This window comes from Schistocerca nitens, chromosome 1, assembly GCF_023898315.1.
Source record: "Schistocerca nitens isolate TAMUIC-IGC-003100 chromosome 1, iqSchNite1.1, whole genome shotgun sequence".
Taxonomy (NCBI): Eukaryota; Metazoa; Arthropoda; class Insecta; order Orthoptera; family Acrididae; genus Schistocerca; species Schistocerca nitens.
Genome location: NC_064614.1, coordinates 1107316829 through 1107461007, shown reverse-complemented (window position 1 = coordinate 1107461007; position 144179 = coordinate 1107316829). Strand labels below are relative to the sequence as shown.

Below are 144179 nucleotides of genomic sequence, written 5' to 3'. Positions count from 1 at the left end.
CACTGCAGCGTTCTGTCATCTGTAGCGTTTTTATAAACATTGCCGGTAAATACAATTGGTATGTACCGACAACTACAAAAGTAATAGAGATCTATGAAGCTGATGAGGCGTTTTACAACGTGAGGCACCCTGAGTACAAAAATGGATTAAGAAGATTGGAGACGAGACCTAACCTAACCTAACCTAACCTAAGTTTCTCCTGTAGCACGGAATCGGAGGGTTACAGTGAGCCTGTCTTCTGCAGATATAGCAGTTCTTAAGCGAGTATTGTGCTTTGTGATGTGAGGATACGCTTCACTGAGCACATACAGAAATGTATGCTCATCCATTCTTGACGTCCTCCACTATAAGCTCACGTAACAAGTTTTGTTGAATGCTTTTATCGTGTCATCGTAAAACCCACGGCTTCACCCAGGTACGTTTCCTTTTTTTCCCCCGCTTCTATTCCGCATGTGCACACTGTGCAATTGTGGTACATGCAACTGCTGCGGTTAATAACAAGTTGTTGTTGTCAGCCATCTTGAACTTTGACGTAAAATGTGATGACAGTGTAATACCCCTTTTTAGCGCCATGTCAAAGATCTTTGACGAATATTTGATCACATCTTTGACCAAATCTTTGACAAAGAAATTTGATAGTGTAATACCGGCCTAACCATTGTGAAAAATTGCCTCAAAGGGTTCTGCTGCTTCATAATAACGCACGTCCACAAATCGCAAATGTCGTAACCAAGTAATTACTCCTTCTCGAGACACTCGAGCACCCACCCTGTAGTCCTGATCTGACCTCACTCGATTATCACGCATTCGACGATTCCTGTCGGACGAGTGTGTGCAGCAGGCAGTTAGGCCGGTATTACACTATCAAATTTCTTTGTCAAAGATTTGATCAAAGATGTGATCCAATATTCCGTCCAATATATTTGACAAAGATCTTTGACGTAGCGCTAGAAGGGGTATTACACTGTCATCAAATTTTTCGTCAAAGTTCAAGATGGCTGACAACTACTTGTTAATTAACCGCAGCAGTTGTACGTACCCCAATTGCATTGTGTGCACATGCGGAAAAGAAGTGGGGGAAAAATGGAACCATACATACGAGGTTGACAGTCTTAAAAGTCCTAGGATTACAGCTTGATAATAAATTCAGTTGGTAGGAGCACACCACAGAACTGCAGAAAGGCCTTAACAAATCTGTATTTGCAATTCGAGTGTTAGCAGACATAGGCAACATAAAAATGAAAAAGCTTGCGTACTTTGCCTACTTTCATTCAATAATGTCATATGGGATAATATTTTGGGGTAAATCTTGAAGTCAACCAAAAGTTTTCAGAGTCCAAAAGCGTGTAATACGTATTATTTGTGGAGTAAATGCACGGACGTCCTACAGAAACCTCTTCAAAGAACTGGATATACTAACTACTGCCTCTCAGTATATTTACTTCTTAATGAAATTTGTCGTAAATAATATATCTCTTTTTCCAACAAACAACTCAGTTCATACATACAATACCAGGAACAAAAATGATCTGCACAAGAACTTAAAAGCACTTACTATAGTTCAAAAAGGGGTCAACTACTCAGGAACACTCGTCTTCAATAATTTGCCAGGAAACATAAAAAATTTAGTTAGAAATAAAGATCAGTTTAAAAGGAGCCTGAAAAACTTACTACTGGCCAACTCCTTCTACTCCATTGGCGAAATTTTTAATAGGAACAAATGGTGTATTGTATTTATTCATACTATTAGTATTGTTATTTCAGCTTAAAAAAATCGACATGTTCCACATCCACGAGGATCTCCTCAGCACGGATCTATGGAACGAAAAACTAATCTAATCTGGGTGAAGCCGTGGGTTTTACGACGACACGATAAAAGCATTCAACAAAACTTGTTACGTGAGCTTACAGTGGAAGACGTCAAGTCGTACATCAATTACTTAAGAATGGATGAGCATACATTTCTGTATGTGCTCAATGAAGTGTATCCTAATATCACACAGCACAATATTCGCTTAAGAACTGCTACATCTTCAGAAGACAGGCTCACTGTAACACTCCGATTCCTTGCTACAGGAGAGGGTTATGTTAGGTTAGGTTAGGTTAGGTCAGGTCTCGTCTCCAATCTTCTTAATCTATTTTTGTATTCAGGGTGCCTCACGTTGTAAAGCGTCTCATCAGCTTCAGACATCTTTATTAATTTTGTAGTTGTCGGCACACACCAATTGTATTTACCGGCAACGGTTATAAAAACACTACAGACGACAGAACGCTGCAGCGATGCTAGCGCTCCATGTGGTAACATGTCACATTGCAGTGAACAGAAGACAAGCGGTTTCTTTGATCAAATATACAGCGAGGCCCTAGATTTGATATTGGACGACATTTGACAAAGTCCCTATTACACTATCAAATATCTTTGACAAAGATATTGGACAAAGATATTGGACAAAGAAATTTGATAGTGTAATACCGGCCTTACGAACTGCTTCAGCCGGCCGAAGTGGCCGTGCGGTTAAAGGCGCTGCAGTCTGGAACCGCACGACCGCTACGGTCGCAGGTTCGAATCCTGCCTCGGGCATGGATGTTTGTGATGTCCTTAGGTTAGTTAGGTTTAACTAGTTCTAAGTTCTTGGGGACTAATGACCTCAGCAGTTGAGTCCCATAGTGCTCAGAACCATTTGAACCATTTTTTTGAACTGCTTCACGCAACAGGACGCACTGTTTTACCAAACGGTATATTCAACCTCGTGCGGCGGTGAAGGTCGGGACACACATGTCCGGACCGTGTCCGTGCCGAGACACGTCCGAGTATCGGCCATCACCCGGACAACGAAATCCGTCATTAAAACAAACGCAGCGAGCCCCACTTGACCGGGCCGTGCACGGGGAACGTCAACGGGCCGTGGCCGGGCCGGGCGGGATTCGCCGTGTTTAATTTTTCACGTGACGGACACGGCCTGACGGTAGAAATGTCTTGTGAGCTGTGCAACTACGCAAGACTGTTCTGTGTACAAAACATCGATGTGGAACGACTAATAGAAGAAGTTCGTAAGTTTCCTGTTCTTTACGATCAGCGAAGTGAAAACTACAGGAATATCGAGTAAAAAGACAGAGTTTGGAAGACAATTGCAACAGATCTACAAGCCAAAGGTAAGATAAAAACTATACAAGTTTTAATACCCGAAATATATTTATTTACTTTTTATTTTACAAACAGACGTTTGGTTTACGTCATCAGATGGTTCAGATGGCTCTGAGCAGTATGGGACGACATCACACACATCCATGCCCGAGGCAGGATTCGAACCTGCGACCGTAGAGGTCGCGCGATTCCAGACTGTAGCGCCTAGAACCGCTCGGCCGCCCCGGCCGGCTTTATGTCATCGTTATATCGCCAAGGCGACATGTTCTTACCATTCCACAGTCCCTTGTGGAGAATTCAGGAATTTTTTGAGTTATTCTCGTACAGCAAATGCAGCATCTGTTGACCTCCGGCCGGCCGCGGTGGTCTCGCGGTTCTAGGCGCGCAGTCCGGAACCGTGCGACTGCTACGGTCGCAGGTTCGAATCCTGCCTCGGGCATGGATGTGTGTGATGTACTTAGGTTAGTTAGGTTTAAGTAGTTCTAAGTTCTAGGGGACTGATGACCACAGCAGTTGAGTCCCATAGTTCTCAGAGCCATTTGAACCATTTTTTGTTGACCTCCCACGAATTCGAGGTAGGTTTCGAAGATCTGATTATCTTTCAGATCCCTCTGCAGTTTCCTTTTGATCCATCCCCTGTTCGGGCACCCTATAACCTTCCATTTTTCGAATAAAGTTGTACAGTACACACGCAACCGTCACAATCATTGTAAGGTTATTAGGATCTCCGTGAAGGATTCTTCTAAATATTCGAAATTTCTGTTGCAATACACCGAAAGCATTTTCGGATATTCTCCTTGCCCGACTCAAACGATAATTAAATATAGCCTTGTCATTTGTTAAGTTCCTGCCAGGATATGGCCGCATCAAGTATGTTTTGAGAGGAAAACCTTCATCGCCTACAATTACCATTGGAAGTTAAACATCAGTTCCGGGTAAAGTTTTACTCTTTGGGACGCTAAGCGTATTGTTTTCCAATGACTTTCCAAGGTTTGAATTTACTAGAATGCCTCCATCAGAGTTTTTACGTACGCTCCCATGTCTATTGCAATAAAATTATAACGTGGGTGAACCAGCAAGAAACACAATGGAATATGATTTTTTGTAATTCCAATAGAGACTTCCTGAGTTGTTTGGAGCCTGTATTGTTACGTGCTTTCCATCTAAAGATCCAATGCAGTTTGGAAACTGCCATTTTGTGCAAAACTCCTCAGCTATAGCATTCCGTTTTTCTTCATTCGGCACAGGCATCACCTCTTGTAACAATAAATCGATAACTGCTCTAGAGGTGTCATGGACGATAGCTCCAACTGTGGATTTTCCCAACCTGTAGCTGAAGGAAATAGTTATAAAGGAATCTCCTGTAGCAAGGAACCTGAAAAAAAATTGAACTGTATAAGATGAGAAATACTGTATAATCTATAAAATATTTGCAGCATTTTAAACCTTGTAATATAAATACGCGATTTAAAATATTTTTGCTACAGGTGGAATAGAGGAATGCAAAAAAAATGGGCATCTGTTCGTGACTAACTAAGGAAGACCCTGCAGAAAAGGAAAACTGTTTCAGGACAAGCTGCTGTTCATCAACATAAATATATGTATGAAGATCTCTTAAAGTTCCTGCTACCTTACATGGTAGAACGAGAAACAGTTTCCAATGTTCCTTATACGCAAGACAATAGTGAGCATAAACAAGAATCAAATACAGAATCCCAAGAGGAGCAGTATATTGCTGAAAACGAAAAAGAGTCTACACAAGAAGAGATTTCAGATGAAGAATGGATCATTAAAACCCAGGGTAGTGAAACAGAGAATTTGATAGAGCGCACTCGGCATTCCCAGACGTCCTCAGCTCATTCGTCCGTCGCTTCAAATAAGAAGACGTTTATGAAACCACCACTGAAACGAAAATTTCAGCCTGAGGTTAAACCACAAGAATCTGCATCAAGCCAGCTCATGGCTTACATTTTGGTAGAAAAAAAAGCTGAAAAACAGAAAGAAATACAAAACCCTATTGATGCTTTTTTGGCTAGTATAGCACCAGCCCTAAAATCGTTACTTTTCATCAAGCTAAAAGAAGGAGGTTTTTCAATTGTACAAGACGTTGAACTGAAGCAACTCATGAATGACGTATCAGTCCATCAATTCACTCCATCATCCTCCAATTTCTCAGCAAAATCTGTTTCAACACCATATCCTTCACCTGTGGAAAACGAGTCAACAGAAACTACACAGCAGCTTTTGGATCTGCAAATGGATTCCCACAATTCGTATATAAATAACCAAAGCCATCATCCTCCATGTTCCCCTGCATCCTCAACAGCTTCATAAACTAATTCACTGAATAGTCCTCATTTGTTTTTCTTAGGGTAGTAGAAATTTAATTGTATTATTTACTAAAGTAATAAAATAAAAATGCTGTCCTTAAAACTTCTTATTTATTTGTGTTCTGTGTACGTTTCTTTAACCTACCTTAAAAAAACAGCCAGTCGTTCTTTGGGTGAAACTGATACTCTCCAGAAAGTGTAGTTTTTTCTCAATCTTGGTTCTAGTTTCTTTAAAAGTTCACAGAAGGTGTACTGCGTCATCCTAAAATATTCATAAAACTTAGTCTCATCATCTATGAGATGAGAAAATAATGTTCCAAACTCTCCCTGTACTGGTCTTGTTTTCCAGGCACTGTGGATCCATAATTTTCTTCTTGTTTGCCTTCGTCCTTTTTCCTCTTCGTCTAAAGCAAGTGCTATAAGTCCTAATTCACTATTACGAAAATTAGGGAACATGTTTTACAGCTTCCACAAACAGAAACACAGATCACCGCGCCCGAGTCACTACGGTCACGTGTGGTCCCTGCAGGAACGGACCGGAGCACGGTCGTCACTCGTCCGACGCTCGGCCCTGACACGGCCCGGACGTGTGTGTCCCGACCTTGACCCAGTGCTCACAGCCATTTTCCCCGACAGCCTTTCCGAGTCTGAAATATAAGGGAAAACGTAGACGAAAATATGCGACAACAGAAGCAAAAATATTGCAGTGAAAGTGTGTCGGCAAACAAGTCGTTTGGGAGATGTATCCTAATGTTATGTTAGGAGCCTCCACTGACTTCCGTATGAAGCATCGTCCTAGCTAGTGCAAAAATATTTGAAAAATAAAATTTCGATTATCTCTCCATCTATTTATGATGAAATTTCACCCATCGACATTGTTGGGGAATATGGTGCAAGGTGTTTTACAATGTTCTAGCTATTTCAGATTTGAGTAATAAAAAAACTAGTCGCGAAACAACATTTTAAACGATGCAGAACATTTATTCAAGTTTATGAAGTAGTGTTGTTGTTGTTGTCTACAGTCCGAAGGCTGGTTTGATGCAGCTCTCCATGCTACTCTATCCTGTGCAAGCCTCTTCATCTTCGAATGACTGCTGCATCTGACATCCTTCTGAATCTGCTTACTATGCTCATCCCCTGGTCTCCCTCTATGATTTTAATCAACCACACTTCCCTCCAATACTAAATTGGTGATCCTTTGATGTCTCAGAATGTGTCCAATCAACAAATCCCTTCTTCTAGTCAGCTTTTGCTACAAATTTCTTTTCTCTCCAATTCTGTTCAGAAGCTCCTCATTAGTTATGTGATGCAATCTCCAGCATCCGTCTGTAGCACCACGTTTCGAAACCTTCTATTCTCTGCTTTTCTAAACTGCTTAGCGTTTCGTTTCCATACATTGCAATGCTCCCAACAAATACATTTAGAATAGGCTTCCTAACACTTTAATATACATTCGATGTTAAAAAATTTCTTTTCTTCAGAAAACACTTTTCTTGCCATTGCCAGATTGCCAGTCTACATTTTCTATCCTCTCTGCTTCGGCCATCGTTAGTTATTTAACTGCCCAAATAGCAAATCTCATCTACTACTTTAAGCGTCTCTTTTCCTGATCTAATTCCCTCAGCATCACCTGATTTAGTTCGACTACATTCCACTATTCTTGTTTAGCTGTTGTTAATGTCCGTCTTATACCCACCTTTCAAGGCACTATTCATCCCATTCGACTGCCCTTCCAAGTCCTTTGCTGTCTCTAACAGAATTACGTCATCGGCAAACCTCAAGAGTTTTTATTTCTTCTCCCTGAACTTTAATTCATTTTCCAAATTTTTCTTTGGTTTCCTTTACTGATTGCTCAATGTACAGTTTTAACAACATCGGGGATAGGCTACAACCCCGTCTCACTCCATTCTCAATCACTGCTTCCTTTTCATGTCCTCGGTTTCTACAATGCCGTCTAGTTTCTGTACAAGTTGTAAATAGCCTTTCGCTTCCTGTACTTTACTTCTGCTACCGGCTGATCCCGGCGGAGGTTCGAGTCCTCCCTCGGTCATGGGTGTGTGTGTTTGTCCTTAGGATAATTTAGGTTAAGTCGTGTGTAAGCTTAGGGACTGATGACCTTAGCAGTTAAGTCCCATTAGATTTCACACACATTTGAACATTTGAACTCCTGCTACCTTCAGGATTTTAAAGAGAGTATTCCAGTCAACATTTTCAAAAGCTTTCTCAAATTTACAAATGCTATAAACTTAGGTCTGCCTTTCCTCCACCAGACCTTTGGAGAGAAGAGATCCACTTGTATGAATATCAAGAGCTCAAATGGCAACCCAGTTCTAAGCAAAGAAGGGAAGGCAGAAAGGTGCAAGGAGTATATAGAGGGTTTATACAAGGGCGATGTACTTGAGGACAATATTATGGAAATGGAAAAGGATGTAGATGAAGACGAAATGGGAGATAAGATACTGCGTGAAGAGTTTGACAGAGCACTGAAAGACCTGAGCCGAAACAAGGCCCCGGGAGTAGACAATATTCCATTAGAACTACTGATGGCCTTGGGAGAGCCAGTCATGACAAAACTCTACCATCTGGTGAGCAAGATGTATGAGACAGGCGAAATACCCTCAGGCTTCAAGAAGAATATAATAATTCCAATCCGAAAGAAAGCAGTTGTTCACAGATGTGAAAATTACCGAACTATCAGTTTAATAAGTCACAGCTGCAAAATACTAACGCGAATTCTTTATAGACGAATGGAAAAACTGGTAGAAGCGGACCTCGGGGAAGATCAGTTTGGATTCCGTAGAAATGTTGGAACACGTGAGGCAATACTAACCTTACTTATCTTAGAAGAAAGATTAAGAAAAGGCAAACCTACGTTTCTAGCATTTGTAGACTTAGAGAAAGCTTTTGACAATGTTAACTTGAATACTCTCTTTCAAATTCTGAAGGTGGCAGGGGTAAAATACAGGGAGCGAAATGCTATTTACAATTTGTACAGAAACCAAATGGCAGTTATAAGAGTCGAGGGGCATGAAAGGGAAGCAGTGGTTGGGAAAGGAGTGAGACAGGGTTGCAGCCTCTCCCCGATGTTATTCAATCTGTATATTGAGCAAGCAGTAAAGGAAACAAAAGAAAAATTCGGAGTAGGTATTAAAATTCATGGAGAAGAAGTAAAAACTTTGAGGTTCGCCGATGACATTGTAATTCTGTCAGAGACAGCGAAGGACTTGGAAGAGCAGTTGAACGGAATGGACAGTGTCTTGAAAGGAGGATATAAGATGAACATAAACAAAAGCAAAACGAGGATAATGGAATGTAGTCAAATTAAATCGGGTGACGCTGAGGGAATTAGATTAGGAAATGAGACACTTAAAGTAGTAAAGGAGTTTTGCTATTTGGGGAGCAAAATAACTGATGATGGTCGAAGTAGAGAGGATATAAAATGTAGACTGGCAATGGCAAGGAAAGCGTTTCTGAAGAAGAGAAATTTGTTAACATCGAGTATCGATTTAAATGTCAGGAAGTCGTTTCTGAAAGTATTTGTATGGAGTGTAGCCATGTATGGAAGTGAAACATGGACGATAACTAGTTTGGACAAGAAGAGAATAAAAGGTTTCGAAATGTGGTGCTACAGAAGAATGCTGAAGATAAGGTGGGTAAATCAGGTAACTAATGGGGAGGTATTGAATAGGATTGGGGAGAAGTTTGTGGCACAACTTGGCTAGAAGAAGGGATCGGTTGGTAGGACATGTTCTGAGGCATCAAGGGCAGCGTGGAGGGTAAAAATCGTAGAGGGAGACTAAGAGATGAATACACTAAGCAGATTCAGAAGGATGTAGGTTGCAGTAGGTACTGGGAGATGAAGAAGCTTGCACAGGATAGAGTAGCATGGAGAGCTGCATCAAACCAATCGCAGGACTGAAGACAACAACAACAACAAGATAAGTCGTAGGGTCAGTATTGCCTCATGTGTGTTGACATTTCTCTGTAATGCAAAACTATTTTCCTTGAGGTCGGCTTCTTCCGGGTTTTTCATTCGTCTGTAGAGAATGTCAGTACTTTGCAACCATTACTTACTAAACTCATAGTCCGGTAATATTCACACATGTCAGCATCCGCTTTCTTTGGAATTGGAATTGCTACATTCTTCTTGAAGTCTGAGGGTGTTTCGCCTGTCTCATACATATTGCACACCAGATGGAAGAGGTTTGTCATGGCTAGCTCTCTCAAAGCTGTCAGTAGGTCTGACGGAATGTTGCCTACTCCCACGACCTTATTTCGACTTAGACCTTCCACGTCTTCATCTTCTTTCTTTCTATAATACTGCCCTCAAGTACGCCACCATTGTATAGACTATATACTCCTTGCACCTTTCAGCTTTTCCTTCTTTGCTTAGGACTAGTTTTCCATCTGAGCTCGTGGTATTCATACAGGTGGTTCTCGTTTCCCCAAACGCCTCTCTTTCCCCTAATGAAATTTGCTTATAAATCCTCTAGCCATTGCTGCTTAGCCATTTTGCGCTTCCTGTCAATCGGATTTTTTTAAAACGTTTTCTATCTCTTTTCACCTGCTTCATTCGAAGTGTTTTACATGTTCTCCTTTAATCAATTAAATTCAATACCTCTTGCGTTATCCAAGGATTTCTACTATCCCTTGTCTTTTACCTATTCGATCCTCTGCTGTCTTCACTATTTCGTCTCTCAAAGCTCCCCTTTTGTCATCTACTGTAGTCCTTTCTCGTGTTCTAGTCAGTCGTTGCACAATTCTCGCTCAAAAACTCGCAACAGCCTCTGGTTCTTTCGACTTATCCAGGTCGCATCTCCTTAATTTCCTATCTTTTTGCAATTCCTTCAGTTTGAGTTTACTCTTGACAACCAATAAATTGTGGTCAGTCCATATTTGCCCCTGGGAATGTCTTACAATTTAAAACATGGTTCCGAAATATCTGTCTTACCACTATATAATCGATCTGTAACCTCCCGGTACCTCCAGGTCTCTTCCACGTATACAAACTTCTTTCATGATTCTTAAACCAAGTGCTAGCGATGATTAAATTATGCTCTGCAAAATTCTGCTAGGCGGCTACCACTTACATTTCTTTCTCCCACTCTATGTTCACCTACAATTTTTCCTTTACCTTCCTTCTCCTACTATCGAATTCCAGTCCCCCATCACTATCAAATTTTCGTCTCCCTTAACTATCTGAATAATTTATTTTATCTCGTCAAACATTTCTTCCATCTCTTCGTCGTCTGCTGATCTTGTTGGCAAATAAGCTTGTAATACTGTGGTTGGTGTTGGCTACAATAATGCCTTCACTATGCTATTCATAGTATATTACCCACATTCCTAATTTCTTATTCATTATTAAACATACTCCTGCATTACCCCTATTTCATTTTGTGTTTATAACCCTGTATTCACCCAACCTGAAGTCCTGTTCCTACTCCCACCGAACTTCGCTGATTTCCACTATATCTGGCTTCAACCTATCCATTTGCCTTTTTCAGTTTTCTAACCTACATGCCCAATTAATGGATCTAACATTCCACTCTCCGATGCGTAGAACGCCAGTTCTGTTTTTCCTGAGGACATTTTCCTGAACAGTCTCCGCCCGGAATATTTTACCCTAGAGGATGCCATCAACATGTAGCCATACACAGTAGAGCTGCAGGCCCCTGGTAAAAATTACGGCTGTGGTTTCCCCTTGCTTTCAGCCGTTCACAATACCAGCACAGCAACGCTGTTTTGGTTGATGTTTCAAGACCAGACCACTCCATCATCCAGACTGTTGCCCCTGCAACTACTGAAAAGGGTGCAGCCCCTTTTCAGGAGGCACAGTTAAACCTGGCTTCTCCACAGACACCCCTCCTTCGTGGTTGCACCCACGGTACGGCTACCTGTATCGCTGAGGCACACATGTCACCCCAGCAACGGCAGCTCCATGTTTCATTGGGAGGGTGGGGGGGGGGGGGGGGGAGGTGGCTAAGAAGTACACATTGGACAAATACGACCATTCGGGGCTACACAACACTCGAAGTCTTTCACCCAGGTTTTGAACACATCTTTCGTAACTGCTGGAGGAATTCTGGAAATTTGATCGTGTATTAGATCTTTTGTTGCAAGCTTCTCTTGCCGTCAAGTAACCCACAGGTAAAAGACTGTCGCGGTTAAATCAGGCGAGTTAGCCGTAACCTGACAAAAGGAACCACGTGTACTGAATCATTTTTTTCTGATATCGTATCTGTGTATGCTTGCCCTATTAATTAGGATGCATCCTACATACCACAAGCGCGTTGGGAAATCATGCGGTTACCAAATGTTTCACGGAGAACTTGCGAGGTCTTGTTGGATGTGTGGTATGTTGCGCCGTCTTGTTGGAACCAAGCTGACCAGAGAGCATCTACGACGGCTTAGCTGTGAACTGCTACGCACACGTTCGATGTTGTAGGCCAGGGGCGGGCAGGAATCCTGCACGTGTGCGGTGCACTTGCACGCGTGCAGTTTACAGGTGTTCTGCGAGCACACAGGGGCAAGTTGGCCACCCGCTTATCTCCCCTCCCCACCATACCTTGTGTCCGCTCCTTGCTCTGCAATGCGTTTTGTTTCCTAGCTTGCTTTATCGAATGAAGGAATAAGATTAGTAGCCGGCCGCTGGTGGCCGAGCGGTTCTGGCGCTACAGTCTGGAACCGCGCGACCGCTACGGTCGCAGGTTCGAATCCTGCCTCGGGCATGGATGTGTGTGTTGTCCTTAGGTTAGTTAGGTTTAAGTAGTTCTAAGTTCTAGGGGACTTATGACCTCAGCAGTTGAGTCTCATAGTGCTCAGAGCCATTTGAACCATTTGAACCAATAAGATTAGTAGGAGTGCTTGAAAGATATCGTGTTTTGAAAGAGTACCTATTACGTACGACACGTTTTATTTAATTATCACAGGTGGAGTGGAACAAAATTTCTACATACAGACAAACTCGAACAGTTACTTAAATTTTCATCACTGATGTTTGCTGTTAACCGACACTTACTAATTCAGCAAATGGTTTTCCAGCTCTCGCTATATTAAGCGCAATCTTATAACTTGCACGTACCGCTGAGCTATTATTGTTGTCGTCCTGAAAAATTGAAAACACTGCTCCATAAAATGTTAAATCAGTTAGATGAGAGACATGACGAAAGGAAGTCGCAGATCTCTCATGACCACAGCAACTATGACAGATTCATCTAGTATCGTCAGATCGCTCTTCTTAAGCTCAGTCAATTTCCCCATCCGCTCAGAATCCGACAATAAATTGTACTCGTCCTTGTGAAATTTGTTATAATGGCCTTCAATACTAAACTTCCGCTGACCAGCGAGAATACTGCCACATATTAAACATTTCGAATTTTCACGTTTTAGCACAGAGAAAAAATGATTCTCCCATTACTTTTTAAAAGATAGCAAATCTCCACTTCTCCGTTTCCTTGATTCACTCTGCATTTTCCGGTTCTTGAAATACAACGTTCACCACGTAGTGATCGCTACGCATCAACGTCCTCAGCTTAGCCTGGCTCTACACTGCCGCAACCTGCCGGCTGTCACCACTGCCCCGGTCGACGATTGCACGCGAGCAGCACACGTGCAGCGCTGTGCGCTCATGAGCCGCGTGCAACGTTTGCCCGCCCCTGTTGTAGGCAGTTCGGACAGTTATCCGAGGACAGTTGACTTTCGGTTCGATGCACTGGCAGTTGATCGAAAGTTCCTCGTACAATTCAATATTGTTCTACCAATAGGGCTGGGTATCCCGGCTAAATCTTGTATGCTTACCAAATGCACTTTGCACGCGCACGACAGATTCGCCGTAACGAAAATAGCACTTCAACGCGAAAGCACGATGTTGCCGCGACCGTTACAACATTATTACTGATCTATATATGGGATGAAGCTTGACACTCCGCACTATTGATAGACGGTGGCTTTACTTTAGCGCGCGTTATTCACACCTGAAATCGTCAAAACATAGTGAAACACCCTGTAGACGCATGACGACAACTTTTTGATGCTAAGTCAACAGTAAGAAGTAAGGCCCTGAAGCAGAATTCATCGTTAAGGCTCGCCAGGAGGGAAATTTGCGCCTTTATCGAAAAATTTACATTTCAAATACGTTAGTAGCAACTAGCGCATCATTTCATGCTGAAGTCAATGGCGGCTGATAACACACGTTCGCCGTCACCTGGCAAACGGACCCATGTGTACTGAATCATTTTTTTCTGATATCGTACCTGTGTAAGCTTCCCCTGTTAATTAGGATGCACCCTACATATGCCAGTCAGCCAGAACTTTATGACCACCGACCTGATATCGATATAAAGCCGTCCGGCCGATAGCAGTCACCTGGCGAGAAATGATTGCCAGTCAGACACACGTGCGGGGCATGTAGTACCAGTGAGCGTGCTGTCCGTGTGTAGAATGGGGAAGGTGCACGATATATTGCATGGGGGCTTAATTAAAAGAATAAATGCAATAATTTTAGTAGCTGTGTGACCGGTTATGAAGTCTCGTAACCGGTTGGCCCTGACTTGTATTAGCACACAATCTGACTGCATAAAATAAAAATAAAGAATGACAAGGAATTTCCATTAACACAATTGATTAATTAAGTCTCCTGCAACTATAAAAGCTACGAAACAACAAAGCACATGTTTAACTGTTCTGTGTGTGTTAGTCTGACTCAACGTACGTGTATTTCGCTCGGTTCTTTCTCAATACGACAAAATATTTTGAACACCATTTACAATGAACTAATTGAAAAACCAGAAATACAGGGTTATTACAAATGCTTGAAGCGTTTTCACAGCTCTACAATAACTTTATTATTTGAGATATTTTCACAATGCTTTGCACACACATACAAAAACTCAAAAAGTTTTTTTAGGCATTCACAAATGTTCGATATGTGCCCCTTTAGTGAATCGGCAGACATCAAGCCGATAATCAAGTTCCTCCCACACACGGCGCAGCATGTCGCCATCAATGAGTTCGAAAGCATTGTTGATGCGAACTCGCAGTTCTGGCACGTTTCTTGGTAGAGGAAGTTTAAACACTGAATCTTTCACATAACCCCACAGAAAGAAATCGCATGTGGTTAAGTCGGGAGAGCGTGGAGGCCGTGACATGAATTGCTGATCATGATCTCCACCATGACCGATCCATCGGTTTTCCAATCTCCTGTTTAAGAAATACCGAACATCATGATGGAAGTGCGGTGGAGCACCATCCTGTTGAAAGATGAAGTCGGCGCTGTCGGTCTCCAGTTGTGGCATGAGCCAATTTTCCAGCATGTCCAGATACACATGTCCTGTAACGTTTTTTTGACAGAAGAAAAAGGGGCCGTCAACTTTAAACCGTGAGATTGCACAAAACACGGTAACTTTTGGTGAATTCCGAATTTGCTGCACGAATGCGTGAGGATTCTCTACCGCCCAGATTCGCACATTGTGTCTGTTCACTTCACCATTAAGAAAAAATGTTGCTTCATCACTGAAAACAAGTTTCGCACTGAATGCATCCTCTTCCATGAGCTATTGCAACCGCGCCGAAAATTCAAAGCGTTTGACTTTGTCATCGGGTGTCAGGGCTTGTAGCAATTGTAAACGGTAAGGCTTCTGCTGTAGCCTTTTCCGTAAGATTTTCCAAACCGTCGGCTGTGGTACTTTTAGCTCCCTGCTTGCTTTATTCGTCGACTTCCGCGGGCTACGCGTGAAACTTGCCCGCACGCGTTCAACCGTTTCTTCGCTCACTGCAGGCTGACCCGTTGATTTCCCCTTACAGAGGCATCCAGAAGCTTTAAACTGCGCATACCATCGCCGAATGGAGTTAGCAGTTGGTGGATCTTTGCTGAACTTCGTCCTGAAGTGTCGTTGCACTGATGACTGACTGATGTGAGTGCATTTCAAGCACGACATACGCTTCCTCGGCTCCTGTCACTATTTTGTCTCACTGCGCTCTCGAGCGCTCTGGCGGCAGAAACCTGAAGTGCGGCTTCAGCCGAACAAAACTTTATGAGTTTTTCTAGGTATCTGTAGTGTTTCGTGACCATATGTCAATGAATGGAGCTACAGTGAATTTATGAAATCGCTTCAATTATTTGTAATAGCCCTGTACTATAATTGCACATAGAAACCAGAATTACAAGTCTAATAAATGAACACGAGCCAGATGCTTTGTTGACTGTACCTGTGAGCAAGAGGCATTGTCATTAAAGGAAACTGTAATACCTTTTCACCTTATTATATATTGACAAAAATTTTCCATTACACCAGCATCATAAATCAAAAGCCCATCTCCTTTCTCAAATACACTGTGACAATTGCAACATCTTCCATCTATACATTACACCAACCGAACAGCATCTACTCTCTCGCCCAACAGAACAACAACAGCTCTCGACATCCTCTGAACTACTACCGCACCAGTGGAGGCGGCGGAATAATAATCTTTGGCGCAGTCTCTGGCGCTGTGACTCAGTGTAGCCACCTTTCAATATCTGAGTTTGGCCGAGGGCAGATAGTGATGGCGCTGAGGCTCGGCGCTTCGGAAACTGCACGACTTGTCAGGCGTTCGAAGAGTGCTGTGGTGAGTATCTTCAGCACGAGGAGAAACCAATGTGAAACCAAGTCCAGACGTCGTGGGATTGGGTGGCCATCCCCCATTACAGATGTCGGACATCGTAGGCTGGGCAGACTGGTAAAACAGGACAGGCGGCGAACTGCGACGGGACTAACATCAGACTTTAATGCTGGGTAGAATACAAGTGTGTCTCAGCACACAGTGCACTGAACACACCTAACGACGGGCCTCTGCAGCCAACGAGCCACGCATGTGCCAGTTTTAACACCACGACATCGACAACTACCACTGAAATGGACACGTGATCATCGGCGCTGGATGTTGGCGCAGAGGCAGAGCGTTACACGGTCTGATGAATCCCGATACCTTCTTCATTATGCAGATGTGGGAGGGCGCGAATCCGTCGTCTTCCAGTGGAACAGCTCCTTGACACCTATACTGCAGGACGGAGGCAAGGTGGTGGCAGCTCCATTATGCTCTGGGCAACATTCACGTGGGCATCGATGGGTCCAGTGGGGCATCATGGCGGCCAAGGAGAGTCGTACACTGGCTCCAGACCACGTACACCGCTACATAACAATGTTTCCCGAGGCAGTGGCAGGGGGTCATTAATCTTCACTGGCCTCCTCGCTTCCCTGATCTAAGCTCATGTCACTTCCTTTTGTGCGGATATCCAAGGTCGCGAGTAAATATTAACAAAGGAAGCTGCCTTGAAGATCTGAAGACAACAACGCAGGAGTAAATCATTTGTATTTCACGTCAGATGTTAGATGATGCTACTCGGAGTTTTCGAGACCGGCTACAATCATGCGTTAACATAAGTGGCCAACGACGTGATCTAGAAAACACAAATGAAACAACAAAATTCCCAACATAGAGTATGTATAATCACAAATAAAAATATTTTTAACCAAAACTAAGTACAGCTTATTTAAAAGCCACGAGAACATTTATTATTAATAACGTTTGGTATATCAGATTTACTTTCTGTAATGTTCCAGAAATTGAAAAACAATATAGAAACAGTGATTATACGAGAACTGTTTCATCCTCATTTTAAATACAGGGTGAGTCACCTAACGTTACCGCTGGATATATTTCGTAAACCACATCAAATACTGGTTTACGAAAACCACATCAAATACTGCTTCCCCCATGAACCATGGACCTTGCCGTTGGTGGGGAGGCTTGCGTGCCTCAGCGATACAGATGGCCGTACCCTAGGTGCAACCACAACGGAGGGGTATCTGTTGAGAGGCCAGACAAACATGTGGTTCCTGAAGAGGGGCAGCAGCCTTTTCAGTAGTTGCAGGGGCAACAGTCTGGATGATTGACTGATCTGGCCTTGTAACATTAACCAAAACGGCCTTGCTGTGCTGGTACTGCGAACGGCTGAAAGCAAGGGGAAACTACAGCCGTAATTTTTCCCGAGGACATGCAGCTTTACTGTATGATTAAATGATGATGGCGTCCTCTTGGGTAAAATATTCCGGAGGTAAAATAGTCCCCCATTCGGATCTCCGGGCGGGGACTACTCAAGAGGACGTCGTTATCAGGAGAAAGAAAACTGGCGTTCTACGGATCGGAGCGTGGAATGTCAGATCCCTTAATCGGGCAGGTAGGTTAGAAAATTTAAAAAGGGAAATGGATAGGTTAAAGTTAGATATAGTGGGAATTAGTGAAGTTCGGTGGCAGGAGGAACAAGACTTTTGGTCAGGTGATTACAGGGTTATAAATACAAAATCAAATAGGGGTAATGCAGGAGTAGGTTTAATAATGAATAAAAAAATAGGAGTGCGGGTTAGCTACTACAAACAGCATAGTGAACGCATTATTTTGGCCAAGATAGACACAAAGCCCATGCCTACTACAGTAGTACAAGTTTATATGCCAACTAGCTCCGCAGATGATGAAGAAATTGATGAAATGTATGACGAGATAAAAGAAATTATTCAGGTAGTGAAGGGAGACGAAAATTTAATAGTCATGGGTGACTGGAATTCGTCAGTAGGAAAAGGGAGAGAAGGAAACATAGTAGGTGAATATGGATTGGGGGGAAGAAATGAAAGAGGAAGCCGCCTTGTAGAATTTTGCACAGAGCATAACTTAATAATAGCTAACACTTGGTTCAAGAATCATAAAAGAAGGTTGTATACCTGGAAGAATCCTGGAGATACTAATAGGTATCAGATGGATTATATCATGGTAAGACAGAGATTTAGGAACCAGGTTTTAAATTGTAAGACATTTCCAGGGGCAGATGTGGATTCTGACCACAATCTATTGGTTATGAACTGCAGATTGAAACTGAAGAAACTGCAAAAAGGTGGGAATTTAAGGAGATGGGACCTGGATAAACTGAAAGAACCAGAGGTTGTAGAGAGTTTCAGGGAGAGCATAAGGGAACAATTGACAGGAATGGGGGAAAGAAATACAGTAGAAGAAGAATGGGTAGCTCTGAGGGATGAAGTAGTGAAGGCAGCAGAGGATCAAGTAGGTAAAAAGACGAGGGCTAATAGAAATCCTTGGGTAACAGAAGAAATATTGAATTTAATTGATGAAAGGAGAAAATATAAAAATGCAGTAAATGAAGCAGGCAAAAAGGAATACAAACGTCTCAAAAATGAGATCGACAGGAAGTGCAAAATGGCTAAGCAGGGATGGCTAGAGGACAAATGTAAGGATGTAGAGGCTTGTCTCACTAGGGGTAAGATAGATACTGCCTACAGGAAAATTAAAGAGACCTTTGGAGAGAAGAGAACCACTTGTATGAATATCAAGAGCTCAGATGGCAACCCAGTTCTAAGCAAAGAAGGGAAGGCAGAAAGGTGGAAGGAGTATATAGAGGGTCTATACAAGGGCGATATACTTGAGGACAATATTATGGAAATGGAAGAGGATGTAGATGAAGATGAAATGGGAGATAAGATACTGCGTGAAGAGTTTGACAGAGCACTGAAAGACCTGAGTCGAAACAAGTCCCCGGGAATAGACAACATTCCATTAGAACTACTGATGGCCTTGGGAGAGCCAGTCATTACCGAACTATCAGTTTAATAAGTCACAGCTGCAAAATACTAACGCGAATTCTTTACAGACGAATGGAAAAACTGGTAGAAGCGGACCTCGGGGAAGATCAGTTTGGATTCCGTAGAAATGTTGGAACACGTGAGGCAATACTAACCTTACGACTTATCTTAGAAGAAAGATTAAGAAAAGGCAAACCTACGTTTCTAGCATTTGTAGACTTAGAGAAAGCTTTTGACAACGTTAACTGGAATACTCTCTTTCAAATTCTGAAGGTGGCAGGGGTAAAATACAGGGAGCGAAAGGCTATTGACAATTTGTACAGAAACCAGATGGCAGTTATAAGAGTCGAGGGACATGAAAGGGAAGCTGTGGTTGGGAAAGGAGTGAAACAGGGTTGTAGCCTCTCCCCGATGTTATTCAATCTGTATATTGAGCAAGCAGTAAAGGAAACAAAAGAAAAATTCGGAGTAGGTATTAAAATTCATGGAGAAGAAGTAAAAACTTTGAGGTTCGCCGATGACATTGTAATTCTGTCAGAGACAGCAAAGGACTTGGAAGAGCAGTTGAACGGAATGGACAGTGTCTTGAAGGGAGGATATATGATGAACATCAACAAAAGCAAAACGAGGATAATGGAATGTAGTCTAATTAAATCGGGTGACGCTGAGGGGTTTAGATTAGGAAGTGAGACACTTAAAGTAGTAAAGGAGTTTTGCTATTTAGGGAGTAAAATAACTGATGATGGTCGAAGTAGAGAGGATATAAAATGTAGACTGGCAATGGCAAGGAAATCGTTTCTGAAGAAGAGAAATTTGTTAACATCGAGTATAGATTTAAGTGTCAGGAAGTCGTTTCTGAAAGTATTTGTATGGAGTGTAGCCATGTATGGAAGTGAAACATGGACGATAACCAGTTTGGACAAGAAGAGAATAGAAGCTTTCGAAATGTGGTGCTACAGAAGAATGCTGAAGATAAGGTGGGTAGATCACGTAACTAATGAGGAGGTATTGAATAGGATTGGGGAGAAGAGAAGATTGTGGCACAACTTGACTAGAAGAAGGGATCGGTTGGTAGGACATGTTTTGAGGCATCAAGGGATCACAAATTTAGCATTGGAGGGCAGCGTGGAGGGTAAAAATCGTAGAGGGAGACCAAGAGATCAATACTCTAAGCAGATTCAGAAGGATGTAAGTTGCAGTAGGTACTGGGAGATGAAGAAGCTTGCACAGGATAGAGTAGCATGGAGAGCTGCATCAAACCAGTCTCAGGACTGAAGACTACAACAACAACAACATCAAATACTGGCGAATCGATTCCACAGACCGAACGTGAGGAGAGGGGCTAGTGTAATTGGTTAATACATCCAGCGGTAATGTTAGGTGACTCACCCTGTATATTTAATATCAGTCAGCATTTTAAGTGGAATGTCATGTGGTTATATAACTAACTCCAATACATGCTCCTCTTCTGAAAGAGTTGTACTTATTACGTTTATGTGTAGACAAATTTTCTGTTTGGTTGCAGATTAGTGAAAATAATTGTTATGTTTCAAAATATTTTTATTGTAAGATGCTCCAATTTGTAAATACAAGTACAGGACTATTACAAATGATTGAAGCGATTTCATAAATTCACTGTAGCTCCATTCGTTGACATATGGTCACGAAACACTACAGATACCTAGAAAAACTCATAAAGTTTTGTTCGGCTGAAGCCGCACTTCAGGTTTCTGCCGCCAGAGCGCTCGAGAGCGCAGTGAGACAAAATGGCGACAGGAGCCGAGAAAGCGTATGTCGTGCTTGAAATGCACTCACATCAGTCAGTCATAACAGTGCAACGACACTTCAGGACGAAGTTCAACAAAGATCCACCAACTGCTAACTCCATTCGGCAATGGTATGCGCAGTTTAAAGCTTCTGGATGTCTCTGTAAGGGAAAATCAACGGGTCGGCCTGCAGTGAGCGAAGAAACGGTTGAACGCGTGCGGGCAAGTTTCACGCGTAGCCCGCGGAAGTCGACGAATAAAGCAAGCAGGGAGCTAAACGTACCACAGCCGACGGTTTGGAAAATCTTACGGAAAAGGCTAAAGCAGAAGCCTTACCGTTTACAATTGCTACAAGCCCTGACACCCGATGACAAAGTCAAACGCTTTGAATTTTCGGCGCGGTTGCAACAGCTCATGGAAGAGGATGCGTTCAGTGCGAAACTTGTTTTCAGTGATGAAGCAACATTTTTTCTTAATGGTGAAGTGAACAGACACAATGTGCGAATCTGGGCGGTAGAGAATCCTCACGCATTCGTGCAGTAAATTCGGAATTCACCAAAAGTTAACGTGTTTTGTGCAATCTCACGGTTTAAAGTTTATGGCCCCTTTTTCTTCTGCGAAAAAAACGTTACAGGACACGTGTATCTGGACATGCTCGAAAATTGGCTCATGCCACAACTGGAGACCGACAGCGCCGACTTCATCTTTCAACAGGATGGTGCTCCACCGCACTTCCATCATGATGTTCGGCATTTCTTAAACAGGAGATTGGAAAACCGATGGATCAGTCGTGATGTAGATCATGATCAGCAATTCATGTCATGGCCTCCACACTCTCCCAACTTAACCCCATGCGATTTCTTTCTGTGGAGTTATGTGAAAGATTCAGTGTTTAAACCTCCTCTACCAAGAAACGTGCCAGAACTGTGAGCTCGCATCAATGATGCTTTCGAACTCAATGATGGGGACATGCTGCGCCGAGTGTGGGAGGAACTTGATTATCGGCTCGATGTCTGCCGAATCACTAAAGGGGCACATATCGAACATTTGTGAATGCCTAAAAAAAACTTTTTGACTTTTTGTATGTGTGTGCAAAGCATTGTGAAAATATCTCAAATAATAAAGTTATTGTAGAGCTGTGAAATCGCTTCAATCATTTGTAATAACCCTGTATTTCATGTGAATACGGGTCGCTCCTAACAGTTATCATGCGCATTTTAGCTGGCGTTTCGAAAGATATTTACAATTTAGGTTTTTATGATGTGTAGCTGAATCAGCCCAAACAAATACTGCTCATGACGCCTTTCATGCAACACCCAATGTTCACCGAGAGCATTGGTTTGGTTTTCGTTACAGGCAAACGATTTTTTAAAGTGAAATTTTACATTACCAGTCGATAGAGCGGTCCCAAATAAGTCTAGCGCAATATTTGTGTATCGGTGTGTGGTAACAGGGGCAGTAAAACACGGAGAAAAATCATTGCTTCAGTAGCGACAGCCACGCAGCAGGCAGCAGCGCTACTCAGTCGCTGCTACAGTACTTGTTATTCTCTGTGTTTTACTGTCACTGTTACCACAAATACTGCATTAGAGTAATTTGAGGCCGCTTTATCGAATAGTCATGTAAAATTCCGCTTTAAAAAATCATTCTTCCTGCCGATGCTCTCGGTCAGCACTGGGCGTTGCAAGAAAGACGTGATGAGCAGTATTTGTCTGGGCTGTCTTCAATCACACATTTACAAAATTTTTGAATACCTGACGATACATGGGAGAAAATTCGCCTGATGACAAACAAGGCAGAGGCAGAAGTTTCGGTCTACAAGATTCCTTGCACTTACATTACTTTATCACTCTGATAATCTTTATCTGTATTCTGAATTTGTTTGCAAATTGTGGAATTACGCCAACAATAATTTGTACACCACTGGAAACTATATAATGGTACAATAGATTGTCACAACTGATGAGAAGCTTAATTTTTAGTGAGAATTCTAACGGCTTGTGTAAGTAGTAGTAGCAGTAATAGAAGAAGAAGTACTAGTTTCATTCATTAGTAGATCACTTTTACAAGGGTATTGGATATGTATTCAACTATTTATTTTGATTGCTGAGATACATCTCTCGCTTGGTCCTCTTGATTAGGTATGCTTAAAAATCTCAGTATCACTCAATCTGAGACTTTCCCACTTAGTTATAGCAAAAGGTTTTCCGGGATGGAGGTTGTACAAGTTAACTACTACGATTGTTTTCAGAATGTATGATTAGTCTGTTAGCTCTAAACCATTGCCTTTAACTTTGCATTACGATTATTGCAGTTTCCTGCAGATCTTCCTCCCCGTGTGATCTAGTTGAAATATTAGTGTAATTTGGAAAAAGTACCACGGTTCTCTCAGTTACTTTTTCTACCCAGACGTTGAGATACAACAGAAACAGGTCTCAGAACTGATCCGTGAGGGACTCCGAATTAAATATCTTGTACATTCCTGTGCCGTATTCTGCCTTTGTTATTTTATATCTGTAATCTGTTGATGATTGTTTATGTACAGTTGGATCTAGTTTTCATTTCAACAGTTACTTAATTTATGCAAGAGAATGTCATGATCAGTAATATCGAAAGCTTCACTAAGATCAATAAATATACCAGATACAAGTTGTTCGTCATCCACTGTGGTAATTAAAAAGACAAAAGTTGCTGACTAAGGGTACATTCCAAGTCTGAACCTATGGTATGAGTCATCTATCAGTTTTTTCAGCAGGCCGTTAGTTTCTAGAGAACATTTTTCTCAATAGTTTTGCTAATAGTAATGGCATGTGAAGAGGGCCTCCCGTCGGGTAGAACGCTCACCTGGTGCAAGTCTTTCGATTTGACGCCACGTCGGCGACTTGCGCGTCGATGGAGATGAAATGATGATGATTAGGACAACACAACACCCAGGCCCTGAGCGCAGAAAATCTCCAACCCAGCCGGTAATCGAACCCGGGCCCTTAGGATTGACAGTCCGTCGCACTGACCACTCAGCTACCGGAGGCAGACAACAGTGTTGCTGAAATGTGACAAAACTGAGACTGGTCTTTAACTAGACAGTTTGCGCAGGCACCGTTCTTGGGTAGAATCGTTAGTTCAGCAGGTTTTGGTCTACTTTGCAATATACCGTTCTCAAATGATAAATTCACAGTGTCTACTTGCTGTTCTGCGATGACATTGGGAACCATGGAGCAGCTACATGGATGCACAAGACTAAATTGCGCGTCATTTATGACGGCGGCCGAGTTTAGGTTCGTTCTGCGCATCTGACGTCACAAAACACAGTCAGCCAATGAACAGAGAATGACGTTGCCAGAGCTCGACTGCAGTGTAGAGCACGGACGAGTGTCTTCAGTTTTAGAAACGTTCAGTCATAAATAAAGTAATTGAACAAAAGCAATGTCTTGATAGCAGACTTTCTTTTATAGAAAGTTTAGAAAAAGCATTCTTTATACCAATTGCTTCATACTCTATTAATTAATTAAACCAAACAAGTAATAAGCCTCCTAATTCAGGCGATAGCAAGGAAAGGTGTTTGTATCATTCTCACTAACCACTTTTTCGCAATAAAGAGCAGCGGTAATTGTTTATTTCCTATTGTACTTCGACGAAGTCATACCAACAGCATTTATCTTTTTTTTTTTTTGCGTGACAGTTTAAAGTCCTCCGGTTGATGGATTGAATGACGAGCTGCGTTAGCGTAATGGTTAAAGTGTATGGCTGCTCAGTGAAAGGTTCTGGGTTCAAAGCTTGTTTGATGCTTAATATTTTCTTTATTTAAAAACAATATCGAAGTGTCTTACTTCATGAATTTTATTCGTTTGAACGTAATTTTTTGAAATTTCTAGTGGCAACTAAAATCGACCATATGGAAAGTATATGCTATGGACTTTTACCTCTGCAAACTCTTCAGAATTTCGTGCAATGGTTTACTGCATCTAATGCTGCACAATAACTGCGTTGAACATCGAAACAAAATTAAGTCATTTATGGGGGGAAGGTACCAGTCAAGAAAATGTGTGAAAATCAAATTTTTGGGCCAAATAGTTTTTATGAAATCGAATGATAAAGTGTGTCAAAGCAGTCGATACACCATGTGTCTGCACAAGCGAGCAATGCAATGATGACAAAATCGCGCACAGCGGGAAATGCGGGGAGCACGTCTCTGTAGCAGCGAAAGGGTTAATGCGGCCGTGGTGGCTTTACTTCATAAACTGCGCGCTCCCCCCCTAAACGTAAGTTTGCGAACTATACTATACTACGGCGCTGCTTCTCTTGGCGCGTACAACTGGCAACGCAACAATCTCCCGCGTCTGGGCGGGCATGCGCGAACCGCCAAGATAAAAGAATTGAGCTATAGTGTCTCTAAATAGTGCCAACCGACCGATCAACTGACCGACAAATTGGACGCGTGCAGGCGTTTTGGCCGACCGACGAACTTTCGTTGTCGGGACGTCGAGCGGGTTGGACCATTCCACCCTACAAACTGCGTCGAGTGTAGCGCTGTCGTACCAACCGCCCAACAAAGTTTCGTATATTGTCACTGCGCACGGCATTAAATGCTGTTCCAATATACATGGCAGTCTAAGAGGCGGACGAAACTTTAAGGACAGAGTTTCCGGAGAAATTTATTGACTGATGATATTTGCGGGACATGTTGTGCGAGGAGTATAACAATAGAGAAGCAAGAAAAGAAGTACTTGTTTCATTTTTTTAACGAATCCATAATGGTTCTGTGTGGCACATTGAGAGAATGAAAGTCCATCGAGCTTCTGTACTTCTGTTTTTAGGTACTGTTTGTATCGGAATTGAAATCTAAAAACAGAAATATCGACATTCCATGGACATTAGTTCACGAAATCTACTTCCATTATTGTTATAAGTGTTTAAAAAAGGTCCTAGCTCTCTACTATGAAGTACTAAGTGTGAAATTTTTCTTGCAGCTCTAACAGTTGCTAAGTGCTTTATTTCTTATGTACTTGTTGTGTTAATCAGATGAAGTGCGCCAGTGTCATGTGCAGTCTCTCTTCTTCGAATTTGAAATGAGTTTCTTAAACTTGCAGTTCGTTTTAACAATGTTTTCATGAAGGTCTGTCGTTCTACTTATTTTGCTTTACCGTTACGTATTTCCTTAGTCAACTATAAATCATGTAGCAGGTTTCAGAAAGCGGTTTAATTAATAACTGTGGGGATACAACAGCACTCGATCTGTCCTCTTAACTTTGCCACTGGCTAGAAATCTTAATGTAGCTAACAACCTCTCTTAGCAGTTTACCTCTTATAACAGTATTATTTTTCATTAAGAATGGTTTGATGACGTTCAGTAGCTCAGAAGTGCATCATTCACCCATTTTTAAATAATTACGAAACTCATAGGCTCACAGCTGCTTAAGAAACAGAAAGTGGGTGAATTTCTTATTTTGGATTGACCACTCTTTTTGCTCATAGCTTTCTCTCAGCTTGATTTTTTTAACAGCCAATGCGGATCCGAGTTTTTGTTTCTATGTAAAATCAAGCAGAATCTCTTAGAACATTACGCTGGCATTACACTTTCATATTTGTTTGAATAAGAAATATGATCAAATATTTGTCGAATTTCTTTGACAAAGATCTTTGTCGTGGCACTAAAAAGGAGTATTACACTGTTGTCATATTTTCATCAAGTTTCAAGATGGTGGATGACAACTTGTTATTATGCGCTGCAGTTGTTCGTACCACAATTGCATTTTGTGTGTATTTGGAAGAAAAGCGGCGGAAAAAAAAAGAAACATACTTGGATGAAGCCCAAGGTATTACGTCGAGATAGTAAAAGCATTCAGCAAAATTTGCTATGAGAGCTGCAAGTAGAGTAAGTCAAGTCTTATACATAAATTACTTACGAATGGATGAGAGTATATTTGATTATTTGCTCAGTAAAGTGGCTTCTCATATTATGAAACAGAGTACCCTCTTCGGAAATGCCGTATGTGCAGAAGACAGGCAAACTGTGAAACTGTGATTTGCTGGTACACGAGAGAGCTAATCTAGTTTACAACAGAGCACTTGAATATCACATTGCACATTAAGCAAAATAATTCCAGAAACGTGTGAAGCGATTTATAAAGCACTGAAGGGGAAATATGCGAAGCTAAATAAATGTTTAGTACACTATATGGGCAATAAGAACTATTTTTAATTTTGAATAATTTATTTAATGGAATAAAGTGTTCCAACAACTAAAAAATTAATAAAATATGAAACAGGTGAAACGCTTTTTAACTTGTGACATCCAGAGTTGAAAAGTTGACAAAGTAGAATGGAAAGCTAAGAGAGATTTTTTTTTATTTTAGCGTGTGACCACATCCTCTGTTCTGGCTTGCTGAAAAGCTGCCTGTAAGTTTCCAGATGTAGAGGTGGATGGCTATGATCGTGGACATGAAGTCGTCTGCAGCATATTCCACCTGTCCATCAACTCACAATTAATAGTATATTCTGTGCCCCATGTGCACCCCCCCCCCCTCACGACCTAGTCGAATTAAATTTATTTAAAAAAAAAGGTTGACGAAACAAACCAACTTTGAAGCCACGTTTACAAACACACTACAGAGCCGTCAAATAGCTGTAGCGACGCCAGCGCTCGAAGCAGTTATATCTCAAATTGAAACAGAAGACAAACGATTTTTATGATCAAATCTACGGCGAGGCCCTACATTTTATCATATTTATTTGATGACAGGCGCGATTTGACAAAATTCCCTATTACACCATCAAATTTCTTTGACATAAATATTTGACATATCAACTTTGACAAAGAAATATGACAGTGTAAAATCGGCATAAACACTATGAACTGTTGTTGTTGTTGTGGTCTTCAGTCCTGAGACTGGTTTGATGCAGCTCTCCATGCAACTCTATCCTGTGCAAGCATCTTCATCTCCCAGTACCTACTGCAACCTACATCCTTCTGAATCTGCTTAGTGTAGAATCTCTTGGTCTCCCTCTACGTTTTTTACCCTCCACGCTGCCCTCCAATACTAAATTGGTGAGCCCTTGATGCGTCAGAACATGTCCTACCAACCGATCCCTTCTTCTAGTCTTGCCACAAACTTCTCCCCAATCCTATTCAATACCTCCTCATTAGTTATGTGATCTACCCATCTAATTTTCAGCATTCTTCTGTAGCACCACATTTCGAAAGCTTCTATTCTCTTCTTGTCCAAACTATTTATCGTCCATGTTTCACTTCCATAATGGCTATACTCCACACAAATACTTTCAGAAACGACTTCCTGACACTTAAATCTGTACTCGATGTTAACAAATTTCTCTTCTACAGAAACGCTTTCCTTGCCATTGCCAGTCTACATTTTATATCCTCTCTACTTCGACCATCATCAGTTATTTTGCTCCACAAATAGTAAAACTTCTTTACTACTTTAAGTGTCTCATTTCCTAATCTAATTCCCTCAGCATCACCCGACTTAAATCGACTACTTTCCATTATCCTCGTTTTGCTTTTGTTGATGTTCATTTTGCCGGCCGCGGTGGTCTCGCGGTTCTAGGCGCGCAGTCCGGAGCCGTGCGACTGCTACGGTCGCAGGTTCGAATCCTGCCTCGGCATGGATGTGTGTCATGTCCTTAGGTTATTTAAGTTTAAGTAGTTCTAAGTTCTAGGGGACTGATGACCACAGCAGTTGAGTCCCATAGTGCTCAGAGCCATTCGAACCATTCGATGTTCATTTTATATCCTCCTCTCAAGAGACTTTCCATTCCGTTCAACTGCTGTTCCAAGTCCTTTCCTGTCTCTGAGAGAATTACAATGTCATCGGCGAACCTCAAAGTTTTTATTTCTTCTCCATGGATTTTAATACCTACTCCGAATTTTTCTATTGTTTCCTTCACTGCTTGCTCAATATACAGATTGAATAACATTGGGGAGAGGCTACAACCCTGTCTCACTCCCTTCCCAACCACTGCTTCCCTTTCATGTCCCTCGACTCTTATAACTGCCATCTGGTTTCTGTACAAATTGTCAATAGCCTTTCGCTCCCTGTATTTTACCCCTGCCACCTTCAGAATTTGAAAGAGAATATTCCAGTCAACATTGTCAAAAGCTTTCTCTAAGTCTACAAATGCTAGAAACGTAGGTTTATCTTTCCTTAATCTTTCTTCTAAGATAAGTCGTAGGGTCAGTATTGCCTCACGTGTTCCAACATTTCTACGGAATCCAAACTGATCTTCCCCGAGGTCGGCTACTACCAGTTTTTCCATTCGTCTGTATAGAATTCGCGATAGTATTTTGCAGCCGTGGCTTATTAAACTCGTAGTTCGGTAATTTTCACATCTGTGAACAACTGCTTTCTTTGGGATTGGAATTATTATATTCTTCTTGAAGTCTGAGGGTATTTCGCCTCTCTCATACATCTTGTCACCAGATGGTAGAGTTTTGTCAGGACTGGCTCTCCCAAGGCTGTCAGTAGTTCTAATGGAATATTGTCTACTCCCGGGGCCTTGTTTCGACTTAGGTCTTTCAGTGCTATGTCAAACTCTTCACGCAGTATCGTGTCTCCCATTTCATCTTCATCTACATCCTCTTCCATTTCCAAAACATTGTCCTCAAGCACATCGCCCTTGTATAGACCCTCTATATACTCCTTCCACCTTTCTGCTTTCCCTTCTTTGCTTAGAACTGGGTTTCCATCTGAGCTCTTGATGTTCATACAAGTGGTTCTCTTATCTCCAAAGGTCTCTTTAATTTTCCTGTAGGCAGTATCTATCTTACCCATTAGTGAGATAAGCCTCTACATCTTTACATTTGTCCTCTAGCCATCCCTGCTTAGCCATTTTGCACTTCCTGTCGATCTCATTTTTGAGACATTTGTATTCCTTTTTGCCTGCTTCATTTACTGCATTTTTATATTTTCTCCTTTCATCAATTAAATTCAATATTTCTTCTGTTACCCAAGGATTTCTACCAGCCATCGTCTTTTTACCTACTTGATCGTCTGCTGCCTTCACTATTTCATCCCTCAGAGCTACCCATTCTTCTTCTACTGTATTTCTTCCCCCATTCCTGTCAATTGTTCCCTTATTCTCTCCCTGAAACTCTGTACAACCTCTGGTTTAGTCAGATTATTCAGGTCCCATCTCCTTAAATTCCCTATTACATCATCAAATTTATTTGACATTAATATTTGACATATCAACTTTGACAAAGAAATATGATAGTACAATATCGGCCTAAACACTATGAATTGAAGATGAGCAACTGGCCGTGGTGGCCGAGCGGTTCTAGGTGCTTCAGTCCGGAACCGCGCGAGTGCTGCGGTCGCAGGTTCGAATCCTGCCTCGGGCATGGATGTGTGTCATGTCCTTAAATTGGTTATGTTTAAGTAGTTCTAAGTTCTAGGGGACTGATGACCTCAGATATTAAGTCCTATATTGCTCAGAACCATTTGAAGATGAATAAATGAGAACAATAGGGCGGCGCTGTAATCGCTGTGCTGTCGGTTGGGACGTGTGTAGACTGCCACGAAACTGGTCGGTCTGTCGATAAATTGGTGCGTGTGTAGCGGCCTTAACACGCAGAGATGGCTGGAGTTCTATATGCAGCAGCGTATGTCATGTAGAGAACGATAGGGTTGTTTTGGCAGCCCTGAATAACCCTGCCCTTGCGGATCATAATCTATATGAACTACATGTCAAAGTCTCTCCTTGCCCGTGTGTTTGCACGCTCGTCTCGTACGGTGGGCTATAAAGTCTAGTAGCAGCCGTAGCCGCGGGTCTGGACTTCCGTGTCTGCCGGCTTCGGTGTAGCGCTGGAGGGGTCAGCATAGCCGCAGCTAGAGCGAGTGAAAGCGGGGCCCGGCGGCGCGTTGTGTGTGAGTCTGCAGGTAGCGGCCGGCCGAAGCCAGTCCAGTGGGGCAGCAGAGCGCAGCGCAGCCACAGCACGGTGCAGCGGTTAGTCGACGTCTCGCCGCCAGCCACAACACACACAGAGAGCATGGCCCGCTTCGTCGCCTTCATGCTAGCCGCGCTGCTGCCAGCCATGGCGGCAGCCACAGTAGTCAAGCACTGCGGTACAGGTGGGTCGCTGCGACTGCCAGACGGTTGCTTTCGTACTATCCCGATTCGTGTGAAAATGTAGCTGTACAAGACTGATCAATTACATGCGGGATGGATAGCTATTATCTAAGCGGTTCCTGGCGCAACTGTATTTTGCGTATTCCAGAGTATGCCCGATGTGTCTGTGCCATTGACAAGGGATTTCAGTTTGATTCCGAATTTCTGGATTTCCACAAGGCTTTTGACACTGTGCCACACAAGCGGTTTGTAGTGAAATTTCGTGCTTATGGAATATGGTCTCAATTATGTGACTGGATTCGTAATTTTTCTGTCAGATGTCAGTTCCTAGTAATTGAAGGAAGTCATCGAGTAAAACAGATGTGATTTATGGCATTCCCCAAGGTAGTGTTATAGACCCTTTGCTGTTCCAAATCTATACAAACAGATTTGGGAAACAATCTGAACAGCTGTCTTAGGTTGTTTGCAGATGACGCTGTCGTTTATCGACTAATAAAGTCGTCAGAAGATCAAAACTAAATTGCAAAACAGATTTAGAAAAAACATCTGTATGGTGCGAAAATTAGCAGTTGACCCTAAATAACGAAAAGTGAGGTTATCCACATGAGTGCTAAAAGGAATCCGTTAGACTTAGGTTACACGATAAATCATTCAAATGTAAATGTCATAAATTCAACTAAGTACCTAGGAATTACAATTTCAAAGAACTTAATTTGGAAGGAACGCACAGAAAATGTGGGGAAGTTGAACCAAATACTGCGTAAATGTAACAGATCTACTGGACTGCCTGCACTAAGCTTGTCCGTTCTCTTTTAGAATACTGCTACGCGGTGTGGGATCATTACCACATTGGATTGACGGAATACATCGAAAAAGTTCATAGAAGGGCAGCACGTTTTGTGTTATCGCGAAATAGGGCAGAGTGTTACTGAAGTGACACAATTTGGGATGGACATCATTAAAACAAAGGCGTTTTTCGTTGCGGCGGAATCTACGCAAAAAATTCCTATCACCAGCTTTCCCAAAAATGTGTGTGAAATCTCGCGGGACTTAACTGCTAAGGTCATCAGTCCCTAAGCCTACACACTACTTAACCTAAATTATCCTAAACACACACACATGCCCGATGGAGGATTCGAACCAGCTTTCCCCTCTGAATGCGAAAATATTTTGTTGACGCCGACATACATAGGGAGAAACGATCACCACAATAACATAAGGGAAATCAGAGCCCGTACGGGAAGATATGAGTTAGTTTTTTTTCCGTGCGCTATACGAGAATAATAGAGAATTGTGATGATGGTGCGATGAACCCTCTGCCAGCCACTTAAATGTAATTTGCAGACTATCAATGTAGATATAGTTACCTTCGTAAGACTGATTATTAAGATTGCCACAAGAAAATAGCTACTGTTCTTCGAACATAAAGTATACCAGTTGTTCCGTAGATTAAGGAAACGTAAAGTGGCTCCGTGTATATGCTACTGCCTACTTCCTCTAATATTTAAATACAGGATGATACGATGCTATATTATTCGTATTTGAAACTTCAAAAGGGCCAGAGAAAAGATGTTTTCTGCATGAATAAAAACATATGCTCGGAACAGTCCCGGTTCTCGCCAAAACTAAACCTAAAATGCTGATCTATTTCGATCGGAGTTTTTATTTTGTTAGATACCCTAGCTTCATCAATAATCGTTCTGTCAATGAAGTTTTTTTCTTTCAAATTAGACACCAGACAGTACTTCAGACTTCACGATGTCAAACCTGCAGCCGGGCTCCGTGACAATTTCGTAATACATACCGCGCAACTGCAACACGTTGAAGTATACCGGCCCCTTTTTCAGCGAAGAAAGCTAGTAATAAGCATGGTAGACACCAAAAGCGTGCTTCTACAGGCTGCTCCACATTTTCTACATTTAATAGAATGAAAACCAAACGCTGTACACCTTCAGACTTTATACATAGGTAAACACAAGAATCACTGTTTCTGGTGCTTTCGCGGATGGAAACATAGCGTATGGTTCTTATTTGCGCCGCGTGTTCGGATCTGATACGTAAGAGAATTAATATAATTACGACCTGAAAGTTTTGTAGTAGGATTTCTTGAGATACTAAACCTCATTAGTGCGTCCGCTGTTTCAGATTTTTCAGCATTTATTCTCCTGCGTGTCTAAAGAGTCTTAAAGAGCACTATGATCAGTATTTAGTACAAATGATTTGGCTTGATCGTGATAAAGATATTTCATGTGTTATTGTCAAACAAGTTATCATTCGTGCTGTTCTTCTGTCTGTGGACAGGGTGTCATACAGCTCAGTGGGAGAGAACTGCAGGTATGAATCTATCGTGCTCGTGAAGAGGTAACTAGATAAGTATTCACCTGAACTAGTTTCAGAAAACGTAAATCGGAGAGGATGGAGAAAATGTATGTACGTACATCAGCAATCTGTTTTCATTTTTTTAAGCCATTATCTTATGACTACGTACTTACAGCAGGCGAATGTATAAAAACGGCAGCTTAATTCACATTTTGTTCTTCCGTTCGTCTCGCTTTACGAAAATTAACTATTGTATTGACTCGTGCACATCGAGAAATTACATTCTTGTAAACCAAAACGAACTGAAAAATTATTTGAATTCTCTTCAGTTGTCCTACATGCACTAACTCCGATATAATTATTCATACAACGATCATATCAGAACGATATAGAAATTGTGAAGGTAATATAAAAATCAGTAGCCCAAAATACACACAGAACACAAAACCTTTGAGGATAGGACAGGCTTCTGTCGACCCGGCATCAGAATCTTCAAAATTCCACTACATTCTAGTCATTGGCAAGAGTTCAGTTTTAAAGATCCAAGAGCATGAAAGTGAACTTCAGTGTTCTGTCGCATCTGAAATATTCTTACTTCGAGGTTATAAGTATTGCATCGTGAAATTCTCACTTATAATGCAAAGGGAGTGATTACCTTCGAGGAGTCCCTAATAAAATACTCACTGGAAGAACTTTTGTCATTCAATATTTATGAATAGCTCTTCACCAACCTGATTGCTAGATTTCATCAGGGACACCATCTGGTTTATAGAAACAGCTGCATGCAGATAGTTGCCGTATTTACACGTATTTGAAAAGTTCTCGGGCAGGGAAAAAATAATAGATGGCAAATATTGGTTCAAATGGCTCTGAGCACTATGGGACTTAACTTCTGAGGTCATTATCCCCTAGAACTTAGAACTACTTAAACCTAACTAACCTAAGGACATCACACACATCATGCCCGAGGCAGAATTCGAACCTGCGACCGTAGCGGTTGCGCGGTTCCAGACTAGCGCCTAGAACCGCTCGGCCACTCCGTCCGGCTGGCAAATATTCTTAAATGATTACATAGCGTAAACATGGTCATCTCTGACCGCTGAATTAACGAGAATTAAATTGTGGACCTCATTAAAAGATAAAAAAAACTTGTGTGTAATAGTGATGAATTTCGAAAAATTTCTGCGTCTCGAAGCAGGAATCTTTTTTCGGTGGTGTCCAATTGTAACCCACCTACTCAGGTGCCTGTTCTCATGGACCGTGAGTAGGGCTAGAGATCGTTGTCAATGATAAATCCTACAGCATTGTGAGATGATTTGTGGATGAATAAATCTGATCAGTTTAGATATGGCTGAAATTTTGTCTTATCGGTGCCTTAAATTCACGGAGATTATCACACTCCTTTTTACTAAATTTCCACGTCTCTGCCAGTGAAAGGAAGGAATAAATTACTTCCACTACAAATCCCTTGCACCAATCGTCTGCGTTAGAAGATTCAGTTGTATATGGCAACGCCAATGGAATGACTCACTCTTAATAAACAAAACGCCAATGAACAGTTGAGGTGACCTCGAATGTTCTCAACAGTTGCAGGGAACCCAAACACCTAGTATTGTAAATTAAGTCAATGCCGCTGTAGGTTACTGAAGCCAGTAGCGTGCCAGCCTATCAGGCGTCGATAATCGGTGTGAAGGCCCGCCCAGAAGGTGACGCCCTTTCGCTGCTTAGCCGTCCTCCTTTGCGGCGGCCGTGCTGATGCCAGACCGCGGGTGCCCCTTAACGAGCCGCCTTTAGTGTAAATGGGCCATTGTTTCGGGCAGACTTTAACTCCGGCTGCGTCCGCATTAACGGCACGGATCAGCCAGCTGCACGAGCATCGCCCTCGTCTCAGTGATGCAGAACACTGCATGCCGACAAGAGTCCTTGCTAGAGTGCCAATCGTAATCTGATTTCAGAGGCAGCCTTTTGCAGTAAATGCAAGCTTTTCAGATTGAAAATCATCAAATGATAATTGAAACCCTCAGCTGTCGACAGATGTTGTTGATATACCTCGATGGGGACAGCTGAAAATGTGTGCCCCGACCGGGACTCGAACCCGGAATCTCCTGCTTACATGGCAGACGCTCTATCCATCTGAGCCACCGAGGACACAGATGAATTGCGCGACTGCAGGGACTTATCCCTTGCACGCTTCCCGTGAGACCCACTTTCCCAACTGTCCACAATTCTACATACGTAATGTACCTAACAGATATTTGCCCATCCACTCATTACTCACGCACACTTTGGCGATTCCCGTAAGAATTCGGGCAAATTGTGCGCATTCGCACAGACGGTCAGTGGCTGGGTAGCCTTTAACTATATCTATGAAGCTAGTAATTGAAACTCAGCTGCCATGTCCTCGGTGGCTCAGATGGATAGAGCGTCTGCCATGTAAGGAGGAGATCCCGGGTTTGATTCCCGGTCGGGCCACATTTTGAGCTGTCCCCATCGAGGTATATCAACACCACCTGTCTGTAGCTGAGGGTTTCAATTAATTATCATTTATTCTAGATAAGCTGCACGGTCATCAATGATATCTGTTCATTCGAGAACAGTTACTATGCATTGCCGTGTAAGCTTGTTGGTTTTGTCGGTTCGTTGGGCCGCACGCACGCCAACCGACCAATTTAGTGTGCAGCCTTGGCACTCCCCGAGCGCCTATACTCAGCGCTTACGACGAAAGATGAACTTTTCCCGGGGGGAGGCGGGGCGGTCAACACTCGTTCTCGTACCCAACCGACCGCTCGGAAAAAAAAGCTCGTCGGTCGGATGGCCAAAGCGCCTACACACGTTAAATTTGTCGATCGCTCGGTTGGTCCGTGTGAAGGGTTCCTGAATAAATCACCAGCGCTCCTTCCGATTCTTAGCGTCCACGGTCGCCTCTAGCAGTATTTGTAGATGTAAGAAAAGTCCTGCGTAGTGATTTTATAGCTTTACTGCCTCTCCCTGCCCCACTACATCTGGATGCGCTTCATGGGGTGACTCGATTTGCGAAGGAAGACAGGTGATCAAAGAAAATTACGTGTTCGACTAGTAATGCTTTGATGAGGCACTTATTACTCCTAACTCATTGACACCGAGTAAAAAGACCAAGCGAGGTGGTGCATTGGTTAGCACATTAGATTTATGTTCCCAAGGGTCAGGGTTCCCTAAACAGCTTATGGTTGCCGACATAATTTGCGTTCCCGAGGATCGAGGTTTAGATTGCCGACATAATTACTTCGATAAAAGCAGTATTTCCTTACATATCCTTCCTAAAAGTTTGTCACTAATGATGTCGACTAGACACTGAATCCAAACTTCATCTCCACATGGGTGAAAAGCTTTGTTTCTTTGAAAGAGATAATTTCATGAATTAGCACTCGTTTGTGGAACGTATTGAAGTGCTCAGCTACAAAAACTTTAGTGATAATTGTACAGTTCAGAAGGAACAGTGCAGAATGTATAAAACATACGATATGTAGGTATATCGGCGACAAATGGTTATAGTGCTGAGAGCACTTCAGCTCTGCAGCACGCTCTCTCGGGTGACATTCCACCAATTGAGTAACCCAATAAATAGAAGCGAAGACAGGCAAGGAAGTTACAGTACGTCTCATCGACATCACAGGTTGAAACCAGCGTGTGAGCGAGTTCGAACGTAACACTTGTCACAGATAATTGGGCCTCGTGGTGAGCCATGGCTGGCACAGAACATGCAGTACGCGCGCGCGTTTGACCATTGCATAAGAGGGCTGTGATCACAAGTGACGGCCGTAGAATGCCGCACAGCGTCCCCCAATTTATTGGTTGCTGTGGACCAGTCGGCGCCTTCGGTTCGACGCAGTCTGCCTTAGACTTATATGCTGGCATGCACGCCATTACGTCTGCTTCCTCCACCCAGAAATAACACTTCTATGACACGCGAAGAACGTCGCTGTGTGCTGAGCTATCAGCTATGTGGTGCTCTTGGACACGCTTCAACCTGCCAGACAGGGATGGCTGAATACGTGTTGGGCGCTACCATGTCTTTGGAGCCTGCAATGGAGCGCTGCAGAGAGCACATACTACGAACGGGACGCGCCTGTTCATCACAGATTTCGTCCAAATTTATCGCATATGCAGGGCTTGACCTAAAATGAAAGTGGTAGAATGTGTGCTCCACACTGCGAAACTTTGAGAGAAAAATGGCGTTAATGGCATGGGTTGGGCGGTTCATGACCTATTTATGTTTACATGGTTTCAAGGAGTAGTTGGCGCAGTGGAAAGAATACAGATGTTTAATAAGAGGGTCGTGGGATCGACTTCCTAAAGGGAAACGTTTATTTTTAAATTTCAATTTGCTTACACTGCAAATAAACCGAAAAAATAATCAGTATACTGTATTTTATAAAAGGCATGAAAGGGAAGTCTGACACTGCAGATAAATGTTAAGAAATGGATTGTAAGCTGTATCAAGATCTTTGTATATACGAGGACGTACTAAAAAGTAATACCTCCAAATTTATGTGCAAACTTATTTAAATAAAACCAACATTAACATTCTACCTCTTTCTCCTATCGAGAGACCGGTTTGTTGAAATGAAAAGAAATGTCGTGTGACTAGGGCCTCCCGTCGGGTAGACCGTTCGCCGGGTGCAAGTCTTTCGATTTGATGCCACTTCGGCGACTTTCGCGTCGATGGGGATGAAATTATGATGAGTAGCACAGCACAACACCCAGTCCCCGAGTGGAGATAATCTGACCCAGCCGGGAATCGAATCCGGGCCCTTAGGATTGACATTGTCGCGCTGACCACTCAGGTACTGGGGGCGGACGCCGGTTTGTTGATACCGCCACTCTAGAATGTGACTTTTGTTGACAGTCACAACCTCACCTATGCTTGCATCGCTTCATCACTATGTCAGGTCCTGGACGGTGTTCTGGAAACAAAACCGGATGGGGCCAAGTCGGAACTGCGTGGAGAATAATCGATGACAGTGAACCTAAGAAGTCTGATTGTTGCAGATGTCGCAGCGCTCGTGTAGTGTTCTGACATTCTCATTCTGAGAGAGAGGGCGCTCCACGTGTGTGGACGAACCCATAAAAATTCGAAGCGGTTGTAGCACTCTTCGTCTCGTACCCCTCAGTTAAGCTACGTACCACAATGTTACAGCCACAATTCGGGCCCTCTTGCTGCAGAGTGTTACGAATATGCAGACATGAAGAAACTAGTAATACTATAATGACGTTTGTTTCATTTAAAATTTTAAGTTTTCACAAAATTCGGAAGCATTAATTTTCTGCACCCTCCGTAATTTTCACAAGCGTTAGTTTTCTATTTGCATTTGCTCCTTTCATTCACATCTCTTGGTTCAAATGGCTCTGAGCACTATGGGACTTAACATCTGTGGTCATCAGTCCCCTAGAACTGAGAACTACTTAAACCTAACTAACCTAAGGACACCACACACATCCATGCCCGAGGCAGGATTCGAACCTGCGACCATAGCGGTCACGCGGTTCCAGACTGAAGCGCCTAGAACCGCACGGCCACACCGGCCGGCCACATCTCTTGATCGACTTGCCTGTCTGTTACAGGTGGTTCATAAGGTACAATGCAGTGACTCTTGTTGGGAAAATATCTGGTTCGAAATCAGGCGATGGAAAAATTTTCAATATTTAGCCAGAAATTTGAAGAAATAGTCACAGATAATGGTTCAAGTAACGTGTGTGCCCAGTCCGAACTTTTGTCGTATTGTCTAACATTAATGGGGTAGTACATTTTTGATTCGTTCGTCGGATTCTGCATTAAGCTCGGAACCTCCTGGTGTTCTTGACCCCACGTTCTATGATCACCGCTTCACTAAAATAATCCGTCATAACACAAACGGATCATACCACTATGTAATAGCATTCAGTGTAATAATAAAACTTCGTAGACTAAGATAGAAGATATTACATCGAGATATTTCATCTTATTCCACACAAACCCATGAAAATGTTTAAAACATTGGACCACTAATTAAAAAGAATATTTCTCATATTTCATCCCACTTCCTACTGTGTTTCAGATTTTGTTTTCGTCCTGTTGTGCGATTTCTACCTTCGGCCACTTTTAGGTACCTAAAGAAATTTGTTCTCTCTCTCTCTCTCTCTCTCTCTCTCTCTCTCTCTCTCTCTCTCTCTCTCTCTCTCTCTCTCCCTCTCCCTCTCTCTCTCTCATAAGGTCTTGTGTGTAAATCATGCCTATAGCTTCGTACTTCTTACTGCAGATGTCATTTGATCGGCACTCAGAAGTACAAGCCTATGAACTTGCAAGAGCAGTATATTGGTCATACAGTCGAGAAAATTTATTTAGGTGCGCGATACCTAAAACTGGTCTAATGCCAAAACTGGGCAATATTATAGAAAACAAACCAAAAACTAAGTTGCAAACGAGATGGTCATCTAAAAGGTGTGTAACTGTGAACCCAGTTAGTATTTTTCGTATTTCCAGTTTTCTTGCCCATACTTAACCGTCCTTTCAAAAAATATGGTTCTTTTCGCACTCATAAGGGCCCAATTCGTCGTCCTTTCATTTGTGGCAGTGGAGTCCATCAACAGTTAATGACATTTCGCCGACTGGCTTACAATAGCGTGTGTGGACCATGTGAGAGCTTCTGTGCGTTGTGCTCACTTGCAGTGTGTGTGGGATCGTTGCGAAACACGCCACCGTGGCATTTCACAAGCTTGGATGCCTATAAATACTGCCATTAACTGAAGACGGTTCGAATGGGCAACTGGAATACGCACCTCGATGCCAGATCGTGCGTGGCTCACATTCAAACAGCCGCCTTCTCGAGTCTTAATGGCTCTCGGTCTTTCAACGACCATGCATTTCGCTTTCTCTCGAGACTCACTTTCTCCCGGTGGCACTCTGTTTCGTGTAAGATTACGCCGCTCACACGTAACAAGGCTGGTCGCTGACAAAACAAATATTGACATGTGGAATAATCGGGTCTACTGCCGGATGTTTGTGTCGCTCTGGCACAATATTTGGGCCACGTAACTCGTTGCCCAGTATGGACAAGATCCTCCAATCCGGCAGTCTCAGGTAGCACCTGAGGTAGCACCTGAGGAAGGCAACGGGTTACGTGGCCGAAATATTGTGAAAGAGCGACACAAACATCCGGCAGTAGACCCGATTGTTCCACATGTCACGATCTCGCCGGGAAAGCCGGAAGGAGTTACAAAACAAATAGTTTTCGTTCGCAGAATGAAATTTTTGCTGTGAAACGGTGTGTGCTGAAATGAAACTTGCAGCCAGATGAAAACGGTATGCTGGACCGTCAGTCGAGCTCGGGACCTTTACCTTTCAGAGCAAGTGCTTTACCGACTGAGCTACCTAAGCAGGACTCATGAGCCGTCCTCACAACTCCGGCAGTACTTAATCTCCTACCTTCTGTGAAGTGTGGAAGGTAGGAGACGAGGTCCTGCCGCAGTTGAGGACGGGTTGTGAATACTGCTAGGGTAGCTAGTCGGTAAAGCATTTGCTCACGAAAGGTAAAGGTCCCGAGTTAGGATCCCGGTCCGGTACGCAGTTTAAATATGTTAGGAAGCTATTTTTGGTTAGTTAGCACTACTTCTATAGTGCTGAAGGTCACATTTACTCCACAAAAAGTTTTTTGCGCAGATCACATCTTTCTTCTTCATTGTAGTAGTGTTTTTAGTAGTCTCAGAATCCTGGCGTTTCTTCCGTAAGATGCTCCTGAGTTCTGTCTCCCACATGTGACGTCGTAACTTAGTATCGACAGTATTACTTTTTGCATCTAACTCGCACATTAGAGGTGTTAGTAACGTTTTATGGGGTATTTACCTCACTGTATTTACGTTGCATCCAGAATAGTCGTATAGGTTTTTATTCTATCGGCTTGAGTTGTTGAGTTTACATTGATGCACCTAAACGTTATGGCCACCTGCCTAATAGGTTGTTTGTCCGTCTTTCGAACACTTTGTTGATAGATTTGTGGAGGTATGTGGCATTAGATGTCTATGCACACGTCATTAATTCGCGTAAATAGCGGCCACTGTTTTGCGTACGCGGTGATGGCACACGGTAGCGACACAGTTGGTTCCATAGGATTTACATCAGGCGAATTTGGTCGCCGAGACATCGTGAGTTCACCATAATGCTCGTCAAATCACTGTCACCCGTTTGTCTCCTAGACATGAACAATTACCCTGCTGAAAGATGGCATCGCCGTCCGGGAAGACATCAAGGGGGGATCAGAAGGGATTCAGGTGACTCACAGCTATCAGCGTCTCTCGGATTATTACCACAGATCCCATGCAAGCACAGGAGGATGCTTCCGTAGATAAATACTGCTCCCACCAGCAAGCATCCGTGGAGCGCTGCACTTTCGAGCCGTCGTTCTCGATGAGGGTGTTAGGAGAGACGACCATCGACCTAGTGTAGCAAAAATGTGATTCTCCCGAAGAGCTCACATCTTTCATTGACCGACGTTCGAATCCAGATGGTCCCGTATACACTACAATCATAATCGACGATGTCGTTAGGTCAACATGTGAACACGTAGGTGTGGTCTCCTACAGAGCTCCATAGCATTGAGCTCTTTCGGCAGAAGTGCCACAGATTGTCTTTCACAGAGCAGACAAGCCTCCGAACCCCACGTACTGTGAAGATTCGTGGACGACCAACCATTTAGCGCCTAGTGGTAGTTTCACTGTCCTTCCTCTTTCCGTAGATGTTAGACACGAACATTCGACCAGCTTAGTGTTTTAGAGATAGTGGTTCACCGGCTATGCGTAATAATATGCCGTTTGTCAAAGTCGCTTATCTCAAAGAATTTCCCTCCAGCCCATATACTCCCTAGGTGATCCCCGGTCCGTGTCTGCTAGATACTTTGGTTGTAGCGTCACGTGCCTGTAACTCTACCAGGCGGTAGCGGTCATAATGTTTTGGCTTACCACTGTATGTTGTACGTACATTTATCGATGACCTTGTTCACTTATTTTCAGGTCGGAAAAATTGGGATGCTACCCTGTTCTTCCACTGAAAGTTTAAAGACCATTGACGGCCCGGCTATCAGCGTCCATGGTAGATATGAACAAATTCCCAGCACGTAACTTTATCTTGGGAAACATAACAGGACAGTTTTGAAGGTTTTAATGTCGAAGATGGCAGTCAATATTGAACGCAATTTGTCATCAAAAGGTTTTTTCAAATCAGTTACAGATCGCTTCTTCCTCTCTCTGCTTCTGAGAAATTTCTATAAAGTTATTCAACCCGGAGAACTCCTATGAAATGATTGATTCTTACGGTAAGGAAGTCACAGATCGTTGCAGAATGATAGTTCACTCGGAGCAGCTCTGACTGTATGAATGCTTAGGAGGGAAAGCCGCTTATTCAAGCCAAACATGTAAGAAAAGACAATCCTTTGCCTGTGACCCTGGTTGGAGTCATTCTGAAGTCTTATCCTTCAGCGTATGTATTTTAGGAGAGGGGTATTAAAAATGTAAAAGAAAAATATTTTTTTGAGAGCTAAAATTAAAAAAAAAATCTTACAGGGGGCAATGAGCAGTGAAACACGAACGAACATACGCTCCTACCAAAGCTACTGGTGGTCTTAAATTTTGTCACAAGTGAACGTAGATGAATCACACTTAAAAAAAAACAACTACTTCACTATAATTTGGAGAGGAATCCAAATTAGGGGCTAAATGCGAAAGAAAATGACACTTGCTGGTTCGCCACGTGTGTACTTAGGCTATCGAACATGTATCTCGTCTCGTATTGTTTTCTTGTTGTGAATACTCAAGTTTTGGTACACTCAACATTTCCAGCGAAGCAGCTCACCGCCTTACCTGTCGGGCGTTATTTCGAAAGTCTCGTGTGACCGCGCGGACAAGTGCGGAAGCGATTGCGCTGCTTGACGAACAGGCATCACGCTAGGAAATGCAGGGGAGGGAGGCCGGCCTGTGAAACTGTGCTGTCGCACTAGTCGAGGCATCACCACGGCTGCTTGGCCAGGATAGCGTGACGGAAGAGGGGACTCCAGATGGCCAAGCGTTTAGAAAAAAAATGAGGGCATGAGCTGCTTGTTGCAGTAGATTCCACGTAGCAGTTGGCGCAGCGGAAAGTAGGTAATGAGGATCGTTCGGTACAGTCGCTATGCGGAAACATTTTTTTCAGTCTTTACGTTACACTGCAGATAAGGCGAAATAATGCTAAATATATTATCTTCATATGTGCATGAAAAGCACGATTAGAAAAGCCAAAAGAAACTTGAGAATTGCAAATGAATTTTCAGGAAGGGATTATAAGATAGAAACAAATTCATGTATAAAATCGCACACTTTTATTATTTTTAAGTTAATGATTTACACGTTCTGGGAAAACGCGAATTAGTTAATTTTTTCAGTATCTTGCACACGTTAAAAACGCCGGATTTTTACAATTATATGGTTGACTGAAAGCTTCTATAAAAAATTTTGTTTTACATTGGTGAAAGGCTCTCTTTATCATCGTACAGTTCTGGAGCAAAGCATCGTCTCGCCAGTTAGTGGCTAGGGTAGCAAGTAATTTAGAATGGAGTTGATTCTGAAGAGGTCTTCTCGCGATATGTTTACCTTTTTCCTCTCTCCATAAGAGCAGTCTTGAAGCTTTATGGTCATATTCTTTACTCGAAGATAAGAAGAATAAGCGCAGGGTTGCGCTACGGGAACGCATTTGGGGAAGAAATGCTCCAAGACGGCAATCCTTCATCTTGAAAAATCTCCTACTTTTGTGGGTTTATTTGTCCTCGTTGCGAGACAAGTAACAGAGTAAATTTGTTCTCCTGCACGTAGGATCTTATCACATCAGCCAAAATGATTTTTGGTGGCTGCAAGTTTAACAGATTTTGATGTGATGACGTTCCCATTTCCTGTGCAGTCATCCACAGTTTCTGGAGACCTACTCAACATATATATTCCTTTTCGTGGCTCTTGCAACACCATTAGTAAATACAATATACTGAGCATTATTTTGGTTCGTTTGCAGTTTCACGTAAAAAGTGAAATTATTTTCCTCACAGGGTCTAGATGTAGGGTCTAGGCATTTCTTTTTCCGCAACAACCGCTGCCTCGAACCTTCGCTAACACAAATGAAATGGCTCATACCGCACCAGACCGTCCCCCAAAATGCTATTTCTTCTACACACTTTTCCCATTTGGAGCTCGCACCTCGTCCACATTCCATTCTGGCAAAGTCCTTCATATACCATAAATTTGAACAAAATTGGTGATGAGGATTAGGCTTGGTCCGCTTGTGAGTGTCGGAAAAGGGCTACAAAACCCACGATCAGATACAAAAAATTTCCGCGCTTTGACCATGAACAGAAGGAAATTCCCAAATGCTACAAAACCATACTACGTAGTCAGGTTGTTCATGCAGGCTGTCGGGAGCTGGATGAAACTCGCCACCATTGATAGGACAGTGTCTGAACCACACGGCTCACCATATTCCTCCACTATGTATAGATGGGTTGCGACACCGACAGGAACAGCGTGACGGTCATCTTCCCAGTTATACACGCAATCACAAGTTCATTTTATTGTCATCCTGCTAGCCACTTTGTTTCAATCACTTCTGCTCCATTCGCAAAAACGGATATTCATTGCACAACTACGAAGAAACTGCCAAAGATACGTAGAATGCTTTAGGATTCTTCTTCCATTGGCATTCACTTTGTCGTCTGATTCCTGAATATGTGCCATGTTTAACAATTTTGCCTATAAAATTTTTTCTCTTACATTGTTATTACGCTATCTCTTATAAAATGCAAAAAAGGAACCAAGAAACGTCTACAAGAAACTACAAAAAACAAGAATGGTTTCAGAATTTGTTTAAAATTAAATTCGTGATACACAAAGCAAAATGTATAAAAAAACGAATAGGTGAAATAGGAACTGCCTATTGGCTTCTGTCTCGGGTTCTTCGGCCGACGTTCATCTAATGAATGAACGTCGGCCGAAGAACCCGAGACAGAAGCCAATAGGCAGTTTGTCAACAAGTGGCCACGAAAGCCTCAACAATTTTGTAAAATAGGAACGGTTAATAAATGCACATATCTTGAAGAGACCATGTAGCAGAATGGATATGAAAGATCTAAAATAGACATTAAAATTTACGGTTAAAAATAGCAATAACAATATGAGTAGAGCTTACGGTTTTACTACAGCAAGAAAGAGCGCCTCTAGATATGCAAACGTAGGCTACTGTATTATTGGGGCGGTGAAAACTACGTATTTTGTGAGATATTGACCGTAAATGCTGTTTAAATGTTATAATCGATGAGAATGACAGTCCGAACCATAATGAAATGTAGGCTATCACAGCCGGCGTCTTCATTAATTCAAACTTCCGGACTAGGAGGCAGTGGTCGAATTTCTACTGTTCGACCACGGGCAATTAGCCCAGAAGTTTTAATTAATGAATCCGCACTATAGTTTTAACTCAGGAAAATAGTTTATTCGTAGCATCGACGTGAAAAATCGCTCATGTGTATAACATCCAAATGAAATATCGTAACAAGCCAGTTTCCTTAGCCTAGTTGAATAAGAATAAGAAAGGTATTTTTATGTAACTACAGCTAAAAAAATTATTAAATATCAGGATTTGGTCACGTGATCGAAAACGCTGTTATTCGCTGATGCTCTGGTGACGTCACAGACTAGGAGAAAGGCGAAGCTATACGTGTGTTAAGGGAGCGTTTACGTACATTTTGTGCAAACAGTTCAGGTATTTAGTAATGGAAAGCGCAATTACAACTTTTAAGTAACAATAGAAAGCAATTTAGTGAACGCTAATAATGGTAGCTTTGCGAAAGTTGATGCGTTTATGCTCCACCCATTTAGAACGGCAAAGTGTCCAACGATGGACATTATTTTCTCTGCTCCCTGCAACATCATTAAACTCGCTCAAAACCAAGGAACTGTAGAACTTTTGCATGTGGGTCCTTATATAATAACTAGATTGTGGATTATCAGTCATGAGCTACGATCCAAAGCACAATGTATTTTTCTTGGCAAAACCTAGTACTGATTTCGTCTGTAAAAGAGGCTCATTAGAGATACTGCATTCAGCTGTGTTCAGTGGCGCAACGGTTAGTGTATCCGACTACTAAGTCACACGTTCGAATCCTGGAACAGTCGTAATTTTGAAGTTTTATGCTAAATACGAAAATAGCGTTAGCAAGAACTGATTGCAGCAGTTGTTTCGATTGTGGGATGTATTACACACAGCTTCACATTAATATTAGTCTGAGAAATGGACAACAGAGGATAAACCCATTTACTTTGCGAGCAAACAATTTACATTTTTGAAAAGCATTGCTAGTAGTGATGTCAACGTGCGCCCACAATACGAAGTGTAGGACGATGAAGTTATATGGAGAGATATAAAGCGTGTACGACATGCAGGCGACACAAACGCCAGAGCTCTGATGTTCGCGAGTGTGAACTAACGCGAATGTCTGAAACAGACTTACTTCATCTTTATGTAAGATAATGAAACCGCAAAATTTTAAACAATAAGAATCCTAGCTTGGCAGTACGAAGATAAAAACATAGTTTCTAATAATGTAAAAAGTGTGTGGTCACGAAGCTGGAAAATGTTTGAACGTGACGCGTGTGAACAGCGATTGCAAATATAAGGCCATGTAAACAGCAAGGAAAAGTCTTCTGTTTCTGGCCGGTGCGGTGAAGTTCCGTAACTGTGAATTGGTTTTCATATTCGAGGACTGTAGAGTCGTTTTATAAATAAGTTGAAATATTCTCTCGTGTTACATTCGAACCAGCGATCCATGGACATCAACTTACAAAATTCGACTATCTACCGCCCTAACAACATATCAGCCGAATGACGCAGGAAATGACAATTTACACTAAGAGTTTAATTTCGTTCAGTGGCGCTACCCTTCAGAGCGTATGTCGGAGGTAAATTAACGTTAACTTCACAGTGTAACACGTTTTAAATTTAGTAAACTTGTGCGTCGACGTGGAGCCAATTTGCCGGTACAGTGCAACCACGTTTCACGGATCTTCTCAATCTCTGGAATATTCAGTAACAACTTTTCAGGAGTTTCTATATATGTATTTGTACAGTATGGTACTACACACCATTTCTAACTTATTTTCGGAAACGTAAATTGCAAAACAGGACATTCTGTGAATTAGCATTGTAACAGTAGTAGCAGCGAGCTAGCCAGTGACGTCGCAGGCATCACATGACTCGAACGGAGCGTTTTAGAGGGCTTTAAATTTGAATTTCATTTCCGTTTTTATAAAAGAATACTGAAATTCAAGAGGGAGTGACAGCATGTTAAGAGCGTAAAATGACGTAATCCTTTAAGACATTTTTCAGGAAACAAATATCTGGTTGAGCTATTGTTGGGGGCGCCAGTCAGGGAGAGTTGTGTAGGACAGAGGTGTGTGAACGGTAAAGCGAACGTTGGCGCCCAGACACGTCTGGGGCACAAAGACGGCGGCCAACGGTACAGCTGTAACGGGGACGCGGCTGGCTCTTACCTACCTATCCACCCACGCAGCTGCCGATGCTCTGCGTCATCACCTCAACACTTCCTATGCTGTCACTCGTTCCACTGGCGTTCTGCCCTCGGTGAATCATTTCCTGTGCGTAACGACTTAATTGCTTTTGAAACGCAGACTGTAGATTCAACGTTCGCTGTAACGAAGCAGAAATTTCAACAAAGCACGCTGGCATTCGTTGATTCGTGACCGAAAACGTACCTGTAGATGCCGGTGGTGAATCGTATAAGAAAACAGCGCATGTTGCTTCGATGTGCACTGGAGTCAGTGAGTCACAGAGCAGTGTTGTAATAGATACAGATAAGATTGTATTTCCACAGTTGAAGTCAAAGGTTAAGGGAATAGGAGCATTAACATATGAAGCAGTAAGAGGTATGCGAGGACATTGAGAACAAATTATTTTAGGGACACAAAATTTGAAACAGACAGCAACAAATATGCGGCAGACTGTCTGCGAAAAAATAAATAAGCTACTAGCGAAGTGTGCTTCACCATCCAAGGTACACAGCAAGTTAACCCTTGAAATGTGTAATTCAGGCAGAATTAAGGGAGATAGTGCAACAGTGTCGAAACGTCTGAGTTGAAGTAGGAACAACGATCGAACTGTTTTGCTCGAGGCGGGTACATAGATGTCATCCTGAAGCAAGTGTGGACGTAAACACTGAGCTTAAAAAAAACTTGCCCATTTCGTAAAGTTTAACATACTTTGATACTACGAAGGAAGGTTATTTATGAAAATGGAGGCAACTGAAACCACAAATTACTGAACGAATTACATCTGTTCTTGCCGGTATGCGTTTTTGAGGCTTACACCTACATCTCGTGGATTTAAGTAAATTAACTAACCTAATGTGGTGTAACTCTCCCAAACGCCTAATGCAAAGTTAAATATAATAAATTAATCGACCCACTACATAAAAAGAAACAAACAAAATGTCAAACTAGATAAGTGTCACTTCTGCCTGTGGCATACAAAATGTTATGAAAAATTATCCTGGACAGAGTTGCAGGAAATTTAGACAGACAGCCTGGAGAGTATTAGGTTGTTTCCGAAATTGAAGATCCCGCACAGAACAGCTTTTAACTTAAAATCAAAAAGCCGCCACCAGCAAATGTATGGTAGTATCGTTCTTTGCCTTCAAGGACGCATTGGATACGATTCATACAAACAATAGATAAAAGCATTAAAGACTTCGGTGTTGAAGCAAAATTAGGCAACATAATTCGTGAAACTCGAACATAATGTATCTAAAATTAAATTTATGGGCGAGATCTCAACCATTTGAAATAAAAACTGGTGGTGGACAAGGCGATGGTTTATCACCACTGTAAGGATATCGAGTTTGAAACTAAAAAGTCACAAAATTGAGCCAATGATCCTGGGAAGGAAGAACAAATGGAGTTTAGGTACACTACCTGGCTTTTGCAGACGAGTTTGCAATACCTTTAGAAAATGTGATCGAAGCAGTTATTCAAATAATTCCCCGGAAAAAATTGCAAATAGAATGGATCTCACAATTTCAGACAAATGCACCAAAATTTATAGACATACATAGGTAAAATAGAGCGAGTAAGTAATTATCAATAGCTTGAAGAAACTACCCAACAGAATAGACTACAAAAATTTGAAGCAGAGAGTTAGAAAAATGGAAAGAGAATATGGTTTGACAAGGAATATTTACAAGAAAGCCATATCTAGAAAAACAAAACTAAAACATCGTACCATTGTGACCAGAATGATTATAAGCATGTTAATACCTAATGATGAACTATAAGCTTGAACGGAATAGATGCTTTAAAGACGGTTTATTAGAAAAATAATGGGTCCAATACAAACTGAAGACGGTTGACAAATGAAAAGTAATGATTTACAATGTGAGAATATCAGAAGTAATAGCTAAGCGAAGATTAAATTTTTTGACACCTCCAGCGAATGAATGAAAGCTAACGAAACATACGGCTGTATTTCTGGAGGGAGAAACAGACAATAGCATTGACGATAGAAATAAGAACTAAAAAGAACCATCAAGGACTGGGAAAAACAAATTAACCTTTTTAAGAATAAAATACTGAATTTTGAAGGTTTTCAAAGCAGAAGCAACATAAAATTAGGAACATGGACAAAAGAAAGAAAAAGTCAACATGGAGAGAAAACGGAATACTGGAAAAATAGGAAACGACAAAGAACAGCAACTGAAGTTGTTACGTGGTCCTAGTTGGACAACACTAAAATACAAAAAATGGCTGTGTTATGTACTTTAAGTTGCTATTCACAATGAACACGGTGAAGCCTAAACCAGAATCGCTGCACTTAAAAGTAAACGAAGAGAAAGCGGATTCCATACACAGCAGGAATAAGGGTGTTTCGATAATTTAGTATTAATAATTTCAGTAAAGTTTTTAAGTATTGAGATTAAAAATGCGAAGACATCTTGTAATACAGGCGGTAGCGTATGAAAATCGTTAAATTTCCCTGCATTTCAGATGGCTTCGTGCAGTCACGCCCTATTTGACTCATTTAGGCGAAGAATTGAGTTAAAGAACAGGACGAAATAGATAAAATAATTGTTACAGTGCGATGATCTACTGGCACGTTCCTGTAACCATGGAATGACCCGAGAGCGTCAGCTGACACGCTCTGTTCACAAATTTGTCACTCAGTTAATTGACACATGTGCAACGTCTGAAGGTTATGCCGTGTGTGTACTCATGCATGGCCAGAGTTGGTAAACGCGTATGCGCTCTAGTCTCGTATTAATGTTATCGATCACAGGGGAGAACGAACAGGGTGAAAGCAACTTCAGTCGTTCCTGTTTGGATTGGGACGCTCAGAGAAGTCAGTGAAAAGACGAAGAAAGTAAATAATTGTTATATAAGAGGAAAGTAATCCGAATGAAGCTTGTTTTGTCATCCTATACAGATACCAACAAGGGAAATTCACCATCGCACCTCCCCTCAGATTTATTGGTAAAACGGACCAGTGAACACAGGCAGGCCAATGCTGAACACAGGCAGGCCAATGCTGAACACAGGCAGGCCAAACAAAACTGGAAGAAGCGAAATAAAGCATGAACGTTAAATGATCAAGAACTGCAATAAAAAGCACAGTCAGAGCAACGGCGTTGTGATTAAGTGGTCACGGTGTTGGACTACCAAGCGGGCGAGCCTTGTTCAAACCTTCCTCGTTCGTGTCTTTTCTTTCTCCGCTGTTCGCTGTGTAACGTCCGTTAGCAACAGCGAGCTGTAAGGAAGGGACCTATGACAGTTGATTCTGCGCAACTACTGTGTTAGCAGTCGAATCAAAATGGCTTTCGAATGGGAACTGCAAACGTTTGATGACAAGGCGACAAGTCAGCCGAATCCTCCACGGGAAAAAGACGTCTGGTGTGCCATACCCGGCATTAGTAACAGTGTGTCATGTGATAGGAATCTCCTATGACACACCAAATTTGTGCCCCAGGGGAGTGAGTGAGATATGCCTCCTTTCCCGATTTAGGTGGTCGTACGAAAGTGAACGTGATCACTCCAAAGGAAATGATATCACTCCAAAGGAAATGATATCACTCCAAAGGAAATGATATCACTCCAAAGGAAATGATATCACTCCAAAGGAAATGATATCACTCCAAAGGAAATGATATCACTCCAAAGGAAATGATATCACTCCAAAGGAAATGATATCACTCCAAAGGAAATGATATCACTCCAAAGGAAATGATATCACTCCAAAGGAAATGATATCACTCCAAAGGAAATGATATCACTCCAAAGGAAATGATATCACTCCAAAGGAAATGATATCACTCCAAAGGAAATGATGGAAACATGATGGTTTGTCACATAAGCTGCAATAAATGAACGCAACAATTTCCCAATCATACAGTATTTCTGCTGCGTCGAAAGATATATTTTTGGCGGTTTTGAAGTTGCGCTCTGTTTTTGAAGTTGCGCTCTGTTTTTGAAGTTGCGCTCTGTTTTTGAAGTTGCGCTCTGTTTTTGAAGTTGCGCTCTGTTTTTGAAGTTGCGCTCTGTTTTTGAAGTTGCGCTCTGTTTTTGAAGTTGCGCTCTGTTTTTGAAGTTGCGCTCTGTTTTTGAAGTTGCGCTCTGTTTTTGAAGTTGCGCTCTGTTTTTGAAGTTGCGCTCTGTTTTTGAAGTTGCGCTCTGTTTTTGAAGTTGCGCTCTGTTTTTGAAGTTGCGCTCTGTTTTTGAAGTTGCGCTCTGTTTTTGAAGTTGCGCTCTGTTTTTGAAGTTGCGCTCTGTTTTTGAAGTTGCGCTCTGTTTTTGAAGTTGCGCTCTGTTTTTGAAGTTGCGCTCTGTTTTTGAAGTTGCGCTCTGTTTTTGAAGTTGCGCTCTGTTTTTGAAGTTGCGCTCTGTTTTTGAAGTTGCGCTCTGTTTTTGAAGTTGCGCTCTGTTTTTGAAGTTGCGCTCTGTTTTTGAAGTTGCGCTCTGTTTTTGAAGTTGCGCTCTGTTTTTGAAGTTGCGCTCTGTTTTTGAAGTTGCGCTCTGTTTTTGAAGTTGCGCTCTGTTTTTGAAGTTGCGCTCTTGCGCTCTGTTTTTGAAGTTGCGCTCTGTTTTTGAAGTTGCGCTCTGTTTTTGAAGTTGCGCCTCTTGGATTCCTTTGCTGTAACATAGTTCACACCCTTTTGTTTTCATTTCTGTGAGACATCTACGTGATGTCTCTCCTGCTTTCTCTATTTATCATATTTGCTTGAGACGGTAACGTGTTCTTACCACATGACTCATAGTCGATAATCAAATGACTCATATACATAATCAATGTTTAGTATTAGGTCTACATCTTTGCTTCCACTGTTTTGCAATAGACGTCAGTAGCGGCAAGTGGGGTTCAGGTGGTTGGTCATAGGTGTAATACAATAAGCTTAGGCGTATGTAAACATAATGCAATAAAATTATTAGTCGATTTGTGATTGCTTCATGAGGTTATTCTCGACTAAGTACATCGACTTTCGTACCCATTTCTCACCATTTGCGGCAAGTTTTAATTTTCTGCTTTAACACGAAGAAATATGCGGCTGTGGCTCTTAAAATTCTGGGTAAGACCAGTGGTGTGGGAATTATTAGTGGAACAACGTGCAGAGAATGTTTTTAACGCCTTAAGAACGGTGATTTTGATGTCGAAGACCGGAATGGCAGTGGAAGACAGAACGTTTTCGTAGCAACTGAAGCAGACGAAGAGTCACAGGACATTATTATCGACAGCAATTAATGCGTTCGATCCCAGCACTGAAACACAAAAGGCCACAATATAGCGATAGGCACGTAACGGTAATTATGCAGCAGGTCAGTGCTCTACCACGTCAAAATATACATGGAAACGTTGAAATGAGAAGTCCTATGCCTCCAGCCGTATTCTCCATACGTTGCTGTCTCTGACTACCACCTTTTTCGATCAGTGGCATACAGTCTGGCTGACCAGCGCTTCCGATCATATCAACAAGTGCAAAAGTGAATCGATTCATGGATTCCCACAAAAGATGCCTAGTTCTTCCGCCACGGGATTCGTATGCTATCCGAAATATGGGTGAATGTAGTGACCAGCGATGGGCAATGCTACGAATCGTGATTTCTTTTTCACAATAAAGCCCCGAACTTCGAGAAAAAACGGCGGAAGCAACGTTGTAGACCTAGTATAACTGCCAAAACTACAGAAAGAACAAACATTTCAATGACCCGACGGACAGTTCATAATTTCTGAAAAAAAGAAAAAGTAAATCGCACGAAGACGTTTTGAACCCGGCAGTACAACACCATAACCACTTACCCAAGACGACACGGCTATTTATTTTTGTTGGACCCTTCGTTGTTTGTTTCCCTTATTTTCTTTCCACAGTTCAGGACACCTTCCTCTTTTCATGCTTGATTTATATTTAGTTTTTGACGGGGTATCCACTGGACCATCTTACCACCAAATCTGCGGGGGTTGCGATAGGAAGTTTCCAGGAAGACCACTGGCTGATCATACATCTGCAAGGAAGACGTGTAACTAGGTGTAATCGAATTGTAGGAAGTATTTTACTGCAAGGTTCACGCTGGTTTATTTCACATCGGACATCAGGCAACCAGAATGCGGAGTGCAGACTCGCCTAACGCCACCATCCGTGTGCTCAGCGTCCGTGAAAATGGTTATCCGTAGCATCTCGTGTGGTTACGTGACTCGTACATCCGGCGACCCCACACTTATAGCATAAGAGCCCCGCTGCACGCCAGTTTTCACAAATGACTGAGTGCCGGGCCGGAATACTCCAATTTGCAGTTCCACCCTTCTCATCCGTGCCGATAATAGCTACGGCTAGTGCAGTGGGCAGAGGCAGCTATTGACCCCCATGCAGAAAGTCTTTAAAGAATGTAATTAACAGGCTGTTTTTTAGATACACGTACATATCTCTTGCACAGACAATTGCGAAATAAAGAGTGGGTGTTTCTCTTTATATAACATTTTTTATGTGAATGTCATACGAGCTGTGGCTACAAAATAACGGGAATATTGCTGTAACACATTTCAAAGATATAAATATTTAGTTGTTCTCGCCCTCAATATACTCCCCGCCTCTATCCCTACAACGCTCCATGCGAATTTTCAATTGGTGGAGACGGAATTGGAAGTCACCTTATGTGAGCTCACTGATAGCACGTGCCGCTTTTCTTAAGTATTTTAGCATCAAATACTGTTGAGTAAAGCAGCCAGGAAATCGTATTGCGAAACTAGCAGTTGCCACAAACTTAAAAGAACGAGATTAAAACATTGCAAAAAAATATGGAAGTTGCAATAAAGCGGGCCGTAAATATGAAGCTGCAAGTTAGAGCTCACTTAATTCAATTCTGAAAAAAAAGTCATTCGTGTCAGATGCTTTCTTGTTAACACTGAGATACTCTCCCAACTGGTGAAATGTTTATGCATTTTGGTGAAGCCATTATCCTGTAGGTTATTTGTAGTATTTGGAAGGTCACCCCAGACTAACTTAGAGACAGGCGCATGTGCAAGGGAAACGTCAGTTTCCTAAAATGCAGTTTGGCATATCACTATCGTGTGGACAGATCTTTAAGCCAATATAAAACGAATTCCATTAATTGCAGATTATGTACGCTATGTTTTATCTAAACTACAGCGCTAATTAGTACATGGAATACTTGGCGGTACAGCATTCCTTCAGCGAACAGAATATTCCAGCATGGCAAGTATCTGGGATTGACACCTTTTGATGTCCTTGTGAGACATATTTGCTACAGTTATAAGCGAAGTGAGACCTCAGCGTATTTTGTCGCAGAGTGGAGCAAAGGAAAAACACAGCCGGCCGGAGTGGCAGAGCGGTTCTAGGCGCTCGAGTCTGGAACCGCGCGACCGCTACACCTCAGAAGTTAAGTCCCATAGTGATCAGAGCCATTTGAACCATTTTATTTTGAAAGAAAACAACTGTTTCAATCGGTTGTAATTCAGTATTCGTTTATTTCTTTAGAGTGGGACCAGTTGTTGCAGTTTAGCATACTGGCTGAATTATTCATTCTTTCAAGTGAAACCAGCCTGTAGCTTTTCTATAGGTTAAATCGTATTTCAACTGGAGCCACTATAATTTTTTTAGTGGATGAGCTATCCATTCATTTTTCTGGGTGAAACATCTGTAGTTCTTTCATAAGCTGGACTAAAGTATTGGTATAAAACTGGGGCATGCATACCTACCAGAGGGGATACGTGAAGGACTCCCCGACGGTACGCCAAAGTTAAAGTACCCATTATACCTATAATGAATCCTGTTGCGTATTTTAAAACTGATTAATATATCGCTGTAGACTCAGTTGGTCGAAATGCAGTTAAAGAGGTACTAATAAAATGAGGAGGTATAGAGTTTGGCATGATAGTTCCCTTAAGGATACTTGTAGGAGAAACAGCTACAGTTTGCATACAGCTTTACAGAAAAGATAAAGGAATCCATATATTAAAAATAATTTGAATCTAGTCCATGAATTACTGCCCCACATTGGCAAGTCCACAGTTACTGCCTTTCCGAAATTTTAGTTTCCATTTAGTGCCGATACGCAGCTCTTACTTCAGTTTCCGTCCATGAAGATAATTGTTGAATTTACTTAACACTGAACTTTGCATCTGGATTAAAAGGCAGACAAGCCAATCTCTTCATAAAAAGCAAATGATTGTCACCAAAGAATTAAGAAAGAAAATAGTATCATATATGCATTCTGTTCGTCACCTCAGCAGCTACCGAAAGACTTTCGTGATAGATGCGATCCGATGGGGAGACAAAGCATCAATAAATTTAAATTGAAAAAAAATTCATTTAAACATGACATTATAGTGTTAGATAAATCATTTAACTTCAGAAACCTACCAATACTCGGTATTTAATGCCAGAAGTACGAAAAATTCGTGTGAGTAAATATAGAAATTTTGAAAATTATTTTTTTACACCTTTTATTTACCTGTCCCGGGAATAAAAGACCTGAATTCTCTAAACAGGTTGGCAACCACAGTAACTGCTCTTGTGTAAGCTAAAAACCTGAACAAGTGAAAAACCAGCTAACCAGAAAATGAGTGGATGTCATTGGTATAGCTGACGCGGTCGCAGAGACAAGTTTATTTCGGTTTTTCATTCGGCTGAAAAACTCGACTGAACGAAAAGCAATCGATTGGCCAACGAGGTGTTGAAACCAGTCTGTCACATGCCCGCACACGGGTCGAGCAGGCTGTGGACTGTCCGCAGAAGTGTACGCCCAGGGTTTCCCGCGGGCATTTGTTTCTGTGAAACCGCCGCAGCCAGGGTCAAGTGGGGAGGCCAACTAAACATGCAGAGGAGGCGGCCGGCGGAGAAGATGGCGGGCTCAGATTGCGTGGGCCTCGGCGAAGGTGGCCGCTCCCAGGCTCTGTGCTCGACAGCGCCATGTGGAAAGCCGTAGAATCCGGAACCGATACATACACTATCAGCCAGAACACTGACTACCGACCTAATATCGATATAAACCCGCTCAGGCGATAGCATGTCAACTGGCGAGGAATGACTGCTACACACACACACACACACACACACACACACACACACACACACACACACACACACAGAGTTCGGCGCTGCAGTTCAGTTGCATGCTCATCTTACCACGAATGTAGTCCTGGCTGTGTGAGTGGGTATAATATCGTACTGAAATATGGCATTTTTGGGGAACAACATTTGAATCACGGGATGCACCTGATCACCTAAAATGTTCACACAGTCGTTGGGTGTAGCACGGCCTTTGTGAGAAATGATGGGACCAGCAGAATACCATGCTATTGCTGCCCACACCATCACACTTCCACCTCCATGCTTAACGGTTCCACTGACAGACGCTGGAAGGCGGACGCTAATTATTATGTGAATACTTAGTTTCAAGAAGGCAGGCTTAAGTATAGACTAGAAGTATACAAGGCAGTGCTCAAATGTAATGCCTAAGAATTTTATGTAAAAAAATTATTAATTTTTAAAAATAAGACAAACATTCTTCATCTTTGTCTAGAGAATTAATGTATTTCTCAATGTAACCCCCCTGGTGGTGATAGCTTTTTTCAGAGACAGACAGTTTGATACCGTCGCTGAAGAATGTTGAATTTTTTGGCGGAGCCACAACCTCTCCTATGCTTGGATCGCTTCATCACTATCAAAGCGGAGTCTTCGAAGGTGTTCTTTAACCCGAGAACACTAAAGGGGGGAAAATGTTACATTTTTACTAAACCATCGTAAATTTCAGTATTTGATATTTTATTCAAAGGAAGTCATTTATAAAAAATGGTTCAAATGGCTCTGAGCACTATGGGACTTAACATCTGAGGTCATCAGTCCCCTAGAACTTAGAACTACTTCAACCTAACTAACCTAAGGACATGACACACATCCATACCCGAGGCAGGATTCGAACCTGCGACCGTAGCGGTCGCGCGGTTCCAGACTGAAGCGCCTAGAACCGCTCGGCCATACCGGCCGGCGAAGTCATTTATAGTTTATGCACTAGTTCATTTCAATTATAAGATCTCCAATAGATACTGATAACGCCAGATTAGTGGAAACCGTGAACTGTTACCAACTGCTATCATAAATTTTACGAGGGTTTAGTAATCTAGGATAAAGTTTCGGAAACAGCTGAAAATCGATGAAAATTGCTACAAGGAGCTCTCTAGAGGCAGAAGGCTGCAAATATGTAAATATAAAGAATAGTGTGTACAATAAATATTGGTTTTACTGAAAAAGCTTTCGTTTTCACGTAAAAAAAATTGGAGGCATTACTTTCCAGCACACCCTCGTACGTCATGACCGCGCGTATCGTTTCCGTAAGGATCGCGAAGACAAGTTTAGGCTCACCAGTGGAATTAAGTCATTCTTCCTGCATTCCATACACGATTGGAACTGGAAGAAACTCACTCGTAATACATAGTACGGTGCTAAGTACCCCTACCATGAAATTTTTAATGTTCTGCAGTGAGGGTGGGTATGTAAATAAATGTAATATACATTGTCAGTGCTGGAACACAAGCACTTCATGTTCGCAACAATAAGTGGCCAGATCTGACGAGCACAAATACATGTGGAACATAGGGATGCCAGGTTATAAGTGCGCGGAAAAGCTGAGTGCAGTTCACAAAAAAATGGTCAAATGGCTCTGAGCACTAGGAGACTTAACATCTGAGGTCATCAGTCCCCTAGAACTTAGAACTACTTAAATCTAACTAACCTAAGGATATCACACACATCCATGCCCGAGGCAGGATTCGAAACTGCGAGCGTAGCAGTCGCGCGACTCCGGACTGAGCGCCTATAACCGCTAGACCAGAGAGGAATAAAAGTACAACGTTAATTAGATTTGAGATCGTCCAAAAGATTTACTAAGTTACAGACGAACATTCGTGTACTAAGATTGCCGCAAAGACTAAGTGATATCAACGTCATTCCACAAGCTGTTTCTGTGTTGGTTGGTTGGTTTGGGGAAGGAGACCAGACAGCGTGGTCATCGGTCTCATCGGATTAGGGAAGGACTGGGAAGGAAGTCGGCCGTGCCCTGTCAGAAGAATCATCCCGGCATTCGCCTGGAGTGATTTAGGGAAATCACGGAAAACCTAAATCAGGATGGCCGGACGCGGGATTGAACCGTCGTCCTCCCGAATGCGAGTCCATTCTGTGTTGGAAAACACAGGCTCTTATCTCGCGTAACTACGCCCCATCGCGGTGTAGATCGCAAAGAAAGTATTTCGTTATAGTGCCCAAAGAATTCAAAAACCGCATTGAGGCAGTATCAGCGTTAAGTTCAACGCATCTGATTGTGTTTATTTGATAAGGGAAGGATGTTGCTTGCCAGCTATCGAAACCCTTTATATTCACAAACTACTGAATTGATGTGGAATCCAGAAAATAAGCTTAAGTTCATTATTTTCGAGAAATAAACGTTTGTAGATCTAGGCGGTTCAGTCCAATACGCCGCAGATACAGGAAACTACTTTGTTTACGAAACTACGGTGACTATATAGTCACATATATGAAGTTCTGATAGTCGAAATAAAATGTTGACTCAACTACATGAATATTTAATCACGTAATATACTCGTATGTGCGTCTAGAGACCTCTGAAATTCGTAGGCCTTGGGTTCGTAAAGACTGTATTATGCCGGGAGAGTAATGGCGCTGATTTTCCTACAGTATTTCCAAGAGTCACCATACCATAAATCTCACGTTCAAGTCCTATGAAGTTAACAGTCGCTTAGTGGAAAATGTATTACGTGCAAGTCTTTGCGCTGTACAGTCAGTCGAATTCCATACACGTCGGCAAATACGTAACGAAGTGTCTTCGTAGATTTATTTTTATAAGCAGTGTAACAAGTTGGTGGCGAAGAGAATCCGTCAAAACGTTTGGACACCCGAAAATTAGACGTAATTTATATTTGAGCGTGGAATTCACCAGAAGATTCTGATGGCACAGTCCTTAGCACCTTCCCGATAGTCTCTAATAATTTTCCAGTCAGGTAACTCAAAACTATTACTGAATCGCAGAAACGTCATACGATTAAAGCTTTAAGGAACAAAACATGTGAAAAGGATTAGAGGAATAAGGAAGTCCCGCAGTCATGGACTCAAAAGGCATACCTTACGAGCTACGAGCACTTACCGAGAATTGTGGATCGCTTTACAGTGACAGTAGTAGTAACTGAAATATAGCGCACGCTGTATCCATACAGAATAACAGAAGAGTCTTCATCTGCATATAGCGTTCTGCAATGCTTTCGTAATACCAAAGGGTTTGCAATAGAAAAGGTTTGGTGTAGCGAAGATAAACAAACGCTCACACATCATCTTGCATTTCAGAGCCCATGTTTACTAGACTTTTTGCCTTGCTTTGGTCCGTAATACCACCTCTCAAAATATGAAATACTTTTTAATACCCTACAGATGTCCAAAATATTAGACACTTAGGCAATTCAAACGTCAGAATGACACTACTTACCCCATCCAAAGACGTAAGTTGTTGCCGGCCTGTGTGGCCGAGCGGTTCTAGGCGCTACAGTCTGGAACCGCGCGACCGCTACGGTCGCAGGTTCGAATCCTGCCTCGGCCATGGATGCGTGTGATACCCTTAGGTTAGTTAGGTTCAAAAATGGTTCAAATGGCTCTGAGCACTATGGGACTCAACTGCTGAGGTTAGTAGTCCCCTAGAACTTAGAACTAGTTAAACCTAACTAACCTAAGGACATCACAAACATCCATGCCCGAGGCAGGATTCGAACCTGCGACCGTAGCGGTCTTGCGGTTCCAGACTGCAGCGCCTTTAACCGCACGGCCACTTCGGCCGGCGGTTAGTTAGGTTTAATTAGTTAAGTTCTAGGGGACTGATGACCTCAGATGTTAAGTCCCATAGTGCTCAGAGCCATTCGAACCATTGAACGTTGTTATACATTCAGTTGAGCCTATGGATATCGGCGGTCGTACCACGTAACATACACGGCATGGCATGGCATGGCATGAAATCCACCTGTCAATGTTAGGATTGTGCATTAGTATTACGGTCGCACTTCCTGCGAAAGGATTACTGTTTGCTAGGAAGTGGTAAGTCACAGTCGGGTAGTCGAACGCAAACGTACTATTCATTTCCACCCACACTTTTCCATGACAGTTTCCCAAAAAATTCGTCACTGGACACTTAAGAGGTATAACAAATTGCATTAGTTCCTTCGCTGAACTGTGCCTTCCGTGCCACGTTTCAGTAGAGCAACATTCCCTGGTAGCCAGTAGAATGGTACTCTTTACCATGTTTCTGGCGAGGGAAGAGCTTATGTACAGGGTGGTTATATTTAAACTTTCACTACTGGATGGCTCCCCATGAAAGAGTGGTCGTAGGACAATGAAACTCCGTGGAAACATTTGTAAGGACGTGCGGAAGAGAGATAACAAACCTTTGATTAACATTAGTCAATTACGTACCATGTTTACGTTCCAGGTTACAAACGTTGCTCACTGAGACACCATCCGCATCCACGATAGCCTGGAACCGTCCCCCTCCGCCCTAGAGGTAGCATTTCAAATTTGTTCGCAGTACTTTTCCAGCGGTGGACCATTGAATGGTCAGCTATCGTGACACCTCGCGCGCTGTTTGAAGATCGCACATAGCGTTCAGCATTCTCAGCTACGACAGCAGGAACTTCAACAATTTGTGGTTCAATTGGCCGTCGGCCTCACCCAGGAGCAATTCCCAAATCGCCAGTTAATTGGAACTTCCGAACCATGTTGTTCAGCCCCGGTGCAGGAAGAGGGCCTCTACATATTTCCTTTAATGCTTCGATACTCACGAAGAGCAGCAGCGTATTGCTGTTGATTTGATACAACGGCTTTACGAGTAATGAAAGCCCTGTTCGCCTTATCCTAGCCCATGTTGAGTGTCTGCAACTAATGTTTCAAACCTATGTCGCCGTATCAGTACCAGCGCCTAATGGCAAGTCATAGACACTAATGCTACTAACAAAACAAGTCCTGCAGCGAAACCTTATCATGCCTATAAAGTTGGGTAAATAGTTTTCCGTCTACACTTGCTCAAGTAGAGAAAGTTTAATTTTAACCATGTGTTAGTGTTAAAGCAAAAGCTAACCAGTTAGAACATACACTACTGGCCATTAAAATTGCTACACCACGAAGATGACGTGCTACAGACGCGAAATTTAACCGACAAGAAGAAGATGCTGTGATAGGCCAATGATTAGCTTTTCAGAGCATTCACACAAGGTTGGTGCCGATGCCGACACCCACAAAGTGCTGACATGAGGAAAGTTTCCAACCGATTTCTCATACACAAACAGCAGTTGTCCGGCGTTGCCTTGTGAAACGTTGTTGTGATGCCTCGTGTAAGGAGGAGAAATGCGTACCATCACGTTTCCGACTTTGGTAGAGGTCGGATTGTAGCCTATCGCGATTGCGGTTTATCGTATCGCGAAATTGCTGCACGCGTTGGTCGATATCCAATGACTGTTAGCAGAATATGGAAATCGGTGGGTTCAGGAAGGTAATACGGAACGCCGTGCTGGATCCCAACGGCCTCGTATTACTAGCAGTCGAGATGAAAGGCATCTCATCCGCATGGCTGTTACGGATCGTGAAGCCACGTCTAGATCCCTGAGTCAACAGATGGGGGCGTTTGCAAGACGACAACCATCTGCACGAACAGTTAGACGTCGTTTGCAGCAGCATGGACTATCAGCTCGGAGACCATGGCAGCGGTTATCCTTGACGCTGCATCACAGACAGGAGCGCCTGCAATGGTGTACTCAACGACGAACCAGGGTGCACGAATGGCAAAACGTCATTTTTTCGTATGAATCCAGGTTCTGTTTACAGCATCATGATGGTCGCATCCGTGTTTGACGACATCGCGGTGAACCCCCCATTGGAAGCGTGTAGTCGTCATCGCCATACTGGCATATGACCCGGCGTGATGGTATGTCCGTATGGGGTGCCATTGGTTGCACGTCTCGGTCACCTCTTGTTCGCATTGACGACACTTTGAACAGTGGACGTTACATTTCAGATGTGTTACGACCCGTGGCTCTACCCTTCATTAAATCCCTGCGAAACCCTACATTTCAGCAGGATAATGCACGACCACATGTTGCAGGTCCTGTACAGGCCTTTCTGGATACAGGAAATGTTCGACTGCTGCCCTGGCCAGCACATTCTTCAGATCTCTCACCAATTGAAAACGTCTGGTCAATGATGGCCGAGCAACTGGCTCGTCACAATGCGCCAGTCACTACTCTTGATGAACTGTGGTATCGTGTTGAAGCTGCATGGACAGCTGTACTTGTACACGCCATCCAAGCTCTGTTTGACTCAATGCCCAGGCGTATCAAGGCCGTTATTACGGCCAGAGGTGGTTGTTGTGGGTACTGATTTCTCAGGATCTACGCACCCAAATTGCGTGAAAGTGTAATCACATGTCAGTTCTAGTATATTTGTCCAATGAATACCCGTTTATCATCTGCATTTCTTCTTGGTGTAGCATTTTTAATGGCCAGTAGTGTACTTTGTGTCAGAAACAGTCAAATTGACCGACGAAAGGTGTATAAAAACATAGTTTATGAACATCGGATTTTGCACCAGCGTTGTGTGCATAGTTAAAGCAAATCTGCAGTTTCTCAAAGTGACGGCGTTAGACGTAAGTGGCGCTCCAGTAGTCACATTCAGACTTCAAATTTGCAAGCTCCATTGCTAGGATAAAGGAGGGAGCTAACAAACTTCACTGGAATATTGCCAAGAAATAATGTGGGATCTACCCCACTCTCGAAAGGTGGCATTGTATGCGAGGATGACGTAGTGTGTTTTGGGGCAATCTGAAAAATTACTTTGTACTGCACTCGAAGTAAGCGAGGCCACGTGCGGGGAAACAGCCACAGGCGTCAGCGGCCGCAGAGCAACTTGCCAAGCGGAACACCTTGGCCTCGAGCACTCCTGCTCGGCTGTTCTCCCAGTGTGACGCGACCGCCTGCAAGCGCGGGCTGCCCGTCATCTGGGAAATAAATCGTCCGTTTTTGTGGCCGGCGCCATCCGGGAAGAGCCAAGGTAACGTCCCACGTCTCCCTCCACCCAACCCGCTGTCAGCCTCCCGTAGCAACAAAAACGGGTTTTTGGTGTCAGGGACAGCGTGCGGCGTGTTTCATTATGGCGTGAAACTGGAAACCACAATTCCGTTTCAGCCGGCAGTGCATTCTGAAAAATAAGGAAAGTCTGGCACCTTCGTATGGCATGCTATAGATGAAAAAGTAAAAGGAACGTGTTGTAGCAGGGCAGTTAACACAGCTACGTAGGTGGCGTTACGAAAAAGAGAGCACAGCAGATGTTCCATAGGAGGGTGAGCCTGGGAACAACTGAGCAGCTTTTCTCGTCTTTAGTACAAGGGTATTCATCTTTTTTTAATTACAGCCGCGCAAAAATAGGGTAATTATTGTTTGGCGGTGCATGTCTGCAGTTTTAGCTCACATTGAAATCCTGGCGCCAAAGTACCGTAGCACATGGCTAGAGGAGCCACAAGAAAATGGAGCATCCCATGGTCTGCATCTGCACCTGAGACAGTGTCCACCGTCTTTAAACTTGTGGCCCTGCAAGATATTTGGAATTTTAACATTCCGTAAACTGCCATATTCGAGAGACGGTCCGTAAACTGCCATATTCGAGAGACGGTCCGTAAACTGCCATATCTGCCATATTCGAGAGACATTTTTCTTCAAACTGAAATGTGTATCTGTAGCCCACTGGCTGATGTGCTAAGTCATGTCATTGCTGCGATACTGAATTGTTTTGTATGATGTGACACCCCACTTCTCATGTATAGACAGTGACTCACGTTCTTTTACTTTTGAAAAGGTTTCGAAATCCATAATCGTAGATTGATCGGCGTGAACAATGTGTGTATTACTTACGTCTATCCATTGCTGAGTGTGCGCACACTGCCGTCCTATCTCCTCTGTAACACTATGCGAGCAATATCTCTGTTTGTAAATTACTCACATTTTTAATACGTTTTAGTTTCATATATTTAAAGATAACGCCTAATAAAATTTTAAGTGTTAACGGCACTAACAGATGCTATGAACTTTGATTTTCGATCATTTTTAGCAGGATAATTAACATAGCTTAAGACCAAAATTCGTCAGTTACGTTCACATGGGAAAACTCACTACTTGCGAGTGTCTCCATCATAAACGTGAAACAAAATTTTTGTCCTCAGCCTACAGGAGTGATGTTTGCATTGGAAAAGACAGTGACCAGGCTGGTCTTGGTCTTTTTCTAGTAACAAGGAACAGTGAGGTAACCACCAGGTTTTAACCATCTCTCGAATTACCAACAAGAACAAGCGACAGGTGCCCACCGATGCACCACACTTCTTGGCCGGACTATTCAGAAAATAGTTACCAAATTATTACAGCTTACGTTAAAAAGTAAAATTCATAAGATCGTAGACTTTCTGATCTCTGGATAGGAAAAAATTCGGACCAATTCCATATTTACAGGTGACATACCCGTTGGGAAAACGGAATTTACGTTGTGCTTGGTGGTGGAAACTGGAAGCTTAGGACTACAACGTTCAGCGTGAGAGATCGAGAACTCTGCCGTATATAAATGGCCTAAATATTAAAACATTGTAAGAACTTTATAGAGATCAGTGGTAAAGAAGCATACAGTAAAACCACTCTACCTGAACTCAAAACCAGTGAAAAGAATATAAACCAAGCTACCAAAAACAGCATTTTCCGAGCTATATCACCACCAACCTTAATTCTAACAAATAGCTGCCAGACTTCAGGAGTGCGCTGTGCGTCCCTTTGTTTCACGAAGTGGCCACCGTCGGTTGGTGCTAGGACATAACGCAACAAAATATTTAAATAAAGCTCTTGTCCGTTTCTACTACGTAAAATGTTGTTTAATTAAACAAAAATGTGGCGAACGTATTCTTCAGATTTTCGAAGACACACAGTTTTATGTCAATGCTCCATTATTTCCAGTGCTTCAAAATAACTGCACTGATGTGCACACAAAATCGTAATTATTGAAATCTGCTAATGTTTGATTTTACTCCGAAAATTAGGCAGTTCGGTGTACTCTGCGCCTTCTTTCTCCTTCTAGTGCAATGTTTTCAGTTAAAACAGCTGTTTCTATGATAGAATCTGGAAAAAAGCCATGATTCAGTGTCAAAATTTAAATTCCTTTCCAACAATTGCTGGTTTCAATTCGGGAAGAGATCCATAAATGTAGCATAGTTCTGTTTATGTTGGAAAACTGATCAGAAATACTAGCAGGTAACTCCTTACGCACAGGAGAAACTGTTTACATACATGCGGGCGCCCGCACACACACACACACACACACACACACACACACACACACACACACACACACACACACACGCGCGCGCGCGCATCTATGTTCAAATTTTTAGCTAGTGTACATATCCAATTACTGCAAGGGAAAGGAAATTCCGCTGATGACGTTACAGTTGTTGCAACGTGAAGGACAGAACGCTGAGGGCGTTCTTAAAAAGGCTTTACGTTACAAAAAAGGTGATGAGACGGAGACAAGTTTACAAGCTGGTTGTGAAACCGGTCGTAAGAGCAATTGCTGATGCCGGATGTCTGGAAGAGCTCAGGTTTGAAATGTATAGACTGTAGGAAGAATTAAAGTTTCTGATACGTGAATAGCAATTCATGGTCGCGATCTTGGAAGGAAAGAAAATGTATGCGAGACGGAGAGAGTGATGTCTGGAATACCTGACTGCACAAGGTTTGCTTCTACAGTGAGTGTCGTATTTACCTAAACTGCAATGTGTTTCGAGGGTGTAATACTAAGAGCCTCGATGTTAGACATATTGTCCCAACAGTATGAGATGCTGAGGAGGAGACCAGGCCGTGGAAGACTGAAAATACGTGCGTTGTTTTGATTCTTGGGCTTACAAAGCACTAGGCTGTTATCACTGGCGCCCTCGCAAGAGTAGCTAAATGAAAACAGAGAAAACGATGTTAAGCAGTTACCTTATCGCCACAGAAAAAAGTGAAATAGAATGCTTAAAAACAGAAGGTACACGGAATAAAATTACAGGACTCTGTAATTGGAAATATTTCCATATTTGTAGTGAAAATTATCCTGTTGTGGAAAATTGTACACTTCTGCGAGATTCGGGAGGACGACGGTTCAATCCCGCGTCCGGCCATTCGATTTAGGTTTTCCATGATTTCCCTAAGTCGCTGCAGGCAAATGCTGGGATGGTTCCTTTGAAAGGGCACGGCCGACTTCCTTCCCCATCCTTCCCTAATCCGATGAGACCGATGACCTCGCTGTCTGGTCTCCTTCCCCAAACAACCCAACCAATCCAACTTCGGCGAGAGTTTAAGAATCGGTTGAGATAAAAAAAGAATGTTAATTTCCTTTTGGGCTGTCACCAAAAATATTGTAGTGAGCATATGATGATCAGGAAATAAGCATAGTGCTCTTCGCACTCTGCGCAGGGAACAAGATAAATTACTTATGAATTTGGATCGATATCCAGAGAAGGAAGCTACAAAGTCCACCTGATAAATATGCTGCAAAGCGTTTTTGTTCTTGCACTTCAGAATAGGCCTTTTTGAGTTTCTGAGGGTGCTGTCAGTTATTTGACATCGTGACAAGGAACACGTAATTTTGTATACAAATTTTGATGCAAAACCTTTTAGTATGACACTATCTTAGAATCAAGGCATATCATAGATCCATGAGGGAAACTTGCGACAAAGTTCAGATCCCGAATTAAAACAGTCGAAATAGTTTACGGCTGCCAACGGCCTTGCCGTAATGGTAACACGCTTCCCGTCAGATCACGGAAGTTAGGCGCTGTCGGGCTGGGCTAGCACTTAGATGGACGACTGTCCGGTCTACCTAGCGCTGTTGGTAGGCGGGGTGCACTCAGCCCTTGTGAAGTAAACTCAGAAGCAACTTAATTGAGAAGTAGCGGCTTCGATCTCGTAAACTGACATGGTCGGGAGAGCGGTGTGCTGACCACATGCCCCTCCATATCCGCATCCAGTGACGCCTGTGGGCCTTCATGGCCTGTTCGGGCGGAGTTTAGTTTTTTAGTTTATGGCTACGTGTCATCCACAGCTGTTCTAGATTATCATGCCAGATACTTCTAGAGAATTCACGCGCGTGTGCATGCGCATGCTGCCTGGCGACGTTAATAGAAGTATAGCTGCACCCCCCCCCCCCCCCCTCGCCTGTTTTAGCGCGTATGAGCTCTGTCTGACAATGGGCGTCAACATTTTGTCTCCCTTGTCTTCGCACAGTCGAACTGTAGACTCGTGCCATTACTAGTAGCGGAAATGGCGCATCCTATACAAGTTCTATCAAACAGAGGCAAATTCGCGGATATGTTAAGCGCGGAAGTGATATTATTGACGTAAACTGCCGCCCTTGCCGCGAACGAAAAACGCTCGCTGCCCGCCTCACGTGGCATAAAAAATGAGTTGGCAGCACCAGCGGAACACGTCTTTAAGGACCTCGGTAACTTCAGTTAAAAAGACAGCTGGGAGACTGCTTCAAGGCTGCAAAAAAACGTTGCGCTCATTTTCTTAGTTTTACAGCCGACGCAGAGTAGTGCAGCAACAAGAAAAGCGCCAGCTAATAACTGGATTGCTCGTTATAAAGGGATAATTACAATTACGCAACTGTATGGGGTTTATACGTATGTCGTGTAAGAAATGCTGATTTAACAAATACAGTTAATGTTTAAACGAAGTCTCGTACTTTATTCTTACGTCACTGCGAAACGATGGCATCAAAGTCGACGATTTAACGACAATTATTGCCTAACACAATTTCTAAGTTGTCTGCTTGTGTTCGTGTGGGCGTAGTTTGACAGCCCGAACCACCGCTGAGGAAAGAAACGGTGTCTTCGACTGTTGTAGGTAGAAACGAAAGGGACGAATGAGGTCAGTGACGACTTCTTACGTCTGAGTACATGAACACACCTAGGGGATTCAAACTGCAGACAAACGCTTGATGACAGAGATTAGAAAAAGTCTTTTACGAGTATATCACCACCGATCATGTAAAAGAATGTTTCAGCACGTTTCCTCATCGACGCCCGTAAACTTCCAGAAATCCCAGATTTGTTTCGAACACACAGCCATACACAATGCGTTCCCGAAGTTCATAGACACTGTCAACAAGACTGGAACATAGAGAACCATTTTAAATATTCACACGCAAAGAACATAAAGCGGTCAATTCCGGTGAACTGGAAGACCATGGCATTGGCGGGTCACAACCGATACAGTTAAAGATCCGAGTTACATATTCCCAAAGAGGCAAATGAGTCTGCAGGTGCATCGTTATACATGTACTACATATGCGTCTAGTCACCGTACTACTCGTCGTCCAAACGTAGGCCTACACATTAACAGCGTTGAAACATTGTTCAAATGGTTCAAATGGCTATGAGCCCTATGCGACTTAACTTCTGAGGTCATCAGTCGCCTAGAACTTAGAAATACTTAAACCTAACTAACCCAAGGACATCACACACATCCATGCCCGAGGCAGGATTCGAACCTACGACCGTAGCGGTCGCTCGGTTCCAGACTGTAGCGCCTAGAACCGCACGGCCACTCCGGCCGACTGTAATATTGTGCGTACTTCGTATGGGGGAAACCATTGGGCTTGCAAAACTTAAGTTTGCTAATATTATTTGCTAGTTTCATCGGTAAGAGTGTGACAGCATGAAAACTAGATCTACCGGTGCTCATACCTGAGGGTGTATTAGAGATAAAGGGCATGATCAAGTGTTTTGGATAGCCCTTGTGCTAAGACCCGTAACTATACCCAACAGAAGGATCACTCTGGAGTCCAACTTTGCTTCTCCTCTGATGAGCAAAATAAATAAATGTTGGATGCAGAACATACAACCGTCTACTCGTCCATCTCAGTGCTAACCACTAGGTTACACTAGGCATAGGGGGAACAAGTTAGCACGAATTGAACTAGATTTCCAAAGAATCTGAAAAACTTTCTGCACATCTCTAGCGCTAGCTTCTGCCTTCATTTGCCAGCAGAGCAAGAAATGCAAGTTTAGGGCTTGTAGAGTCTTCAGTATGGTTCAAATGGCTCTGAGCTCTATGGGACTTGACTTCTGAGGTCATCAGTCCCCTAGAACTTAGAACTACTTAAACCTAACTAACCTAACACACACATCCAAGCCCGAAGCAGGATTCGAACTTGCGACCGTAGCGGTCGTGCGGTTCCAGACTGTAGCGCCTACAACCGCTCGGCCATCCAGGCCGGCAGTCTTCAGTATGTTTTGGGGGAAACAACGGGGGCAAATGTGACAGGCCATTTCTCCATTTCTGCACCTAGCCCAGTTGGCGCATTTGGCATGCAGCTTTGCTCCCTTCCTTACATGCTGGTGGGATCTGCAGCTACAGAGTGTCCGCACAGGATAACGTGACGGACGCGGAGAGACCAATTTTCTTCCAAACTGCTGGGCACGTTCATTCGTTTATTCAGGAGATGCCGACAGTTTTTGCCGCGTTTCGGCCCGTCGGCGATAAGAGTCGAGGCGCACGCCCTGCAATCTATCTCAAACGATTTTACGGAAACTAATCGGCAAAAAAAATTGTTGCATTTCTTATAGCTTTATATGCCGGGTTCATAATGTGCTTTTCATTTCGGAAATGGTCATTGCTATTGTGATATTTACATGGAAGTAACACAATGCGCGAAATTCGAAAACGTTTGCAATGAAAAATGGGAGTCGCTGTGATTTTTGCGTTTGGTGCAAATTAGATACGTTGCTGCATCTGAAATTTAGCTGACATATCGAATTTTTCTTTAGACTTGGATGTGTGTAAGTCAGTCACCAGTCTCGGAAAATTGGTCTGATGTAGCGCACTAATCCTTGGTCGCACCGCGCCAGTGATAAAGCCGGAATGAAATATCCTTAACATTCCTTATATCTTATAAACGTTTCGAGATATCGAAACGAAATTTTGGCATACGATAGCATACAAAGCGGAGAGTTATTTTGCCATACGGGTATTATGCAAAAACATTACCCACCGTGTTATTCCACTAACTACACACTTTCCCGATGAAATGTAATTTTTAGGAGCCATCGATGGTTGATGAAATGAGAAATGCTATGAGTCTCGGAACAACACAAGACATTACACTTTTATTTTTATTCATCTTTAATAAGCTACTGACCTTACCTTTTCTCAGTTCCTCACCCAATAAACTTGATAAACTACTGTTTTGATGTCTCACAATTGCTCCTGCACAACATGTTAAAGAGGTGACGCTGTGTAAACTCCGCTATGTTCTGGCGAAAGAAGTAAATTTTAACATAGCATCAAGAGAAATACGTAGGTTTTACTGAAAATTAGCCATTCATAGCGCTTCTCTGAAAGTTACAAATGGTTCAAATGGCTCAGAGCACTATGGGACATAACATCTGAGCTCATTAGTCCCCTAGAACCTAATACTAGTTAAACCTAACCAACCTAAGGACATCACACACATCCATGCCCGAGGCAGGATTCGAACCTGCGTCCCGTAGCGGTCTCGCGGTTCCTAGAACCGCTCGCCGCGCCGGCCGGCTGAAAGTTACAAATGGTTAACAAGCCAAGCGAAGATAAAAAGCTCCCGTTTTAGCGGAATTCTGTTTAGATACTAACCAAACTAGAGGTGACAGATCATTTTTAAATGATTACCATGCAAAGAATGGGCGTGGAGGGGATTCACTTAATATTTACATAAAATGCGAGCGTAGGCTACGGTTTAGTTCGGCGTTTGCCCTCCAGCGCTCGGGCGTTTCCCGTACAGCACCTGCCCGTAACCCCTCAATTAACGTTCTCCCCACGCGTGCCCTGCCGACTGCGCATTTACCGGTCACGGTATTTTACGCGCATTCTTTAACGGTCGAACAATACTTTCTTCCTGCTGACCTAATGCACTGAACACTCAAGCACGCAGTAAACTGGGATGTTAATTGTGTCTCCTACCGTTTCAGTAGCAACAGATTCTTCTCTAAAAGCTTAGCCAGAACGTTAAACGCATATTTGTGGCTGCTTCAACTGTTTCCAAACAATTTTACAACGCACGCCAGTATAGCTTACATGGACACGACTGACGAAACAGGAAAAGCTTGTCCAGTGAGACTAGAAACAAGACTTCCGTTATTTATATTTAGCACAGAAATTAGCAAAAACACTTAAGACTTGCAATCCTTTAGCGTGCCTAATTGTGGTGTTTGCGCCATAGTAACAGTTGAAATGATTAATACGTCAGTAGCATCAATTTTCAGTGGCATTCAGAACATGCACTGGATGTGTATTGCAAGATGACCAGTTTATTTACACATGTGTTTATGGTAACTTACGACAACAGAGGCCAGTATGGCAAACTCCATGCAAGTAGTTGATGTATCTGACACATTAGGAACGTCCTTTTTACATAGTTCTAACAAGGGAACGTCCCCATTGCACCCCCTTCAGATTTAGTTATAAGTTGACACAGAGGATAGGCCTTGAAAAACTGAACACAGATCAATCGATAAAACAGGAAGTAGTTGTGTGCAACTATGAAAAAATAAGCAAAATATACAAACTGAGTAGTCCATGTGGAAGATATGAAACATCAAGGGCAGTGTCAGCTCAGGAGCGCCGTGGTTCCGTGGTTAGCGTGAGTAGCTGCGGAACGAGAGGTCCTTGGTTCAAGTCTTCCCTCGAGTGAAAAGTTTAATTTTTTATTTTCAGACAATTATTATCTGTCCGTCCGATGCGAGGTAAGTGCGCCGTAGTATGGGGACGCCACACCTAAACAAACATAGAAACGTACGACGTCAGTCGACTACAGCGCACGGAAGAGAGAGTATTCCTGCTAACGAGGCTCCCTGGCTGGCAGTTGACTGTTCGATACTTTGGACGAGAGTGCATTAAATACGTGAGATGTATTCCGTGGGCAATATGAATCCAGCAAATATAGCTCGCGAGTTCAATAATAATCGCACGGTTTTCGGTGCGGTCGCAAAACACACACTAAACTTATTACAGTGAACAGAGACGTCAATCAACGAACGGACAGATCATAACTTTGCGAAAATAATGAAAGTAAACTTTTCGCTCGAGGGGGGGAATTGAACCTATGACCTCTCATTCCACAGCTGCTCACGCTAACCACGGGACCACGGCGCTCCTGCGTTCACACTTCACTTGATGTTGCATATCTTGCGCATGGACTACTCAGTTTGTATATTTTGCTTATTTTTTTCATCGTTCCACACAACTTCTTCCTGTTTTCTCGATTGATCTGTGTTCAGTTTGTCAAGGCCTATCCACTGTGCCAACTTATAACTAAATCTGAGGGGGGTGCGATGGGGAGGTTCCCTTGTAAGTATGCCATCAATTTCGAGAAGATTGGCGTGTTACGTCGAAAAGCAATGCGTGCATGTCTGGACAGCCTACGCAGACAAGACACAGTTCAGTGTTTAGTGCCGCACTGGTTGAAGATTTCTGTTTGGGAACAGTATTCTTCCAAGAGAAACCCAGGTATGGAACGTCCATTCCGAACTTAGCCACACTAATCTAATTCATATGAACAAATGAGTTAGAATTAGAAATCGATGGGGTTTAAGGAACACAGTGTCACTAATACTGTAAAATACATAGTAGTTCTCTGTCTCTCTCTCTCTCTCTCTCTTTCTTTCTTTCTTTTTCTTTTCACTCTCTGAATAAAATTGGCACTGATTATCTAATTATGAGAACGTTACACAAAATTAAAAACAGTATTCCTGTAATTTGTCAGAAAAACAAGCCTATCCCGATGTTATACCATTTGTGCATAGGGTAAGCCTTCAGTGAAACCAAACAGAAATTTGGAAAGGGAAAGAGAGAGGAAGAAAAAAGAAACATTGAGATTTGTCGATGACATAATCAGGCAAAGTAACTGGACGACGACGACGAGCAATTGAACGGATTATATACTGTCTTGAAAACACACATCAAAAGTAAACCAGGGCTAACGGAATGTATTCAAATTAAATTAGGCGATGCGGAGGGAATTCGATTAGAAAATGAGACAAAAAAGAGTTCTGCTGTTTGCGCGGAAAAAAACTGATGGCCGAATTAGTGAAGAAATATACGTGTTAGCAGCAAGAAAATCATTTCTGTAGAAGACTAATTTTAAGTGTGGGGACGTCTTTTCTGAAAGTGTATGTGTGTGTGTGTGGGGGGGGGGGAGGGGGGGGAGGGGGGGGGGCGGGGGGGCGGGGGGGGGGGGCGTTGTATTGAAAAGTAGTAAAGAGTTCAGACGAGAAGAAAATGGAAGATTTTGAAATGTGGTGCTACAGGACAATGCTGAAGATAAGGCGTACGTGGGTTAATAATGGAGGTAACGTACTGAAGAGAACTGAGGAAAAAGAAATTTATGGGCAAAATTATCGGCGGGTAGTACACATCCTGATGTATTGAATCATGGAATCGTAAACCCGGTAATGGCCGTAAATGTTGTAAATACTTAAAATAAAGTTCAAATGGATGTAGACTGTAGTAGTTGTGTAGAGATGAGGCTTCTACAGGATAAACTGGCTTGGAGACCTGCATCAAATGAATATTCGGAGTGTAAGCAACAATAATAACAAAGATGTTTCAGGATAATATTTCAACAAACTTTTTAAAAAAATTGCGTTCTGGTCCGTGTTGACGAGAAGTGATGCTAACATTTAGCGGAAACGTAAAGAGCTGGTGTGGCCCAAACTTCCTAGAAGCTTTCAAAGTCGAGCCGCTGATTGTGACGCAATGATTCCAGTTGAGTGGTGAAGGCCTTTTGAGCGGTTACGTGTGCAGCAGCCGAGGAATGTTTCAGTCTTCGGAGTGGAGGTAACGCATATCATCGGACTACGTGATCAGAAACTGTACCGACGGTGCAGCTTCAACTAGGAATGCCGACGGCTGGAGTGAAGGGGAACACAAAGCGGCGGATATCCGGGAGGCGGCGCACGTAATGTGTGGCAGGTGGCAGAGGAATGCCACGCGTTGTTGTAGTACTGGGTGGGGTGTCGATGCATTTCCGCCGCAGCACAAAAGCCTGCTAGGCGCCCAACTCGGAAGTGTCGGTCAGTGATTTCGCTTTGAGCCTCGGCTGCTAGTGACGCAAGCGCGTAACCGCAACGCTGAGACGCTGTGGACAAAATATTGTTCTATTTTTATCCTTCGTACACAAGCAAATCTACGACCATTCTTCGTTTTCATTGCTAACAGTGACCCCCACACGATTACTCTGTAATTTACAAAGTGTTCGGCAGAGGCTGAATGGAACCACTCTATTCCTCTATCGCTCCACTGTCGATGTACACTCGTGCCTAAACAAACCCCCAGATATTTACGCGCGATCTCTGATTTATCTTGTGCCTCACTGGTCATGTTCTCACTGTGTAGGAGGCGGTGACGAATCTTCGGAATGAAAGGTGTGTGGTGGAGGGTACTTCATGTGACACTTCCCCGCTTTCCACTTTCAGTCGTGAACGGTTCGTGGGAAAAATGATAGCAAGCCTCCCTGTGACCTCGAATCTCACAAATTTGACCTTCATGGTCTTTTTGTGAGATATACAGGTTTATTATAAATGACTGAAGCTAAATTTGCTGTAGCTGTATAATTTGACATATTGTCGAGGAAAAATCATTAAAGGTTTGAACAGGTATTGGTCAGTAAACTTAGGTCCAGAATGAAGAAAATATAAGAGAAGATAATGTGAAACTATTATAACGATACTAAATAATCAGCTAAACAAAAAAATCACTTTATTTTTTTTATTGACGCATTACAAGTTCTCCATATTGCCGCCGCCCCCTCCCTGATTCTAGAGATGTAAAATACAGGGCGTTTCAAAACAAATTGGCCGAGCGGTTCTAGGCGCTACGGTCTGGAACCGCGTGACCGCTACGGTCGCAGGTTCGAATCCTGCCTCGGGCATGGATGTGTGTGATGTCCTTAGGTTAGTTAGGTTTAAGTAGTTCTAGCGGACTGAAGACCTCAGAAGTTAAGTCCCATAGTGCACAGAGCCATTTGAGCCATTTCAAAACGAATATACGGGTTCTAAGGCTCTGTAGCGTTTATTACATTCAACTTAGTTATAAATAATACATAAAATGAAAGAGCAACTCAGTTTTGTTTGTGTATCGTACCTGTACGCAAAAGGAAGAGAATTTAGAGCATAAAGGTAAGAAACACCAATTATGGTTGCTTCACCGAAAAATAAAGGCCCCTCATAAACGTTCCGCCGGGATATGGCTCAGAAAAATTCAGCTTAGTCTCTTTCCAACTATACCGTCTCGTGGGAATTTGTTGACCCCCCAAATGAGCACATTGCTTATGTTCACATTTCCGCTTTAGTGAAATTTCGATTCATCACCGAAGACGGCACGGTCCAGAAAATCTTCATTGCCATGCAGCAACGTTTCGGTTGCAAAGTTGGCACGTAAATCGTACTCTGTAGGCTTTGGAGCTTGTAACAACTGCAAACGGTAAGGACGTAGTTGTAGGCGTCTCCGTAAGTTTCCAGACAGGTGTCACTGGAACTGCTAATTCACGACTAGCCTTCCGAACTGATTTCTTGGGGCTACGAGTGAAAGGCTCACTCGTTCAACACGTTCAGTCACTCTTGCCTGGTTCCATTCTCTCCTCTTTGTACAGGTACACAAACAAAACTGTTTGAATTACTCTTTCATTTGGTGTGTTATTTATCACTGTAAATGGCTCTGAGCACTATGGGACTCAACTGCTGTGGTCATAAGTCCCCTAGAACTTAGAACTACTTAAACCTAACTAACCTAAGGACATCACACACATCCATGCCCGAGGCAGGATTCGAACCTGCGACCGTAGCGGTCGTGCGGTTCAAGACTGTAGCGCCTTTAACCGCTCGGCCACTCCGGCCGGCTATCACTGTAAGTTGGATGTAATAAATGCTACAGAGCCTTAGAACCCGTATATTCGTTCTGAAACACCCTGTAGATAAGAAAGTCCTTCCCTCATTCGTCGCGACATGTCCCTATTATTCATTTCAAAAGCACTGAAGATGCGTTATGGTAGGTTTGTTGGTAGAGGAGGCGAAAACACTATCTTTCACATAATACCACAGAACAAATATCGCTTAGGGTTAGGTCGGGAGAGCGTGGAGGCCATGATACCACGACCGATCTATTTAGTTCTATATTTCCTATGAAAGAATTCGTGAACATCATGATGGAAATCTGGTGGCGCACCATCCTGTTGGTAAATGAAGTCCACACTGTGAGTCTGCGCTTGTGGCGTGAAACAGTTTCCTTGCAAGATCATATAGTCCTGTAAAGGCGTTTTCGGAGAAGAAAAATGGACCATAAACGTAAAACCGTGCGACTGCACAGATAATGCCATTAATAAAAAACCTCGCCACATCACTGAAAATGAGTTTATCACAAAACCCGTTTTCTTTCATAAGCAATTGCAACTATGCCGAAAAATTCAAAACGTCTCATTTAAACACTGGGAGTCATGGCTTGTAGCAATTGGATTAAAATGTTGCTAGATTGTAATGATATTTACTATTACTGGTTTCGACTTCAACCTCAGAATGTGAACCCTGCAAGGGTAGTAATGGTAGAGTAACAGACAGCACTAAAATGTATGGCGTTACAAGAAAGTAAAGAAATGATGTAGCATTTACCCCTATGGCAATTTGAAGCGGTAAGTCTTCAGGGACGCTAGTGAAAAGTGGATGATTATCCTAAGTAGGAATGAAATTAACTTTGTCCCTTTATTGCGGGGAGATCGTTCGTTACGGGAAAGCCGAGCTTTAGGGCAAGAGGGTACTCGTAGCTACAAATATTGAACGTAAATGCCGGATAGATTTCAAAAGTAAGGCTAGCAAATGGAGTTGCTCACTGGTTGAAGTCTAGGAGCTTTCGAAGAAAAAATCATTAAAGGTTAGAACAGGTACTGGTCAGCGAACTAAGGTCCAGAATGAAGAAACCATCAGAAAAGATAATGCGAAACTATTATAACGATACTAAATAATCAGCTAAACAAAAAATCACTAACGAGGAGAACACTGCAAGTGCCACAATGCGATTTCCCAGAAATTTGGCTCAGTGGAACAGGAGCCAAAGTAAGCAAACACGTGGCTGGGTTTGTCCGTAAATACTCGACCGTTTGTGAGAAAACGACCACCAAAGTTTTCGACATAATTGAAATGCCTTTTAGCGCCACCCCGAGTGGTGGCGTAGGGACTAGCGTCGAGGCCGCCTCCTTTGCGTTCCACGTTCGAAACCCGATTACTGTTTGTATTTTGTCTAACTGATTTTTTATCTACCCATGTCGGTGGAATGTTATTGCACGTTCTATTAATTGTAAAATTCCAACTGAGTTTCACAATAAATGTACATCTATTAAATATCCATGTATAGTATTTTGAACGGTTACAGTCCTTTCGAACTCTCATTCTTACATTTCATTCCTATATCAGTTCTTAATTCTTATATTTTGCTTATTCTTCCGGAAGATTTGGTGCATTCTCTTGGATGTTACCGATCTTACAAACATTCGAAACGTAGAAATTTCGGAAACGACAAACCTCGCGCGAAGGCAACAGCGACATTTTTTCGTATGAATCTCTCTGGGAATAAGCGTCGTTAATACTGCTGACTGAATGAACTCCAGGAATTTCACCGAAAAGTTTCAAATAATTTTTTTCCGTTCATTTCTTTTTTAATTCATTTACTGGACATATAATTAGTACACGCATAAGGCCAACGTTATTTCAGCATTAAACATTCGTGTAGTAATCTTCTACGGACATTCGTAGATAAACGAAACACAAAAATGAAAATAATAATCGGGTTTCGGACACGGGGCAGCAAAAGTGAGATGCTGCGACGTTAGTTACGTTGAACTGCTTACTCACTCAAAAGACACGCAAACTACATCAAAAATTTTGACCGTCGTTTTCTCAAACGGTCAAATATCTACGGAGAAGCCGAGGCACATGTTCTCTTATTTTGGCCACCCTTTCACTATGCGAAGTTTCTGGGAAATCAGGCTATGGCACTTACCGTGTTCTCCTCGGAAGATTATAATATTATAAAGAAATTATGTGAACCCTATCTAATAGGGGGACCGCGCCTACCAGTCTATACAGATTACGTCCAGATTTATGGCATATGCAGGTTTAGCCAGAAACGAGTCATAGAAGTGGAAGCTTCAGACGGTCAAACTTTTAGGGCAAAAGATGTATTTTAGGCATCAACCATTAGCTAGCGTACATCTCAGGAAGCCGCCGGCGCCACGGAGAGAGAACGGAATACCGAAGGTCGTGGATCGAGTATCTGTACGGAAACTTTTTAAATTTTTTTGCGTTTCTTACTCTGCAAGTATGTCGAAATAGTGCCAACTATATTGTATTTATCAGTATTTACGTAAAACGCAAGAAAAAGTCACAAATTCGGATTGCAAATAAGCTGCTACGAAGGGATTGCAAGATGTACATGGGGACGTTGTTTATAAAATAACATTTTTTTTATTGTTTTGCAATTGATTTACATGTGATATTCATAGAAAAAACGGGGAAGCAGTAATTGTCACGGCGTCTTCTACATGTAATAAACGTCGCATTTTTACAGATACATGGTCGTTTTAAAGTTTGTCTAGAAAAGAAGAACGTTTGTTTACATTTATCGTACAGTTTGGGAGCAACCCATGCGTAACGTATCATTTCGCCAAATCCTGGCGTGCATAGCTGGTGATGTACAGTTTAATGTATTTTGATGTAGCCTTCTAGAGATGCCGATAGCTGCTAGGAGGTCGAAATGAAACTGATGCGAAGTCCTGTACGCTTCTGTTACAACCCTTTCTTGGAAAATTATTTGTGGAGTCCTCGTGGACGCCGTATTCTTTATTGGAAATGTATTTTCCATCCCAAATTTTCACCTTTTCATGAGTTTGATGAAAATATAAGCACAATGTATTGAGAATGATTTTCGTATATTTGCGTTGTAAGTAATTGAAAATAGTTTTCACGCAGCAAACGGATCCCACTATCCGCGAATTATCGTTTTGTAATGTTACCACTGCGCCAAACGCTGTCTGGAAACTACGCTAACGTTAGCGGCTCAATCCTCACCCCACCCGCGCCAAAAGTGTTTTTTTTTTCTTTTTTCTTTTTCTGGAGCTGCCACTTTTATTCCTGGCCAAGTCATGCATATATCACAAATTTGCAAGTAATCGTAGTGTTGACGAGTGGACGCGATCCCCTCAGTGAGGTAGAGAGCGTGACTCGGGATAACAAGAAAAAGCACGCGGTAAGTCATAAAGTAAATTTCAGTTGTGTAACAAATAGAGAAAGTTGCGAATAGAAATGACCACGTTAAAACAGAGCTACCGCATGCCAGCGGCTTGACTTTTTCTATTTTATCTGCAGAATGTTACCATGTCTTACCACGACTCTCCGCTGGCTCTCGGAACCTGTTATACAGTCAGAGCTGTAGAAGTCACCTTCGCTCCGACCGGACGACGAATGTAATGTCAGCTTCCTTCGCAGGCCTCTTTACGTAACTGCGCGGATTTGACGTCATAATTAGCGCTCCGTTCTTTTCTCTTTGCTTGCCCCTCTGCCACACACACTACTCGTTAGCAGGTAATTCTGCTCTTGCACCTAGTATTTCTTGTCCCACCAGTCTACATCTATTCCCCTGCCATTAATTGAGCGTAAAGTACGTTTCTGGTGTCAAATAAAACTTAGGAGCTGGCGTCTGCAAGAAACACAAGAAGGCAGCAACTGAACTTCTGGCAGTCCTACACACTACCATTTCAATTCCATTAACTATATCAGTACTGTTCGGAATTATTGTGTTAATTTGCTTTTTTGTAAATGCGTAGTTTCGTAGTACTGGCCCTAAATTCACAAACAGTCTTGAAATTAAAGCTTAAGCACCCAGTAAACTTTTTGTGTGTGATGTATTTGTCTTTCTCCTTACTAGAATAGATTTTGTGAATTATTTTCGAAAATGACGTGTAAGGAGTAATAAATGTATTAGTGATCACGTGAAAATCGTATATGTCCCTAGAAAAAACTTACTACAGAATTTAGCGCATGTGACCAAACCTCTAGGTCTAAGATTACAACAAGATTCCGCTCTTGATACTGGATCTAGAAACATTGTACGTAGGTTTTCGTTGGATTGCTGACATCCGTCGTCAAAAATGACAGTACAGGTTTTTTTAGCATTTCGGTGGCACTCTCCCATGGCATAGGCAAACCTGTGGCTAATGTTGCAGCCTCATTATACGTTTTATACCCCGTGTTTCTCCTCTTCGGTATTTCTCACACTCCGCCAGTGTTCTAGGATGGGTCGCACGAGTGTTTTGTAAGCAATCCTCCTGCACTATGCTTGGAGGATACTTCGCGTCCGTTTTAGCTATTTTCTGTCCTACACCAGTTACATAATGTGTGTGTGTGTGTGTGTGTGTGTGTGTGTGTGTGTGTGTGTGTGTGTGTGTGTGTGTGTGTTGCTGGAATACAAATTTAATGAAATATCGCGACTACTCCCAGAGCTCGTGTTTTTCTCTGAGCATCTCTGCTCCATAAGGCAAACACAGATCTGCTACGACCCCAATAGCGCGTTTCTTAAATTTATTCTGTGCGCTGTTTTGCATACTCATGAAGGACTAACTGGTATTTGCTTTAGATGTGCCGTGCTTTTCCAGACCCATTCCATACTCTTCAAGTGTGCCATTGATGTTCCCTAAAATTGATTTTACTTTTTCGCCCCGTTTCAAATGTCTTCAGACTTTCCTCTACATAGTTAAACGATGTAACGGTGTAAAATTGGAAATTTGTGGTAAGGTCTTATGGGACCAAATTGCTGAGGTCATCGGCCCCGAAGTCTACACACTACTTAAACTAACTTACGCTGTGGACAACACAGACGCCCATGCCAGAGGGAGGACTCGAACCTCCGACGGGGGGAGCCGCACAGACCGTGACAAGGCGCCCTAGACCACGCGGCTACCCCGCGTGGCCTAATGGTGTCCAATTTCGGTACTAACACTTAGTTATGAACAATTGCAAAAGATAAATGTTTACTTACTTTATTTCGTCTATCTTTACCTTAAAGCATACATATAAATTCTTGGAATATATATAGTAGTCGCATTCTTTAAAGACTGAATTCAACTCTGTTGCAGAATCGCCGTACGAAGATGTGAACGAGGTTTTGATATCTGGATGCCAGCAGGGGACCTGCAAACTCAAGAAGAAGACCGAAGTGGGCCTCGAGTTCAAGTTTACTCCCAGTGAGTACACAATTATCTTCTGAGCTGCCTTAATTTCTCTTCCAATTTCCTACGTCTTAATGTTTATACTGAAAAAAATCGTAAGTATGAAAAGGGGGTGTAGAAAAAGTGCTTGTTTCTTCCTATTCTTGCATAGCTCACAAAGCTCCTGAGCACAGATTCTACACAAGTCTTTTGTAAAGACTGCAAGTGCACTTCTGAACATTTAACATCCCCTTACTAAAATATGTTTTGAAATAAAGATTAATCTGGCGCATAACGAAATTCCATCAGTACAGTAGTCATCAGCACAACAGGTAAAGCGATTTGATGTTTCTCTTTTTCACCATTGCAAACATATGGAGCTCTTCAGGTAAAACGATTGGGATACAATGGGCGATGACTTGAGTAACTGTAAATCTTTTACGCAACTAAAAAGATTCCTTTCGTGATAATGATACACATATATTCACTTAAAGCCCAAGAATTGGCGGTAACGATCAGGAAAACACGTAATACATTAGATGCAAACATATGGGTTAAATAATACTGAAATAGACTTCATAGAATTATCTAGGTACACAAGGTGTGGCGAAGAATGGGAATTGCTAATTAGAGAGAGAGAGAGAGAGAGAGAGAGAGAGAGAGAGAGAGAGAGAGAGAGAGAGAGAGAGAGAGGGGGGGGGGGGGAGGGGGGGGGGGACGACAAACAGCAGGCAGCAAAATGAAGTGCTGACTGCTAAAAGCAAGCTAAGCAAAGGGCAAATATACTGGATGATGGAGGAAGCTCATATACATACACATATACACATTGCCAAAGACTTAAATAATTAAAAAAAAATTGTTACCGAAAAGTAATTCTTGCAGCACGTAGTCATTCTACCCAGATTTCAATGTTCTACACAATTCAAGGTAATACATCTTATTAGCTGTGAAACCATACACGCCCGCATCTCGTGGTCGTGCGGTAGCGTTCTCGCTTCCCACGTCCGGGTTCCCGGGTTCGATTCCCGGCGGGGTCAGGGATTTTCTCTGCCTCGCGATGGCTGGGTGTTGTGTGCTGTCCTTAGGTTAGTTAGGTTTAAGTAGTTCTAAGTTCTAGGGGACTGATGACCATAGATGTTAGGTCCCATAGTGCTCAGAGCCAGCCAAACCATACACACATGTGGTGGATGGTGCTAGCACACACAGAAAAATTATCTTTGAGGGGTCCAAACTCACACAAGCTTCTTGTTTATCCTGACGGGTGAGCCAAAACAAAGTGTAGACACGGTGGGCAGCGGGGGCAGATACACTGAAGTCGGAAGAGTAGTCCAAGGTTAAAAATTCTTACGTGATGCAGGTATTGATTCTGCGTGGATTTTAATGTAAATAATGCGTTCTAGTGATAGCTGTGTCGTAAACTCAGACGTCGTACGAAACACATCTGTCAACTGTCTGTCCACGGCAGAGCTGGAGGGCTATGATCATAGGTGTCGCCGAGAAATGGCTCTACTTAGAGTGATGGAGGAGGAGTAGCCATTGGGCCTGGTCCGCTATGTCATGACAAAGTTCAAACCTGACATATCTTCCTGACTCCTGCCCGACTCCTCGATCTTAGGTAAACACTCCTGAAATTTGTGGACACATTGTACCCATTAGCTGGAGGCTCTGTGAAGACTGCCTACATTTCTGATAAACTGTGCAGATCAAAATGGAAAATTGCACCATTCATTACTTGACCAAACGTAGTGGTGAAGATCTTCAGCCCATAACGAGTATTAAAAGTAAACTTTCCTTATATAGGGAACCGATGTCCGTCACAAGTATGAAGTGTGATCCCTCCTGAGCACCAATACACTCTTGTATACGTGGTGCCATGGGAAACAGCCTTTGTGTTATCTTGATGAATTTATAGCTGTACCTGAAACACATAGTCACTTCATACACATTCCTTTTGGGACACTGGTATCAAAGAATACGTCTTCCCATTGCATCCTAGATAAGCTCAATGGGCGACAGATCAGGGGAGCAGGCAAGCCAGTCAATAATCCATACATTCAAGGCGTTTATTATGTGGTTCAAATGGCTCTGAGCACTATGGGGCTTAAGTGCTGTGGTCATCAGTCCCCTAGAACTTAGAACTACTTAAACCTAACTAACCTAAATACATCACATACATCCATGCCTGAGGCAGGATTCGAACCTGCGACCGTAGCGGTCAGACTGTAGCGCCTAGAACCGCACGGCCACTCAGGCCGGCGCTTTATGATGTGAACCGCAGTGTGGGGCCCCACAGGATTTCCCATTCTTGTTGCATAATGGAGAACATTCAGTCTCTCTTAAAGAATTACTAAATCAGTACTTGCTGGTACTACGATTCCAGTTGTGGTGTGCGTGTGTCAGAATAGCACCTTCCTTTGCCTTTTCACCACGTAGTCTACGGTGGTGTTGGAATCGATGTGGCCACCACCACAAACAGATGAGACTCATCGCTAAACACAACAGAATGCCTCTCACGTCCCACTTTACACTGGTACTATACGATATTTCTTTGTTGTATGTGGTGTGATTTCAGCAGTAAATGGCGTACCACAATTGGAGATCGCAATTTTGTTTCCAGTAATCTGTTCCCAACCGTTTGTAGTTACTCAGTGGCTGTAACATCCTGATTGAATCCAATCTTCCAGCCATTCGTCTGGAAGAGTCAGTCGAACAATTCTACGGTCTTCTCATGTAGTCCTTCTGGATGACTTACCAGTTTTGAGTCCATTTGTCACCAATCGCTCTGCACCCGTTGCACCACAGCCAATAGTCTATACGATCTGTGTGGTGGTGCCATGTCCCTCATGCCAATAACTAGACCATCAGGGTTGGGAAGATAGTGATAAGCTGAACGTGCGCATCTTTTCGACATGTTTTGTTGCGGCCTCCACCTGAGTAGTTCCCTGCTAGACGCACCTAATAGTCATCATTCATTCGTATTATTCTTCCTCCACAGGCAACCTTTGGTGACTCGTGGGCCTGATTCACATACTTAGCTCGTGGGTCGCCTCATCACGTGACGCGACAGCAGCGCTCCTAGCGCATATTGATACTCCAGCACCTGCGACATGAATCATTATGGCGTAACGCTCCGATATGAATGGCACGCCTTTGCCGACTCGCCACGGTCACAAATTATGCCTCAAAATACTCGTACATTCATTTCATTTTGATTCAAGAGTCTCAAGGGCCGGATTGAAATAAGTCACAGGTCGGACTTTTTTCTTTGGAAATGCCGAAAATAGTGCAAGCATAAAATTTTGATCAACACACACCAGAGGTATGGAAATATTGATGTATGTTTGGTAGCAACAGACAATCTTGAATAGCGTGATGTGCAGCGCTGTTAGCTTCGCGAGTTGAGTTCGTTTTAAGCAAGCTATTTTCTGTTGAAAATTTATTATTCGAAGTGCGTGCGCTTTTCGTCCCAGTGTGTAAATCAGCAATCGCATGGTGTGTGTGTGTGTGTGTGTGTGTGTGTGTGTGTGTGTGTGTGTGTGTGTGTGTGTGTGTGTCGTAAAAATTTTTTCGAGTTACAAAATTGTGAGTATTCTGTACACTGCGCATAAACAGGACTGCGGTGGCGATGCTAGGATCAGAAGTAAGCCTATTTCGATCGAACTCATTCCTGCTCTGGAAACAGATTTTGTGCTTTCGTACACTCTTATGTTACTGTTCATTCTTCCTTTGTTTCCATGACACTGATAAGGTTGCATGAGGTTCTGGTATTTTTCCTGCTATTGTTCTAAAAAATGGCTCTGAGCACTATGGGACTCAACTGCTGAGGTCATAAGTCCCCTAGAACTTAGAACTACTTAAACCTAACTAACCTAAGGACAACACACACATCCATGCCCGAGGCAGGATTCGAACCTGCGACCGTAGCGGTCGCGCGGTTCCAGACTGTAGCGCCAGAACCGCTCGGCCACCAGGGGCCGGCTGCTATTGTTCTGCTGCAAGGGAGTCGAACTATCTGAAAGGGGAACGGTATTTACGTTCTACAGGGAAAATGCCTACACTATGCATAAATACGAACGTAAATAGATAAACGTACTTTATTGAAAATTATTTCAACAGCGAAAAAATAAATTATTTGACGAGAACAATAATTTCTGATGTTTGGCATTCAGCAAGTAAAAGATGAAAGAATAAAACAAAAATTACCTATTTCCTGCGTTCTAGATTTTGTTCGATGTGTTCGCAAGTACATATTTTCTCGAGCAAATAAATGTCTCAAACCCCAAATTAATCCGCCTCACACCTCCATTAAGGTGTGATCAGTCATGATGCTGTAATGGCTCAACAAAGTGTACATTGGTGCCATCAGTCATGGAAGCCGACTTGCAACTGTCACAACCTACGTCGTATGTCCTATTCCTGTCCAAACTGTTTCCCACCAAACCCACTATCATTATATGGTGGTCGTCTGAAAAGTCCATGCATAAAGATCGTATGTTCCTATCACTTGACTTAGCTCTGCTTGTGGTTTGTAGCTGCTGGTGGCTGGGTACACTGCCCGTAAGCTTTCCTGTAACAGGGCCTGAACCTTGCCTGTAGCTACTACCTAAAAGCAGCAGCACCACCACCACCACCACCACCACCACCACCACCACCTCTTTTCTTCCTAACAGAGGGCTTGACATCACTGGCCTTCATATCAGCTGAAATATGCTGACCATTTCCTTCTAGTCGTATCTCAGGCTCTTCGCCACTTAACTCGGGCAGTCGTGGATACCTGTTTTTAGTGTTGGAAATTAAACTATCTGATCGCGTTCTTTCTATCTTCTTATCACACAAGCCAGAGATTTTGACACAGTAGAAAACCAGCTTACTGTTGCTCTCAAGGACCTATCTGAGTACTACAGAGTCAATAACTTAAGACCGAACCCTGCTAAAACTCAAGTTTGTGCCTTCCACCTACGCAATCGAGAGGCCTATAGAAAACTTACAGTGTTTTGGGAAGATCAAGAGCTTGAACATTGTTTCTACCCCAAATATCTGGGTGTCACCTTAGATCGAACGTTGACCTACAGAAAACACTGCACTAACACTAAGCAGAAAGTTGCTGCTCGTAACAACATCCTGCGGAAGCTCACTGGCAGCGTTTGGGGTGCAGATCCCAAACTACTAAGAACATCAGCCTTGGCCTTGTGTTATTCCGCAGCTGAATACGCATGTCCTGTATGGTACAAGTCATCTCATGCAAAGCAGGTTGATGTGGCCCTGAACGAAACCTGCAGGACAGTAACGGGATGCCTCAAAGCTACACCTATTGATAAACTCCATAAACTAGCAGGTATTGCTCCTCCAGACATAAGGCGTGAAGTCGCAGCCAAACTTGAGAGACATAAAGCAGATCATAACACCGATCACCTGCTACATGGATACCAGCCACCAATTAGTAGACTCAAATCTAGGAGGAGCTTCATGAGAACTACTACACCCCTCACCGGTCGGACTGGAGCAGCCAGACTATCTCAGTGGACAGCAAAATCTGACAGTAATGATTGGATGACTCCTTCTGAGACCCTTCCTCCTGGTGGAAATCAAGTCTGGACAGTGTGGAAGTCTCTAAATCGGCTCAGGAGTGGCGTCGGACGAACTAAGGACAATCTGTTTAAATGGGGCTTTATGAAGGAATCTTCCACCTTGTGTGACTGCGGAGAAGAACAGACAACCAAACATTTAATTAACTGTCCTAGATGTCCTGTATCATGTTCCACACAAGAGCTTGTTGATGTTTCAGACAATGCTGCTGCCGTTGCACAATTTTGGGCTAATACCGTTTAGTTTGTTCTTTTATGATTTGACCTGATTTGTTATATTGTGTATATTGTAAATATTGTTGTAATGTTTTTGACTCGAAATAAATAAATCAGCTGCCACTTTCAACCCACACTTCTCCGACACTTCCTGGCAGATTAAAACCGTGTGCGGAACGGAGACTCGAACTCGGGATCTTTGCCTTTCGCGGGCAAGTACTCTTACCAAGTGAGCTACCCAAGGACAATCACGACCCGTCCTCACAGCTTCACATCCACCAGTACCTCATCTCCTACCTTCCAAATTTGACAGAAGCTCTCCTGCGAACCTTGCAACCTGTGAAGGGACGGCTTGCATAGCTCAATTGGTAGAGCACTTGCCCGGAATAGGAAAAGGTCCCAAGTACGAGTCTCGGTCCAGCACGCAGTTTCAATCTGCCAGGACGTTTGATATCACCCCACACTCCGCTGCAGAGTTACAATTCATTCTGGCCACAATCCTCCCCTGTCTCTCCCTGTACCCTGATCATTTCCTTGCTTTCTTCCTCCAACTGTCAGAATTTCCTGTCCCCCTTTCCTGTTCGTCAGTGAAAAAGTTCCTACTGCATTCCTTGCATTTAAATGAGAGTGTCTTCCGTTTTGCCAACGTTCTCCCCACTGGATCCCCTCCCCTCCCCTCTCCTTGTGAACATATTTGATGAAACGTTCGTAAAAAATCCCTGTTCTCATTTCCTAAAACAGCTCCAGCATTTCTCGCTCATGGTCAGTTTCGATAGAATTAGTTTAAATAACGCGTCAAATATGTCAAGGACGCTAGATTGGCTATATGTAAACAAAAAGTTGTTTTACTGTTGGCGCTATTTTTCTACTGACAATAATGAATTAATAAGTGCATTTTTAGAGAATCTGCGTGATCAAAATTGTATGGTTAGGTTTTTCAACGTTTATAACTCTGAAAAACTACATCTAGATCGCGTCTAAATAACGAGTAAATAATACGAAACTAGTTTAGAAATAATTAATACTTTCATGGCAACAATACACTACTGAATCTAATAGCTGCCTTGTTTTAACGAAATTTATTGCCATTAAAAAACGTAAATACGGTTTTTACTGTTTGTCAAGAAAAATTTCCGTCTAATAAAGCGCCTGTAAGGATTCCAAATAACGAGAGTTTTTAAGAGAAAGTACAACAGGAAAGCTAAATATTCACTTGTGTGACAAGAACACATTGCTCAAAACAAAATGAACAATATTTATTCTTAAATAAATACTTTTCATTGAGGAAATACTCCTGCTTATCTCAGACTGCTCCCACAGCAATATGCGGAAAGTGAACATCTGTGACAATTGCAGGTCATTTACACAGACTGACTGAAAGCTCATGTCTGATAGTTGCGTTGTTGCCCACACGTATTGGTGGTGTGCCCGCAGGTGAGGACATCAAGCAGCTGAAGAACAGGGTGTACGCCGAGCTGCTGACTCTGCCCTTCCCGTTCGCCGGCGTGGACGGCACCAGCGCGTGCGACCAGGTGTTCGACGCCAGCGGCCAGAAGGCGGGCTGCCCGCTTAAGGCCGGCCAGGAGTACGTCTACAAGAACAAGCTCAAGGTGCTCGACATCTACCCCAAGGTAAGACAGCTCCCTTCCTTAGCGGCCATCGGAGTTGCTCGGTCCCTCGTAATCGTTGCACGAACACCGAAATGGCAGATATTCAGAAAAGTGAGAGAAGGGTAGCAAATTCCTCTCCTATGCCACTTTAATTTCATAGTGGTACTTGCATTCAGCGTACTCAGTTTTTTCTTGGATGTGTTCCAAACTGTCTTTCTCTACTGTTGTTACCCTCTACAGTTCTCTTTACTACCACGTAAGTTATTACCAGATGTCTTAACGCTTGCCCTATCACCCAGTCCTTTCTTTCTGTCAATGTTTCCCATATTTTCGTTTATCAGTTTGGCGAATAACCACCCTATTCCTTATCTTATTAATCTACCTATTTTCCAACATCTTTCTGTTGCACCACATTTCAAAATCCTTTACTTCTCTTCCTTTACTGTTTTCATGCAGTCCATGATTAACTACCATACAATGGCGTGCTTCAAACGTAGATTCTCAGAAATGTCTTCCTTGGATAAAGGCCTATGTTTGATAAAAGCTGACTACTTCTGGCCAGGAATGCCTTATTTGCGTTAGCTTGTCTCTGTCGTCCTTACTTCATCCACTGTGTGGCATTCTGTTTCCAAGGTATCAGAATTCCTTAACTTTCCCTGCTTTGTGGTCCCTAATTTTGAAAAGTTTGTAGCTAATATTATTTCTGGTATTCTTCGTTGCTTTACTCTTTCTTTGGGTTACTCTCAATCTGTGTTTCGTACTCGTTAAACTACTCATTCCATTCAAGAAGTCCTATAAGTCTTCAGTTTTACTGAGGATGGCAATGTTATCAGTAAATCTCATCATTCATATCATTCCATCCTCAATTTTAAGTCCACTCTTGAAACATTTAATTTCTATTCAGTCATACTTCAATGTATAGATTGCTGAACAGTAAGGGTGAAACACTGCATCCCAGTCTTACACTATCTTTAGTCCAAGCACTTCGTTCTTGATTTTCCGACCTAATTTGTCCCCCCTTTGTTCTTGTACCTATTATGTGTTAATGTTCCATTAGGCTCAGATTTGTAGAGGTTCTTGTGCAAAAAACAGAGAGAGAATCAAAAGCACTTACTGTACTAGCTCAGATATACAGAATGTTGTTTTAACTTGAGACAACTAATTATCTTGAAAACAATGCATTGTACGAAAAAAACGTTCTGGGTGAAAAGTTAATATTAGTTAAGGGGACATGTTTGTTCTACAACTGGTTACTTCCTAGCCACCCCTCCTGTGTGGGCGAGGTCACCTTTGTATTTTCAAATGCCCCCACCCACCCATCAATTTTTCTTGCATATTCGAATTTTGCACCAAGAAATACGTATGGTATACTCAAATCATCATTTTCCATTTGTGGCACTGTAACAAATATCAAGTGAGCCTGTATTTGCATTTAAGAACTGACACATCTGATTCTGCATTTCATTTATGATGTAGATGTAAACCTTTGTGTTCATTTCTATGTTCGAAATTAGTGTTGCAAATTTGATTGTGCAGTACAATACAGTTAGCTGGTTCAGTGTCTGGTTAGAAATTTAGTGAGATCCAGGAAGAATGTCGTGAATGTAATAGTACTCTGTTCCAGTTGGTATGCTTGATATTGGTGAGTCCCTTACCACTAACAATTGAGGCACTTGATTTTGTTGAGTATCCATGGCAGTTGCGTGTGTCACTATCCCTCCATGAACATTTTACCTTCTTATCACTGTTGCGGTTTGTATTCCGCTGGTAGCCATATAGCAGCCAGTGTGAGAGTTACGGCAGTTGTATGGAAACGCACACTGAAATCGAGCATCCGTATGGTTTGGGGACTCGCTACAGTCATCTGTGTAGGGAACAGAAAACTAAGTTATCATACAAGTAGCTTATTTGCCAGCATTGTCTACCCATATTATCTGTACTATAGGGCCCAAAATTACATGGGCAACATTCAAGTAATATTTGAGCATAAATATCAAATGACAGAAAAGAAAGGTTAACATTTACATCATAAATGGTATGATGAATCAAATGCATTGGTTCTTTATTGCAAAAAAACACACCTGATATTCGTTGATTACAGCACCATCTATCACGAATGCGGAAACAATGGTTTTAGTAAAATTTAGGTTTTTTGTGTGTTGAATCCGAATATGCCATCAAAGTAGGGGTTCACATCTGAAAATACAAAGTTGACCCCACCCATGCAGGTGGTGTGATTAGGAGGTGGCCGTCCATAGCTGAGACAGATGCCCCTTTACTAGTATTAACCTCTTCAACTAGAACCTTTTTTCATACAATGTGTCATTTTTGGGATATTGAGCTGTCCCAAGTTAAAACAAACATCTTGTGTACTAAGCAGGGCATATTGTAACCAGTGCAACCACTGCTACTGGAATTCCAGATTATTAACTAAAATAACGTGAACTATGTCATTAAAGTCTCTAAAAACCAAACTTTTCAGTATTCTGGTTTAAATGTGAAAAGTGGGTGGTGCCATGGCTTTATCACATTAATTTCAGTGCACTAAAAAACTGCAAGAAAAACCACTGTAATAAAACTTTTTATTGTTGGGTCTGTCACCTGTAGTATGCATAAACCACTTAAATTACTTCTACAGTAGGATTGCTTTATTCTAATGGTGTTTTGGGATGAGCTAAGAGGAAACCATTTGGTTTCAGATCCGTGTGCTTGTGCACTGGGAGCTGCAGGACCAGAATCAGAAGACACTCAAGTGCTTCGAGGTCCCTGCCAGGATCACTTCATGAGTGGCACTTCCCAGACGATGTGTGCACTCAATCCTCCACACTGAAATTGTTTACTCGTGGTTGTGTTAGTGTTAGCTCTATATGTGTCCTTTCTTAATAAAATTATTTAATTGAAAGAATTGTCCTTTTATTGTTTGTACCCAAGGAACTTTTACTGGTTATGCAACATTGTTTTCTGCTGTTAATAATTTTTACACACTGTTAATTCTTGCCACAATATTATTTCTGAGCGTGGGAGAAGCCAAACACAAGAAGCATGAAATTTGTGTGGACACAAATTTATGCAACAACAGAAAATTGTTAAAAATAGTCCAAAAATCAAGAGTTTCTTAAAAAGAAGTGGCAGGAAAGAGCAAATACAGATACTTTGAACTATGATACAGTAGAAACTAATGACAGTAATGTATCTCTCTTTCTCTCTTTTGTATCATAAAAAAAATATAATTTACAGGCAATTTTTATTTCAAGTCTTGAGGAGGGGGATATTGTTGAACAGGGATAACAAAAGGTAAGCAAAGAATTAAGTTGAGAGAAAAAAATATCCTACACAGGTGGAATGCCTAGTGCATCAGAAAGAAGCATTTTGTACACACATTCTTGGAGCATAGGAACATATTTACAACAAAGCATTATAAATTGAAGAAAGAACCTTCAACATCGCAGCACGTCAGCAATCGTTGGTTAATATATTAAACTAAAAACCCCACCTCAATTGCGAAAAAAGCACCTAGTGTTAAGTGTTAACCAAGGTTTCGGCGTAGATAACACCACCTTCTTCAGAACAACAATAAAACCTAAAAGTGCCTAAGAAGACCTTTGTCAATGATTAAAAGAACACCATAGCTATACATTTATAAACGAAACAGAAAAGGAAAACACAAACAGTACATATGTACAAAGTCAAAACCACAACTTAATGGTGTATGCTCCACCTCACACCAGCCTATGTTCGATGGGCCATGACTGCAGCTACAAACGGTCGCTCACTTACAAACCTGACCCGCTATCTATGCACATGCGCAAGACAAGGGAAGTTACTTGAATGTGCAAACGAATACGGGAAAGTTTATACATGGGTTGGGGCTAAATAGCCCATATATTCCCAACTGTGGATCAATGTATATCAAAAAATGAAATGGATAGCACAAGAGACGAGCTAAATAGGAGATGAAACCTAAAAATGACTGCTCACGGTTGCTTATGATAGTAAGGAAACTTACGTATGAAGCTACCTATAACAAGAGGAACTTTTAAAAACTATACCTAAAGCCAGTAGTTAGCCGAGGTTAAGGGCTTAAAACTGGATGTTTTGGAAGAAATGCACTTTAAGCATCTGCAACATGTTAAACACAATATCCTCAATGACCAACTCCTACTAAGAAATAGAAAATTTTTTGAAGGTTTCGTACGTTTACTTTGTTCTTCATACTTGTAAATCTGATCTGGCGATCATCACAAGCGCGCGCTGATTGGTGAGCGCGGTTGGTCAAGCTGTTCATCTTCTTTCTTTTTATCCTCCTCTTCCTTTTACGATGAAGGTGATTTTAGCCTGTTGAACACCTCACGTTTTGTCCCTATATCTTCATTACCACGACGTCTATAGATTACGTCCCCTCAGCCCCCCATCCCCCCAGGCTAACTACTGGCTTTAGGTATAGTTTTTGAGAGTTCCTCTTGTTGTCATAGGTAGCTTCTATAAGTTTCTTTACTATCATAAGCAACCGCGTGCGGTTATTTTTAGGTTTCATCTCCTATTTAGGTCGTCTCTTGTTCTATCCATTTCATTTTTTGATATATGTTGATCCACAGTTGGGAATATATGGGCTATTTAGCCCCAACCCATGTATAAACTTTCTCGTATTCGTATGCGCATGCACATTCAAGTAACTTCCCTTGTCTTGTGCATGTGCACAGATAGCGGGTCAGGCTTGTAAGTAAGCGACCGTTTGTAGCTGCAGTTTATGGTGGGACATGGCCCATCAAACATAGGTGTGAGGTGGAGCGTACACCATTAAGTTAAGTAGTGGTTTTGACTTTGTACATATGTACTGTTTGTGTTTTACTTTTCTTTTTCGTTTATAAATGTATAGCTATGGTGTTCTTTCAATCATTGACAAAGGTCTTCTTAGGCACTTGTGGGTTTTATCGTTGTTTTGAAGAAGGTGTAGTTATCTACGCCGAAACCTGGGTTAACACTTAACTCTAGGTGCTTTTTTCACAATCGAGGCGGGGTTTTTAGTTTTCTAATATGTTATAAATTGAGATAATTTGCTTATGATATTTTTTCCATAGATGAGACGATAAATTCCTGTTGTGTAGAGCTCAGTTGGCTGATGATGAATCAACAACTGCGCCCACTCTTGCAGTTCATGTTACTGAAATTAACATCCACAGATGCCTTTCTTCAGAATGCCAAAGGTGTGAAAATCAGACGGTGAAAGATCCTGTCTGTGTGCAGGATGTTAACGTTTCCCAACCAAATTGTTGTAGTGTAGCCTTTGTCTGATTGGCATTGCGGGTGATGGACGTTATTGTGCAACAGGATTAGTCCAGCAGACAGCATTCCTGGGCGTTTCGACTTCATGGCTTCATGAATTTGTGCAAAGTGTATTCATAGTTAAAATTGAAAGAAATGACCCCTTGGTCACAATTTTTGGTTTTATTAACCAGCTTTCAACACTTCTAAGAGTGCCTTCATCAGAATTTAGACATTTAAAGCGGTCTATAACATAATTGTAAATTTGTGGAAAGAAAATTTTATTTAAAGTGTAAGTACTGACTAACGATACAAGAGAGTAGACGAAGTAATAGGTCAAACTGGAGAACAATGAGTGGACATAATCGGACACGACGCTTTCTAAGGGACAATATCCTTTTGCGTTATGCCTTTTGGAAGAGCCAATTGGAATCTTAACTGTAGATGGCCGAGAGGGTATTTCACTCCTGCTCCCCACACCCTACGAATTGGTGTCTAGCGTCTTTTTGACGTTTGCTATAAAGGAACGGTGTGTCTTCACGTGGTACGGAATCAACCAGGAGCGACCGAATAAATTACCTACTCATCTCTTTTGTTCCAGACTAACTTCTAAATCGTTTAGCACGAAATAAAAAATTTGACAAAATAAAGGCGAGTACATGCTACAGCATCGACATTCTGCAGAGGAACACCCATGTACACTCAATAAATGCCTTCCGATAGTATATGGTGGGTAGTTCAGTCACTTTTCCTGCTCGTTGCGCTATTTTACAATACATAATAGCTGTAACTATATTTTCATCTAATTTCAATCTATAGTCCAGAAGCAGAAGAAAATTAACAAATGTGGCCAGAACTGAGCATTTCAATACACGTGAGTTTACATATTATTTAACTAGAAAAAAGTATTGTCAAAAGTAAAAAGAAGGAATTTAACCTTCGAGTGACTGGGTCATATTTTGTAACTTACGTTGACAATACTAAGCAGGTTAAATTACTTGTTTCGTCTCAGAGGCTAGTTTTCATTGGTCCTTCATACGGGGGGTGTCAGTGTGAAATGGTTAATAACATATAGCTCAGTAATAACACAATACACCAGAATAGGCATTTTGGAACCAGCAAATCTATTTTCTGTTAACGTTTCATTTTCCAACTAAGGAGTTTAATAACTTTTTCTTTAATTTTGAAGAATTCATGTGGCAACATTGAAGTAGTAACGAGAATACGTCACAAAAATTTAATAAAATATTCCTTGCCTTTTTAAGCTTGGGACTGAATTCTACATAGCACTGAAATTTCGTAAAAACACTTAAGAATTGCACAAGATACATACACTGAGGTGACAAGTCATGAGCCAGGGATAGGCATATACACGGATGGTGAATGAATTGTGTACACAAGGTAAAAAAAGACAGTGCATTGGTGGGGCTGTTATTTATACTCGGGTGATTCATGTGGAAAGATTTCCTACGTGATTATGGCCACACAACGGGAATTAACAGGTTTTGAATGCAGAATCGTAGTTGTAGACAGATCCATGGGACATTCCATTTCAGAAATCGTTAGGGAACTGAATATTCCGATATTCAGTGTCAAGAATGTTCTGAGAATGCCATATTTCAGGCCTTACCTCTCACCACATTTGTTGAACACTAGATTGGAAAACCGTTGCCTGGTCACATGAGTCCCAATTTCAGTTGGTAAGAGCCAATGGTAGGTTAAGAGTGTGGCACAGGTCCCATGGAACCATGGACCCGAGTTGTCAGTAAGACACTGTCAAAGCTGGTAGTGGCTCCATAAAGGTGAGTACTGTGTATGCATGGAATGGACTGAACCCTCTGGTCCAACTGAACCGATCATACACTGGAAATGGTTATCTTCGGCTACTGGGAGCCATTTGTAGGCAAACAATGATGCAATTATTATGAATGACTATGCACCTTGCACCCAGCCACAACTGCTCGCGATGGGCTTTGTGATGACCTCAAACCACAGGAAAAATAATTATCAAAATCTGAACTGTGAAGTCATCCAAAATTCTAGTTGGAAAACCACACTCTTTGTTATACTTCTCAATTGGTCACGATCCCACTTTGTTTATGAGCTGAAAACTCTAATATTTACGAGAAACTGCTCTGAAATTAACCTGAATCGACAAAATTGTATATATATTCTCTGAAACTTCAAAGACATCTAAGACAATATCCGAAAGGAATTAGAAAAAGTGACAAAATTTCGTGAATCACACACAATACTGTTAACAATCGCATGAACACTGGGGGGTTTCACCATACATCTACCCACTTTTGAGTATAACCAGTGTCTCTTAATACTACGACTCGTAGCAATACAATAGCAAAAACTTTTATTACTGGGTAAATCAGTCACTACGTGATTTGACAGCTGGCATTTATAATTCCCGCGCACGTCAGGAAAAGCAATACGGGTCAGCAGCTTTTACGTTATTGGTCAGAACGCAAGCAATTATGGCGGTCGCCGTAATTTTCGCACGAAGCCATATTTCGCGACAAAATACTCTTATTAGTCACTGTCATATATCTAGTCTCATAACAATACATAAAACTACATAAAATAACAATAATTTTGACATGCAAGGAGAATTAGTCCTAATGAGAGGAAGTAGTTTATATTTACTGGTGTTTCAACAATGACTACCAGGCAACTTGTAATTGACTGATTGTAATTTTATTTTCGTTAGCAGGAAGCAAACAAATTAAACAAAGAATTTAAATAGAGTCTGTAATTCTTATACTTTTAATAGAGAAAGTAAGTTTCTAGATCAGGGGATAGCGTTCGGCGAAATCCCTTAACTTTTTGTTGCATACGAAGCGTTGCGTTAGGCAGCACGATGTCGGCGGGTTACGATGGTGAGAGCAGGATACAGACAGTTCCGCTGGTTAATCTTCTCCGGCGAAACGCAAATAAAGTTCCGGCACAGCTGTATCATTATTAACCCCGTGGTGATGAACAAACCACTAGACGCCAGTATACGAACGTTGTTGACATGTCCTCTCTTTCAAAATACATGACGTAGACATCGCCCGTTTTTACACTTTATGCACTGTCCGTAACGCTATCGTCCATAATTACACGGTTCGTCACATTCATATAGTCTTAGCAACAAATACACAGTTCTTGTGTGTGAAGCACACCGTAAACACTGTCCACTCTGTTCTTGTATTTCAAACCTCGACAACGTCACTGAAAGCCATTTATATTGCACAGTTAGCCTTCACTTTCACGGCTTGATAGAATGTGATATACAACAGTTCCACCACCCAAAACCAATACCAGCAAAGTTCATTCGCATAAAAGCACAGTTCGTGTCGGCCAAAACAAAGTAATGTTAGCGGCACTTTCACAGTCCGGTTTATTTGCTCTTAAAGTTCGCTGGCGATGGCATTACATACCGCAGTGGTAAAGAGAATTAACAATCTGATAGTTCGGTATCACTGTCCATACAATTACGTATGCTTTTCATGAAACACAGTACTATTTTTTCCCGCGCACGCTTCACAGACACGCCATCCACCATCCCCTCTACTACGCAACAACCTTTCGACTCTCGATATCACTATCGTTGTCCCCTGTCTATAGATGTTATATCGTTATCGTAAATTACATAAACCTTTATAAATGTTATTGACTGCATTTTTCACAATTAATAATATTCCAAAAGAGAACTTTACAAACTTTACCACAGGTACAAAGCAAGAAACATATTTATCCATTGGCAAACGAAATAATCACATCTTTACATTTAAAAACCACAGTAGAATATTACATAATCACAGCTAGAAATGCCAATATGAACAAAAGAAAAAAAATAGAAATCTAAAAAAAAATCACGAAAAAAATTTTATATGCGTAATTAGCAATGCTTTCCCAGCTTGAATATCCCGGACAGTTCGAGTGAATGATTTGGCCAGCCAGGTCGCCCGACATGAATCCCATCGAGCATTTACGGACAATCGAGAGGTCAGTTCATGCACAAAATCCTTCACTGTCAACTCTATCGCAATTCTGGATGGCTATAGAGGCAAAATGGCTCAATATTTCTGCAGGGGACTCGCAACGACTTGAGTCCCTGACTCATCGACTTTCTGAACTATTCCTGACAGAAGTATGTCCAATACAACATTAGGAGGTATCCCATGATTTTCGTCACTTCAGTGTATGTTACTTTACAGATGAATGCATTCATAAATATGAAAAAAAGCTAAAGAAAGGTGAATACTTCTGTGTTGAAGACAAATTGGTGCAATAGCAGACAAGAGCTGTATGCCCATGTGCAGAACGCAGCATTTCGAGCGGGATTTCTGCTTGTTATTTTCATTTGTGGTCAGCAAACGAGGTATTTGTGAGGACTCTTATGGCTATTGCACGGTATAATCTACACATTTTTCAGAAAGTTATTTTCTCTATAAATACTGTAATAAAACAAACGACAATTCTCTTTCTTGTGTTGCCCATGAACATTCAATAATGGCCTATTATGTAGAAATGGAACGAAACAAAGAAGGCGTAAGCGTGTTTATTGAGACATACAGCAAGGAAACGTGTCTATATAATCCTCTAGATACGCTGCAGCATACAAGGTACTTCTACAAATGTTTCATTCTAAGTTCATATTTTTTACATAAATGTGCATATAATTTTACTTTTGGTATACGTGCTTATCGCCTTAATTGGTTTAAGTACAGTAAGCGTTGACTGCGTCTTTTGTTCAATTTCAGCATACCAGGAAGCATAGGGCTGAGAGAATAGCCACAAAAGTCAGAGCAGATGTGCTAACCACGAGCAGCGAGGACTGTGTAAGGTGTCAGGCAAATCCAACACCTTCCATGAAAACCCTGACATTATAAGCAAATCCGGCAGTATGTCACATAGCTCCGAATAAATCCTGACATTAAATTAACCAAAGTAATACGATCAACGAGTGAGGAAATGGAATACCACAGACTAACACAAGAACGTCTAAATGCATGTCGTACCTTCCCACCGTGAAACAGACGCAGTTCCGAGGGAAGAAACGAGAACAGAAGCCGAGAGCAGAACCGTGTTAAGCTAGAAGGCCCTACGATAAGGGACGGACACCTACGTCGCCAGCCAACCACCAGGACCACCCCCCAGCCCATGTTAAAAGATAGAGCCCTCCAGAAGAACAGTATAGATCTTACGATAACTCTAAAAGGGCCACACCAGCTGCAAGTTTTAGCGTGAGACTTTTTCGCGTCTCTGTTACGTTGCAAATGTTAAAAACATTGCCCCACCACGAAAAGTATAACGTTTCTCATTGGATAGGCAGAATTTTCGTAGGCGGAACTTAAGGTTAACATTGATACCGTGATTGGTCAGATGAAAACACAGCCAGATAGTTTTTTTTTAAACCAACTTCGGTAAATTGTAGTAAGGAGAAGTTAGGAGGGAGTTGCTTCCGAGACAGCGAGGTGCGTGGAGCTGTGCCGTCCGCCGGCCCCTGACGAACACCGACAAGGTAATGAACGCACACGATGCCGCATTTTTGAGTGCATAGGGCTTCACTCAGAAGTCTCATCTGTTACATCCCCTTTTTACGTAATACTAGTGTCGATCGTCAATTGAAGCTCATGGTATTCACATTTGCTACGTAAGTTAAAATCTGAAACGCGATGATTTTTCTCTTATATAATTATTGAGAAGCCACTGTAATTTACGACAAGTTAGATGAGTAATTAAAGATAATTGACGGTCACTGTAGACCATTTTGATAGTTTTCTCTTTTGTGAAACTTAATTTAAACTTAGATTATAGATGTGATATGGCATAGGTCATCCTTCGATCCATTGTAGAACTTGGAAACCCACTCAGGGAATATTCGTTCACATTTTTGTCGAATGCAGTTGGTTTTTATCATCCTGTATTAAAATATTTCCTTTTATCAATAGTGCAATTTATAAACAATGTTTGGTGAGTAGAATAAAATTTCCAATGGTAAACTTAACGGTTTTTTCGACGTTATTTTACCAGCTAACTAAAAATAGGAAAGCCTTGAACCCCTTCCACTAAATTTAGTTAGTATTACGATTCTTTTACAGGGAGTGCAGTGGAGCTGACGCTGAAATCATTGAGTATTTGGTTATATCATCGCTAGTCTCACTGAACTCTTGAACTCTACATGTCATGTGTGGTCTGGCGTCTCCCTACCAGCAACAGGTCCCAGGTTCAAACTATTCAATTCCCTAAAAAACACGCTCAGAGCGTCGTTGCGCGAAAGTGGTAGGGAGACACGACTTAGAACAGACAGACACCAAGCAGAATGTTAGAACTGTAAAAGCCTTTATGCATCTTTGCGGTCGCACTATTGCGAAACAGCTTCCCTCATTATCTGTCACTTGGCGGGAATCCCATTTTGTACGATCGACAGCAACTTGTCAAAACAAGCCACATACATTCTGACAAAGTTCCTAAATTCCTCGGACATTCGGGCCTCAACTGCTTCATTAACACTTTCGCTGCGGCATCGGTGCAGGCGAGCAACTCTCCAGTGCGGGCCGGTAACACCCTGAAACGGCAGGTACCGCTCGGAGCCGACGCTCCTAAGCACACCTGAGCTACAGGCTGACGTCAAGACCTCGTAATATCTGTAGGATCACGTGCTATACTGACTTAATGATGACACCTTAGCTGCATCACTTCAAATAAGGTTCGACTGTATTGGGGTCATGTCTTAGAGTCTGTTTGCTGTCTGACACCTATAGGTGTCACAGGCGTCATTTAAATATTCGTGATTTGTTGATAATGTAACAAAAAATACAGGTCAAACAAGCAACAAATCCACTACATTCAGGTAAATTTTGGATTCCAAAACGCAAATTCTTAAGAAGGAAAAAAAGGAAACTGGATTCATTTGAAATTATATTTACGTCAAATGCGCGTTTTTAAGATTAACTCTTATAGAGGTCGTCAATTTAGTAGCATGTTTGCTCCTGGTATGAGAGAATTAGCCGTCTACATTTATCATAGACGCCCAGGAGACGCCGGGATGTGTAGATATTAGTAAGCGAAACACACCCTACGTGGAGGCTTCTCTCGTGTCCCCCATCACTTCAATTGTGGTGCTATTAAAACAAATTTAGCACAACAAATTATTTCGCAAAAGACTGAAGTGAACGCTTTACAGCGCAATAAGAAATAAGTCGACTTAACACAAAAGAAAACCTCAAACGCGTCGTTTCTTTTTATGACGCGAAAGGTTAGAACTTTTTTCACGAGTACTCAGAAAATTTCCCATAGTTAGCAAAAACGCGATAATATCGGGGAAATTCCGATTATCAAAGACAATAAAAGAAATTATACAGCAGTTCAAGGAGTATCCAGGTTTGTCTGGGCAGGTTGTACACTCGTATGGTGTATCAGTGCGCTCGCGTTGTTCCGTGCACTTCTTACACCGCTTCCTCATAACTTGCTTCTTCCCTGCAGTAGCTTCCCGCTTTTGCACAACGTGTGTTTGTTTGTGATGTTTCTTGCTCACATTTCGTTGGACGCCCATTGGTGGAAGAATGCCCTTTATAATGTTCATTCTGTAATCGTACAACATCATTTTATTTCCTGAGTATTTGTTGCACAGATATAGAGAATTGAAAACTTGCATGTCAATGACATGAAAGAATAGTTTTTTCGGCAAGCGGATAGTCTTTCGTTCACATAAATAACAAGATAACATCTTATCTTGTTTATCAGTCCCAGACATACACGCATTGTACCTAATAATAGGGAAAGGTTTCGTGACTATTTGCTGGCGCGCTTTCGTCACTTGCTCCATAACATTTAGATGTTCTGTGGAAATGTAGGAAACCTCTCGTCGATACTTCCATTTTCCAATCAGAACTCCATCAGAATACGGCGCAATTGTCTCTCCTCTCCGATACAACGTCTTCGGGGGTATATTTCCTATTTAATTTCAGAGTACCTGTGGAAAGTGTTTTTAGGTTCGACAGAGTAGTAGCTAAATGAAAACTGTTATAATAATTTTCCAAGTAAATGTGATGACCAACATGCACCTTTTCTGCCACCAAATATAAAACGACCTTTTCAGCGTGACCTTTTCCCCCCATATCTCCACTACTTCCCGTGTACACAGCGCACTTATTTATGAAACTGTCTGGGTTGTTGAGCATGCACATCTTAATGCCATATTTATTACGTTTGCTTTTTATGTATTGTCTAAATGACAGTCTTCCCCTCCAAAGAATCATTGATTCATCTATTAATAAATCTCTTCCCGGGTAATACACTTGAGACATTCTCGTGTTAAAATAATCCCATATAGGTCGTATCTTATATAAACGATCGTCTGGTTTCGGGTTTCCTGGAAGTGGATATTTTGCAAAATGCAGAGAGCGTAATATAATCCAATACCGGTCTGTGATTACACTCATCGCTATACTTCTATTCTTAAATAGCGGTTCTTTCTTCCAGTAGTCTGGTAATCGCGGATATTTAGCGTTAACCATATGTGACGAAACACGCAGGAAAACTAGTAATTCGCCTATACTTAGAGGTTTCCATTTACGGATCCTAGATCCCTCTTCTGTAGTTTCGCTCAGCAATATGTTGACTGCGTTATCGTTCGTTTCGTCAACTACAAGTTGCAACAATTCGTCTGTTACCAATAATCTGAAGAAATCCATAGGAGAATTGACAGCAGGATGAATCTGCAAAACTTCTTCCTTCGTAAATGGGTGATACTGCATATTATGTGGTTCTTTATGCCAGGACTCACCTGGATTATCTCCGTGTGACAGGTCGGGCTCTTTTTCGTCGTCGATTTCCACACAATCGTCGTGATCCGTATTGTCAGATTTGGAACAGTCACGAAACAGATTCGAAAGCTGTGCTTCCACACTATCATCACTCTGCAGTTCTTCTGCAGCCTCTAAATGACAATCTCCGTGGTGGTACCTCATCCTCACTACACAGAAAATCACTGTCGTCTAGTACACTAAGTAACTATTCCTCTGCCAATTTTAACACTTTTCCTGCTCCTTCTCACATTGGAAGATCCAGGTGTCCGTTCATTAGCCGCCATTACGAACAATATACGTTCGATAACTGACCACACGAAACAAAAGTTTACACGCTTTGATGCTAGCTTAGACGCTGCAACTAGACTGAGTAATCCGACAGTGAGCGCGGACGCTTATAAGCGTCAACCGCACTGGCTCATGACTTGTTGTGACGCTTATTAGCGACAGCCGCAGCTAAATTGTTAACAGGAAACATAATATCGCTGCCTTCACCTCGTCCTCCCACCCAAGGTCGAACCCAGTACCTAATCCTGGCAGTATGTCGTCGTTCTGTCCTTCTCCTAAAGACTAAGGCGGACACTGTCAAGGCAAACGCTGCATAGATAATTGCACCATCCATGCCTAAAGTGCTATGAAACGTAAACATATATAGGTAATCATTTGCTTATACCAGCATGAGATAAAATGAACTTTCGTCCACAGTTTTGCATAATCATAAAGTAATTTCATTCTAGCTGCACAAGATAACAATAACTGCTTAATAAATACGAACCTAGACCTCTCAGAAGTCTCAGTATGAGTAAACAGCAGCTCTACAAAAGCATCATCTTTCTCACTCAACGCCGGCCGTTGTGGCCGAGCGGTTCTAGGCGCTTCAGTCTGGAACCGCGCGACCGCTACGGTCGCAGGTTCGAATCCTGCCTCGGGCATGGATGTGTGTGATGTCCTTAGGTTAGTTAGGTTTAAGTGGTTCTAAGTTCTAGGGGACTGATGACCTCAGCAGTTAAGTCCCATAGTGCTCAGAGCCATTTGAACCATTTTTTTTCTCACTCTACGATGTAAACAAGCCTGCTGTTCCGAATAAGTAAATTACCTTTGGGGCACTGCAGCAGACCCACACGTTAACTGCATAATTTGATCTGGCAAACGAAAAAGTTGGCAATTCCAGGCTCGTACGGTTGTGGTGCGGATGCAAACTTGTATGTGATCGGTGTCGTGTAATAACAGCTTTAGCGCTAACCGACTAACTTCGTATGCTTCAAAATTTATTACACAACAATCCACTGTTTTGTAATTCTTCGTATGTTCTTGGATGACTTCGTCCTTGACATTTATTTAACAACATTCGAAATTTGTTGTTTTTCACGTTGTGAACCGCACTTGACACCACCAAACCGCTGCCACACCATACACTGTGACTTATTAAATGCTCAAACTACATCCAGCCGTGACAACAACCTTAAGCTACAATTAGGTAGCTCTGTTAGCTACTGATCGAACCAATGAAAGAGTTTTTACTAATAGTCAAACAATCTAAATAAAGGGCATCATTGACAAAAAAGGTCAGACAATTAACCTTACATCGATTAGGAACGCATGTGTATATGTTGTGACATTCCTAGCTGCGCTGTTATTTGTTTATAAATGGGTTTCTTTCGTCGTTGATAATATCCATTTGGCATTCCGGTTACACTGGTTCTTTTCTTCTCCAGTTACAAATGTGTATTAAAACCGCTCAAAATAACCAGTAGTTGTGGCGCAACAGGGGCAACCGGTAGTAGTGGGGCATAAGGGCATTTTGTTAGTGCTGGTTGCCTACATTTAGGGGCAAGTATACAGTCAGGGGCAACCCTGTTGTTCTCTTTCGATTGACCGGTCTTTAATCTATTGTTCTGCTAAGTAGATTATGACCCCCTGCGGATAATCCTTCCTTTTGATTGACTGGTCCTTAACCTGTTGTTTCCCGCCCCTCCCCCTTCCCCTCCTCCTCTCAACCACTCAGGAAACCTCCAACCCTCCCCCCGCCCCCTCGCTAATACAAGTACCATTTCAGGCCTGACTTATTTGAATAACCCCCCCTCTATCAGTTTGTTTGACTTCTTAATTACATTGATCAACTAATTAACCTCACCCACTCTGGTTAACCCCAACCCTACCCTCTGCTCTCCCCCTCCCCAATATGTAAGTTTGCAGCAGAGGAAATATCTCAAACAGGAAATTCAATTACGAAGCAGGTAGTATAATGTTTATTTATAAAAAATTCAGTTTGCAGGGGTTGGATCTCTCTTGCTCTTCATGCTCTGCTGTTTAGGAATACGCAGTTCTTGAAAATAAATTGAACAGAAGTAATTAAATCGATCGCATTTTTTCTTTATCCTGATTGCACAAGGAATACCATCATGAAACAGTCATAACACGTAATTACACTGTTCAAAATCTTTCGGTTGTGAAGCACACACTGTCCACCCACCATCTTGCACCCAGTGCCGTCTCGCACCACGCATGCAGGCTACCTGGAGATGGGATGCACTGGGGGGGGGGGGGGGGGAATGGCTGCAAAGGTGATGTCTCCATCAGCGGCAGTGCCACGTGCCAGGGTCAAAGAGGTGTCCGCTAAGGCCCGGGACTGACAAGCTGGATGTCATGCTAATCCATGTATAAAAGCATCAGATGGTGGCAACTTTTTGATACCTGAGAAAGCCCTATAAACACATGCTCTCTCTCTCTCTCTCTCTCTCTCTCTCTCTCTCTCTCTCTCTCTCTCTCTCTCTCTCTTTCACCTCAGTCATCGTCAGACAGAACCTCGAAAAAACCAGTGTTTACCTGGTAAACCCCTCTGGAATACCAACACATGTGAGTACTCCTTCCAGAGCAAATGCCTGACTGAAAATGGATTCTGCTGTAGGCTCCTGTCTGTACTGGAGAGGAAGGATCTCACGACAGGAAATTCAATTATATAGCATTGGATGTACGGTTTATTTATTAAATTCAATTTGTAGGGGCTGGATCTCACCTTTATTTGGTGGGAAAAGCTCACATCCAGCAACTGCATGTCTTAATTATGTAATTACACCTGCAGATTGGAGGTGTCATATTTTTGGTAGGTTATCATGTGTGCGCTCACCTTTACATGCAGGGATCGACTGAGTTACTGCACAGTGCCACCACCAGAGGCTGTCCCACCTCCTACCACTCATCCTCTCTCACCCCACCTAACCCAAAAAAATTGGTAGGAAGAAGACTCATTCTATGCTGGAGAGAAAGAATCTCATGACACGAAATTCCAATCAGAATCAATAATATATGGTTCATATTTTTTATTTAATCAATTTGTGGGAGACAGCATTCCATTCCCTCGCTTCAGTAGACACCATGACTGCACTCCCCCCCCCCCCCCCCCCCCACGTGCAGTATAGTGAGCACCATTTGGGGGCTATGGTAAGGGCGCCACTATGAAGGTTAAAACAGCCCAATGTCCTAACTACAGAGCATGTGACTAAATGCCACAGACCACGGACAGGATATCGGCCTCCTTTGATCTTGTGGCCCTCAAAAAACAGCATCAAGTGGCGGCATTCTGTTGATCGGCAAATTCCAGTCACTTCCTGTATCTGTCTTTCTCAAGAGGTGCTTGTCTGCGTGAACCAACATCTCCATCTGCCCATACAACTATTGGAAACAGTAAACTGCTCAATCGGGAATTTGGCGTCGCAATTGGGTTTTTAAAAGTAATAGTGGTTCTCTTCACTGCAGTCGGAAGGAGGGAGGAAGGTTATACTGCGTGATAGAATAGAGGTGACTACGGCAAGACAGAGTCTACTGCGATGTATAGAGAAGCACTAAACCGACACACTTAAATCATAAACACACTTAAATCATAAACCAGTCCGTAGCAGTAAGCCATCATGGCTAGACGTCAGAGATCACCATCAATTGGGAATCTGATGTCACGATTGGGTTTTTCAAGTACTATAGGATTCCTGATGTGGTTCTCTCCGCTACATTCGTAAGAAGGAGAAGGAGGAAGGTTCTGCTGCGTGACAGGATGGAGACAACAGTCGACTGCGATGTACTGAGAAGCACTAAACAAATTACACTTAAACCACGATCCAACCCATAGCAGTAGCCGTCATGGGTAGATGTTAGAGATCGCTGAATCCACGCACTCACCTCCCAGATGTCCACAAATAGCGCGCCCGTACACCACCAGCGCCGACATTCGAGGACCAGAGGAAACTACAGCCTCAGCCACAGTTGCAGTCGTGGATGCGCGTGTATTCCAGAGTGCATCCCCCCCCTCCCCCTCCCTGGCCATGGAGGACATGGGGATGATTGGAGTGGTAGAAATTCAGATGTTATCAATACGTTCAGTGAAATATTCATCATTTTGAATCTTCTCTCACGCAACACACACACATTCCCCTCTTCGCGCTCACCCAACACACTGGTCACTTCGCCAGCCCTTGCTGCCCGGGGCAAAAGCAGACAGGTCGGCGCATTCTTTGTTCTCGGTCCAGGCTGAGCTAATCTGCTACTATCGGTTCGCATCTCCTCGTGATTACCGCTGCAGCCAGCCGCGGTGCACTGCAAAACAGGAAGCTGCAGCTTGGACATATATAGCAGTTCTAAAGAATTCCACCCTGACATAGGCCCACCAGCTTAAAAAAAACCTACTTTACCCACTCCGAGGCAGCGATGTTGTTGACCATACACCTCGAATTTCTCACTCGAAATGTAGATTTATCCCATTTATACGGGTTATTTTCCAAAATAGAAGAAATCGGATCATACATGCGTTTTCATATCGCTAAAGTACCGTTGCTTGTTGTGAAAATCCTTCACAGGACTATGGCATAGCCTACATTTCCTCTAAGTATTCTCTCATCAGGTAGAGAAATATCTTTTCTTTTCTGTCATGTCCTGCATCACAGGATTGGAATATTAAACCCATTTTTGTCTCATGATGGAATGCTAAGAGCTACCACTGTCACAGGACGGCTCTTCACTTTCAAACTCTCTCTTAAGGTAACAACACAGAGGAGTTGTAAATACAGTATAAGGTTTATTCTACGTATCACTTTATAAATTTGGTAATACATTTGATTTTATTACGATGATTGTCTCTCCCTGTGCAGGCGAGAGGTTCAGATATCGCCCCAACGAAAAAAACGCCATGTCAAGAATCATACCTGTAATTAAACTGATCATGAGAGCCAAATCGCATGGCGAGGAATTTTACTTTTTCAGGAGTTGAATTACACTCATCAGGTACTTGAAATGGGAATCCATGGAGGGAAGACGATGTTATTTTTCATGAACGCTTCTGAGAACTGACATTTGAAACTGACCACAAAAGAATCCTACTGCCAGCAACATACCTTTTGCGTAAGGACCGCGCTATTAATAACACGATCACATCTACTATGTTACCGTCACCCTGCATAAAAAGCCGTCTTGGTTCAACAGACACACACAAGAGTTGGTGATAGCTTTATGCTTTCTGGTAGAAGTGCTGTCTGCAATTTGGATTCAAGTCTCTCCATTCGACCACGTACCTGTGCTGTCTTTTAATGACTACACCCACTAGTAGATCATATTTCTGCCACACTCATACCTCGAAATGAGTCTCCCTTTTCGAACCTATCTGCTACAGTAAAACTCCAACATGGTCTTTAAGGCAGCCCCTATGCACTCATACCTCGAAATGAGTCTCCCTTTTCGAACCTACCTGCTACAGTAAAACTTCAACATGGTCTTTTAGGCAGCCCCTATGCATCTTTTAACTCTTCCTCAGTCTCTGCCCCACCCTCCCTGCACTTTTGTGCATGTGATCGTTCCAATTTAAGCCGGAACTGTACAGAAGTCGGAGAGCACTATATCTACCACCTTCTGCATCCCGTGTACAGACAGGTTGGGCTGAGTGAATGCAACAGGACCGTGCTTTGACTATTCGGTAGAAATGGGAACATGTTGTCGTAGCTCTGCCAACAGTGAATGATGTGTAAGGCCAATGCCAAACGAAGCTTTCTCCTGCAACATGAAGTAGCAGAAAAAGGACGAGTATTTTGCTACAGCACTGCAGCGCATCTCCAAACTCTATACAAGTACTGCACTCCGAAGGAGGTCTTGTGTCCCTCAGGGTGCATTCACATCTGTCACCCCAACATCCTATCATAACTATTGTGTCACATCGATCAGAGAGAAAAAGAAAAACTACGGACTATAAAATCTCCACTAACGTCATCCGACAGAGAACTCGAAAAGATTTTACCGCGCCTTTGTCTTCCGATGTTGTTGCTGTTGTGGTCTTCAGTCCTGAGACTGGTTTGATGCAGCTCTCCATGATAATCTATCCTGTGCAAGCTACTTCATCTCCCAGTACGTACTGCAGCCTACATCCTTCTGAATCTGCTTAGTGTATTCATCTATTGGTCTCCCTCGACGATTTTTACCCTCCACGCTGCCCTCCAATACTAAATTGGTGATCCCTTGATGCCTCAGAACATGTCCTACCAACCGATCCCTTCTTCTAGTCAACTTGTGCCACAGACTCCTCCCCAATTCTATTCAATACCTCCTCATTAGTTATGTGATCTACCCATCTAATCTTCAGCATTTTTCTGTAGCACCACATTTCGAAAGCTTCTATTCCCTTCTTGTCCAGACTACTTATCGTCCATGGTTCACTTCCATACATGGCTACATTCCATACAAATACTTTCAGAAACGACTTCCTCACACTTAAATCTATACTCGATGTTAACAAATTTCTCTTCTTCAGAAACGCTTTCCTTGCCATTGCCATTTTATATCCTCTCTACTTCGACCATCATCAGTTATTTTGCTCCCCAAATAGCAAAACTCCTTTACTACTTTAAGTGTCTCATTTCCTAATCTAATTCCCTCAGCATCACCCGAGTTAACTCGACTACATTCCATTATCCCCGTTTTGCTTTTGTTGATGTTCATCTAATATCCTCCTTTCAAGACACTGTCCATTCCGTTCAGCTGCTCTTCCAGGTCCTTTGCTGTATCTGACAGAATTACAATGTCATCGGCGAACCTTAAAGTTTTTATTTCTTCTCCATGGATTTTAATACCTACTCCGAATTTTTCTTTTGTTTCCTTTACTGCTTGCTCAATATACAGATTGAATAACATCGGGGATAGGCTATAACCCTGTCCCACTACCTTCCCAACCACTGCTTCCCTTTCATACCCCTCGACTCTTATAACTGCCATCTGGTTTCTGTACAAATTGTAAATAGACTTCTGCTCCCCGTATTTTACCCCTGCCACCATCAGAATTTGAAAGAGAGTATTCCAGTCAACGATGTCGAAAAAAAAAAAAAAAAGCTCCGTCTTTAGGCCCCAAGGGGCCCTTCCGGGACCGTCCGGCCGCCGTGTCATCCTCCGAGGAGGATGCGGATAAGGAGGGGCGTGTGGTCAGCACACCGCACTCCCGACCGTTAGGACGGTATTCTTTGACCGAAGCCGCTACTAATCGGTCGAGTAGCTCCTCAATTGGCATCACGAGGCTGAGTGCACCCCGAAAAATGGCAACAGCACATGGCGGCGGGATGGTGACCCATCCAAGCGCCGGCCACGCCCGACAGCGCTTAACTTCGGTGATCTCACGGGAACCGGTATAGCCACTGCGGCAAGGCCGTTGCCCGATGTCGAAAGCTTTCTCTAAATCTACAAATGCTAGAAACGTAAGTTTGCCTTTTCTTAATCTAGCTTCTAAGATAAGCCGTAGGGCCACTATTGCCTCACGTGTTCCAATATTGCTACGGAATCCAAACTACTCTTTCCCGATGTCGGCTTCTACCAGTTTTTCCATTCGTCTGTAAAGAATTCGCGTTAGTATTTTGCAGCCGTGACTTATTAAACTGATAGTTCGTAATTTTCACATCTGTCAACACCTGCTTTCTTTGGGATTGGAATTATTGTATTCTTCTTTAAGTCTGGTGGTATTTCGCCTGTCTCATACGTTTTGCTCACTAGATGGTAGAGTTTTGTCAGGACTGGCTCTCCCAAAGCTGTCAGTAGTTCTAATGGAATATTGTCTACTCCCGGGGCCTTGTTTCGACTTAGGTCTTTCAGTGCTCTGTCAAATTCTTCACGCAGTATCATATCTCCCATTTCATCTTCATCTACGTCCTCTTCCATTTCCATAATATTGCCCTCAAGTACATTGCCCTTGTATAGACCTTCTATATACTCCTTCCACCTTTCTGCTTTCCCTTTTTTGCTTAGAATTGGGTTTTCATCTGAGCTCTTGATATTCATACAAGTGGTTCTCTTTTCTCCAAAGGTCTCTTTAATTATCCTGTAGGCAGTATCTATCTTACCCCTAGTGAGATAAGGCTCTACATCCTTACATTTGTCCTCTTGCCATCCCTGCTTAGCCATTTTGAACTTCCTGTCAATCTCATTTTTGAGATGTTTGTATTGCTTTTTGCCTGCTTCATTTACTGCATTTTTATCTATTTTCTCCTTGCATCAATTAAATTCAATATTTCTTCTGTTACTCAAGGATTTCTACTAGCCCTCGTCTTTTTACTTACTTGATCCTCTGCTGCCTTCACTACTTCATCCCTCAAAGCTACCCATTCTTCTTCTACTGTATTTCTTTCCCTCATTATTGTCAATTGTTCCCTTATGCTCTGCCTGAAACTCTGTAGAACCTCTGGTTTAATCAGTTTATCCAGGTCCCATCTCATTAACTTCCCACCTTTTTGCAGTTTCTTCAGTTTTAATCTACAGTTCATAACCAATAGATTGTGGTCGGAGTCCACATCTGCCCTGGAAATGTCTTATAATTTAAGCCTGGTTCCTAAATCTCTGTCTTACCATTATATAATCTATCTGAAACCTGTCAATATCTCCAGGCTTCTACCATGTATACGACCTTCTTTTATGATTCTTGAACCAAGTGTTAGCTATGATTAAGTTATGCTCTGTGCAAAATTCTATCAGGCGGCTTCCTCAATCATTTCTTACCCCCAATCCATATTCACCTACTACGTTCCTTCTCTTCCTTTTCCTACTATCGAATTCCAGTCACCCACGACTATTAAATTTTCGTCTACCTTCACTAACTGCATAATTTCTTTTATTTCATCATATATCTCTTCAATTTCTTCGCCATTTGCAGAGCTAGTTGGCATATAAACTTGTAATACTGTAGTAGGCGTGGGCTTCGTGTCTATCTTGGCCACAATAAGGCGTTCACTATGCTGTTTGTCTTCTGATATATACACTCCTGGAAATTGAAATAAGAACACCGTGAATTCATTGTCCCGGGAAGGGGAAACTTTATTGACACATTCCTGGGGTCAGATACATCACATGATCACACTGACAGAACCACAGGCACATAGACACAGGCAACAGAGCATGCACAATGTCGGCACTAGTACAGTGTATATCCACCTTTCGCAGCAATGCAGGCTGCTATTCTCCCATGGAGACGATCGTAGAGATGCTGGATGTAGTCCTGTGGAACGGCTTGCCATGCCATTTCCACCTGGCGCCTCAGTTGGACCAGCGTTCGTGCTGGACGTGCAGACCGCGTGAGACGACGCTTCATCCAGTCCCAAACATGCTCAATGGGGGACAGATCCGGAGATCTTGCTGGCCAGGGTAGTTGACTTACACCTTCTAGAGCACGTTGGGTGGCACGGGATACATGCGGACGTGCATTGTCCTGTTGGAACAGCAAGTTCCCTTGCCGGTCTAGGAATGGTAGAACGATGGGTTCGATGACGGTTTGGATGTACCGTGCACTATTCAGTGTCCCCTCGACGATCACCAGTGGTGTACGGCCAGTGTAGGAGATCGCTCCCCACACCATGATGCCGGGTGTTGGCCCTGTGTGCCTCGGTCGTATGCAGTCCTGATTGTGGCGCTCACCTGCACGGCGCCAAACACGCATACGACCATCATTGGCACCAAGGCAGAAGCGACTCTCATCGCTGAAGACGACACGTCTCCATTCGTCCCTCCATTCACGCCTGTCGCGACACCACTGGAGGCGGGCTGCACGATGTTGGGGCGTGAGCGGAAGACGGCCTAACGGTGTGCGGGACCGTAGCCCAGCTTCATGGAGACGGTTGCGAATGGTCCTCGCCGATACCCCAGGAGCAACAGTGTCCCTAATTTGCTGGGAAGTGGCGGTGCGGTCCCCTACGGCACTGCGTAGGATCCTACGGTCTTGGCGTGCATCCGTGCGTCGCTGCGGTCCGGTCCCAGGTCGACGGGCACGTGCACCTTCCGCCGACCACTGGCGACAACATCGATGTACTGTGGAGACCTCACGCCCCACGTGTTGAGCAATTCGGCGGTACGTCCACCCGGCCTCCCACATGCCCACTATACGCCCTCGCTCAAAGTCCGTCAACTGCACATACGTTTCACGTCCACGCTGTCGCGGTATGCTACCAGTGTTAAAGACTGCGATGGAGCTCCGTATGCCACGGCAAACTGGCTGACACTGACGGCGGCGGTGCACAAATGCTGCGCAGCTAGCGCCATTCGACGGTCAACACCGCGGTTCCTGGTGTGTCCGCTGTGCCGTGCGTGTGATCATTGCTTGTACAGCCCTCTCGCAGTGTCCGGAGCAAGTATGGTGGGTCTGACACACCGGTGTCAATGTCTTCTTTTTTCCATTTCCAGGAGTGTATACATCGAAAACAAATACCGTTCATGTGGTGACATTGAGCATATGCACTGACTCCCATTAAATAAGCAGGTATTGATCCATTCAGTGATTGGATCGCCTGCACAGACCAGTGCAGGCGATTCTTTGTAACACAAACGCTACATAGGTTTACAGTGTAAAGTGTCAACGCCTGCATTGTAGGAGGGCCATATCCCACTGACTATCGGTCGTAAGAGAGGGTCCCAGTGTTGTTGTTTGATGCATTTTTTCTGCTGTAACACGTCCTAGCAACGTAAGACACTGCTTTGTACATCGCCATACATGCTGTTTTTTCCACCATGACTCTGAGGTCTGTGTCAGGTTCTAAACTGCCATTAACATGTTTCGATCCATTGGCTCTGAGTGAAACCTGGACATCATACGGTGTAAATCACGTTGCTGTTGCCCTCACAACACACACAGACGATGATTTTAAGTAAAAGAGAGTCACAACGTATGGAAACTGGAAGAGTTTTGCGGCATTGTGGAGCGATTATAAACAGCTGTCTGAAGGTGATTGACAGCCTCTACATTAAACTTGTAGTGGACTGTTAAGGCAGCCAGTCCACAGTGAAGTAGCCGAAAGGGCACGCGTCAACTCACGCCGTCTGGCGTTAAGTCTGGAACAGGATTCGTAATGAATGTGATAAAGAAAAGAACGTAGCTACTAGAACACTTAACTTTTATATCGTCCTTTGGTATACAGCATTCTTGATGATACAAGTGAGACTATCTTGAGATACATGCAATGGTACAAATGGCGCCTTGCTAGGTCGTAGCCATGGACTTAGCTGAAGGCTATTCTAACTGTCTCTCGGCAATTGAGAGAAAGGCTTCGTACGTGTAGTCGCTAGCAATGTCGTCGTACAACTGGGGCGAGTGCTAGTCAGTCTCTCGTGACCTGCCTTGTGGTGGCGCTCGGTCAGCGATCACTGCCAGTGGCGACGCGCGGGTCCGACATGTACTAATGGACCGCGGCCGATTTAAGCTACCACCTAGCAAGTGTGGTGTCTGGCGGTGACACCACAAAACTCATCTTTCACAATGATGGGATAGCAGGCGGCTCGATGTTATATTTCGTTTCATTCCTCATATTGCTGTCATGTACCCGATCACTATTTCTGTGCTAGTCATCCCTGGGAGGTGTTGCTCCTCCGCCAAGACTCTTTCTCCATGCCACTTAATCATTATGTGGTAATCAGCAGTGTAGCGGTGGACGGATGGGATAGCAAAGACACCATCGTTGTACTACAATAAACATCACAGTTAACAGTGCGACCAATTTCAGCAATTTCTCCGGTTTTTTCTCTAATTTCAACACCAACCAATGACGTGGCAGCACGCTTCCCAATTACTGTATCTTCGCCAAACCGCCCGTCCACTGCTTTGCATATACAATATACTAGATTGCGAATGTAGATAGATGACTGCGTAGTACGTCCATTCAATGTTAATTCTCGAACATATTCACCAAAGTATACCAGACAGCGATCTACATTTTTCTAGCACTTCGATCGTACACCAAAGTGTACCAGACAGCGATCTACATATTTCTAGCACTTTGATCATAGTGCATAATTTACGATTACAGTTGCCTATCTTTCCCTCTAAGGGGGACCGATGACCTCTGCAGTTTGGTCCCTTTCATCCCTAAACTCACCACCACCACCACCACCACCACCACCACCCTCTAAGGATAGGAGTCACAGAGCATTCTTGCATTCTTAGGGTAATCACCAATTTAATTTACAACTGATCAGAAGCAGATTGCTACATTACAAGTCTCGCGAAGGAGCAGAGCGTGTCAAGTCCGTTAACAGCTGTTTCGCACTAGCCTTACTCATGGCACCCAACCAAGAGCATAATTTCTCTCCAGATGCGCGCCTGTCGATGAGGTTAGCATCCCCTATCGATGTGTGGTAGATATGAAAGTGTTGTGACGATATAACAGATGGTTATGAAGAAGAAATGTGTGGTTTTTGCATGATGGAGCTCCAGAGCAACATATTTTGAAGCATTTTGCGTAAATCTACTGTACTATCAATTCAGAAGTAGTGTTCTACTGTCCGAAGTCATTACTAAGAAGTTATTGGTAAGAGAGAACATAAACATATGAATTCCTAAGGATAATGATAGATGGTTGCGGTTTCCCACCTATTAGTCGTGCGGAATCTAGTGCTGTTAATACCCCAATGTAAGAAATATATCCCAAGTGCATTACATACATTCTCCACGCATGGTGACAAACTGCAGAGTGATAAAACTGCTTCCTTGCACGCAAAAGAAAACATTGATTCTTTGTAACACCAAAGCTACATAGGTTTCCAGAGGTGCATGACTTGGCCTGTCCCCAGTGATCCACTTGCATGCATTTAGGATAGGACGAACATCAGAAGTACAGTAACAGTCGTTTCGTACATATATGAAACTGGAGATTCGGTTTATGTCCAAGACGTGGCAGAGAAATGGGCTATTTCGCTTACGTCTTCGTTCGTCTAGAGGAGGGTACCAAAACAAGTCTTCCATCGATAGAAATGTTTCATCACACATGCGTTAGAAGTCCTCTGATGACTGGGTTGGAGAGGTTTGCTGTTAACGATCGCACGTAGATAGTGCTCTAAATCGCACACAGAACACACGTATACGCGTCGATCGCTGGTTATACAACACAACTGATGCACCACGAGACAACAGCGGAAAAAATGGTTAAATGCTTGATAAATGACCTGCAGGAAAATCTCCCTCTCTCCCTATCACACATCTGCTTCCTGTCGTCCTTTAATACAGATCCGTGTACGTTTAGAGGCAGATGGTTCTCTTTTACAGGAAAGCATCAAAAACAGCAATCGACTTTCATGTATCACTATTACCTCAATAGACATCCAGTAGAATGTTGCCATACAGAAACTGTGAATGGCAGAGAGTACAGAGAAGTACATCGTAAATACTGTTTGTTAGGGTTTAAAATACCTTAATTGTCCTGCAGAGGGTCAAACACGGCATCCATTCTGTAACTGTATACTGCAGTCACCCCAGCTGGTAATACAACGCTCTTTAGCTAAGGGCACTTTATAAAAATTTATAAGGCGATTGATATGCTTTGTCTGCGAGCCACGAAATCAAAGGAGACAGATATCCGGTCCCTGATTTCTGGTATTTAGTAACGTGATCTGTAATTAAGATACTGGACTGTTTTGACCTTCATGACGGCGCCCTTGCGATAGACACACACGCGGGAGGGCCCAAACGGTGGCTACTATATCGCAGATACACTCCTGGAAATGGAAAAAGGAACACATTGACACCGGTGTGTCAGACCCACCATACTTGCTCCGGACACTGCGAGAGGGCTGTACAAGCAATGATCACACGCACGGCACAGCGGACACACCAGGAACCGCGGTGTTGGCCGTCGAATGGCGCTAGCTGCGCAGCATTTGTGCACCGCCGCCGTCAGTGTCAGCCAGTTTGCCGTGGCATACGGAGCTCCATCGCAGTCTTTAACACTGGTAGCATGCCGCGACAGCGTGCACGTGAACCGTATGTGCAGTTGACGGACTTTGAGCGAGGGCGTATAGTGGGCATGCGGGAGGCCGGGTGGACGTACCGCCGAATTGCTCAACACGTGGGGCGTGAGGTCTCCACAGTACATCGATGTTGTCGCCAGTGGTCGGCGGAAGGTGCACGTGCCCGTCGACCTGGGACCGGACCGCAGCGACGCACGGATGCACGCCAAGACCGTAGGATCCTACGCAGTGCCGTAGGGGACCGCACCGCCACTTCCCAGCAAATTAGGGACACTGTTGCTCCTGGGGTATCGGCGAGGACCATTCGCAACCGTCTCCATGAAGCTGGGCTACGGTCCCGCACACCGTTAGGCCGTCTTCCGCTCACGCCCCAACATCGTGCAGCCCGCCTCCAGTGGTGTCGCGACAGGCGTGAATGGAGGGACGAATGGAGACGTGTCGTCTTCAGCGATGAGAGTCGCTTCTGCCTTGGTGCCAATGACGGTCGTATGCGTGTTTGGCGCCGTGCAGGTGAGCGCCACATCAGGACTGCGTACGACCGAGGCACACAGGGCCAACACCCGGCATCATGGTGTGGGGAGCGATCTCCTACACTGGCCGTACACCACTGGTGATCGTCGAGGGGACACTGAATAGTGCACGGTACATCCAAACCGTCATCGAACCCATCGTTCTACCATTCCTAGACCAGCAAGGGAACTTGCTGTTCCAACAGGACAATGCACGTCCTCATGTATTCCGTGCCACCCAACGTGCTGTAGAAGGTGTAAGTCAACTACCCTGGCCAGCAAGATCTCCGGATCTGTCCCCCATTGAGCATGTTTGGGACTGGATGAAGCGTCGTCTCATGCGGTCTGCACGTCCAGCACGAACGCTGGTCCAACTGAGGCGCCAGGTGGAAATGGCATGGCAAGCCGTTCCACAGGACTACATCCAGCATCTCTACGATCGTCTCCATGGGAGAATAGCAGCCTGCATTGCTGCGAAAGATGGATATACGCTGTACTAGTGACGACATTGTGCATGCTCTGTTGCCTGTGTCTATGTGCCTGTGGTTCTGTCAGTGTGATCATGTGATGTATCTGACTCCAGGAATGTGTCAATAAAGTTTCCCCTTCCTGGGTCAATGAATTCACGGTGTTCTTATTTCAATTTCCAGGAGTGTAATTCCATTCCCTTGAAAGTCTCTTCGGGTTTGCTGCCGGATCCTAAAATCAACTTGACTCGATATTTCGGCGATCCAACTCGTCGCCATCTTCAGGAAAATGCTGCCTTTGCTGATGAGTCCCGCTGAGAACTGACGCCAGGCTGCAAATCGACGTCCTATATAGGCCACCGTTCAGTACACGGCGCATGCGTCGCCCATCACGGTTGCTGCCCTCAAGGTGGCGCCGCCCATAGTGAAACACGGCTGGCAACGATATATCGCACTCAGGGCCGCACCGAAGAACGTCCAATTTTGATGCGAGATAATACAGGATTCCACGTCTTGCTAAGAGGAAACCCATTGTCTCTGTTGATTAAATTATCAGCCAATCTAATTTCAATCGTCTCTTTATAGACACTGTTCCAAAAACCGGAAATGTTGGCAACTACCGCACTTTCATCAAATTTCAATCTGTGTCCCTCATTTAAGCAGTGTTCTGCTACTGCCGATTTTTCCGACTGCTGTAGCCTCGTATGACGGCGATGTCCAACACACCTGTCATGCACTGTGCTAATCGAACGGCCAACGTAAGCTTTCCCACACTGACACGGATTTTTGTACACACCGGGTTTCCTAAGCCCCAAATCATCTTTCACGGAGCCGAGCAGTGCCCTAATCTTAGAAGGTGTAAGGAACACACTCTTAATGTTAAAATTCCTTAAAATTCGTCCAATCTTAAACGATAAGCCTCCAGCATAAGGAAGAAAGGCCACCGATCTATGTTCCTCCTCATACACCTCCGGAGATGGTCCAACTCCATAGCCCGACGAATCTGCTTCTCGGAATATCCATTTTCCTTAAAAACAGCCATCAAATGCTCAAGTTCTTGGGTTAAGCTGTCCGCGTCGGAAATGACATATGCTCTCCGTACCAAAGTCCTAAGGACGCCACTGCGTTGGTGTGATGGATGACAACTCTTAGGATGCAGATACCAATCCGTGTGGGTCGGCTTTCGGTGAACACTGTGTCCCAAAGTACCATCTGGTGTTTTTATAAACCATAACGTCTAAAAATGGAAGCATCCCATCATTTTCAACCTCCATAGTAAATTTGATACGGGGATGAAGACAGTTGAAGTGGTCCAAAAATCTGTTAAGAGCATCACGTCCATGCGGCCAGACGAAAAAAGGTATCATCCACGTTTCAGGCAGAATATGGTGCTGCATTCTGCAATGCCTATACAAGATTACAAGTGTCTGGCGCACTTGTTACATCGGTTACTGCTGTTACAATGGCAAGTTATCAAGATCGAAGTGAGTTTGAACGTGGTCTTATAATAGGCACACAAACAAAGAGACACAGCATCTCCGAGGTAGCGATGAAGTGGCGAATTTCCCGTACAACCATTTCATGAGTCTATCATGAATATTAGGAATCCGGTAAAACACCAAGTCTCCGACATTGCAGCTGCCGTAGAAAGATCCTGCAAGAATGGGACCAACAATGACTGAAGAGAATCGTTCAATGTGACAGAAGTCTAACCCTTCCACAAACTGCTGCAGATTTCAGTGTTGCGTGTTCATCAAGTGTCAGTGTGCGAACTATTCAACGAAAGATCATCGACAAGGGCTTCGGAGCCAAAGGCCCACTCGTGTACCCTTGATGACTGCATGACACAAAGTTTTACCCCTCGCCTGGGCCCTCAACATCGACATTGGACTGTTGATGACTGAAAACATGCTCCCTGGTAGGAAGAGTTTCGTTTCAAATTGTGTTGAGTGGATGGACGTGTCCAGGTATGGAGACACCCTCATGAATCCATGGACCCCGCATGTCAGCAAGGGACTGTTGAAGCTGGTAGAGGATCTGTAATGGTGTGGGGCATGCGCAGTTGGAGTGATATGAGACCCCTGATACATCTAGATACGACTCAGACATCTGACGCACACGTAAGCATCCTGTCTGATCATCTACATCCATTCATGTCCATTGTGTCTTCTGACAGACTTGGGCAACACCAGCAGGACAATGCGATACCCCACACGTCCAGAATTGCTCCACTCCTTTGAGCTTAAACACTTCCGCTGGGCACCAACTCCCCAGACATGAACATTATGGAACATATCTGGAATTCCTCGTTCAGAAGAGATCTCCACTTCCTTGTACTCTTACAGATTTGTGGACAGCTCTGCACAATTAATGCTGTCAGTTCCCTCCAGCACTACTTCAGACATTAGTCGAGTCCATATCGAGTCGTGATGTGGCTCCTCTGCTTGCTCGAGGGGACCCTACACGAAAGTGTGTACCAGTTCCTTTGGCTCTTCAGTGTAAATACGACTCTCAGGAATCAAATCAGAAGAAGAGCCAGCATGCAGAATTAGTATCTGAGAACCTTTTCCTATGGGAACTTTAACTGCCAGTACTATCACTCATTTTCCAGGAAGTATTCATTGAATGGTTCTGATTCACCCATGTTTCATCAAGGTAATACACTATACAACTACCTCCACTTCTTCTACCATGCATCTTTATAAGGGACATAGTTTGTGCTGCATCTTCTTTCAATTGAAAACTCTCTTCTTAACCATGACCAATGTATTTTAAAATTCTTTACATTTACGTAGCGCTATCTTTGAAGCCAATTTGCTCGGGCATTATTGTATCGTGTTTTTGTGATGTCGGGTGTTCACTTCTTATATACATTTCAGACATGGAGCGCTTTAAAATATCGTTGTCAAAAGCATCTACTTGTGCTACAGGTTGCTTGATGCTTTCCAGGCGTCACGAAAACAAATTTTCCTGAGGTTTATACAACTCCAACACTTTTGAAACTTCCTGGCAGATTAAAACTGTGTGCCAGACCCAGACTCGAACTCGGGACCTTTGCCTTTCGCGGGCAAGCGCTCTGCCGCCTGAGGTACCCAAGCACGACTCACGCCCCGTCCTCACAGCTTTAATTCCGCCAGTACCTTGTCTCCTACCTTCCAAACTTCACAGAAGCTCTCCTGCGAACCTTTTGTTTACTGTTCTCTGTACAGTCCTCTTCGGTAGTTCGTTCTTGAGCCTCCAAAATATCAAAAATAAAAAAAATCACTTTCAGATTCACTTTTGAAAAAATTGTAAATGCAGGACATAAATCTCCTCGACTGCTTGTGAAACATCTACATTATAGCTCTGCAATTCACAAGTAAGTGTCTGGCAGAGAGTTCATGCTGTTTCTCTACCATTCCACTCTCGAACAGTGCCTAGGAAACACAAACGCTTTAATCTTTCTGTGTGAGCTCTAATTTCTCTTATTTTATTACTATGACCATTCCTCCCTGCATAGATGGGCGCCATCAAAGTATTTTCACACTCTAAGGAGGAAATTGGCGAATGAAATTTCATGAGAAGATCCTGCCACAACGAAAAAACGTCTTTGTTTTGATGGCTGCCACCCCAGTTCATGTATCATAACCATGGCAGTCCCTCCCCTATTTCGCGATAATACAAAACGGGCTGTCCTTCTTTGAACTTTTTCGTTCAATCCTACCTGCTGTGGATCCCAAATCGGACAGCAATACTCCAGAAGAGTGCGGAAAAGCGTGGTGTAAGTAGTCTCTTTAGTAGCGTTCTACCAATATGTTGCACTCTTTGGATTGATTTCCTCACAACATTAACCATGTGATCGTTGCAATTTAGTTATTCTTAACTTGGAATTTAGTTGAGTTTACAATCATTAGATTTGTGTGTTTTATCCTGTAAACCGAAATTTAGCGGATTCCTTTTAGTACTCATGTGGATGACTTCAGATTTTTCATTATTTAGTCAACTGCCACTTTTCTCATCGCATAGTTACATTGTCTAAATCGTTTTGTAATTTGTTTTAATCATCTGATGACGTTATAAGACAGTAAAACACAGTATCATCTGCAAACAGTCTAAGATGGCCGCTCAGATTCTCTCCAAAATCGTTTATTAGATCAGAAACAACAGAAAGCCAACACTTCCTCGCAAACGCCGGATATCATTTCTGTTTCACTCGATGAATTTCTGGCGATTACTACATACCTGCGACCTTCCTGACAAGAAAACATGATACCACTCGTTCAACTAAGACGATACTTTGTAGGCACGCAATTTGATTAAAGTTGCTTTGTAAGGTGCCACGACATGGGCACTTACACGGTAGCCTACCAACATCAGTATTGTTCAAACCAATTTCGGGCTTGCAGCCGGTCGTCGTTCAATACTTCGCACGATATTTCAACTGGGCACCTGCCAGTCATCTTCAGGTGAGCCGTCGCAGACATTAGTATTAATGATAAAGGGACTGGCCAGGGCATCAGATCATGACTGTATTGAATTGTGATAAATATGAGGCACTCTCGAGCAGTACTCCCTGCATGTCTGCAAGATTGAGCCACTAACTTAAAGCGTTGGTGAAAAGCGTCGGAAGTTGAGAATTGTGGAATGTAAAGTCTGCAGCTGGCCGTAGCTCGCCGGGCCGCCGTGGGCGGCAGGTAGCGGTCACCGGAAACGCGGGACAATACGGTGCTTTTGGGGATAGCCCGGCATTCGGAGCCACCTATGCTGGGCAACACGTGGCGAAGACGGGAATTTCGTTTGCCTAGGGGCGTTATGACCTACTCGATCATTGGGTAGATCTCAGAAATGCCGTTGGAGGGATTTCGGCGATGATAGAGCGTTCGACGTTGGCCGAAACGGGGTATTCTTCCTCTGCGTTTTCGTACGCGTGTGAGACGGGAGAATTGTGGGGAGAGGGGAATTCGCTTTCCAGCAATAAAGGTGGATTTCGTACAATGTTGATAAATTCTGATGAAGGTGGGTATTGGTAGCTACGATGCCACGGCGTAGGTACAAGTTCATAAGTTGGCACTACGACAAACATAGACGACAGCGCCCTAGCCGGCGCTGTGGAGCTCTTACGAGCATCGCTCCGGATTCAGCCATTTTCATCAAGAGGAGACGGCCTGGAAACATCGCTTAAACTTCAGAGACTGTTGGCTTGCTGTTGAGACTTTGTACTACTTACGACGGGTATACGGTTTCGCACCTCTGAGCTTATCATTGCAAAGTTATGTAACCATTTGTTAACTTGCTTTTGCCTACAATAAGCATCTATAATTTTACACGCAGTACCGAAGTGTATTGGAGCACAGCGACGCGCCGCCTTCCAGGCGGAATACAAAAGAAGGAGGAGGAGATCACAACCGATATTTAGTTTGAGGATGCAGCAGAAAAAACGCTCATTGTTCACAGCAAAAGATGGCGAACGTGAAGGAGACGGGCGCGGCAACAGCGAGACCGATGTTTTCTTCTTCCATGATGTCGCAAGTTTGTTGTGTGTCCTCCCGTTTTTAACCGTTTAAAAGCAAATGGAGCATTGTACTTCACTGCTACTGCAATTTGTGAAATAGTTCAAAGCTAGGGATGGCACCATTCTGAAATACAACTCATGCCGGAGGACGGCAGCGAGAAACTACCCTAGAGCCCAGGTTAGTGTAAGACTTGCACACTGCACGTATGTGCGTACCACCTAATACTTCACGCCGGCCGCTGGTGGCCGAGCGGTTCTGGCGCTACAGTCTGGAACCGCGCGACCGCTACGGTCGCAGGTTCGAATCCTGCCTCGGGCATGGATGTGTGTGTTGTCCTTAGGTTCGTTAGGTTTAAGTACTAAGTTCTAGGGGACTTATGACCTCAGCAGTTGAGTCCCATAGTGCTCAGAGCCATTTGAACCATAATACTCCACGCCACACGCGAACACGTACGTTAATGTCTCTGTAACGCTGTACTGATTTGTATGTCATGTGTTTGTTGCTGGTTCCTAACTGTTGGCGTTGGTTCAAATGGCTCTAAGCACTATGGGAGTTAACATCTGAGGTCATCAGTCCCCTAGACTTAGAACTACTTAAACCTAACTAACCTAAGAACATCACACACATCCATGCCCGAGGCAGGCTTCGAACCTGCGACCGTAACAGCAGCACAGTTCCGGACTGAAGCGCCTAGAACCGCTCCGTCACAGCGGCCGGCTGTGGGCGTTGTTATTAAAATAGTGCTAATCGCTTTTCCCAGTTGCTACAATAATATAATATTTAAAATCAATGAAAATTTTACGAATAACTATTACTCGTTTTCGGCAAACGAGTTTTATTTAAAAATAAAAATTTGCGATTCTGCTATTGCAAACTGATATGCCGGTGTTTTTCATACGGTTGTTAATCAAACTATAAAAACATCCTGTTACTACTGAAACCAAATAAATACCGAAAATGTCGATTATTCATATGTTATTCGTGATCGGTTTCAACCGGCCGGTTTTTCTCGTCCCTATTTGTCATGACTAGCTAAGCAGCTATTTCTACAGCGTCGACACGTCTCGATTATGCAATCCTTGCTGTTTATCTGCGTTGGGTTTTCTTCTGCGTATCATGTGGCTGCTCCTTTTGAGAGCGATAAGACCAACAACCTATGGCACTCCATGCAGGTGTGCGGTTAATGACCACGTCGCGCGGTGACGTCTGCTACCTTGAACTTCATGCTAAACTTGTGAGCATCGAGGGAAATTAATTACCATTTTTATCGTATCGGTAATAGCCATAATTAGGGCTGCCTGAAAATAACTTATCAGGTGACCGTAATTTTGCAGCATATGATTTATCATTTTTTAAAAGAAACATGTATACGGTGAGATAACAAAACAGACAATAGGAGCCGATAAGCCATGAAACTGTCTATAAATAAATATGATGACCCGAAGTTAATGAGAGTTAACCCTTAAATGCGTGATTTTTTATTTCAAGCTGTAAAAATTACCATGTTTAGATTATAGTGCCTACATTTCGAAAAAAATATTGAAAAATTTTTTAAATTAAATTAACAAAGCACTATTGTTGAAAATCGCTTTGTAGCTGATCAGCTACATTTTGAGTTAACACCTTACGAGCCACAATAAATGTGCTTATATTGCTCCCTCAATTTTGACCAAATCTCTCGTAATTTAATTGTTGATTATGATTAAATACTTTGTATAGGAAGGGAAAAATCCTAAAATAATAAATAGGACATTAATGTTGTAAATATTGAGCATTTATTGTATATTTTATACACTTTTATATATGAAAAATAAGGTATCTAGTTCCAACAGGTTTGTACCCAAGCATGTGATAATCACTTTACATGAAAAGTTTGAAAACAGTTCTTTTGTTTGTGCAAACACAATGCAACTGCACATTTATTACACTGAACCCAGGAAAATCCCTTGCATCCTGGCATTTTGCACCTCTGTCTCACTTGCAAGTACGAAGGCAGGTGACCTACTTGATCCAGCCTTACATCTTGTGGAGGTACATGTGCTGTGGGCCCCTTTGTCTTCTTAGCTTGTATTTGGTTTTCGAGTTCATTACTTGGCCTTCCACGTTTTGCTGAAGTTTGACCTGAGCGACACAAACAGTGAGCAATTTCCATTCGAAATTCGGAGAGTTTCATAGTTCTCCTAATCCCTTTGGTTTCCGCTACTCTCCTATACAACAGCCAGGAATTGACTACTCCCATGTCCAGGAGATGGTAAAACAATCTTATATACCATTTTCGACTTTTCACAAGAATTTTATGTCGACCCATTATGCTGTCAAGAAGGTCAACACCTCTCATATGTTTATTGTAGAGCTTAATTATTTGTGGACAAGGTATTGTTATTCTTGACTTTGTTTTTTTGTCATACCTCCCTGCTTCATGAATAGGCTGCTGTCCAGCAAGTGTAGAAAGCAACATCACACTCTTGTTATCTTTCCACACTACATTTGATATGTCGACACCATCCACTGTTGCGACGCGCTCTACTGATGCACCTCGTGCCATTTTCTTCAGCTCAGCTTCTGAAGGGAGCTTGCAGTCTGGCACTCTGTTTCTTCTGACTGTCCCAAGTGAGTAAATTCCTTGTTTATGTAACCATACAAGCAGTGGCAGACTTGTGTAATAATTGTCACAGTACAGTTTGTGGTTCATATTTCTTGGTAGTATCCTACTGAGTCGAACTATAACATTTGCACTTGCTCCCAAGTCTTCCTCCCCAGTCACTCTTTTTTCTGGTTCATTTTCATCTCCAGTGAAAATCTCAAAATCGTAGGCATAACCAGATATGCCACTAATAACAAATAATTTGTATCCATATTTATGAGGCTTGTTTGGCATGTATTGTTTCAAATAACTTCTAGCCTTTGTTGAACATATCTGTTCATCAACAGAAACACACTCCTCAACAGGTATTGTTTGAAACCGAGATCTCATCAATTCTATTATGGGTCTTATCTTGAAGAGTCTATCATGACCTTTTTCACCCCTGGGTATCATTGCACTGTTGTCATTGAAGTGAAGAAACTTACGTATTTGCTCATACTGATTCACAGTCATTGTTGTCTTGATCAGATGAGTACCAGTAACTTCTCCCCAGTAATCCCTCGTATTAGGTACATGAACTATTGACATTACGAGACAGATGCCTATAAATTTTTTATGTCATCACAGGATAAATCTATTGGTCTATCAGGATTACACTGCACACTGTATCTATGAGACTCTTCGACAATTAGATCAAACAATTTAGATGGAAATATATGTTTGAAGAATTGGTATGGAGTATTTAAGTTTATTACTTCTTCTGGTAACGAAGTATTGCCATGAAATTTTGACTGCAGTTCGGGAATAATCAACTGTTTATCTTTCCAAACCACACTCCTGCTGTTTTTGGTAACATTTTTGCTGCTGCATGGCAGTTTCAGAGCATTATCAGACAACTGTGACGTCGATTCCTTCATTATAACATCAGATTGTCTTGTTCCAGAAACATCTTCAGTCCTAATTACTGCTACTTGACTTTCTTCGTCACTACTGTCACTATCACAATCAACAGATTCTGGAGCAACATATGTCTCATCTTGAATGGAATCGTCAGAGAAACACTCAAGATCGTCATCACTGCTTAGTGGAATCTCTAACCATTCCATAAGCATTTCTTCTTGACTCTTTCGAGACATTTTTACGTCAGCGCCTGAAATGCAGTAAATGAAAAATGTAGCTGATAAGCTACATACACAAAAACAGGCCTCATTTCAAATCTATCGCAAAGACACTCGAATTAACTGTTTACACCATATCTACTTACGTTTTCAAAATGAAAAAGTAATTTTCGAACCCAGAAATCAGTGCACAAACACCAAAAACACACCTCAACTTTCCGCCAAAACACACACTTGGTAGTATGTCCACACAGCTCACTGTCGAACTGCTTCAGCTCGTCCTGCCATCTATGATCGCTATGAAGAACTACTAGAAACTGCAGCGGAGTGTATACACTTAGCTACATAACGAATTTGATCGAAAATGTTTCTCCATATGGAATAAATCGAAGAAATGAGGTCTGTAGCTTATCAGCTACAGTATGCATTAAAGGGTTAAATCGAAGTCCGCCCCCGGTAACTGAGTGGTCAGCGCGACATAATGTCAACCCTAAGGGTGCGGGTTCGATTCTTGGCTGGCTGGGAGATTTTCTCCGTTCAGAGACTGGGTGTTGTGTTGTCCTAATCATCCTTTCATCCCCATCGGCGCTCAAGTCGCCGAAGTGGCGTCAAATCGAATTACTTGCACCCGCCGAATGGTCTACCCCAAGGGTCTCCAAACCACGGCCCGCGGGCCGAAACCGGCCCGCGAGGGCCGGCACACCGGCCCGCGTTAGCTGGCCGGACATCCCCGGTATCCGGCCCGCCAGATATTTGTGGTGATACCTATACTGCCAACAATTGAGTTTCGAGGCCTATCGCGACCAATACACCGCGACATTGGCTCTGCTACTCGCAACAAGACTACATAACTAAACTTATTGTTGGGCTTCTTGAAATAACAATGCGTTGACATACTCTACCTCTGTTACGTCTTGCAGTAATAGTGTTGCTAACGATGATTTTGAGATTTCGTTAACTTTGCAGGACGCTTTCGTAAAGAATGTGCAGTGACATACTTTTTTGTCGGTGAAATTCGCCAGAATAAAATACGCCAGAATTTCGGTCAGGTACGTCCACCAATCAAAATTATGTAATTAAATACAAATCGTAGTTCGTTTCAGTGCTAGCTATTCTCACAACCTTAGATTTTTGTGATTTCATCTTTCCCTTAGCCTTACATTACGGTGATCACAGTGTGCTAGGGTGCTTTAATCCCACTAGGTGGATCTTGGCCCTTACGACTTCGTGGAGGAGTCAATGTGGCCCGCGGACTAAAAAGTTTGGAGACCCCTGGTCTACCCTACGGAAGGCCCTAATCACACGACATTTACATTTATTAACCTACATAAACTGTCCAGGCAGCGTGCCAGCGTGTCAAATTTTGAATACCTGGGAGTTAATTGTGTCTGAATTGGCACCTCTTAGTTCGTTATGTCCGCTTCCTTTCTGATGAGGTACCTCACGTCTACTAGAAACGTTTCGGATGCGCTATCAGCTCTAGAAAGAGAAACTGAAATAAAAGTACAATTAAAAAGTGGCGTCAAGTCAAATGCAGGGTTGGTGGCTATCGCTGAAACAAACGGTTTTCAGTCTAACCTGATAAAACCGCTGGATTAACCGGTTTCTGAAATAACATATTTATACATATTATTTCCTGTAATAAACGTATAAATTGTAAGTAGGCTGTTTAGTTTTTTTGTTGGTAACGCGACGTAGCGCTCTGTATGAAAATCACTGACTGTGCTGTGTGCAGTCTGTGGCTGGTTTGCATTGTTGGAATATTTGCTATTGTAGTGTTGGGCAGTTGGATGTGAACGGCGCGTAACGTTGTGCAATTGGAGTTGAGCCGCCAGCAGTGGTGGATGTGGGGAGAGAGATGGCAGAATTTTGAGACGGACGATCTGGACGTGTGTCCATCAGAAAGACTAAATTTGTAAACTGGATATCATGAACTGATTATATATATATATATATATATATATATATATATATGACTTTTGAACATTATTAAGGTAAATACATTGTTTATTCTCTATCAAAATCTTTCATTTGTTAACTATGCCTATCAGTAGTTAGTGCCTTCAGTAGTTAGAATCTTTTATTTAGCTGGCAGTATTGGCGCTCGCTGTATTGCAGTAGTTCGAGTAACGAAGATTTTGTGTGATAAGTGATTCATGAAAGGTATAGGTTATAGTTAGTCAGGGTCGTTCTTTTGTAGGGATTATTGAAAGTCAGATTGCGTTGCGCTAAAAAAAAAAAAAAAAAAAAAAAAAAAAATGTGTGTTAGTTTAGTGATGATCAGAATAAGTAAAGAGAGAAATGTCTGAGTACGTTCAGTTTTGCTCAGCTGTTTGAAAATCAAAAAACGTAAGACATTTATCAGCACAGTCATTTATAATTTTACAAAGGGGACGTTTCAGATTCAACAAATATTGAAAAATTTTATTCTTACGATTTCAAATGCATTGAATTAAAATATTAAACATCCAAATAAAACTGACTTTGTCTGCCGATCGCTGCTCTTCTCGAAAAGTGATAAGTTGTTCAGTACTAAAAAAAATCTCCAGTATTCTCCTATTGATTCTAATTTTTTGAAACTCTGCTCAAACATCACGTTGTAATCGGGGATCATACCACTATTCAGGCATTATAAATAGTCACTGATAAAGAGTGAAAACTGAGATTGAAAAACTCTGTTTTTCGTGTTAAGTTTTTCGCTTCAAAGGGCTTCAAGCAATAAAGGGATATTATTTAAACACTCACAGTAGATCAGCTACTTCGTGTTTTTATTGTATACTATAAATGAATTGTTAAGGTTGTAATTTATTACTGTTACCATAATTTCCTTCCTCTTTTATTACTTCATAGAAATGGCCTACAAATTTTTGATTTTTGAAAGCAAAAGAATCATTGCACTTCATTGCTGCGTCACTTAGTGAGAATATTTCCAGACTAGGTCTGGTGCCATTCTGTAATACAACGGATGTCCGGCAACGACAGTGAGAAACTACCGTACATACCAGGTGGGGGCAAGTCTTGTACACTGCACGTGTACACTGAAGTGTCAAAGAAACTGGCACAGGCATGCTTATTCAGATACAGAGATAGGTAAACAAGCAGAATACGGCGCTGCGGTCGGCAACGCCTATATTAGACAACAAGTGTCTGGTGCAGTTGTTATTTCGGTTACTGCTGCTACAATGGCAGGTTATCAAGATTTGAGTTTGAACGTGGAGGTATACAGGGTGTTACAAAAAGGTACGGTCAAACTTTCAGGAAACATTCCTCACACACAAATAAAGAAAAGATGTTATATGGACATGTGTCCGGAAACGCTTAATTTCCATGTTAGAGATCATTTTAGTTTCGTCAGTATGTACTGTACTTCCTCGATTCACCGCCAGTTAGCCCAATTGAAGGAAGGTAATGTTGACTTCGGTGCTTGTGTTGACATGCGACTCATTGCTCTACAGTACTAGCATCAAGCACATCAGTACGTAGCATCAACAGGTTAGTGTTCATCACGAACGTGGTTTTGCAGTCAGCGCAATGTTTACAAATGCGGAGTTGGCAGATGCCCATTTGATGTATGGATTAGCACGGGGCAATAGCCGTGGCGCGGTACGTTTGTATCGAGACAGATTTCCAGAACGAAGGTGTCCCGACAGGAAGACGTTCGAAGCAATTGATCGGCGTCTTAGAGAGCACGGAACGTTCCAGCCTATGACTCGCGACTGGGGAAGACCTAGAACGACGAGGACACCTGCAATGGACGAGGCAATTCTTCGTGCAGTTGACGATAACCCTAATGCCAGCGTCAGAGAAGTTGCTGCTGTACAAGGTAACGTTGACCACGTCACTGTATGAAGAGTGCTACGGGAGAACCAGTTGTTTCCGTACCATGTACAGCGTGTGCAGGCACTATTAGCAGCTGATTGGCCTCCACGGGTACACTTCTGCGAATGGTTCATCCAACAATGTGTCAATCCTCATTTCAGTGCAAATGTTCTCTTTACGGATGAGGCTTCATTCCAACGTGATCATATTGTAAATTTTCACAATCAACATGTGTGGGCTGACGAGAATCCGCACGCAGTTGTGCAATCACGTCATCAACACAGATTTTCTGTGAACGTTTGGGCAGGCATTGTTGGTGATGTCTTGATTGGGCCCCATGTTCTTCCACCTACGCTCAATGGAGCACGTTACCATGATTTCATACGGGTGCTAGAACATGTGCCTTTACAAGTATGACACAACATGTGGTTCATGCACGATGGAGCTCCTGCACATTTCAGTCGAAGTGTTCGTACGCTTCTCAACAACAGATTCGGTGACCGATGGATTGGTAGAGGCGGACCAATTCCATGGCCTCCACGCTCTCCTGACCTCAACCCTCTTGACTTTCATTTATGAGGGCATTTGAAAGCTCTTGTCTACGCAATCCCGGTACCAAATGTAGAGACTCTTCGTGCTTGTATTGTGGACGGCTGTGATACAATACGCCATTCTCCAGGGCTGCATCAGCGCATCAGGGATTCCATGCGACGAAGGGTGGATGCATGTATCCTCGCTAACGGACATTTTGAACATTTCCTGTAACAAAATGTTTGAAGTCACGCTGGTACGTTCTGTTGCTGTGTGTTTCCATTCCATGATTAATGTGATTTGAAAAGAAGTAATAAAATGAGCTCTAACATGGAAAGTAAGCGTTTCCGGACACATGTCCACATAACATCTTTTCTTTCTTTGTGTGTGAGGAATTTTTCCTGAAAGTATGGCCGTACCTTTTTGTAACACCCTGTAGTCGGCGCATTAGCGATGCGACAGAGCATCTCCGAGGTATCGATGAAGTGGTGATTTTCCCGCACGACCATATCTCGAGTTTACCGTGAATATCAGGAATCCGGTAAAACATCAAATCTCCCTCGCCTGGGCCCATCTACACCGACATTGGATTGTTGATGATTGGAAACATGTTGCCTCGTCGGGCGAGTCTCGTTCCAAATTGTGTCTAGTGGATGGACGTGTACGGGTATGGAGAAAACCTCATGAATCCATGGAGCCTGAATGTCAGCAGGGGACTGTTCAAGCTCGCGGAGGCTCTGGGCATGTGCAGTTGGAGTGATGTGGGACCCCTGATACGTCGAGATACGACTCTGACAGGTGACACGTACGTACGAATCCTGTCTGATCACCTGCATCCATTCATCTCCATTGCGCATTCCGACAGACTTGGGCAATTACAGCAGGACGAGGCGACTCCCCACACGTCCAGAATTGCTAGGCAGTGGGTCGAAGAACATTCTTCTGAGTATAAACACTTCGCTGGCCACCAAACACCCCAGACATGAACATTACTGAGCATATCTGGGATGCCTTGCAACGTGCTATTCAGAAGAGCTCTCCACTCTTACGGTTTTATGGACAGCCCTGCAGGATTCATAGTGTCAATCCCCTCCAGGACTACTTCAGACATTAGTTGAGTCCATGCCACGACGTGTTGAGGCGCTTCTGGTTGCTTGCCCTACACGATATTACGGAGGTGTACCAGTTTCTTTGGCTCTTCAGTGCGCGTGAACCTTTAGCCACGACACATGGCAACAGGGTCATTATTGTCTCAGTAATGTCGTCACAATTTTTATCCTATGTATTTGTTGCTCGTTTCTGTCGGCATTATTAAAATACCACTGATAGCTTTTCCCATTTTCTGTAATAAATCGGTTTCAATCCAATGCAAATTTTATGTATAAAAATCACTTCCTTTTTGGAAAGCGTTATTGCAAAATGAAAAATTTTAGCACTGATGCTATGGAGAATTGATATTTCCGTTTGTTTAGTCGGTTATTAGTAAAAAATAAAAAAATACGTGTTATAGCCGAGGCCAAAACAACACTGAAATCTAGGGGTTATTCAGAAGCAAAATACCGATACCGGTTTATAACTGGTCGGTTTTTCCCATCCCTAGTCAAATGCCGGCTGACAGGCTAGAGTAGTGGCGTGCCAAAGAATACCCCTCCAAATGTGAGCGTATTCACTCCGCAAGTCACTGAACAGTTAACGGCAGAGGTACTTCGTACGTTTATTGGTGAAGGTCTGCCCTACTCCAGTTAGGTATAGAGTGTCAGAAAAATTGCTGTCTGCTTGCTCTGATACGTGTCCTGACCTCTCTAATTTCATTCTCGTGATTCGTACGAAGGAGGTAACAGAATTCTTCGCGATCTTCCTCGATTGCCTAGTCCAAATGGGATTTTGGAAGGATAACTTAACAGTTCTTTCAAAGATTCCCGTTTGACTTCGTAAGGGCTACCAACCTCTTTCGATATCAGCAGCGCGTCTCCAAATACATTTGATGCATTCTGGAGCTTGGAAAGTTCTGTAGAATTGGTCGCAGCTCGTTTCTATGATAGTTCCTTTACAGATGACCCGTTGGAGGGTATGTAGAGGATGGAATGAAAATCGAAATGCCGTCTGGCTAGGGTGTCCCGTCGTGTAGACCGGTCGCCTGGTGCAAGTCTTTCTAGTTGACGGCACTTCGGAGACTTGTGTGTCGATGGGGATGAATGAAATGATGATGATAAGGACAACACAACACACAGTCCCTGAGCGGATAAAATCTCCGACCCAGCCGGGAATCGAACCCGGGCCATTAGGTATGACATTCTGTCGCGCTGACCACTCAGCTACCAGGGGCGGACAGAGGATGAAATAAGAGGTGTACAGTATGACTGGTGGTGCTTCTACAGGGACGAAGACAACTCGTCCTGGATTATTTTAGCAAGTCGTCGCCTAGGATTTCTAGCTACCTGTTTTGGCCCAAAGCTCTCGTAGTTGATGACCCTCGCAGAGGCAGTATCAGCGCCATCGGATTCTCTGGAAACGCAATTCTATATCCTGTAATTTTTAACTGATGAAAGCGGGATGCTATATAAATAAAATGTAAATGTCGTGTGACTAGGGCCTCCCGTCGGGTAGGCCGTTCGCCGGGTGCAAGTCTTTCGATTTGACGCCACTTCGGCGACTTGCGCGTCGATGGGGATGAAATGATGATGATTAGGACAACACAACACCCAGTCCCTGAGCGGAGAAAATCTCCGACCCTGTCGGGAATCTAACCCGGGCCCTTAGGAGTGACATTCTGTCGCGCTGATCACTTTTTTTTCTTTTTTTTTTCTTTTTTTTTAGACGAATGTCAGGCTTACCACCTTTGCTGACATACATTTTGTGGTACTATCGCATAAATAGTGTCTACAAAGTCCCTATGTTGACAAATAGTGGCTAATGAGAAAATTAATTAATTGACGAAATGAATAAAACTGAAAATGCCCAAATGAAAGACATGAAGACATTGCGGATAGTACAAATACAAAAGAAACATGCTCCTGTAGCAATGAAATGAAATTCGTGTCGGGGGCGACATCTGCTCACGACCCGACGTTCGATAAAGCAAGAGAGCCATCTATCGACTCGTTCTCCAGACGTTGGTGTAAGACTGGGTCGTCTTCTCGAAATTAACTAAGGGTCCGTAAGTGTGATCGATGTCTATCTCGGCTTCTTCGTCTATCTCATCTCTCACCCGTCACACCCCATCTGGCCGGCGGGTCGGTAAATGTAAGTCGCAAGTAATTAGCGAAGTCTTGCCTATATTTCGTATGCTGTTGCAGCTTCGTGTGTCCATCCAGGAGAAAATGCCAAAAATCAATTTTGTCCTTTTCCGATTCGTTATATACGTTAGCCCACCACCATTCCCCGCACCCATGTCACCGCATTGGTTTTTTGGACCGGGAAATAAGATTCTTGGGGGAAAAAAAGTGTGTCTGATGAAATTGTGTGAGGGGCGGAGCGTAACAGGAACGCCAATATCTGTTGTGCCAAGAGCCACACTGGAGCCGTCCCACTACATACTAAACGATGTTCATCAGTGTCCACCGTTGCGCAGCCTAAACATAGTGGAGTGTCTGCCAAATGAATCGAGTGCCGCTGTTGATTCGTTGCGTCCTTGCTATTTATCACCACATACCATGTTGAGCGTACCGACGTTGGGAGGTAAACGTTCCGCATAACGCGCCATATCTGTCGCCAGTTCTGGTCTGGGTACTTCTTTTCCAGGGTATTCCTGGGGCACCGGCGCAGTAAGAGTTGGTATACGTCTCGCGTCGTCGGTAGTCGTGTTGTTGGGAAGGAATCTCTGACATAGCTAAGCTCCAAAAAAAAAAGACTTGAAATGTGACAGCTTCGGTGAAATATGGCCCACATTGACTGGGGGCAGCATTGAAGTGGGCGCTAGTACATCGGCCAACGCACCCGAGATATTGCGAAATTGACCGCGCCACTGTCGGAAAATCGTACTTACGAATAATGCCTTTTCATACACGTTCACTAGACCAAGTCCACCCTCTCCAGGTGGTAGCGTAAGCGTTGTGTATCGGATCTTAAACAGGTGTCCCACACTCACGTAGGTTCCAAAAGTTGCTTGCATCCGTGATGCCATTGTGCGCGTTAAAGGCAGGACATGCGCTACGTGAGTGAGTCTCGGTGCTAGGTATACGTTAACATAGGTCACCCTCTGAATCATATCCAACGCTCTTAATTTCTGTAACAGCACCATTGTCCGCATCATCTTCAATATGCGTCGGTAGTTATCCGCTGCTGTCCGCTGCACATCCGTGTGGAACGTAATACCTAGGCATTTGATGGTCTTAACTAAGATGAGCGGGCCTTCCTCCCCCGGTTGTAATCCTCGACCGACGTTCATGCAGCGTGATTTTTGTAGATTAAGCACGCTTCCTGCCGCCATCCCATATCGCTGTATCCATGCCAACGCCGTACGTACTTCTTCGCCTGTCCGTGCCACCAGCATCACATCGTCAGCATAAGCGCGGCAATGAAAGGTCAGTTGTGGCAACGGCACTCCCTCCAACCGTCTTCGGAGACCATATAGACAGGGTTCCAAAGCCATTGCATACAAAAATATCGAAAGGGGGCAACCTTGACGAACTGATCTTGAAATAACAATGTAGTCAGTGCCCCGCCCATTCACCGAGACCTTTGATCGTACGCCGTGTAACAGTCGCATGATCACTAGGATGAAGGCCTGCGGGATTCCCAATCTGCCCATCACCGCATGCAAAAAGGTATGATCCACTCTGTCGAACGCATGATCGAAGTCAATAGCGACGAGTGCCCCACGCACTCGGCATGCCGCTGCTAATGCGATGATATCTCGGTAGTCACCGAGCGCCGTATGTACGTTACTCTTACCGCCGAGGCAAGTTTGATCTCTGAGGAGTCTATCAGAAAGTGAAGACCGCAGGCGAGCCCCAAGGATGCGCGCGAAAATCTTATAGTCGCAGTTCAAGAGAGTGAGTGGTCTATAATCTGGATTTCTGCCACCGCGTGGTTTGGGTATTGGGATGATGATACCCTCCGTGAATTCGACAGGTATCTCAGTCTGCGGTAACAGGAGTTCGTTGTACATCTGAATCCAGGTCCGTCCCATGAGGTATGCAAAGGCGCGGTAAAATTCAATTGGGAAGCCGTCCTGTCCTGGGGACTTGTTCGGTGCCCCCCTGGCAATTGCGTCTGTCAGCTCGTCCTCTGTTATCGCTGTGATGAAAGTCTCTGCATCCAGTGGTGGTCCTCTATCTGGCATTTCCGAGATGACATCATGTAGCGTTTCGTGGTTCACATGTACAGGTCCATATAACTGGCGGAAATAGTCAGTAAACACATGCGCAATATCACGCTGGTGCACAACTGGCTGGCCAGTTTCAGAGATTAGTTCCCTGATCAATGTCCTGCGTCGTCGTTGGCGTTCACGTACCACGTGGTGCATGGAGGGGGTTTCGGCAGCAACTGTGTCCGCCAATCTCGCCCGGACCATTATACCTTCCATTCTTAGTCTCGTCAGCTGTAATAACTTGGCTTTTATCCTGCGCATGGCCGTGTGCCTTTCCGGCGATGGTTGTTGGGTCATCAGCTCCCTCAGGGCTGTAAAATAAAAATCAGCCGTCGTGCGGTTCCACTGCGATTTATCCTGCCCGTATCGTATCAACGTTCTCCGTAACGTTGGTTTTGCGCATTTAATCCACCACTGGAGAACCGAGGTGTAGGCTCGTTGGCGGCGAACGCAGGTCTCCCAGGCCGCCTCTATCGACCGGTGACATTCAGTGTCACGTAGAAGAGCACAATTCATTTTCCAGTGACCTTTACTCCGCCATATCTTCTGACGCGTTAGTGAAATCGTACAAACGTACGCCATATGATCCGTAAAAGCCGCTGGCCAGATTTCGGCATCCAGTATCGCCGTCCGTAGTGCTCGTGTCACATACACCCTATCAAGTCTACTCGCCGAGTGTCCCGTGACAAACGTATAACCCGGTCTGTCACCATGCTGCAGTTCCCAGGTATCCAGAAGCGCCATTTCGGTAATCAACGCACGCAGTTCCATGCATGGCACATAATGAGGTACTTGGTCCTTTTTGTCGACGACACAATTAAAGTCGCCGCCCACCATATAGTTATCAAAGCGGCCAGCGAACAACGGTGCTATCTCTTCGGTGTAAAAAGTCGCCCTTTCTCTTCGTTTTGTGGAGCCAGATGGTGCGTATAAATTGATGAAACGAACGCCGTCGACAGTGATCGCTATGCCGCGTGCCGAAGGGAGAGACCTGACGTCCTCCACTCCTATTCCTTCCCTGGTGAGAATCGCCACACCGCATCCACTTTCATCGTGCACTGAATAATGTGCCTCGTAACCGTAGAACTCTGGCGGCGATGTGAAACGCACTTCTTGTAGGAGTACAATGTCCACGTCCGCAGCGCGTAACATATCTTTCAGCATTTGAATTTTAAGCGGTGTCCGTATGCCATGAATGTTTATCGTGGCAATGCGGTACGCCTGGCTTGTGTTCATCAGTTGTAGGGCGGTGTCATTAAGCGGCCATCTGCACCCCCGGCGCTCCTCAACACACTAAGTTGGTCAACATTTCCCGACCCCTCCCGGCCTTTGGCCAGGACTATCCTCAATCGTCGCGTTCGTATTTTCATCCTGTTCCTGTGGGTCCAGTTCTTGCGCCCAGTCCCCCAGCATATTTCCGGAACAGGTCGAAGGATGGGAGGTAACGTTGTCATCGCTCTGATTTTGGACAGTTGTCATCTCCACTTCCGTCTTCCGGTCACCAGAAGGAGAGTTCAAGTTATCATCGCTGTGCAGTTCCTGCATCGTCATCTCGGTATCTGTTGAATCCACTGGTCTCAGGTCGATACTGTCGTTGTCGTCCACTGTCCCCTCGGGACTATGGCTATCGTCAGCAGAAGTCAGTCGACGCTTCTTTCTTCTCTTCGGCGAACGCTGTTTCCGTTGCCTTGCTTCCGCATCGGCTGTCTGGGTTGCGTATCCTCCGTCTTGGGCCTGGCCTATCACGCTCTCGGTGGAAGCACTGGCAGCCACCACGGATGAGCCTGGAGCGGCCGTCAGCTGCATCTCTTGTGTGGTGTCCTGTGTCTGTTGTGGTGGAACCGATGGTCGGAGTTCCAGTCCGTTGGTGTCCATGTTCTCTATAGGGGACAGCTGCTGGTGTCCATCGGAAATCTCCTTCACGTCGCCTCTCAGGGCTTCCACAAAGGTCAACGGTAAGACAGTCGTCTGTTGTGGCGCCTGAACGTCATCCCGTGGAGTTTGCACTAAACGTCGCTGGAGGCATTCCGAGCGGACGTGACCTTCTTTCCCGCACCCCGAGCAAGTGCGAGGTTGCCCATCATAGATTATAATCGCTCGACAACCTCCTATGTACAAATAAGAGGGGACGTGCTTGCGCAGTTCTATCCGTATTTGTCTCACCCCATTTAAAACGGGATACGTGGTAAAACTCGTCCATTGTTCGGCCACATGGGATAGAACTGTACCGTATGGTCGAAAGGCGTCGGTAACAAGTTCAGACGGGACCTCAAACGGAAGTTCGAAGACTCGTAGAGTGCGGATCCCCATTCCCGCGTGATCGACCGTAACCGCACCAACATTCCCGTCGGCGTGACAGAAACGATACCCGTTCGGTGATCGTTGTAGAAGTCTGTCGCAAGCAGCCTCGTCAACAAGCTTGACATAGACGACGCTTGAAACGAGCGATAAATTGATTCCCACGATTTCCTGTGGATCGATTTTTACCTCTTCTCTGAAGAAACGTTCAATCTCGTGTGCCTTTGGTGGTGTATAGTCGTTCGCAAAACTGAACTTCAAAGTCGTTTTTCTGTACGAGTGTGCCATCGCGTTCTAGACTTACAACACCGCACACGCGAAGCTGCTCTGGCGTAAACAGACAGGCGCGCGCACCACAGCGCGGCCGGCTGGCAACACGGTCCGCACTGTGTCACTGCCGAAGGCAGACTGTCACTCAGCTACCGGCGGCGGACGGGATGCTATATTATTTGAAATAATGTTCTTGGTTGCCCTTATGATATGTTTGATTGCGAAAACACCGCTGTCTGACAATAATCAAACATTCCGCCGCTTTTGACTCAAAACTAGATATTTCCTGAGGGCATGGTCTTACGACAGAACTAAAGCGAAAGGCGTCCTACCGGCGATTGGCGACAATGGCGCGCAGACTAGATCTCGTACTTACAATTAGGGAACATTGTACTTCTCGTACAACTTCGTTATCTTAAACATTATTCATCTGTTTATTGAAATGATTGCTTTCTTGCGTCGTAATATTGTTATGAGAACGTGTTGATAATCAGTAGGCGTCTCCTAATATCTACAGTGGGTTACTGTCGTCCGCCACTTAGACAGTGAAAAGAGTGTGTAATACGTCTGGTCAGTCGGTTAATACACTTTGGATCTTATGTGATTTTCCTACCCTTTCGGCTGTTATTTTTTAATAGAAGTGTGAGGAGTAGTACTTGTTCATACGACGCCATCCCCTCAACTATTACCCGATGAGAAGTGAGTTGTTATGAAAAAGTGGCGCCACAAGTTGCCTGGTCCGTAAAATCTCTGGCAGCTAGCGGCAGCACTAGTGACGTCCCGAGTGACGCCACTTCTGTCCCTCAGTTAACAGCGGCCTAGAGTCGCTCATGGTCAACAGGCTACTAGTGAACACGTCACTGCTCTTTTGAAAGACGGCATCTGAGGCTTGGGCACAGTATAGTGTAGCTCTCCGCACTGCGCAACCGATAAAACTATTTCATGACACTGGGGTCAAGTAGGCCGTTGGGATTTAGGTATTAGGCTGTCGTAGTTGGGGCTGGTTGTGTTCCCGTGGACTTGGGATGCCTCGCAGGATAGAAGGCCGAATTGATGCTGCCTAATATACTCGTATTATGGCAAAGTATGTTACCATCAGTGTGACAGCCATATCCTGTGGGATTAATATTTCCACCAGGATCAATCTTCAATACCTATATCTACATCTACATATACACTCTGCAAACCAGCGTGAGGTCCATGGCAGAGGGCACGTCCCGTTGTACCAGTTATTAGGGTTTCAAAAAAAAAAATGGTTCAAATGACTCTGAGCACTATGGGACTTAACACCTAAGGTCATCAGTCCCCTAGAACGTAGAACTACTTAAACATAACTAACCTAAGGACATCACACAACACCCAGTCATCACGAGGCAGAGGAAATCCGTGACCCCGCCGGGAATCGAACCTTTTTTATAACGTATATAGACTTTTATTTAAAAAATAACTTCGTTTGACAAATACAGTTTGCATTTTACTTGTAAAGACGAAACAATCCGTTGTTTGCTTTTATTTTTCTGTTACTTCCCAGGTAATTATTTCATTTGGTGCCTTTTTTTTAGTATTTTTCGAGAGTCTGTCAGTCTGAGTTCGTTAGTGGTTTCTTGCACCGTTTATTGTTGCAGTTTAGCATTTTCTGAGTCTTTGTAGACTACATTTGTGCGTGTGGCAGAAGGAATTTGTAATAAGCATGGATTGTACGATCTAGTTATTTACACAGAATAATTAATAAATAAAAGTTATTTTATGGAGATTTTTACTTATTACTAGTTGTGTTATTATTATTATTATTGTTATTATTTTTATATATATTTTGAGTTGTGGATGTGCTCTATTCATTTTAAAATAATGTTGAATTATTACTATCTTCTTATTAAATATTGTGTTAGAAAACAAAAGGGGGGGGGGGCATTTTACGTTGGGTCTTGGAAAACGAGACCTTAGTGGGATATGCACTAGACATGAGATCAGTCTGACAGAAATATTAACGGGTGTATCAATTGTCAACTGTTGTTTGATGAGTAAAGTGGTATCCAAAGGGGAAACACTCATGAAAAAAAAGAAAAAAAAAACTATCTTAACATATTAAACAATCCATGACAAAAGAAAAGGACATTACCAATTTAGCGAATTATTAAACCTATTTTTTTTTCAGATTGAGCAAAGAGCAATACACTAGGAAGCATTATACATTGCAATTGTCAAGCTAGTTTAATATAGATGGTGAGCGAGAGTAAAGAAGACTGAAAGGAGGAAACTATTCATGGTGGAAAGAAAGACATACGAGGGCGGTTCAGAAAGTAACCTCCGATTGGTCACAGTGCGGGTTGTGGGGGGAGTAGCGACGCCATCTGTGCGTTCACGCACTCAACAGGTCAGTCGGCATCAAGCCGTGGTCGAGTGAACGTCGTACCTGCGCTAGTTTAGTTTTTGTGGCAGTTTGAAATGAGTGCTGCAATAGAAAACCCCGCCAAATGTGAAGTGCGTGCTGTCATAAGGCTTTTTACAGCCAAAGGATATTCTGCAGCAGCTATTCATCGTGAGCTTTGTGCCGTGTACGGACCAAGAGTTATGAGTGAAGGAGTTGTCCGTGAATGGGTACGTTTATTTAAAAGTGGACGAGAAAACGTTCATGATGAAGAGAGGAGTGGTAGACCATCATTGGTGACTGACGAACTCGTTCAGACAGTTGATGCAAAAGTTCGTGAAAATCGACGTTTCTCAATGTCGGAGTTGTCTACTGGTTTTCCACAGATTTCTAAGACTCTCTTGTACGAGATAGTGACAGCAAGATTGGGTTACCGTAAGTTCTGTGCACGATGGGTGCCCAAAATTCTTACCGACCACCACAAAACTCAAAGAATGGCCTCTGCATTAGACTTTCTGTCACGTTATGAGGACGAAGGAGAACCATTGTTAAACAGAATCGTGACCGGTGACGAAACCTGGATTAAGTACGTGAACCCTGAGACAAAAGAACAATCAAAGATGTGGGCACATTCAAATTCGCCTACCAAACCAAGAAAAGCCTCGCAAGATTTTTCTGCCAGAAAACTGATGGCAACGGTGTTTTGGGATGCCAAAGGGGTGTTGTTGGTTGAATTCATGGAACGTGGTACGACCATTAATCAAGACGTGTACTGTGAAACAATAAAAAAGTTACGACGGGCTATACAGAACAAACGCTGTGGTATGCTGACTTCCGGTATCGTTTTTTTGCACGATAACGCCCGTCCTCACTCTGCTCGCAGAACAACGGCCCTTCTTGAGTCCTTCAAGTGGGACGTTATCAACCATCCACCTTACAGCCCAGACCTGGCGCCAAGTGATTATCACCTCTTCATGCATTTGAAGAAATGGCTCGGGTCACAGCGGTTTGATGACGACGAAGAGCTCAAAGATGCGGTCACAGGCTGGCTCCAGGCACAAGCGGGTGATTTTTATGCAGAAGGAATTTCAAAGCTTGTGAAGAGATACGATAAGTGCCTCAATCGCTATGGAGACTATGTAGAAAAATAGCGCAAAGATGTAGTTGTAAGATGTATATATTAAAATATTTTTATTGAACTTGGTGTATTTTTTTTAAATCAACCGGAGGTTACTTTCTGAACGGCCCTCGTATATAAGCATGTGAATCACTAGTTTGTTGCACTAATAGAACCGTAATAGTTTTGTGGTACTCACAGTTGCGCACACCTGTCGATTGCACACGATGGAGGGTAGAAAGAAAAAAAAAAAAAAACACTCGGAGCTATGGTTATATTGACACGATATTGGAAACTTTTACGTGTTAGATCACTTTTCACAGTCACATTTAAAAAAAAAAAAAAATAACCCGGGAACCCGGGCGTGGGAAGCG

At 43.1% G+C, this 144179-nt stretch overlaps 1 protein-coding gene across 1 annotated transcript; it reads left to right on the top strand.

The window, feature by feature from the left end:
• The first annotated feature begins 30707 nt into the window (after window positions 1-30707).
• On the top strand, window positions 30708-92522 carry LOC126198836 (NPC intracellular cholesterol transporter 2 homolog a). Its single transcript, XM_049935417.1, has 4 exons — window positions 30708-30960; window positions 82135-82242; window positions 89442-89638; window positions 92317-92522. Exons 1-4 carry the CDS (start codon window positions 30879-30881, stop codon window positions 92401-92403), a joined length of 474 nt encoding a protein of 157 aa, XP_049791374.1. The 5' UTR covers window positions 30708-30878; the 3' UTR covers window positions 92404-92522.
• Window positions 92523-144179: the final 51657 nt, after the last annotated feature.

What these genes read in the sequence shown, in the direction of transcription:
- LOC126198836 (XM_049935417.1), top strand. Translation starts at nt 30,879, where the DNA reads ATGGCCCGCTTCGTCGCCTTCATGCTAGCCGCGCTGCTGCCAGCCATG. An exon ending in AGTCAAGCACTGCGGTACAG is followed by an intron (nt 30,961 to 82,134) that starts GTGGGTCGCTGC and finishes ACTCTGTTGCAG; the next exon opens with AATCGCCGTACGAAGATGTG. An exon ending in CGAGTTCAAGTTTACTCCCA is followed by an intron (nt 82,243 to 89,441) that starts GTGAGTACACAA and finishes GTGTGCCCGCAG; the next exon opens with GTGAGGACATCAAGCAGCTG.